The sequence below is a fragment of the Pinus tabuliformis genome, chromosome 3_1 (genome assembly GCF_031772625.1).
Source record: "Pinus tabuliformis cultivar Carrire ecotype Pingquan chromosome 3_1, CPIR1, whole genome shotgun sequence".
Taxonomy (NCBI): Eukaryota; Viridiplantae; Streptophyta; class Pinopsida; order Pinales; family Pinaceae; genus Pinus; species Pinus tabuliformis.
In genome coordinates, this window is record NC_142301.1 from 50348113 (window position 1) to 50492291 (window position 144179).

The 144179-nt window shown below is 37.4% G+C and overlaps 1 pseudogene across 1 annotated transcript; it reads left to right on the forward strand.

The window, feature by feature from the left end:
* The first annotated feature begins 22161 nt into the window (after nt 1–22161).
* Nucleotides 22162–85866, forward strand: LOC149185712 (uncharacterized; annotated as a pseudogene). Its single transcript, XR_016256069.1, has 8 exons — nt 22162–22229; nt 22345–22467; nt 77404–77518; nt 77730–77786; nt 77874–78419; nt 84826–85050; nt 85231–85665; nt 85759–85866. The product of XR_016256069.1 is annotated as an uncharacterized LOC149185712 (transcript).
* The last annotated feature ends 58313 nt before the right edge of the window (nt 85867–144179 follow it).

The window sequence follows — 144179 nt, forward strand, 5'->3', positions numbered from 1 at the left end:
TCATTTCCAAACCTTGACTTGAAGAGATGAGGTCTGAGACTTGCTTAGGACGATAGTACAAGTGATGATAGACTCATACTGACTGCAAATAATCATGGTGACGATATTTTTGTGTAACACAATTACCTCTTGGTAATATTCCACTAGTGTTGGTTTCACAACGCGCTTGATGAACTGCGCAATGTTGGTCGGTAGATGCAGACATGTAGTAGTCAATAGTGGAGTCATGAGGTTTGGTATCTGGGGAGAAATTTTTCAAGATATGGTTAAACCTTTGGTTGAAATCTTTGACTTTTCTTTTTTCTCTATCTTGAGATTGCGCAACTCTTTTAGAAAAATGGCGGGGGTTTTGTCTTCAACAAACTTCTCAAGGAAAATTTTCTTGAACGCGTCCCAATTCTGAATGGATTTCACAGGAAGGTTGTGGTACCATGCAGCTCTGTTATCCAAGGCATATGGAAATAGTCTACATGCAACATCATCATAATGTACCTCGAGTGTTTGCGGATGTAGGTAGAACGTGTCTAAGTCATATTTTGCTTTCAATGTCTTGTTAGGGTCATACTTTGTTAACAACTTTTTTGCATGTCTTGGCATTTTGTGCAAGAAACCCGAGAGTTCCAATGAGCCCTGGGTCATCCAATATAGATTTTGGTAAGCCATGTTTTCCTCTTTTGCGTCCTCCTCTTCTTTTGTACCTAATGGTTCTACCTCTGAATCTATTGGTTCGTCTTCGCCTTGACCTCCTCCGCTGCCTTCCCCTCCGCCTCTTGTGTTGGAACCTAAGACCAAGTGTAAGAGGTTGTCTTCTTCTCCCTCTCAGAATATGGGAGGTTCCTCTTCATTTTCACCAACATCTGCAATGTCTTCAAGAGTGGCGAAGATTTCTTCTTCCACAGATGAGACTGCCACTCTTGTGGGAGTAGTCTTTTGATTCTTCTACAAATATGGAAGAGAGTGCACTCCTGGAATCAGTCCAACAACTTTAGAAAATTGTTGGGTGATGGGACAGACAGCGTGGATGTGGTGATATGAGATTTCTTGTTCGGGTATGGGAGGTGAGGAATAACCAAGTTAAGAGTTGCGCATAGGGGAGATGGTGTGTGTGTTACTGCCTTAACCATATGATAGATGAGTGGGGTTGGTAGGACATTCAACCATGAATTGCTAGAGACCCTCCTTCTAGCACCATAAATGTTGATTGTGTTGGACCCACCAACATTTAGGGGATCTCCCGGTACGATGTCCAAACCAGACCCCACACCATTTGGTGTAGGATTCCCATCTGGTATGATGGCCTAGTTGCAATTATCTTAGATATTTTCCTTAGCTCTTGTTGTTCACCACATGAGAGTGTTATGCTTATATCTTCAAAAAGCAAGGTGAGTATGCTTGGTGAGTGCTTAATGTAACTCGTGTCTAAGTTCTCTTACTGTAAAGGGAGAGAATAAAGTGTGCCTCTAGATGAGAGGTAATAGTACCACCCAAGGAGAGACACATGCGAACCAACAACAGTTTATCCAACATCCAACGGAGCAATCCACAATGGATGAAGTAGTCGTTAAAACCAAAGTGCAAGTGAAAACATGTATACCATCCAACAGAGTAGTCCACATGGAGGTGATAGTCGTTATAACTAGTAAACAAGGTTGGTCTGTCTAATGTCCTGCAGAGGGTCAGTTGGGCATTTCTGCACAATTTTTTAGAACAGTGTAGAGCAAGGTAGCAGAGGACCTTCTAGACATAATTGTGCAATTTTGGAGAACAGTGCGGGAAACGTAGCAGAGGGATTAGCTGGGCGTGTCTACGCAGTTTCTAAAGGAAGTGTAGAGCAAGGAAGTAGAGGACCATTTTGGCATGTTTACACAGTTTTTGAGATCAGTGTAGACCCAGGTCTTGGTGCAGTAAAAGTTTCTGGCAGACAAGAAGGAGGCTTGATGACTATGCTTGAGAAATGTGTAGTTCAGTTTGGTCATGGAGGCAGTTTTCTATGTAGTTCTGGGAGGTACATAGGTTGCTCACCTCTAAGATTGTGTAGTGCATATGACCTGGAGGAAAACCTCAAGAAATACATAGCTCCAAGTAGTAGATCAGGGTCATCGAGGGCTAAGACTACACAGTGCAGCTCAGTTAGGGTCTCGTGGAAGAGGGTTTTCGGGTCAGACAGATTTTGAGGAAAATGGCAAAGTGTTGAAAGAAAGTGAACTTGTGAAGACTTGACATTGTGACACATACTTATCATACTTTGACGATGGGACAACATAGACCACTAGGTCAACAAGAAAAATCATGCCCCCAGTGAGACTATCTTAGAGCTAAGAGCAACAAGCGTGATACTTGTCATAGACCTTTGGACGACCATGATGACAATTGTGTGACAATGGTTACGACTTTGTGTGTGAGTACGATGGATGTTTACCTAGCGAATAAAAACAAAACACACAAAGACAACCTTCAAACTCACCAAAACAAGATCGCAAGCATGACAAAGCAATCAACATGACAAAAGATGACCATTGGTCAAACAAGCAAAAGGGTGAAAAGGCTTCACAAGAGCTCATGGGTTGAGCTCGAGTGTTTGCAACCATCATATAAAAAACCAAGGAAGGCTCCGAAATTTGGATACAAGCCAAAATTTTGGAGGGTGTTGCAACCACTACAACATATCCCTACATCTACTGCTTCATTTCCTCTATGTTTTGTAGTGTACCCTGTGTTTATAACATGTAGTAATGGAATTCATGTCGGGAATTGCTCCTTTCATTGTTAATGTGAAGAAGAGATTGACTTCAATCTCTTATTTTTGTCTTCGCTTCCTTTGAATACATATACATTATTCGGAGTTCTGATTCCTTTTTCTATTGATTTCCTAGAGTCTTCTTTTCTAATTTTACATCGTATAGAGTTGAATGTCACATCATGTCATCTATCTACCATTTGAGTTACACTCAAGGTGTTGTGATTTAAGCCTTTAACAAATAAAACATTGTCAACATTAGCCTTTTTACTATCAAGGCTAGATTTATCCTTTCCTATCACTTTGGTTGATATATCATGTCAAAGAATAACATTTCCGCCATTAACTTTATCTTTATCTTGATTTGTGCATTTGTCTACATTGTTCTTATCTCTTTTTGTGTGCATCGAGTTTCCATTCTCAATATTCCTTGGGTTTCCTTGACTTTGATCACAGAGAGAAAATCCATATTCTTCTACCTTCTTATGCCTCTCTTTTGTCAAGGCCTTAGTTCCTTTTATTGTTTTCTCTTTTTGTGAGGGAGATTTGATCTTCTCATATTTACATGTAGTTACTCTTTGCCCATAGTTGTTATATATGTAACATTCTACAAGATCTAAAAAGGGGGCAGGTGTTATAATTTCTGAAAACATTCTACCATAACCTTGATTGATGGTTACATATCCATTCCTTAATATCTTATATGCTCTCTTCATTCTACTACTCAACATATCCTAATTTCTTTTATAATATCTACAATATATTTCCTTGTGTCAAAATATTGGAAGAAAATATTTTCTTTGTTATTGTTATCATCTTCCATTCTTTGTTGTTGTTGGTTTACTACTTGATCTATGTGATTATTTGAATGGACATTCTAAACTTTCCTTTTATTCTATTGATTTCCTTTAATTATATTGTTTCTAGGTCGTTTTACTTCTTCAACATTCTTGATTGATTCTTTTTCTACATTCTTAGAGCTTGGTTATCCTTCATAGCCCATACTAGTTTTTATGAGAGGAGATATTTGAATGTTGAGAATATCATCTACAATTTTGGTAATTTTCTGACATTAATTTAGCTAATCATTAGCTTTTTCTAGATCATATCCCACATAAATAATATCATCTTCTAGTTTATCACAGTGAACTTCTCATTCTTTCAACTAGTTTTTCACCACTTCATTCATTACTTTGACTTCTTCTTGCTAAGTTTTCGGGATAACAATATTTTTCTTTAAATCTTCAAACTATTGATCCTTCTTCTTGTAATCCTATATAAATTCCTTCTATATTTTATTTATTATAGTAATATTTTCAATCCCATATAGAGAAAACATAAGTTTCCTTCTAAAATATATTGACTTGCAATTTAATTTCTTAAATCGCGAGTTTATTAAATTATCGACCAGGAGTTTGTAAACTGGTAAGGTGCTAGCAAAATATATGTAGAAATAGCATTGAATGGTTCTAAATAAAAATAAACAACAACATTATGTTATAAACACACTTTACAAGAAATTAATTGAGCATGGATTCAATCTTTGCATGCCCCGTAAACAAAAGAATAAATAATAATTTAAAATATCATTCCATTCATTTGCATCTTAAAGGTGTCGAGTAGGTTCAATAATTCCTGTAACTAAATAAATAAAATCACTTTGCACTGAAAATAATAAACCAAAACCAAACACTTAGAGAGCTATCAATCTGTGTCCTATGGTATCTTACAATTCCCGGTGGCTCCTTGGGTTGTTAACTCTCCATGCGGGGCCCTAAAAACTGCTGCATGTAGACACTCAAGAATATGAAAATCACATAAATTAATTACTGGATCAAAATAAATAAAACAATAATTAAAATTTACAGGAACAAAAGAAGTAAATACTTAAATATAATATAATTGTGTCTGAAATAAATCAAAAAGCATATACAAAATGTTAAACACACATGGACAGCAAAGACAATGTGAAAGATAAATCATGCAATACAATCTTTTATTAACATGAGATATACATTTATAGTACAATACGTGACTCTTGGGTTTCAGATCCCAAGGTCTCTTGGACTGCTTTGGTCTATTCGGCTTCCACACTAACCCATTTAGGATTAGGTGTCCAACATTCCCCCCCTTAATCTGAAGGGTTATGTATGAGTCCAAGAAAAGAGCTGTAATACAAAATGTGCAAAAAATGCATGGCAACACTAGGCTGAATGTGCTCTATGAAATGTTGGTATAAAGGGCAGTGGTTTAAGGATGACCACCAACACTGGAATGCTTAGTGCAGTTCCTAGAACTCTTCCAAAATTGGCAAGAAACTGAAGTTTTCTGCTAGAGGAAGTGATCCTATTGTTTTAAAGAGGGAAACCTTCAACCATAAAAGGGAGGTCTCACCCCACATAAAAGGTAAAACTTCAACCTGAAAAGGGAAGTCTCAACCTGTGATGGTTTAAGGATGACCAACAACTCTAGAATGCTTAATGCAATTCCTCGAACTCTTCCAAAACTGGCAAGAAGCTGGTGTCTTCTGCTAGAGGAAGTGTTCTCATTTGTGTTCCTGGAATGCTTCCGAAACTGGCAAGAAGCTGAAGTCTTCTGCTAGAGGAAGTATCCCAGACTGCCAACTGAGGGCATGCTCATGGGCATATTTGTCTCTGGCTACAACTCTGAAACTGGTGTGGCAGGTTGTGGCTCAGGTTCGCTTGATGTGACTTTGAAACTTGTAGATGACCATCATTTCCCCCCCTGTCAGATACAAGGTGAGAAGATGGAGAAAACTCAACTGCAAGACTGTTCAATACTCTGGAACAAGTTCTAACATGTGTTTGGAATATCTTCTTGGCTGTTGACGCCCATTGCCAAGAAGCGATCCATCCAAGATGAATCTTTGTTCTTGCAGGACGTTTATTTTTGAAGCATCTGTGTGAAGAATGACTGGTTTTATGACAGTGCTTACATGGATGAAGATCAAAACAATGATCTTTCAAATGGCCAACTCAGTCACAGTGTTGGCATTTCACGATCTGTTGTTGTTGTTGCTGCTGTGGAAGAGAGGCAGAGTCTGGAACAGCTGGAGGTGAACTGTCATGAGGAGCAGGTGAACTGTCATGAATGAATCCAACACTCTGAAACTGAATGGGCTTGGCATAGTCTGGAATATGAAACGACAATTCCTTGTCATATCCAAGACCAGTTCTGTGCTTGTTGTGGACAAGCTGTTCCCAAGGTCTGATGATGGGCTTGGGAAGTGCAAACTGAGTTTCTGCATCTGCATGTACAATTGCTGCTTTATTGGGTACTGGATCTGAATGAACTTGAACAATATTGACTTGTTGTTTATGGGAGTCTGCTTCATTGTTCTGAACAGAAACAGGTTCAGAATGACTCCTTCGTTTTAATTCTTCTTGCTGTAGCTGTGTTTCAAGCTGCAAAAAATCAATTTTCTCTTGTGCATATTGTAGACATGTCTGAATTTCTGAGAGAGAGCCTTTGCTGACTTGGAATGTTTCATGATTAGAGGAATATATCAGAGTTTTTAAGAACTCTAATATTTCAGTAATTCGAGGCATATTGTCAAAATTACACCCCTTTAAAAGACTGATTACAACTATGACCCAATGAGTAAAAGTAACACCCACTCACAGTACAAAGACACAGAAAAATCCTTTGTAAATGTGCAGCAAATGAATCAAGGAACAAAAACTATAATGAGTTTTAAATACAGTTCCACAACTGGGGCAGCAGCAACTGCAACATTGGCAACTGAGAAGAGAAGCCAGCTTCCTCAAGTTGGATCTTCAGAGAGTCTTCTTGCCCAATTAAGAGATATACAAAAGAGGCTCCTTGAGTTTATTAGAAAAGAGGGTATCACTTCTAGAGAAAGCACTGAATGCTGAATACCATAAGGAGTCAATAATTGCAGAGCAGAAGGAATTTGAGTCTATCAATGATCCTGAGCAAGAGGCTAGAGATGTACATCAACCACTGGCAGAAATTGGTAGCACTGCTTTTTCTGCTCTATCAACTCTAGGTTGATATTTATGCGTTTCTACTGAAAGTTGACCCAAAGTTTTCATTCCAGATCCAGAAGAGGTGTCAACACATGCTTTTGATAATGATTCAAATCACCTAGAATTAGCTGGAGAGAGTCTGGATCACAGCTTTTCGAGCTATGGATGACAAAAAGGAAAATGTTCGGAATGCTGGTGACAGTCTCTGCCGTGCAGTGACTTCACTTAGTTTAAGGTGTTGACAGAGGATTCTGAAGCGTTTGAAGAGGGAAGCATTGGAGGAAGACCTTCTGGCATGTCATTTCTGGATTATCAAAACACTGTTTGCTCTCCAGCAGAACTCTGATGATCGATTGCAAATGAACCGATACATTCTTCAACATCCAGAAAAACCGTTACATTGCTTCTCCACTGCGCTTTTGACCAATGCATATGAGGGTCATTCGGTCCATTCAACACTAGTATTAAGGTTGTCTTCAATTCAAAACAACTCGCAACATAATGAAATAGTGCCAGTGCACCATTCAAGGCTTCCAAAATTGATGTGGGTCTCTACAACTTCAACGGCTTCAAGCTTTAAACCGCTACGCTTTGATGTGATTCAGGCCAAGTTTCGATGCATAAACAATTGTTGATTACCTCAATGACTATTTGCAGGTCCGCTACACAAGTTCTTGTTCGAGAAGCTACAAACTGCACATGCTTGCCGCCTCCTTTATGTAATAATCTAGTGTGATTGTAGACCCATTGTTGTCAGTGCAAATTCTTCTTAGAGTGAGGGGTTTTCTATTGTCCCTTCAAATTGCAGGTTTTCTTTCACAGCATTTTGACTTCCAACAATTCCACACTGCCTTCAAAAATTTTAAACATACCTCAAAACTAGTCGGTCCCTCCATATACAGCGTATGCAATAATGCAGAGCGGCATGTGAACTATGGTGCCTCTCTCACCCCATCAATCTCAGGTATGCAAACGCAGATATTTCAAAAATGGTAACAAGCACCGAATCAGGCGCTCTCATGCAACTCTTGATAGGGTGATTAAAGGAAGACTCTGCCCACCATTTCTTGCCTAACTTGCTGGGTGTGCCGTTGTCGTGTACAAAGTCGATGCAAACCACTAAGTCCGATTCCTTGTGGCCTCTAGAATCCCAAACGCATTGACTTGCCTGGCATATTCACACAATGAGGGCAAGTTTATTGCAGCTGGAGAAATAATGCGAATCTTTACACACCAGAAAGTGTAGAGGAGAAGATATCCACGGCACCGTTGTTTATGGCTCAAGGACTTGGCCTCGATGTCATAGATCCTCAAACCGATATGGGAGACAACATTTATTAAATGAACTGAATATACAGTGAGCAGATTTGAGATATAGAACCTGGAAGTGGATACAATCCTTAACAATGTGTACATACATAAATAACGTCCCAACACTTGTTAAAGAGTAACGTTACCCAAGGAAACATGCACAAGCTTCATTCAGGCAACAACCTATGTAATATCAGCCATCCCTCATCATTATTATCATTGAGATAATGCGTTGCTCCTGAAATAAACCTCCAGCAAGGAATGTATTCAGTTATGACAAGAATGTGCCCAGAAATCTATACGCTCAGTTACCCAGGTCACGATTTTACTGAAGGCAGCTTTTTATGGGAGAAAAACGTGTCCAACATTCAAATATAATTCACAGCCTGATGGAAACATGTTCCCTTCTTTCCCAAAACTTGTCCTCTGGTGACTGTGATATTCCAGCAAGTGATGAACCCTCTAGTTATCAACAAAGAGGTGACTCAACTCCCTTCTCTTCTCAAATTTAACTCAACTCAACTGCTAAACCTATCCAGCAAGAAAATTTGGAGCTCGAACTATTCAACACACTCGCTGCTCAAACACATTCACGGCTTCAACTATTCAACGTATTCACTTCTGATGCGGAGTCCAGCGTTCAATGGTATTTCAAGCAGCGGCAGTGAACGGTTTTATATAAATACAGAACAACTGAATGTTGTGAAACGAAAGAACCAGAAATTGAAAATCAAAGTTAAGAAATGGGTGAGAGCGAAATGAGGCACCAACCGATACCAGCGTTCATACGAGCACATTCAACGCGAAATGGCTCCTTCCACCATTCACGCAGCCTCGGTTTGAAGAATCTCAAACGTTCACCATGTCAGGCATTAACCATGTCAGGCGTTATGGCAGAGTATGGCACGGTAAACGAATAGGGGCAGCGTACCAAAACAACGTTCAATGCATGGCACAGCGCTTCCAGAATCTTACTACAGTCCAGATGGTCAAATTGCAGGTTGTCCAGCTGATCTCAAGGGCATTCTACTCAGCGATTCAGAGGATTCTCCAGGCCAGCGCTAAAAATACCATGGACAGCGTTTCTTTTATGAAACGTTTATGAACAGTCAGGATAGCCAGAGAGCGCAGGTAATGCAAGGGTCAGGACTGTAAAAGACAGAGGGCGCAGGTAATGCAGAAGAGAGTCTTAAAAATAGCCAGAGTCAGGTTCAGCGTATACAGTGCCAGAGGTCAGGTAATGGGCAGAACTGACATATATATAGAGACCACAAAACAAGTGGCTCAAATTGGAGCAGGACCAGCAATCGCCCGCTCTGATACCATGTTAAACACACATGGACAGCAAAGACAATGTGAAAGATAAATCATGCAATACAATTTTTTATTAACATGAGATATACATTTATAGTACAATACGTGACTCTTGGGTTTCAGATCCCAAGGTCTCTTGGAATGCTTTGGTCTATTCGGCTTCCACACTAACCCATTTAGGATTAGGTGTCCAACACAAAACTATCTAACTATGCAAGTGCATCCAAGGATAGAGGGCCCTTCCTAGCTAGGATCACATGAATATAGAATTAAATCACAATAAGATTAGAAACATGAAATTTTCATTAATTAGATAGAAATTAGAGGGTATAGGTTTAGACAACCTTTTAGAATGTTGGTACTACATCCAAAGCAATGTGATCCTTTCCTCCCACACCCTATTGAGTGTCTCTCCCTCTAAATTATATATCAATACTTATTGGACATAGTTGGGATCATTTATGCTAAAATCATGGATCTTGCTTCCAAACACTATGATCATAATAGATTTCAACATTACAATAGCATTATCCTATGCAAAAACTAAAACATTTAAATCATTGCTTTAGAATTATGCTAAAGAATCATGAAATCATGACTAACGACTTCATACTATGAAAAGGTAAATTATAGGTTCTAGTTGGGCCCAACATCCATGTGGATATGAGAGGATCTACATATGGTGAATACATAGAAAACTTGTGTCTTCATTTGTGTTGACTTGGCACGAAAATATCTCAAACGATAGTTGCATGTTTGACAGACACCTACAAGTGTGCAACTACTAGAATTATTAACACCGGAAAAGCGTACACACATTTGTACAATCCAAAATATGCCCAAAATTGTCTAATATAACATACATGTGAATATTTTCTAGCTAACGACATCACGAAATTCAAAAATTTAAATTCTCCAAAGGTTTGAAGTATAAAATTGAATCACGGGGCTATCTAAAGGCCTAAATTGATGACCGCGTGACTTTTCCTTTTATAGCCACGTAGTCAAAGAAATGTTTGACTCAGCAATTCAAAACCACTTCACACACACAGAAGATGAGATTACCTAACATGTTCCAATCAAGGAAAGCTGAATTTGAGTCACCCTTAAGATATGTAGCTCCCAAGGGATCCTCTTGTCCTACTCATGAGTCATTTCCATTCAAAGATTCAAGAGAGGGAAGATAGATTAAAAATTCTATATAAACAAGCCATTGGAGATCATGTCACTTTGTGCCACTCCATACTTCTTGATATGCATTACCTTTCACATTATTTGTTTGATATTTGTTCAATATTCATATTGAACAAAAAACAACCTCAACTCGAAAATCATTCGAAACACGTATAGCTTTGAGTATACTCTTTTCCATGTTCATAATGGTCTAGCTCTTCCATTCGACCACTCCATTTTGTCATGTAGTATAACTAGTGGTGAATATCCTTTTAATTCCCCATTGTCTACCAAAATTTGTGAACTAATTTGAGTCATACTCTCCTTCATCTGATGTATGCACATTGACATATTCACTCTTCTCTTCTTCTATAACCTTAAATTATTTAAACTTTGTGAACGTATTTGATTTTTTTGTTTAGGAAATACATAAAGGCATTCCTTATAAAACCATCAATAAATGTCACAAAATGAAAAATTCACCAATGGAATGAGTGTGCATGTGTACATATAGATCTATATGGAAAAGTTCTATATGCTCCTTGGCTTTCTAAGAGGATTTTGGAAATATGTCTCTCTAATTCTTTCTAAGAATGAAACTTTCACGAGTTCTAAGTTTTCTCATTCAATATGGGTAGTTCCTTAACTATTGATTGTTTCTACAAGAGACTAAGACTCCTAAAAATTAGGTGACCATACCTATGACGTCACAACCGATTCTCATCTATGTTTGATACATTTTGTGCATTGACTATGATAGGTGGGCACAACTTAGATTCAATCAGAGCATTATATTCTTAGTCATCTGGACCTTTGCAACAAGTCTTATACTAGGTGGCTTATCTAAGATTGTGTATGTGAAGTCCTTGAATATGACATCATAACCATGGTCATTCATGTATACAATACTTAAGAGATTATGTTTAAGATTTGTTAAATAAAAGGCATCAAGAATATATTTCTCCATTGTCTAAGGCCTTAACATGATAATCATCTCCTAAAATAATTTTTGATTGAATACAGTTATTAATACTAGAAAAAACTTCTTGTTCCATGTCATTTTATTGTTGTAGCCATTATCCAGCAACTAAAGAACCTTGTTGTGATCTTCTTCAATGATTTGACATGAGATGAAAATTCATTTAGACATCCCTTATTCAATGTTGGAGACATTAGCTATACACTTGTTTAGATATTAGTGTTTCTTTCTACACTCACTTTCATAGCATCCATACATTTTGTTGTTAATTTGTGTAGCTTGGGAGGTACTCCCACAACCCTAGGATACTAGGTTTTGGAGAAGTTGGCCCACAAAAGTGAATTATGGGCAGTGTACCCAAGAAGTGTGTTTTGTACCCAAAGTTGTGGGCATGAAACCAAGTGTATATATTAATTGTTTATTCATTGATTGCATGAGGGCACCCTTAATGGAGAAAGGGGGACCTAAGGAAACCATGGAGTGTCATGATCAAATGAAAGAATTAATTTCCTTATGTTAGTTGGGGTTATTATCAAACATACACAAGTCATCTTGGAGATATGGCATGACCCTTGAGGGCTAGTCATTTTTCTCATGAAGACTATAAGAAGGGAAGAGATGAGACCTCATTTGATTATCCACATGCGCATTTTATTCTCAAGAAAAGACAAAGCTAAAGGAAGCCACATACCTTAGGAGTTGAGCTGGATAAGGAGAAAGAATACGTATATTTTTTTTTGTCTTTTGTCCAATATACTGGTACAAGTTAAAGGAGGAAGGTTGGTTATGATTTGGCGAAGGTTTTGTGGTAAATTTCTATAAATATGACCCATGGAGTATCTTTGGAATATGGTCGGAATTTATCTGTGTTCAGATTTGTGCTAGTGTTGAGTTTCCCTACCTTTGTTCATGAAGGCTGAAACTCTATATGCATAAGGCCAAGAGGATATTCTGCTTGTTGATTAAAGGTTGAGTTGAATTAGATGAGAGTGAAGAAGATAAGGGTCATGTCAGTTGAATTTTAGACTTTGGTGGTGAAGGAATGGGTGTCGAGTTTCAAAATTAATGCAGAGAATAAGGGATAGTATGAACTATGTTAAGGACTTAAGTGTATCTCCATAGAACCGACTTATTAGGAGGCTGAGTAGTAGTGTCTTCAAGGAGAAGAAGTGATAGAATGGAGTGTGTGGTGAAGTATGTCCTAAAGGGTTTAGGAAAACAATTTTGTGATGCCCTAGTTTTGTCTTCCTTAAGTGGTGTTAAGGAGCTATGAGTGGGTTGTTTGGTAAGCCCTAAGAGGTGACAAAGTAGCACACTTGTGACTGTGTAAAGGAAGCTTAAAAAATCCCTAAGTCCGGGCATATTTGGAGTAGCACAGAGACAAGAATTGGGTAGCGTTGAAGACCCCATGAGTTGACTATATTGGTGGAGTAGAAGAGAAACTAGAGGGAATTTTATGTGAGCCTATGATTAGTCACTCTTGGACCAGTAGGAGAGTTTAAAAAGGCAGCATTAGCAGTTGAATATGAAATAATTCTGAAGTTGCAGAAGTCTTGTGAGCAACATAAGAGGAGGCAAAGGACCTACCAAATGTGTTCAAGCTATGTGGACTGAAAGGGACATGGAACCACTGCATCAACAAGTAAGTCAAGTGTACTTTCTTCAGGGACAGATTGATAGTCATAGGTTTTTTACTCCAAGCCCTAGTTTTCCTTGTATCAGGGTTGTATTTAAGGGGCATGATCCCTCGTACAAGAGCCCTACGGTTTTTGTATTAAATATTGTAATATAACAAGTTTTGGGTTAAAATTGTCTTGTGCATTGAGTTGATTCACTACTACATGTTTTATGTTGTGCAAAGTGCTTGTGTTGTAGAATTTGACTATGTTTGTAATTTTAATCTTAGACATAAACTTGATTCATAAGTCTGATGGAAAAATCAACATGGAATCAGAGCTACATTGTGGGGACAGTGAATCAGAGTGTGCACAACGTACAACTTAAGATGGAATTGGTTCCATTATTATTGAAGCACTAATAAAAATGGTGAAGTTGTTGGTTGGTGTGTGATATGAGGATAGGTCTGATGGCTTGTCCAAGTATATTCCTTGGAATAAAAGGATCAAATTGGTCTTGATGGTGAACAAAAACTAGGAATTTTCTGACAAGGAGATCAAGAAACCAACTGACCCTAAGGAGTTGGAAGCGTATTACGAGTTCGATACAAAAGAAAAGTTGATAATCCTAGATGGTGTCAAAGATCACTTGATACCTCATTTTTCTTGTAGGAACACTTCCCATGAGATGTGGAAATATATTCAGGATCTATTCTAGAGTAAGAACAAGAACTGACTTTTTGTATTGAGAGATAAGTTGAAGAGCACCAAGATGTCATATGGTGAAGGTGTGGCCTTGTATCTAATGATACTTTCTCAGGTTCGAGATGATATTGTTGCCATCAATGGAACATTTTATAGATTATGAGCTAGTGAGGACAACTTTAAAAGTGTTTACTGAGGAATGTAAGTTGTTCACCAAAGGGACCATCACTTGAGAGAAGCCTCCATATTGGAACAGGTTATGGGATGACTTCATTCGTGAAGAGCTACAGGATGAGGACCTTCATAAGAAGAAGAAGTCTTCTGATGATAATGTGGCTCTTGCATGGAGGATTAAGGGAAAGGAAAAATGGACTTGAGCAAGCTCAAGTTTTATGATTGTGGCAAATATGGTCATTATTCAAGCAAGTGTCCATGGAAGAAGAAGGGAGAAAATGAGAAGAAGAAGGGGAAGGATATAGCTGGTGTTGCTACATCCTTTAAGCTGGATGACCTCTCGAGAAGGTTTTAGGAAGAATTTTTTTCTCTAGTTTCTCATTTATCTTATGGTACCATTGACGATACTGCATGGTACATGGATAGTGGTCTGTGGAAGCATATGACATGTTTGCATGATGTTTTTGAGACTCTAATTGAATGGGACTTGATGTTGCACATGGTGGTTGGAAACAAAAGTAAGAAAGTGATCATAGGTTCAGGTGTTGTGCCATTAAGTTTGGATTTAGGTTATTTGTTGAGACTTCAAGATGTACAGTGGGGGCTTAGATATAACATGTTTTCACTCTCAGCAATCAAGATTAAGGGGTTTGAGGTGATTTTCTAGAATGGGAAAGCAAGGCTCAAGCTCATAGGTACTAACTCGGCTAGAGTTGTCATTGGTGTTAGGGAGGATGGTCTATATCAGCTGATAGGAAAGCCTATAGATCATGAGAATAAGTAGGTTCTTGAGACTAAAAGGGAGTCCATTTTTAGCAGGAGTATTGAGGTTCAGAGGGAGAATTCACAACCCAAGAAGAATGCATGGTCAGTGGGAATTAAGGGCACTTCTGATGGCAAGAAGGAAATGTAGGATGGCATGAGGCCTATCAGTAGAGGAAGAAGCGGGAAGCTTCTGGTGGCAGAGACACTACCGATGAGAGTGTGTTTCATTCTACAGGGTATGATATAGTGTTCAATGTCAAAGATTTCGCTAGACTGAAAATGATGATGAGATAATTCCAAGTGTTGGAAGTAAGTCCCTTACTAAGAGGGAATGTTGATTTGTGTAGCATGAGAGGTACTCCCACAACCCTAAGGTGTTTAGTTTGGGAGAAGTTGAAACAAAAAAGTGACTTGTGAGCAATGTACCCAAGCAATGGGTTTTCTACCCAAATTTGTGGGCATGAAACCAAGTGGAGAAATTAATTGTTTATTCACTGATTGCATGAGGTCACCCTTAATGGAGCAAGGGGGGTCTAAGGCAACCATAGAGTGTCTTTATCAAAAGAAAGAAATCAATTTCATTATGTTAGTTGGTGTTATTGTCAAAGATACACAAGTCAACTTGGAGATATGGCATCACCCTTGAGGGCTAGCTATTACTCTCATGAAGACTATAAGAAGGGAAGAGATGAGACCTCATTTGATTATCCACAAGTGCATTTTATTCTCAATAAAAGACAGAGCTAAAGGAAGTCGCATACCTCAAGATCCCACATAGATAAGGAGCAAAAAGATATGTCTTATTTTGTTTTTTCTTTCATCTCATGTTTTGGTGCAACTTGAAGGAGGAAGGGTCGTTGTGATTTTGTGAAGGTTCTATGGTAAATTTTTGTTCATAATATTTGTGGAGTATCTCTAGAATAAGATCCGAATTTTTTTGTGTTCAAATCTGTGTTAGGGCCGAGTATCCCTACCTAAGTTCATGAAGGCCAATACTCTTTGTGCATGATGCCAAGAGGATATTCTTCTTGTTGAATAAGGATTGAGCTGAAGTAGAGGAGAGAAAAGAAAATAAGGGTCCTATAAGTTAAATTATGGGTTGTGGTAATGGAGGAATGAGGGCCGTGTTTTAGAAGTAATGCATAGAATAAGGGATAGTTCAAACTGTGTTGAGGAATGAAGTGTTTATCCACAAAACTGAGTTGTTAGGAGCTCAAGTAGTAGTGTCTACAAGGAGAATAAGTTTTGGGTTGGACTATGTGGAGAATTTAGTCCTAAATGGGTTAGGACCAGAATTCTTTGATTCCCTAGTTCAGTCTTCCTTAAGTGGTGTTAAGGAGTTGTGAGTGGGCTATTTGGTAAGCCCTAAGAGGTGATAAAGAAGCACACTTGTATCTATATGAGGGAAGCTTGATCAAGCCCTATGTCTGATAATATTTGGAGCATCAAAAAGACAAGAAGTGGGCAAAATTGAAGACCATATGAGTTGACTATCTTGGTGGAGTAGGAGAGTAGATAGAGTGCAACTTGTGTAATCCTATGATCAGTCACTCATGAAGCAGCAGGAGGTTTGATAGAGGTAGTATTGATGGCTAAAGATGCAAGCATTTTGAAGTTGCAGAAGTCTTGTGAGAAACAAAAGAGGAGGCAAAGGACTTGCAAGATGTTTTCAAGGCATGTGGATTGAAATGGTCGTGGAAATGCTACATCAGCAAGTAAGTCAAGTGTACTTTATTTAGGGATAGATTAGTAGTCATAGGATGTTGACTACAAGCCCTAGTTTTCCTTGTATCAGGGATGTATATAAGGGCCATGATCCCTGGTATGGAAGCCCTATATTTTTTGTATTAAATATTGTAATATATCAAGTTTTGTGTTAAAATTGTATTGTGTTTTGAGTTGATTCACTACCATATGTTTTCCACTGCGTAAAGTGCTTGGGTTGTGGCATTTAAGTGTATTTTTGATCATTATCTTAGACACAAACTTGATTCTTCAGTGTCGTGGAAAAATCAACATTTGTAGTAATAACATTGTACATGGGACTTGTCTGTCCATCTTTTTCCTCTCCCCCTTTGATTCTAGAAGTGACTAGGCTAATTTGAATGTCTTAACTTTTTTGGTGTAGTTATTCATTTTGCTTGATTATTAGTAATTACCTCTACTTATTTAACCTCTTCTTCTACTTCCTCTACCTTTGCCTCTAACAATGGATGCTTGAGTCTTGAAGGAATGTTCTAAGGGATTTTATTTCATGATCATTCTTGATTCATGGGAAAAAAAAGACCCTATAAGTTCTTCTATCGTGAGTTTGGATAAATATTTGGACTCCTTTGGAAATGACTACCACCTGAAAATTCTTAGGTAGGCTTCTGAGAACCTTTTCCACAACCTTTTGATCTTCAATCATCTCTCCATGAGTCCTAAGCTAATTCACAACTCTCATCACTCTGGTAATGAATTGGTTAATATTGTCTACCTTCTTTATCTTCAATGTTTCAAAATCTCTCTTGAAGATTTGAAGCTTCAATGTTTTCACTTTTTCATTACCCTGATCTGCTAAATTCAGCATATTCTAGGCTTGATTTGCACTAGATGATCCCATTATCTTGGGAAAAATTGAGTCATCTACTAAACTCTATATTCAAAACTTGGCCTTGTTTTCCATTTTCCTTATTTTTGCAAGTTAATTTTCTAGACATTAAACATGTCCTATAGAGTTACTTGATCTAGCTCTACAAATCCATTCTCCATTGGTTCACAACATTCTTGTACTCGCAAGAGGTCTTCATTCTCACATATCATAACTTATATTTCTTGAAAACAATAATTGATATTTGGATTTTCCCTATATTACTTGAAGAAGCCATTTAATTTTTTTTACATAATGCCAAAATTTATTTTTAAAAATAAGGAAAATTCACACAAAATACATACTTATGAAACTTGTGCAATGTTGCTACTTAAAACCAGAAATGAATAACCAATAATAACCTTTAATATGAATTTAATAACTTAAATGATTTATAAAAACCCTTCAAACCTGGAACCTTTTAATAATTACCAATATTTATAGTGGTATTTGTGCAAGTCAAAGTTACATGGATGGACAAAGTGTGGATAAACTTGACCCTCTAATGGAGAAGAAATTCTATAATCGATTTGTTAGGCCCCTATACTACTAGTGTAACCCCTTATTGTTATTAGTATAACCCACTTATTATATTGATGTACCCATGTAGTGCCCATATTGTTACTATTGTGCCCCATAGAAGCCCACTATTGTTATTATTGTGCCCTTACATTATTATTGTTATGTCAGCTCTGATTATTTTATGACCCCTTAGACTCCTATATAAAGAAAGGAGGTCTTTTCATTTATATCATCGATGAATTGTTCATTTATGTAATGTAAAGGAGGTTTCCCCCTCGAAGAGGCTGAATTCTAAGGCGTTGATCTATCTTTTCTTGAGCTGGTTTCATAACATTTGGTATCAGAGCTTTGGATTCTAGGGTTTCGCTGCTCCAAACAGGTCATCGTGTCATTTTCGCTATAATTTTTTTTTTCTGCGACGTTTCAGAAGTTGAAAAAAAAACCCATTTGAGAAGAAATCGCGCTAAACCTCAGGTCCAAATTTCAGAGCCATTCGCACTATATTTGCGGAGATATGATCTGAGGAAGTTGGTCTTTTTGTAGACTCCTGAATTACATTCCAAACAGGTGACCTGGGGAAAAGAATCATAACTTTCTCTTTGGGGATCGGATTGAAATTTCGTAAGAAGGTATAGAAAGAAGACGGACTGTAGTTTCTTGTATGCATTTTTCAGATCCAAAGGTTGAAACAATGACACATGGCACTTCATACAAGTTCACTCTTCTAGAAAGGTCTATAATCAGGTCATCTTGGGAGATTGTGCATAACTCTTCCTTAGAGAATCCAATTTGGATCAAACTGGTGGCATTGGAAAGAGGACACAGAGGGCTACTATAGGTCGCAATTTCAGAACTTAAAGATCCGAAAGTACAGAGTTACAATCGTTTCAAGGTCAAGCTCCTAAAATCAAGAAAAAGCAAGATGAGGAAGTTTGATGGCACGGATCTGGTAAATTGGATACTTCAAATGGAGCAATATTTTGATCTACATGGTGTACAACTGTTACAAAAGGTATGTATTGCATCTTCATATTTAGAACCAGATCAATTTTTATGGTACAAAGGGCTTTGTTCTCATAAACAACTTGTTACATGGTCAATTTTCACGGAGGAAATGATAGCACATTATGAGGATACAAAGAGCAACACCTTCTTTAGAGCAACACCACAACAATTGGAAAGAGTAAAAGGGCTTTGTGACATAGTGGAAAGAAAAATTATGGAAACCAGGAAGCGTACCCCTCACAACTATAAAGATGGAAGTGTTGTTTCTCCTAGCCTTCCACAACCTACAAGGGTTACACCACAACAATTGGAAGAAAAAAGAGAAAAAGGGCTTTGTTACAATTGTGATAGCAAATGCACTAAAGGTCATAAGTGTGCTGAGAAGAAATTATTTTACATAGAATATTAAGAGGACAAAGAAAAGGATCAAGAAATATCAAAAGAAGAAGATATACGCCAGGACCCCACCCTAGAGAAAGAAGAAATGAATCAGACCATATCTTGTAAAGCATTGGCAAGAATTACCACGACTCAAACTCTCAAGATAGAAGGACTCATCAAGAAGAAAAAGGTGCAAGAAGTGAAAGATCACATCGAGAAAGAAGAAATGAATCCAACCATATCTTGTAATTCATTGTTCGAAATTACCACTCCTCAAACTATCAAGATAGAAGGACATATCAAGAAGAAAAATGTTCAAGAAGTGAAAGATCACATCGAGCATCAAGAAATGAATCCAACCATATCTTGTAAAGGATTGGAAGAAATTACCACTCCTCAAACTCTAGAGATAGAAGGACATATCAAGAAGAAAAAGGTTCAAGCAGTGAAAGATCACATCGAGCATCAACAACAAGTTCTCCAACTTTTAAAGGATAATGCCACTTCGGTGCAAAATCAAACGAAACAACAGGTAGATCAACATCGTAGTGAAAAATGTTTTCATGTAGGTGATTGGGTATTTTTACTGCTACATCTCAGGCAAGCTATTTATGAGAAGGAAATGTTGGCAATACTACATGCACTTAAAAAATGGCGACCTTACGAATGGGAAGACTCTTCAAGGATGAGGATGTGGAAGCATTGTTTTGTGTTATTTATATTATCCAAACAGATTGGATAAACGAAGCAAGGGATGAATGGAAGAAGGACAAAGAAGTATGGCCACTTATTGAAAAGTTGCAAAAGATCCCAATTCAAACAATATTGCCAGAAATTGAAGAGGAAGGAAAAATCATATTGGAAGCTGGAGCAGTCACAGAAACAAGAACCCGACAGCTGCGAAATCGATCAATTTCAGAGTATCTCATCAAGTGGAAGAACTTACCCACTGAATATTCCACATGGGAGGAAAAGAATTTTATACAGAAGCATCAAGAACTACTCAAGCGTTGAGGACAATGCTTTTTGAAGGAAAGGGGCATGTTAGGCCCCTATACTACTAGTGTAACTGCTCATTGTTATAAGTATAACCCACTTATTAAATTCATGTACCCATGTAGTGCCCATATTGTTACTATTGTGCCCCATAGAAGCCCACTATTGTTATTATTGTGCCCTTACATTATTATTGTTATGGCGGCTTTGATTATGTTATGATCCCTTAGACTCCTATATATAGAAAGGAGGTCTTTTCATTTGTATCATCGAAGAATTCTTAATTTATGTAATGTAAAGGAGGTTGCCCCCTCGAAGAGGCTGAATTCTAAGGCATTGATCTATCTTTTCTTGAGCTGGTTTCATAACACGATTGTTCTTGGATTATCATGCCCTCTACACCTCGTAACTTTGCAATTGATCACTTTTGTTGTCAACTTTGATTCTTTTACCCTTTTTGAAACCTTATATCTTAGTTTTTGGATTTCGACAAAGAGGGGTTGCCAAAGCAATCCACGCTATTAGATTACCATGCCCTATACACATCATAACTTTGCAATTGATCACTTTTGTTGTCAACTTTGATTTTTTTGACCCTTTTTGAAACCTTATATCTTAGTTTTTGGATTTTGACAAAGAGGGGTTGCCAAAGCAATCCACACTACTTTAGCTCATCGAGCAGCTCAACAATAACTGTATTTATCACTATCACACTTATTCGGGGAATTATTTCTCTTGATTCAATCTCTTTACTCTCCTTTTCGAACCCTACTCTACTTAGACAAAGGAAATCCTCAATAAGTGGTAGCAACTTCTCTTTAGCCATTCACAAATCTGTTACTCACGGTCTTAGATTTTTTATCACACCCTCATATCTCCTTCTTTGTGACCTGCTCTCCATTTTGTAAAGAAACTTAAACTTGATTTGATAACATGTTAAACTTACCAATATAAATATGAATAAAAAATTAGAACCTTATAGAGCATTGCTCTAATTTTCACTAACTTTCTAAAAATATTAGGACTAATAACTTGATATTTAAGACTAAGAAGTATTAAAAAATGTCTTTTTTGTATTAACAACTAACTATCAAAACGAATTCAATTAACAAAATAAAATATAACAAAGTGAAAAATCAAATACATTGTGTCATCAAATTTATTTATTTATTAATTATAATTGTAATATTTGAAATTGTAAAAATTTTAATTGCAGTGAACATAAAAACCACAAACGAGAAACAAGAAACCAGAGAGCATAATCAAATCAATCTCAACCATGGAAAGCGAACGAACATAAACATAGAGTCCTTCTTATTTGAGATGCTTTTTAAAATTCTTTAAACATATAGATTTCAACTTTTTAAATTAATTTCGTGAGTCCAATCCACGTTGTACCTATAAAGGCCTTTTGACCGGCGAATCAAGCTCGGTTTCCCGTGGGCCGTTGTAATCAGATGTTGGGGACTTCCAACCTTTTGGTCAAGGCGGCGGCTGCTGCTGCTACCTGGAAGCCAATCAAACGAAAACTCAATTCAATTTGAATTCAAAGAACCCAAAACAACCATGATTAACGGCACATTTCCCACGTTCTCACCAACAACCATGTTTGAAACTACTTTCTCCATGTTTGAAACTACTTGCCGGAGTATCAAACACTAAACCCATCTCTTAAATCCCAAGTCGTCACCACCTTCCTACCCTTATCCATTCCAATTTTTCTTTTACCGATTTGAATTTCTACCACAACCAGATCTAGAAGCTTGCTTTTCCTAGAGTTGTTAGTTCTCGAGATGATGGACTTCATTTTCTACTTGGACAGCCAGTGCCAGCGAGAAATAATGAGAAGCATAGTTATAACTTTAGGCTGGACTTATATTGCGCTGTGGTCGTTGGCTCAGCACGCACCGTAAATTTCTTTCCCCCTATTCTCATGAGCTTTTTCTTTTTTGTCATGAATATCGTTTGAATTTAACCATTAAGGATATTACGTTTTATATATAAATTATGGTGTTCATTTTCAGAGATTTAGAATGCAAGGACGGATGGTTTAACCCAGAAGTGGAAACTGGATCCTCGAGGGCCGAAAGTGTAGGTCAAACCCTTTTCAATTTATACAAGCTTTGTCGATTTGCTGTGGATACTGGGTAAGTTTATCCCATACTCAGAATACCCATCTATAGTACAGATTTAAAAAGTTGCAATCTATTAGAATAGATCAATGTTAAATTCGGATTTTTTAAAGAATATACAGGGATACAAAGCAGAGGCATCCTCTTATAGTATATATTACATGCTTGCTTATTTCTTCTATTACGGACTGTGGACAACTTTGTCTCTGTCCGTGCAGTAACATTTCAAAATGTCTATTCACTTGCCCATCATTAGCGGCGTTATGTGTCCAGAGATTTTGATTAACAAAACAAAATTGAGTTGTGGAATGGCAAAACCTGTACTTTCTGGACCTGTATCCATGGAGCATTATCCAGGTTTTCTTGAGTAACCCACAATTTGTAACACCAATCTTTACTGAAACAATTTATAATTGAATATTTTCTTTATTTTCATTTATTTTCATAGAGATGCCGTTAGTATTTTTTTCATTTCATTTATGATTAATCCATTTGATTTAGTAAATAACTTTATTTAGATGCTTTAAAGAAGTTATTTATGATAATTTTGATATATTAAATATACATATAATTTTTCATATAATATTTGAAAAATGGTTTTATAATCTATTCATGATGTTTTTAAAATTTATAATTGAATATTTTCTTTATTTTCCTAGAGATGCCGTTAGTATTTTTTTCATTTCATTTATAATTAATTCATTCGATTTAGTTTATAACTTTATTTAGATGCTTTAAAGAAGTTATTTATGATCATTTTGATAAATTAAATATACATATAATTTTTCATATAATATTTGAAAAATGGTTTTATACTCTATTCATGATGTTTTAAAGAGTTTGTTGCGTTTATATATATATATATAAAGATTATATTATATTATATTATATTATATTATATTATATTATAGTTAAAAGAAAGAAATGTTTAGATGTTTCATATTAGGTTGATGAAGTCTTTAAAAAAAATTATTCTTTAATATTTTAACTCATTCTTGAGATGTTATAATATATTTAGTATTATAGTAACATTTTTCTTCGACGTCCAATGATTTAGCCAAAGCTTGAAATCTTTATGTCAAACTCACTTTAGATACATGTGGTTTTGTGTTATGACACAAACATCTAAATAGCTTGAAATAAAAGAAGTATATCTACATTCTAAGAATTATATTGAACTCTTTGAGTAGGAAGCCTTTTTTATAATAAAAAGAATTTACGAGATAAAATGATTCTAGAACTAGATCTTATTAGTACATATATTGTGATTTTTTCTTCCTTATCAATATCTAGTAAAATAGTTTGAACTTGGATCTTGTCACACATTATCTTCTTTAAGCAAGAAACATGGAAGCGCGATGTACATGTAAAGATGAGTGCAACTCCAATTTGCAAGTCACAATTTCACTCTTCTGCGACACATTATTGGTACCATAATACTTGAATGCTAACTTAGTATTTTTTTTATTGATTAACATATATCTATTTATATGGTTGTCATTTCAAAAATGTCCAATGCCCTACTTCATATTCTTTTTCACTTTGATATTGATATGCTTGTTGTTTCATCCTATTTTGTGTTGTAATCAAGTTTTCTTTTAATAGTTTGAGAACCTCATGTTGGTTCTCTAACTAGTAATACATTACTTGAGCATTCATTTCCCAATGGAAGATTCTATCCATAAAATGCCATAAATGTTGATATTTTTATGAAGTATGTAAGGATGTGTTGTAACACCATTTTTCCAAGGACAACAACTTGACTCATTATGTATTTTTATTATATGCAAAGTAATGAAGATAGCATTCTAGAAATTTCTTAACAAACTCAAATTCTCCATCAAATTGAGGATGGTAATAGGAGTTGCAAACCAATTGAGTACTAAAAAAAGAAAATAATTTGTCCAAAAAGTACCAATGAAAAATATATCTGTATTGCTTACAATACTCATGGGGAATAAATGTAGTTGTTGAACTATTTCCGTGAATGTTGTAGCTATCATACTTGCTTTAAAAGGACGAGAAAGAGAGTAAAAATGTTTTTTTTGTGAGTCAATCTAGTACTACCACTACCATCATGACATTCTTTCCTTTGAAATTTAGTAGATGTCTAATAAAATTGATGCAAGAGCATCTGGTTAACAGGGCGGAGATAGAAAGAAGGTTGGCATGATTTCTGAGAAGGACAGAGAACACAGCTCGCAGAACGGACAGCATGTCTGTTTCGTCTTTATTTTTAATTATTTTTATTATTTGTTGTTTTTGGTTTCTGTTTAAAAATGCCTAGAATACTGTAATGGGTTCTAATTAGGAATAGTAATATTAGTTAGAATCATTAGTTGATGAACAGTTATATTCTATTGTAAAAACAAACAAAGGGAAACAAGCTAGCCATGGATAAATGTCAAATATGAAATAACTGATGTAACTGATAATTGAACAACTGACAGCAGTTATCTAACTGCTTGAGAACAATGATACAAAAACGAGGGAAAGCAAGCCCATAGGGGTTCGGGAGTGAAAAGTGAAAAGAAAGAATAGAAATAAAGATATACATCTTATTTTCAGTGCACAAACAACTCTTACGTGTGTCCTCAAAAAGAAATAGAGATTGTACAATTCCATGCTGTGCTTACATTTTATTTTTCTTTCATGTACAAAACCTATTACATGTTCTTGACAGACTTCGAACCAGCAGAAGGACAAATGACCAAACGAGATGTGACACCAACCAGCACCGGTCACGAGTTACAACGCCCAGACAAATACATTTACAAGGTATGCAAACGAAACTGAAAGGCGATACAAGTTTTCTTTCCACATATAATTAACAGTTCATCTCAGCATAAATACAAATATTAACAGTCCATCTCAGCATACAAATTAGTGTTCAACGCAGCCTCAAACCCTACCCAGTTCACAAGCCTAGGGTTTGATAGGGTCATGAACAAAAGTCGCGGCGAGAACTACTCACTATAGTAGCCAACAACCAAACTAACGAACCAAACAAGAATCCATTACAGACAAGAAAGAAAACAATTCTACCCGGAAGATATCCAGAATGGCCGGAAGCCCAATGCATTCGACCCAGCGAACGGCTCCACCTGCATAGGGACGAAAGGAGGAAGGGTTAGTTACCAACCCTTGAAGAAAAGCGAGAAACAGAGAAATTGAAAGGGAAAATGCTGAGAGAATGAACAAGAAATCATACCTGAAGGTGAGCCGCAACTGCAAAGCAAAACCCTCAAATGGACGAACCCTGCTCACAGAGGAGCCGAGCTATTAGAGTCTAAATAAGCAGCGGAAAAGAAGTCTGGCAGGGAACGAGAGCTTACCAGTTGAATTAGCAGAGAGCCGAACAGGGCAAGCCGCGAAACCCATCGAACTTGGAGGCTGACGAACCGAGAATGTAACCAGAATGCCATTAACTTATAATGTTCAAATAACCATGGACTCTTTAGGGAAACGAACATACAATACCGTGACAAACATCGACACCAGTGGAAAACGCCAAATGACAGAGGAACAAACAGATAAACAATACAATAGCCGAACTTACCAAAGCGACACCAGACCGTCGAGGCATACAAGCCGGACCTGGAGCAACAGAACCACAACCAAACATTTGCTACACAGTTAACCGAGCAGGCAGGAACCGCATTGTGTTTTCACCACAGACAATACAACAAATGCAAAGGAAAAAATCACAGAGACAGCAGAGCTAAACTACCAAGTAACAATAATAACCCAAAGGGCGCGAACAGGGTAAAACCGAAGCCGAGAACTTTCCAGGATCCCGAGGAGGGACAGTTGTCCACCAATAAGACCACCACAGTACATGCCGTAACCCAAGTTGATTATAAATCAAACTAAAATTTATTACCAAATCACTTGTATACTGTCCGATTCATAGGAGCGTTACACATCCACTTGGGAGTGGCGAGACCACGTGGGTTGGCCCCATCAAGTGGTATCAGAGCAGCATTTTGAGGAAGTAGAGGAAGATGGAAGTACAAAGACGAGGACGTGGAAGAGGTGCACGTAGAGGAGCAGATGAAGGATTGAGAGAACAACTGAGAATCCTTACAGCTCGCTTGGAAGCAGTAGAGGCGGGTAGGCGACGAGACCCGGAACTTGGGGATGACAGTGAAGACGAGGCAGCAACTGTTACAGATGGGTCAGAGGAAGAAGCCCCAGAGTTGAGGCTGTTGCGATCAGTTCTGTTAGCCAGCAGCAAGCCCAAACCGGAGATCCCTAACTATGATGGTAGTCTGTCCGCGGATGTCTTGCTGGATTGGGTGAGTGAATTAGACAAATATTTTGAAAATGAGGAGATCAGTGAGGACAAAAGAGTTAGATTTGCTGTGACCAAGTTAAAAGGACACGCTGCCCTATGGTGGGATAGTTTCCAAGCGGACAGAAGGCGAATGAACAAACTGCCGATAAGAAAATGGCCAAGGATGGTGGCAAAACTGAAGGGTAGATTTTTTCCTAAAGACTACAAGGTTGAACTTTATCGGTGGGTACAGAATCTAAGGCAGAAAGGTATGACTGTACAAGAATACACAGAAGAGTTTTATCGTGTAAATTTACGTGCTGGTTATACAGAGGATACTCCTGAAAAAACAGCAAGGTACGTGAATGGCTTAAGAATGGAAATATTGGATGAGATCAGCATTCTCTCTCCCCGAAGTATTGAAGAAGCCTTTCAAAGTGCTGTAATGGCGGAGGAAAAAATCAACAGGAGACAGAACAACAGGAGAGGGAGAGGAAATGGCAAAGGACGAGGACAGTCCTATGGCAGACGGAGAACTGCCGCAAACAACGAGGAAGGCAACAGTTCCAGAGCTTCAGGGACAACAGAGAAAGGAGAAAGCACCAGAGGAGGTCGGCCATATCAGCGGGGACGAGGAAATGGCCACGGAAGAGGGACTAATGTCCAGTGCTACAGGTGCCATAAGTGGGGGCACAGATCCTTCGAATGCCCAGAAGCTGAGCATGCGGGCCAGAAGGGAACACTTGTTGCATAGCCTAAGGAAGCTGAAGCACAACCCCGGGAGGTAGAAAATATGGCAGAAACAGGGGAAGCTTTAATTTTAAATAAAGTACTGTTGAAACCAGCCAAGGAGGTGGCTGAACAGACCCAGTGAAAGGCACTGTTCCGAACAGTTTGCAAATCACTTGGGAAGTGCTGTAAATTAATAATAGACAGCGGAAGTACAGACAATTTGGTTGCCACTGAAATGGTGGAAAAGCTGGGACTGAAGCGACTTAAACACCCCACACCTTACAGGGTGTCGTGGCTACATAAAGGCCACCAGTTATTAGTTGATGAACAGTGTGAAGTTGAATTTCGCATTGACAAATATCATGACACGGTGGTCTGTGATATCATGCCAATGGACGTGTGCCATATACTACTGGGGAGACCGTGGCAGTATGATCGTAATGTGACACACGATGGGAAGACAAATTGTTATAAATTTGTGAAAGATGGGATCAAACATACACTTGTACCCATCAGGGAAGAGGATGCAGTGGAACCGAGTGGAACAAAGGCACTATTAATTGGAGGAAAATAGTTTGTGAAGCAGATTGAGGAAAATGAGGTCAATTATGCAATTGTGAGGAGGACGAGACCGACGTTGCTGAACACAGGAAAATCAGAACTACCTATAGAAATTCAGGAGCTGTTGAAAGAATTCCAAGACATTGTGGTTGATGATTTACCTGACAAATTGCCTCCCAAGAGGAGTATCAACCATCACATTGACTTTATACCGGGAGCAAGCTTGCCAAACAAGGCAGCGTACAGGATGAGTCCGAAAGACAATGAAGAAATTCGCAAACAAGTGCAGGAGTTGCTGGATAAGGGACTGATCAGAGAAATTTTGAGCCCCTGTGCAGTACCAACAGTACTTGCACCTAAGAAGGGTGGAGAATGGCGAATGTGTACAGATTCGTGGGCTACTAACAAAATCATGATTCGATACAGATTTCCCTTACCCAGGATGGACGACATGATGGACTGTCTTAGTGGGGCAGCTTATTTTACAAAAATAGATCTGAAGAGTGGTTATCATCAGATCAGGATTAGGGAAGGAGATGAGTGGAAGACAGCATTTAAAACCAATGAGGGACTGTACGAATGGCTGGTCATGCCATTTGGATTAAGCAACGCTCCTAGTACTTTCATGAGATTGATGAACGAGATGTTAAAGGAATTTATTGGCAAGTTCATGATAGTTTATCTTGATGATATCTTGATTTTCAGTAGAACGAAGGGAGAACATCTTCAACATGTTCGAAGGGTGTTAGAGAAGTTACAGCAGAACAAACTTCTGATAAACTTGAAGAAATGCACTTTCCTGCAGAAGGAGCTGGTCTATTTGGGATTTGTGGTTGCAGAAAATGAACTGAAAATGGACCCAGAAAAGATTGCAACAATTATAAATTGGCCATCACCAAAAAGCTTATTTGAGGTACGTAGTTTTCATGGACTGGCAAGTTTTTATCGGAAATTTATTAAAAATTTCAGTGAAATCTGCGCACCAATGTTAGAGACCATCAAAAAGGCAAGTCAACCTTTTTGTTGGACCAAGGCGGCAGAAGACAGTTTTCAGCTTTTGAAGCGGAAGATCACAGAGAGGCCAATCTTGAGACTGCCCGATTTTAATAAACTTTTCCAGGTTCGATGTGACACAAGTGGAACAGCTATTGGCGCTGTGCTCAGTCAAGAAGACAGACCAGTGACATTTTTTAGTGAAAAACTAAATGAGAGTCGGCAGAAATATTCCTCATACGACAAGGAATTTTATGCAGTGGTCCAAGCTTTAAAACATTGGAGACACTACCTACTGGGCAATGAATTCGTTTTTTTTCTGATAATTCGGCATTACAATATGTAATGCAGCAGCACAAGTTAAACCATAAGCACGCCAAGTGGGTAGAATATTTGCAGAGTTTTACTTTTGTGTTAAAACACATAAGTGGGCAAGCCAACAAAGTGGCAGATGCTTTGAGCAGGAGAGCCTTGCTCCTACAGGAAAGCAGCATACAGGTGATGGGATTCGAACATTTGAAAGATTTGTATCAGACAGACACAGATTTCAAGGAAGCTTTTGAAGCCTGCCAAAATCTCGTATTGAGAAACACAAGCCCATGGTTAGACTATAATTTACAGGAAGGATTATTGTTCCGAGGTGGGCAGTTATGTATCCCGGACTGTTCAATGAGGGAGAATATAGTACGAGAGAAGCATAGTGGTGGATTAGCGGGACATTTCGGAATCAACAAAACTTTGGAGCAACTCGGACATTTTTATTATTGGCCTAAAATGAGCAGGGATGTACAAAGATTGGTAAACAGGTGTAAAGTCTGCCAACTGTCAAAGGGACACAGTCAGAATACTGGACTTTACACACCACTACCCGTTCCAAGCAGGCCATGGGATTCGGTCAGCATTGACTTTGTTCTCGGATTGCCTAGAACATAGTGGGGGTATGATTCGGTAATGGTGGTGGTAGATAGATTTTCAAAAATGGCTCATTTTATTCCTTGCCAGAAAACTAGTGACGCCACGTACGTGGCACACCTGTTTTTCACGGAAGTTGGTAGATTACATGGCCTACCCAAAACTATCATTTCAGACAGGGACGTAAAGTTCACAGGACACTTTTGGCACACCATGTGGAAAAAGTTGGGCATGCAATTGAATTTCAGCTCTGCGTATCATCCGCAGACTGATGGACAAATGGAGGTGGTGAACAGGAGCTTGGGGAATTTATTACGGAGTTTGACTGGAGAAAATTCATGATTATGGGATCGAGCTCTTGCCCAGGCAGAATTCGCTTATAACGATTCACCCAATCGTAGTACCAGACTTAGCCCATTTCAGATTTTGTATGGCATGCATCCTCGAGGAATACATGAACTGCGAGATTTGGGAAAGCTGGAATGGAGAAGTGCGGATGGGGAAGATTTTGCAGAAGCAATGAGCGAGCTTCATGAAAAAGTCAAACTAAGGTTGCAGGACAGCGTACAGGAATACAAGCAGCAAGCAGACTCAAAACGACGAGAGGTGCATTTTAATGTTGGATATGAGGTCCTTGCGCATCTGCACCGGGAACGGTTTCCTAAAGGCACATATAATAAGTTAAAATATAAGAAAATTGGTCCATGCAAGATCCTATGGAAATTTTCAACCAACGCTTACGAGATTCAGCTGCCACCGGACATAGGCATATCACCTATTTTTAATGTGGCAGATCTGTTCCCATATAATGCCCAAGCAGAGGACACCCAATTAGAAAGCAGTTCTTGGAAGAAACGGTACAGCCAGAACGGGACACCCAATTAGAAAGTAGTTCTTGGAAGAAACAGTTACCTTCGGCCCGGACCCATGAGATTGAAGGGATCCTCAACACCCAGGTAGCCAAGAAGACGCGCAGGAAGGAATATCTATGTTACCTCGTCAAGTGGAGAGACCGTCCGATGGAGGACAGCTCGTGGCTCGACACGGCACAGATTCAGAAGGCTGGCTATTCGGTGGAGGAACTCATGGAACGGAGCCATGAAATTTCTTTTACCCCGGAAGCCTGATGCAGGAGCATCTGGTTAACAGGGCGGAGATAGAAAGAAGGTTGGCATGGTTTCTGAGAAGGACAGAGAACACAGCTCGCAGAACGGATAGCATGTCTGTTTCGTCTTTATTTTTAATTATTTTAATTATTTGTTGTTGTTGGTTTCTGTTTAAAAATGCCTAGAATACTGTAATGGTTTCTAATTAGGAACAGTAATATTAGTTAGAATCATTAGTTGATGAACAGTTATATACTATTGTAAAAACAAACAAAGGGAAACAAGCTAGCCATGGATAAATGTCAAATATGAAATAACTGATGTAACTGATAATTGAACAACTGACAGCAGTTATCTAACTGCTTGAGAACAATGATACAAAAACGAGGGAAAGCAAGCCCATAGGGGTTCGGGAGTGAAAAGTGAAAAGAAAGAACAGAAATAAAGATATACATCTTGTTTTTCAGTGCACAAACAACTCTTACGTGCGTCCTCAAAAAGAAATAGAGACTGTACAATTCCATGCTGTGCCTACATTTTATTTTTCTTTCATGTACAAAACCTATTACATGTTCTTGACAGACTTCGAACCAGCAAAAGGACAAACGACCAAACGAGAGGTGACACCAACCAGCACTGGTCACGAGTTACAGCGCCCAGACAAATACATTTACAAGGTATGCAAACGAAACTGAAAGGCGATACAAGTTTTCTTTCCACATATAATTAACAGTTCATCTCAGCATAAATACAAATATTAACAGTCCATCTCAGCATATAAATTAGTGTTCAACGCAGCTTCAAACCCTACCCAGTTCACAAGCCTAGTGTTTGACAGGGTCATGAACAAAAGCCGCGGCGAGAACTACTCACTATAGTAGCTGTAAAGACCATAACTGAAATAAGGTGATAAGCAGAACAGAAATACAGTAACTGTAAGGAGTTTCGAACACCTACCTGAACTGCTGCCTGCTCCGATGTAGTTGATGACGCCGCGGTTATTCTGATCCAATTACCGGGAAACCAATTCCTCCCAGCCAATCCAGTAAGCTTCTCACCGAAGCTCACTGCCCCCGTGCCCAGAACCTCAGATCAATGTAAAGCTCCCTCTGGTTTGAACTCCTGATTTCCTGGTTCTCCTACCCTCCACTCTCCGTTTTTCCCCTCCTCTTCTCAGCCCTATCTCGGTGATTTTATAGTCAGGGCTAAGCGGTGGCCGCCCTGTACACCAACGACTCCACCGCTTACTCTCGCGGTGACAGCTTCCTCCAGCTGTGAGTCATCCTCCCGTACAGACGTTTCTGCTTTGCTTAAGGTTTAGTTCTTTTTATGCGATGGTTTATATATATAAGATTGAAGGTATTATAACGTTTGATCATCATATATATATTAACACTATTATGTTATATGACATACTTTATATTACTTGATTATATTGATATGTACCTTATATATATATACTTTGTTTTATTTATATATATATATTTTTTTCTAATATATAAAGTTTATTTATGTTTGTTTTAATATAACTTTAAAACTTTAGATTAATTAATTAATTATTCATACAATACTAAATCTTTATTCTATTTTATAATTATCATTTTTATTGCTTTATTATTATATTTTAGTATTATTATTTTTTATACAGGGGCACATAATATGTGCAATTAAAGATGGGTCGTTACGGTAGCCAACAACCAAACTAATGAACCAAACAAGAATCCATTACAGACAAGAAAGGAAACAATTCTACCCAGAAGATATCCAGAATAGCCAGAAGCCCAATGCATTCGACCCAGTGAACGACTCCACCTACATAGGGACGAAGGGAGGAAGGGTTAGTTACCAACCCTTGAAGAAAAGCGAGAAACAGAGAAATTGAAAGGGAAAATGCCGAGAGAATGAACAAGAAATCATACCTGAAGGTGAGCCGCAACTGCAAAGCAAAACCCTCAAACGGACGAACCCTGCTCACAGAGGAGCCGAGCTATTAGAGTCTAAATAAGCAGCGGAAAAGAAGTCTGGCAGGAAACGAGAGCTTACCAGTTGAATTAGCAGAGAGCCGAATAGGCCAAGCCGTGAAACCCATCGAACTTGGAGGCTGACGAACCGAGAATGTAACCAGAATGCCATTAACTTATAATGCTCAAATAACCATGGACTCTTGAGGGAAACGAACAGACAATACCGTGACAAACATCGACGCCAGTGGAAAATGCCAAACGACAGAGGAACAAATAGATAAACAATAAAGTAGCCGAACTTACCAAAGCAACCGTCGAGGCATACAAGCCGGACCTAGAGCAACAGAACCGCAACCAAACGTTTGCCACACAGTTAACCGAGCAGGCAGGAACCGCATTGTGTTTTCACCACAGACAATACAACAAATGCAAAGGAAAAAATCGCAGAGACAGTAGAGCTAAACTACCAAGTAACAATAATAACCCAAAGGGCGCGAACAGGGTAAAACCAAAGCCGAAAACTTTCCAGGATCCCGAGGAGGGAAAATTGTCCACCGATAAGACCACCACAGTACATGCCGTAACCCAAGTTGATTATAAATCAAACTAAAATTTATTACCAAATCACTTGTATACTGTCTGATTCATAGGAGCGTTACACATCTGCTTGGGAGTGGCGGAACCACGTGGGCTGGCCCCATCAAAAATCCATTGAGACCTCTTCCCAATATTGAATTAGTATGGATAATGGTTGTAAGAGACTTGAGGTCTTGATTATTTCTCCTTTATTCTATTAATAGACCTCACATTCAACCACAGATTTTGAACATCAATTTTAAAAGCTTGCCATAAAAAAAATATTCTTGCTCCCATGTTGGGTTTTCAAGAACCCTAAAATTCCCTATTATATGAGAAGTGTGAAATTCCAAAAGGACATTCAATTTCAGTTGAACATATGTGTGCGTGTGTGTGTGTGTGTGATTCTTATACCATAGTAAATCATTTTTCGGACATATTCATCTAATGCATTTGGTTTTTTTCTTGTTTGTTGAATGATGTTGCATACCTTATAATCTTACTTCCATTCTACTATCACTTTTTCCACCAAATTAGATTGTGGAATCAAAATAGCACATAGCAAGATCTTTGTGTATTCCTCCTCCTTGAAGGTGCACTAATCACCATATTTTGTTATCCTTTATTATAGATAATTTCAAAATTATAAACTAACATTCTTCTAATCATTTTTTGTTGTTCTTATGAAGATAAACATTGTTCCAAGAAGCACTCCAAACTGCATGATATAACTTTGAGTGTGATGGGAATACCATTTAACTATACATATAAGAATACAACTAACCTAATAATTATCATTTTGTAAAGGGACTAGAGCATGCTTTCATAAAACAAATTATCTTATTTTTTAGGAGATGTGTTTCATCTCTTTTCTCTTATGTATATCTCTCTCTTTCAAGTGAAGGGATCATAAAAATATTTATGATACTTAACTTATAAAGATAAAACAATTTGACAGGAAAAAAATTGGATTAATCCAATTTTAATCTCTCTTGAAGGAACAAGTGATTGATGAGATATTCTTGGAAAAACATCACCACTTATATCTGATCAACTTGTATTCTAGGATGATTAAGTAAGGTACTCATTTTATGATAATTTCTAACATATTTATATTTTCATGCCTTTATTTGGCACTTGGAATTCATTGGGGAGGATGAACTCAGTGGGAAACAATAATCCAAGTCTACAAATACAAACTTTGGTGGGACATATACATATGATTTCTCATAAATCATGTAGAATAATTAATCAAATTTGAAAGAAGGCACAATTTAAATCATTGGAAATTATCTATAGGGATCTCCATGGGATTTTGACTTAGTAGGACTACCTTTGTGTCACCCTAACATCTATTGATCATCCCATATTTTTTATAAGAAATTTTTCTTCTTAGAGGAGAGAAAAATATTTATTGCAGATTCAATATGAAGATCAGATTATATCTATGAAAGAAGGGCATTCTTCCAAAATAAATTATTGATCTGGTCTAATTCATATAATTTGACACCAATTTTTAGCCATCTATCACCAATTAGGTTGGGGGATTGGATCAAGTTTGATCCTGGTAGCTAGACATTTTCTATTCCTCATTCCCATAATCTAGAAAGGATATTTTATCATAGCCATTCTAACCATAAACTAGAAAATAATGGAAGAAATAGGTTGAAATATAGCTCTTAGATGTTTAAAGTTGGTTCTACACATATAACCAATACTTGGAAAAACGAATGTAATACCTAAATCATGATGAGTGATGTCAATCATCCTATAAAATTTGAGTTTGTGGATGAAATCCTCCAGGAAGAGTTAGGATAACAATTGGAGTAAGTATATTTTTATGTATCTATCTCTTGAAATAATAAGACATGTCATTTTTTTATCATTTGGATCAATAATAACTTTTTTTTCTTTTATTGGGCTCAAACAGTGTCATGTATATATCAATTATTTTTCTTGTAATGGAAGATAGAGTGGAACAATAGGAACTAATAATGTCTATGATTACTTATCATTGGTCATTTAACTATTCTAGTAAAATGATCTATCTCCAAGAAATTTTTGGAATCAATTTGGATCAATTCTTTGTTGATTATTTGATCTAAATATGATCAATTACTTCATACTTATTTCAACAATCAAAGTTCTAAATACCAACAATTAAAAAGTGTTACAAATTGGGTGTGATCCCAAACACAATAGTACTTTTAATTTTATAGTATTTTTAAAACCCATGACTATAGATTCTTTCCAAGCCAAGGATTATCATTATGAGATAAATGTCACCTATGGTTGGTCATAATATATGCATGCAAAATTGTCAAAGGATCAAGATAAAATCTTAGTAATTCAGGAAAGGAACGATGGAAACAATAGTTTCTTTGAAATAGCCAATCAAAACTAAGGAATTTGATTCCACAATAGATGAAAAAAAGATCCATTGCAGTGGGAAGACCTGGGCATTTAGATAGAATCTATGGAATAATGGAACTTGTGACTACACAATATCATATAAGAATCTTAATCGTCCATTAAATAGGATGGCCTAAGCGAATATTGGTTGAAGTACCCACTTATTACAATGAATAAAAATCCCTTCCCAACCTACACAAACCTAGTATCTCAAAGAAATAAACAATGAGCACAAGATATGCCTTTAGAAACCCTTGTAGGAGAAAACCTAGATAAAAGGTGAGGCCAATCTATTCTCTTTTTCTTGGAATGGAAATAATGCAAGTAGAAAAGAGAAGGAACTCTATATGGAATTACTTGAGGCATGTAGCCTACGATAGACACCAAACCCAATTGTTTGGTTTCCTCTACTATGGAACAAGATACAATCAATATGAATGGAACATATTTTCGTCCTAGTGGTTCGGTTATAACACAACCCAATAACTAGTTAGGGTTCAATTTGAATCCTTCAAATCTTAAATAAAGTTACAAATTTGATCATTATAGAGTCTTGTTCACAGTATTCATGTGGCTAGCCCCTTTTACATGAGTAACCAGGGCTGACATGGTCTCCTCTTGAACCATGGTGGTCAAATAAGAATTTCAATTTCTAGGCGGAATAACTTTTGCATGCAAATTATGTTTGATGTCTTTCTTGCACGGTTGGAAAAATATTTGAGTGTAAAGCAACACAAAGAGGTCCCATGAGTGAGATGTTATGAATATAAATATATAAAATAATATAATTAAATAAGTCATAATTAAATAATAATTAGTATTATGAAATGACATGTCTAAAAAAGATATGATTATTCATAAATGGGAAACCCACTTAGGAATAGGGGCTTCATTGTATTACATCATATCATTGTTCCACACATTTATTCAATATAATACATTTTATAATAAATGGATTACTTTGTATTTAGTTCTTTTGGTTATTCTATTCATGGTCGAGGGTTGGTGGTCATAATTGGTATTAAAGTCTCATTTTTGTCTGAATTTTGGCGACATTCTTATTAAAGCCATTATGTTCTCTCTATTGGTCATAAACTTATAAATTTCCCTAATTTAAGCCTTTTTATCACAAATTGATCGCTAACATTTATTCAATATAATACATTTTATAATAAATGGATTACTTTGTATTCAATTCTTTTGGTTATTTTATTCATGGTCTAGCGTTGGTTATCAGAATTGGTATTAGAGTCTCATTTTTGTCCGAATTTTGGCCACATTCTTATTAAACTTATAGGTTCCCTTAATTTAGGCATTTGACCACAAATTGATGGCTAACGCTATATCTTATCCTTAATATTAGAAAGGAAAGAGTAAGATCTATTTTTTATTAAATGGTAGAAGACTAAGAAGAGTAAGTGAAATTTAGAATTTAGAAAATACATTGGATCTTTTTCTTGGTAATATTTAACACTTTTAAGTGTATTTGGATTATATAAAAATGTTTATCCTCTTTTAAATTTTAACATTATAATTATGTGAATAGGTATGTTTATTTTGGAATAGAAGTTTTAGAATTTTGATTCAATTATCTATAATTATTAAGTGAATGGTAGTGATTTAATCTTTACAAAATATTCTTAATAATAATTGTAAATTAAAATTCAGAATTTATCTTAAAAGTAGTTATGTCTTTTTTGTCATTTTAATTAAATTGATTTAAAAAAATGTCATATGAAATAAATCATGGGTTTTTGAAATTTGTAATATTGATAAATTCTTGAATTGGCTCACTGTATTGTAAGGAAACTTATTTACAAATTAAAAATCTGTATAATAAAGTAAGATAAATCTCTATAATCCAATAAAATGAATCTCCATTATTAATTAATAATAATTTAAAATAAAATTATAATTTAATTAATTTTAAAATATAAAATATATTATAAATTAATTCATATACAGGTTTATTATTATGATGATGACGTAATTAAACAATGAAATTTCCATTTTTTTTTATAATCCAGGATTATCGAGAGTTATCCTGAACAAGGCTCAGATCAAATCCAACTAGCTGCCACTATAAATCTAGGCTAGGTGCAACAGCCTGCAAGCCACACACAATAGCAATTAACTTATGCCTTAACAAGAGCCAAGACCTCCGCTCGGGGTAGCCTATTCTTCTAGCCAAGATACAACAGGCCATATAATCAATGAGATTTGAACCTCCATCTAGCCAAGATACAACAGGCCATATACTCAATGAGATTTGAACCTCCATCTCCTGGGTTTCACCCAGCAAAACTTACTGTTAAACCCCATATTAAAGTATGAAATTTCCAAAAATCTTTAAAAGGGGCTATTCGAGATTACAAAGTCAATTTCTTTAATCATCCTAAGGCTTGAGATGTTGCCAAGAGGGGATGATCACTTGATAAGATAAGATCACAGTGCGTAAGAAAGCATTACATCATTGGAGCATGTGCCTTCCCAAGTTGTTTCAGCTAATTATTAAAAGCCCTCAAGAGACCAGAATACCACGTAGCTAATTATTACAAGCCCTCAAAGAGACCAGAATACCAGGTAATTATGAACCTGCAACATAAAAAATCATGGCAGAACAGCGATCATACACAAGTGGATAGCAGAGCAACCAAAAACGATTTGAAAGGAATTTCATAAATTCTGTGGTGTTGATGACACTGGGATTTATCAAATGTACGTGAACGGATTTTACTTTCAAAAGTGATCGCCGCTCAAACACGATAATATACGTCTATAATTTTATTTCCTGAATTATCGAGAATGCTGGAAGAATTTTAACGCAGTGGAATGCTTGGTCCAATGCAGAGTCGCAGGTTTAACGTTGAATCAGTAGCCATATATCCGGTTAACGGCAAGGGCTCCTCTGTTTCAGCTCGAAGTTCTGCAGGGTAACATGCGTAATTTTCTGTCAGCTAACGTTCAAATTGGTATTGCTGACCCAATAGTTAACGTATACAAACACCTCTAATGTACACGAATTTATTGTTTCTGTTACTTTGATTGGTATCATGAATGTAGGTAGCTGGTATGGTATTTTCGTTGTTTAACCAGATTGTTTTTTGCCTTGAAAGTCATGTAAATTTCGGTCATATTTTGAGAAGAAATTTTGTAAATCTAAATTATAGTTGTTGAATGTTAAACAGAATGGAAGACAAACAAATTATTGAGAAACTGTGAGAAGCTCATAGGTGAGGGATTCACTTGGAGACAACCTTTGCAAAACCCTCTACCCAAGTTCACATTGATCTCAATAATAAATAGTTTACAAGTAATTAGGAACATGAAACTAATCATCCTGGAAAATAGGATCTAAATCTTAATGAAAGAAACTCACGTAACTAAATAACAAAGGAACTTTCTCCATTAATCCTAACACTCCCCCTTAATGGAGAAAGGATTCTGCAACACACCTAGCATGTCCCTACATGACTCAAACTTCATTCTTTCTAGAGGCTTTGTAAATATATCAGCTACATTATCACAAGTACTACAATATTCAACACATATTTCTTTTGTCTGCACCTTTTCCCTAACAAATGGAATTGTGTGTCAATGTGCTTTGTGTTTTTGTGGAACACTAGATTGTAAGCAAGTTTGATGGAACTCTGATTATGACATCTAATAACCGTGACCTTTCTTTGTTGTTCTCTTGCATCGTGGAGAAGTCTTCTTAACCAAACTGCTTCGCACGTTGCTACACACATAGCTTGATATTCTACTTCTGCTGAGGATAAGGCTACAATATTCTGCTTCTTACCGCACCATGAAATGACCCCGGATCCAATGTTGAAAGCATATTCTGTAATGGATCTCCGATCATCTAAATTTCCCGCTGAGTCAAAGTTTTTGAAACCTGCTAGTCTAACATCAAATGAATCATAATATTAAATGCCAAAATCTAAGGTTCCTTGCAGATACCTTTTATAATTAAGTAAATATTATTAAAACCCTAGTTAAATATAGTCGTTGAGTTAAATTAATAAGTTGATATATATATATATATATATATATATATATATAAACAATCAATAAATTAATAAAATTTATTTAAATAATATTAATCATTGCCCTTGTTTTCCTCTAGCTGTTAGATTGACCTGTCTCTATATTTAACCTTCTTCCTAGATCTATTTCTTCATCGTGTCCTGAAGATGAACCATACTTGTTGGTTCGAAACGTGTCAACCAAAATATTCAATGTGACTTCTTCCAAAAAATATTTTATATATTATGATATGGATCACAAAAGCTTGAATTCGAATATCATTACCTTATGACTCCTTTTGTTGCAACCCAATGGTTCTCATGAGGCTTTGACATAAACTGGCTTAATACACTGAATGCATTGCCAGATCGGTCCTAGTTGTAGTCAAATAAATAAGACTACCAACCAATTGTCCGTACAATGTTGCATCTGCCTCTTTGGAACCATCATCAACCTGTAACTTGTTGTTCTATTGTAATGGTACTGATGCAGCCTTACATTGATCCATTCTAAACCTTTTCAACAAATTTTTGAAATACTTGCCTTTGGATAGAAAAGTATGGCCAAAATTCCTCCAGAATTCTAGACCCAAACAGTAATGTAACTCTCCAAGGTCTTTCATTTCGAACACTTGTGACAATTGCTAATTGATTTCTTCAATGATTTTGTATGCATTTCCTGTCATAATGAGATCATCTATATACAAAGAAATCGGCACAATCTGCTCCTTATCATCATACATAGTGTACATATTAGGGTCATTTTTACTTGTGATATAACCATGCTTAAGAAAAATGAATCAATTTTGTCATACCATGACCTGGGGGCCTGCTTTTGTTCATACAGAGGTTTCTTTAATCTACAGACTAAATGTTCCTCCCCCTTTTTGACAAATCCTTTTGGTTGCATTAGGTATACTTCTTCTTTTAAATCTCCATTTAAGAATGTAGATTTGACATTTGGATGGTGTATTTTCCAATGATATTTAGTAACTAATGCAATTATCATTCTGATTGTGTTTAACTTAGCTACCGGGGTGAAGATTTCTTCATAATCAATACCTTCTTTCTGAGAATACCCCTTTGCAACCAGCCTAGATTTATGCTTATCTATAGTTCCACCTGCCTTAAACTTTAATTTATACAACCATTTGCATCCTATGGGTTATTTTCCAACAGGAAGTTCACCTAAATCCAAGGTATTACTTTTAATGATTGAATCATATTCCTCCTCCATCGCTGCCCTCCATTCACTACATCTACTTGCCTCATTATAATTAAAGGGTTCAACAATAGTTAACATACCAGTTATGAATGCATGATCCCTATATTTGGCTGGAAACTGAATTTTCCTGCTTGATCTTCTGAGTGGTGGTATGGCCTCAAATCTATTTTGATCTCCCCTCTGTGGACTGGTTTCAAATCTGATTTGATCAACCACTTCTTCTTTCTCATGTTCTTGTGGCTGTTGTTGATGATGTTGTTGTTGCTGTTGTTGTTGATGTTGCTCACCAACCCCTGTTTCATCACCTTCTAATAGTAAAGGCACAATCCATTCTTCATCACTCCGAACAGGGTTCCCATCATCTACCCGTTCATTGAATACCACGTCTCTACTTGCAAACACCTTGTGAGTAGAAGGATTAAACAACTTATAAGCCTTAAACTCATTGTAGTATCCAATAAAAATACACTTAATTGCTTTTGAATCTAACTTCTTCCTATCTTATTTCAGGACATGCGCAAAAGCCTTACATCTAAAGACTCTAAGACGACTTACTACAGGATTGAAGCCAAATAATGCTTCGAAAGGAGTTTTATAATTCACACACTTAGTAGAACTCCTATTCTTAAGGTACACTGTAGTGTTTACAACTTCTGCCCAAAAACCATTGGTCGGATTCTTACCTTTCAACATACTTGTTTGGTCAATTTAGTGTGTTCTAAATTGCTATTTAAAATGTCAATCTGGGGTTCATAAACTGACGAAGTGAAGTGTACTATATGTACTAGATAACCATTTCCTTAGTCTTTTGTCGTTTTTGAGCTTTTTAGTTTGTTTTTAGATTTATCTTTCCCTAATGTGTGATGGTGAAAATGAAAGTTAAGTATGGATGGTGATGGTGATTTCTACAGTGATTTTCCCAAACTTAAAAGTGCTCAAAAAGAAAGCTTTGAAACAACTGTAATGAAATCAATTCTTAAGAGGAAGTAAATGTATCAAACAATGAACTAATGACAATGGCCCAGTATCCTTGCTGCTGAATGAAAAAGAAAGTAAAAACTGAACTTAAAGCAACTCAAACTAAAAGCAAAGCAACTAATTCACACTACTTCAACTCTTCAGATCTTTTACCCTTCAACTCAATCTACCTTGTGGGAAGCAATCATGAACAAATCAAGTAGTATGATATCTAAATGGCAAAAAATTAAATTGCTGAAAGGAAACTAATCACACTACTCCAACTCTTTTGATCCTTTACCTTTCAGCTCAATCTACCTTGTGGGAAGCAATCATGAATAAGTTTAAGCAATATGATAACTAAATTGCAAGAAATTAAATTGCAGAAAGGAAACTAATCACACTACTTCAACTCTTCTGATCCTTTACCCTTCAGCTCAATCTACCTTATGGGAAGCAATCATGAATGAGTTTAAGAAATATGATAACTAAATCACACTACAATAAGTAATATTCTGATTTCTTACTAATAGAGTCACTTGACTATAGAAAGAAACCATAAACTGATGAGTAGTATGATGTCCAAGTAACAGAGAAATAAATAAGCAAATCACAACTTGAAAAAGAACATTGCTAGAATTAAACTTCAGAAAATGAAAGTTAGCAGGAAGGACAAGATGATCTCATATGTCAATAGTTATCAAAAAGATGAAAATTTGCCCGGGCTGCCTAAGAAAACCTACAGAAAAGCATTAATCAGCTGACAGCTATAAAAAATGGAAGTGAGCATGTAAACAGTAGTGAATTTAAAAACATCTAAACAGCATGTTATATACAAGCTAATGATTATGAAGACAGAAACATAATGAAATCAAATGACAACTATACAGGGCTTTAGTGCGCAGGGGCCCTCTGCCACCTCAGCCAGTCAACGAACAGTCACAAGAATGAGCTCAGCAAAGTAGTCTTCTCATGTATTAAAGCAGCAGCAACATATATAAAACAAAGTACAGTGGGGTGCTAATAGAAACAGTTCCAAAAATTACATCACAAAAGCTTTTTCACAGCGTTCATCAACGCGTTATTTATAATGAAAAAGTGCTGAAACTAACTAACTGAATCCTATGCTATTAACTATGTTGCCAAGGACACGTAGATCTCCTCAGCCGAGATCTAGCGTAACTATCATCATGTCTATTGAATCTTCGGAGTGGTAGCTGTTGGATTCAGGTTACGGGGATGATCTCCAAGTGTGCCGGTGTCTTCGTGGGCTGAGGATTGTGCCACGTAAACGTTCACGTGCTCAAAACAGAGACGTTCTACCGCTAAATTCCTTGGTTGGCTTTGCCTTTGACTCTTGTTGACTGTGACCTTCTATGGATGATTTGGTTGATTTGAAGGGACACGTTCCATGTACCCGTCACCTGTAGCTTGCCCATGTGGCTCATTTCTTCATAGGACACCTGTAGCATAGCTTTTAACAAAATAGCTACGGAATCCTGTGCTGGATGCAAAAACCTGTGCTGGTTGCGGAAATTGACAAGTTTCCGCGGCTGCCTGAATAAAAATCTAAACCAAACAACAGTCATAAGCATAGTCAGAAAACGATGTAAAAAGCTCTTTTTAGACTATAATGCAATGATTTAACAGCTTGGTGGATGAAGTAAGTGGAAAAATAAGGCTGAGAGGGTGTATAGGAAGGTGCAGGTTTGAGGCTCAACATACCCCCACTGTGAAGGTGTTGCATGTCCTCATGCAACCAAAATTTAGTTATTTCCCTCTAATCCATATGTTCTGAGGCTTCTGCAAGGACATCTAGCCCTCTTTTCTTCTTCTTTGATGCTAACATCATCCTTGGTTTCCTGACTAGACATTTGAACTTGAGATTAATCAATGCTCTGCTTAACTTTTTGCACTTTTTCTTCAGCCTCCTGTTTTTATTATGCCACGGTCCTAAATGGAGCATAGTGTTATCATGGACAATCTTGTCTACCTTACTCTGCTCTTTGAGTGCTTCATTTTCCTGTTTGATATGCCTATTTAGGACTTCTAATTCAAATACTTCCTGTTTCAAAGACTGAACTTGTGCATCAAGTGGAAAAGTGGTACTCAGTCCTGCCGCTGATTGTTCTAAGGATTCCAGGTAGTTATATACCTTTTGCTGATTAGGATCTACCTCAGGTGTCTTTTTCGGACTAGTCTCAAAATTTGGTGGAGGAGGAAGACAGCTCTCTCTTTCCGACCGAAAAGGGCTTTCCTCACGTGGAGGACTTGATTCAATGCTTGGCTGAGTTGGAGATTTCTCAAGTGTCTCTTCACCTAAATCAATAAAGTGAGACTGTTTTTCTTGGGTTTTATTCCCTCTTCCTTTTAGCCTAGTGCTCCTCCTTAAGTATGGACTAATACTCTTCTCTTGTGCACTCTGTTTTCCTTTTTTCTTTTTCTTGGCTATAGCAGCAGCCTGAAGGTGTACTAATCTTTCTGACAGAGGTTGATAATCCTCTTCTACGGATTGCTCAGGGGATGGATAGACTTCTTGAATGGTTCTTTTGCCTTTTTCTTTCTTCTGTTTCTTATTTTTATCTCTATCTTCTTCTTCTTTTTGGACAGTTTCTTGAATTTTTATTGTAGGGGAGTCTTGGACTGTAATGTTCTTTTCTTTCCTCCTACTTTTCCTTGGAATCTTTGGTGGACTACTTCCAGAGGCCTCAGACGGCTCTTGGAAGTAGTTCATTGCCAAGAATTGCTCCCAAGTATCCTTAGTTTTCTTTAACTGGTCCTCAATAAGAATTTTTATGAATCCATGATGGTAAAGATGAGGTTCAATGTTGCCTACGTGTTTTTGAACTGTAAAAATCATCTTTTTCAAACTTAATAGCAGAAAATGAGGCAAATTAAGAGTGTGACCCTCTATGAAATTCATCATCAGTCTAGCATGATACATATACATAGAACCAAAACGACCTTCACACGTGATAAATTTCTGGATGACTAACAATAGACTAGAACATTCCTGTTTTAGTGCATGAACAGGGATGCCTCTTGTAAATACGATGGTATCCATACCTTGGTTTTGTAGCATGATTCTCCATATTTGATCATCCACACTTCTATTTTTAAACCACCTTTCACCTTCTTGAGGTAGGCCTGTGGCAGCTGCTACTATGGCCTCAGTCACTGTAAACTTTAAGTCTCCAATCTCCACTGTTTGTCCATCAAAAGACCGCGCAAAAGCTTTGGTCACCTCCTTGTTATGCCCTTTAAACTTTTGGATAAATCGTAACCATCTGGCTTTCTTCAGCAATTCCTTAGTTTGAGGATAACCCTCCAAGTATTTCAGTCCTTCTGGCTCGGCTCTCAGTAATTTTCCCATCTGCTATTTTAAATTCCAACTGAGAGTTCTTCTGCGTGTGAGGGTTCAGAAAAAAAACGGCTCTGTTATAGGGTTTAGGATAGACTGTAGTGACTGCAGTCGGAAATGGAGAACAAGGAATGGAAGTACTCAAATTACCGGAGGAACAGAGGGTGAGCAGCAGTGAACAAGTTTAAAATGTGGATGCATGCGAGGAGTATGGTATTAGCGGAGTGGTAAACTAGTGGAATAACGGCGGGATTCTTTTGAATCGGGTGACTGTGTATGAAATTTTTACACGTCTCAACAAACGGCTGCGGAAATTACAGCTAAGAAGAGCCGTAACACAATAGGTCATGTCTCAAGAGTACGGGTAATAAATAGAATTGCAGTCAGTCTTGAGTTTAAACTCGGAATAATCATGAGACTGTTGGAGGAATGAATGCAAGGTGTGTGGAGTGATATCGTGGAATAGGAGTGGTACTGGAGCTATCGTATCAAATCATTGCACATAGTAGAACTTGTTATGGTTTAATAACTATGCATAATTATGACTTGTTTTGTTATTTGATAAAGATTTTTGATCATACCTTTGGAAACTTTGTCATTTCTAGCTCAAGGCTTCTAACCAATTGCTCTTCTTTGATGTCTTGGAGATGCCCCATGTCTTTAGCTCAATTACACCTGCATTTCATGATTATGGCACTAACAGTTGACTGTGAATTTTGAAAACAGAGTGATGCTGGCTGCAGAAATTGTTTCTGGCTGCGGAAACTGCTTCTGGCTGCGGAAACGGTTTCCAGCTGCGGAAACTCAGACAGCACCCCCTTAACTGCACAAAGATAGTTAGAGAAGAACTAACTGAATGAAAATAGTCCTGGAAGGGACTTTTATTGATGGAGTGAAATGGAATGAGTGGAATGAAATGAAAATGAAGTGGAATGAAGTGAAATGGAAATGAGAATGAGATGGAGGTGAAGTGAAATGGTAAATGAGATGGAGTGAAGATGGCAAGAGAAAGAGAGGAGATTTTTTTTTTGGAAAATATAGAGTGTCAGGTGTCCCTGATTTTCACTCTATATTTTCTGTATAAGACTGCCAATCTATGATTGGTTTTCAGGCCTATACGAATTTTTTTTTTAGCTGAAAGAAACAAAGGCTAGGCTGATCGGGAAGAAGGATTCTTCTCCACCAGCCTTATTGCAGAATTCTCTTAGAACATTTTGACAAATTCCTCTTTTGAGGGTGGCTTATGATAAATTTTCAATCGGTGGCCATTCACAATGAGAGGAGTTTGAAACTCATCAATGGTCTTCATTCTTACCGCTCCATTGTTAAAGACTTTGTCAATCTCATATGGCCTAAGCCAATGAGTCTGAAATTTTCCTTTCAAGTCTTTAAACTTGGAATCAAACAGTAATGCCCAATCTCCCTCTTGAAACTTTCTCTCTTTGATATATCTGTCATGCCACTTAGCTCTTTGATGTTGAACTAGATCAGTCCTTAAAATTGCATCTTGTCTGATCTCATCTAGCTCATTCAGCTGCTCCATTCTGTGCTTTTGGGCTTCTGATAGATTCATCCCCAACTGAACTGCCATCTTGAAAGTCTTGATTTGAAACTCAATGGGGAGCAGGACTTCTTTCCCATAAACAAGTTCATAGGGAGAATGTCCTGTTGTGTTCCTCCATGTAGTTCTGTAGGCCCATAAGGCTTCAGGGAGCCTTTCTACCCAATCTCTTCTGTGTAGGTGAACAGTTTTGGTGATGATATTCTCAAGAACTTTGTTTGTAGATTCCACTTGGCCATTTGCTTGCGGATGGTAAGGAGTAGATTTTCTGTGCTTGATTTTGTATTCTTCCATCAGCTTCTCCATCAAGTTAGATGTAAATTGACTTCCCTGATCTGTCACAATTTCTCTTGGGACACCAAAACAAGTAAAAATATCCTCAAAATAAATTGAACTGAATTTTCAGTGGCAGAAGGCAATGCTTTAGCTTCTACCCATTTAGTGACATACCAATATATACTTCTTTTGTTCAGATGGTGGATTAATGGGTCCAATGAAATCTAAAGCCCATTTTTCAAAGGGTTCGATGAGTACCTATGGTTGTAATGGCATTTCATTCGAAAGAGTCGGTCTCCCAACTCTTTGGCAGCTGTCACACCTTCTGACATATTGTTTTGCATCTTTGAAAAGGGAAGGCCAATAATATCCTAAAGAAAGGATTTTATAGGCCGTCCTTTTGTCAGCAAAGTGTCCACCGCATGGTTCATCATGACTTGCCTTGAGGATGTCAGGCATTTCGTCTTCCCGAACACATCTTCTAATCACACAATCTAGCCCTGTTTTAAATAATTCATTAGAAATCCATGAATAACTTGAGCTCTCCTAAATAATTTTTCTTTTTTCACCAGGAAATAGATGTGGAGGTAGCTTCCCTGTAACCAAGTAGTTAGCAATATCTGCATACCAAGGAGTCTTAGTAGTTACTGCAAACAAATATTCATGTGGAAACTTATCCTCTACAAGAGAATCTTCGTTAGTATTTTGGATTCTAGACAAGAAATCAGCTACTGTATTTTGTTTCCCTGGCCTATCCAACACAGTAATATTGAATTCTTGTAAAATTAAAAGCCATCTTGTAACTCTGCCATTAGTAATAGGTTTGTTCATGAGATATCTAATTGCAGAATGATCAGTATGGACAAAAGTTTCATAGCCTGTTATATAATGTCTAAACTTATTGATTGCATGAACAACAGCTAAGAACTCTTTCTCAGTCACAGTATAGTTTGACTCAGTGGGAGTCAAATTTTTACTGGTGTAGTAAATGGCATAGGGAACTAAATCCTTTTGTCCCAACACAGCTCCTAGAGCTGTATCTGAAGCATCTGTAGAAATATGGAAAGGAAGTTTCCAATTTGGACCTCTCAAAATGGGTGCTTCAGATATTCTTGTTTTCAAAGTTTCAAATGCAGATTGACAATTAGGACTCCATTTGAATTCACAGTCTTTTGTAAGTAATTTGAAGAGTGGAGATGCTATTTTGGTGAAGTTTTCAATAAATATTCTATAGTATCCAGTAAATCCAAGAAAACTTCTAACATCTTTTTGACAATTTGGAATAGGAAACTTGGAGATGACCTCAACCTTTGATCTATCAATTTTAATCCCATCTCCTGAAATATGATGTCCCAAAACAATCCCTTCAGTAAACATCATAAAGCATTTTTCATGACTTAATGATAGGTCCGTTTCTTTACATCTTATAAGGACTTTTTCCAAATTCTCTAATGCCTCTTCAAACGAATTACCATAAACTGTAAAATCATCCATATAAACCTCTACACAATCATGGATTAGATCGGAAAAGATTCCTAGTACTGCCCTTTGAAATGTTGCGGGTGCATTACATAATCCAAAAGGAAGTACTCGGTAAGCAAAAGTTCCCCATGGACAGGTAAATGTGGTCTTGTCCTGATCTTCAGGTGCTACCTGAATCTGATTGTAACCACTAAAACCATCCAAAAATGAAAAATACTTTTTGCTTGCTAAAGTATCTAATACCTGATCGATAAAGGGTAAAGGAAAGTGATCCTTCAAAGTTGCTTTGTTCAATTCCCTGTAATCAATGCATACTCTCCATTTACCATTCTTTTTAGGTACTATAACCAAAGGAGAAACCCATCGGCTATCTGAAATTGGATAAATGAAGTTTACATTAAGTAACTTTTGGAGCTCTTCTTTCACTATCTCCCTAAGGTTTGGATTCATCCTTCTCTGAGGTTCTCTAATTGGTCTACTGTTTTCCTCAATGTAGATGTGGTGAATGCAAGTATTAGGGTCAATACCTTTCATATCGGTATACTCCCATGCAAATGCAGTAGAATGTTTTTGCAAGATTTTGGTTAGTTCTTCCTGTTGTGATCTTTCCAAATTTTTGTTGATATTCAATGTTTTTCCTAGAAAGATCTCAATGGCGGAACTACCAAATTCTTCCATAGAGAAAAGAGACATTTGTCTAGATGATAGATACTCAATGTCGTAATCTAACTGAAATTGTGTGTGGTCATATTCTGAAGATGTTTCAAAATTTTCTAATGTGTTTAGAATTTGACTATCTTCACTAACTTCAAAAATGGTAAATACAGATTGTATGGTATCTTCATCATCAACCCACTCATTATCTCCTATTTCTGTAATTGCTTTTGCTGGAGGATACAGATTGAATTTCTTTGTCGAATTACCATCAGAAATATACATATCCTCAGACCTACAACTGATGAAAGCATCAGCTGTGGCTAGCCAGGGTCTTCCTAAGATGAGAGGATGTCCTCCTAAATTACTCTTGGGAGTTAAAATCATGAAATCCACTGGATATTCCCAAGAGTCTAAGGAGACTGAAATGTCTTCTAATACACCATCTGGTTTAATAATTGATCGATCTACAAGTTGCAGTAAAGTAGGTGTAAAGAGAAGATTAGGAAGTTTCAGCTGTTCCATATTCTGTCTACTCATAATGTTGATAGCAGCCCCTAAATCAATCAAAGTATTTGGAATTTCAACCCCATTGATATGTGTTTTGACAATTGGACTACCGGGATCTACATACTTCTGCATAGTAATTTTTCCCATCATGATGTCTGCAATTTTCCCTACCAGGTGGATTCTTCTTCTGTCTCTAGATTTCCTTCCTGGTCTTTTAAGACTCAACTCCTTTATTGTTTTTGCTAGAATAGGAATCTCTTTAATGGCTTGTAACAAGGGAATCTTGATACAGACATTCTTCAATTCATCTAGAAAATCATAGTCAGGCAACAAGATTTGTTTTTCCAACCCTTTGTTAATTTGTAATCTTTCAGGAAAAGGAGGTGTGGATGAAGATGCAGGTTGCTAAACTATAGGAGTTGTGGGGGTTAGCTCTTTTTCTTTTTCTTTTTGAGTGTTTGGGTTTTGAAGAGATGCTTCAGAACCCTTATTGGCTTCAAGAGACTCTTCCTCAGAAATGATTTGATTTTGGGCATCTATAGAAGGTCTATCTAGAACTCTACCAGATCTGAGTTGTACATCATTAAGAGGAACAATCATGTAGGCAAAAAATTGTTGACCTTCTATCATGCAAGCATTTTGAGGGTTTTTATTATTGGGGTTTGGCAATGGCTGAGAAGGAAGTTGATTTGACTTCTGTTGGAATGGAAGCAAGAGTTGAGAATTTGGGTTTTGTTGAGAAGGTTGTTGTTGTTGAAATGGCAATGATAGTTGTGGGTTTTGATTTGGAAGTTGTGGAGCTTGTTGGTTTTGAAAAGATGGAGGATATTGATAAAATTGAGCAAATCTCCCATAAGGATTTTGCATACCTTGTACCCATGATTGAAAAGGATTCTGAGGTTGGGACCAAGGTTGTTGCCAAGGATTCCAATTTGGTGGGGGTTGAAAGTTCATAGAGTTGTTAAACCCTTGATTTTGTTGCCCCTGCCAAGGTCTCCTTGCAACAAAATAGAGAGACTCAATTGTATTTGGATCTTCTTGAAAGACAGCTTTGAGCCCAGGAATTGAAGGACAATCCTTGGTCTCATGATTCTCTGAACAGATCACACATGTTTCTACAACTTTTGCATCCAAGGGACATTCCCGGAGAGCATGTTTTTTTCTACATTTTGGGCAAAAGATGGCTAAAGCTTCAGCTTCTACTTTTTGCTTATTGTGGATCTTAAGAGTGTCTAGTTGCTCACTAAGACTCCCTAAGATATCAGTTTTGAATTCAACAAGCATGTTGCCAATCTCAGCCCTACTTACTGATCCAGTTGCAGATTTGTTTTCTCTGACGAGAGAAGGATCTCTAGGCCCTTTTCTAGTTTTAGATTTTCCTCTTGAGAGATGGACACACAGTTATGCTATATCATGAAGTGGAAGTTGAGATATGTCTCCTTTTCCCATCATGTTCAAAATATCTATCCATTCATCTCTAATGGCTTTTAATAGAAGGGCTTTCAAGGTCTCCTCATCTAAGTTACTCATTTTTGCTCTTTTCAGGTTGTATTGAAATCTTTCAAGTAAATCCTCCAAGTTTTCATCTTCTTTTTGTACCATTTTGAATACCTCATCCTTGTGATTGGTGGGCATACAATAGTCCAGGTATCTATCCAAAAATGTTTGTTTCATATCATTCCAAGTCCTAATGGATTGAATGAGTAATCCCATGAACCATTTCAAAGCTGCTCCTTTCAATGTTGAAGGAAACAGTTTGAGTTTTTGAGAGTCTTCCAGATAATCAAGGTTCGACACACGACCTCAAACTCAAATATAAATGTTTCAGGATCTTCATTTCTTAACCCATGAAAGTTTGGGAGGACAGATGGTGAAATATTTTTCATTGTTGCTCGAGAATCCTCATCGACTATAGGAAATCCGAATGAGTTATCTCCATCCCTATTTCCCCCATTGTTACCTCTACCTCCTCCATTATTTCCTCCTCCTCCTCCTCTACCTCTACCTCTACCAAATCCGTTTACTCCCTCTTCTGTCATGGTAGTTTTCTCAGAGATTTCAGAGTCCTCTGGTTCTTCTACTAATGGCGAACGAGGAGGAATTTCTCCCTCTTCTTCCTCAGGTGATTCTACTTCTTCAATTACAATGTGTCTCCTTGTAGAAGAAAAGAAAGGATCTATTCCTAATTCAGATTCGATGGATGGTGTTATCACTAAACAAATTTCAAATAAAAGGGGTAAGTTAAGGAAGAATTGGTCTTGGTCACTTTCGCATTCCTTTCATGCATAAGAAGCACTTGGCAAGCTCAGGGTCAGCATACATCAGAGTTCTCCATTTCAACTCAAGCAAGGCAGTTAGCACTCAAGAAGAAGAATGTAGCTTTGAGGAAGTCAAAAAGGAAATGGATGTCTACCAACTTTGAGATTCCCCAATTCAAGGAAAAGGCAAGGAAACATGCAATTGAAAAGGCAAATTGAATATCCGAAGACACAACTAAGCCAGCAGAAAGGATTTCCTTAGCTAAGGAAAATCACACAGCAAACAAGGTTTTTCAAAGACACATTCTGGGCTGTAGGAAAGGTGTTTCAAAAAACCAAGAGAGGTTTTGGTTAAGCATGGATTGGTTCACAAAAGCCTCCTTCAGTTTTTCCAAATACATTTCATAAGAGAAGTTATGAGCTCTGTCCCAAGACCTATTTTTCAGCCAGAACAGAGCAAGGGACAGTCTCCTAGTTTCTAGGAACACCAAAAGGATGAGTCATCAAGGGCCAGCTGGAAGGTTATGGGCTTCATCAAATTCGACTTCATGGATTTTTGTTTGTCAAAAGGAGTGTTTAATGCTTAGATAAGGTTGTTGTAATCATGATAAGGAGATACACTCCTAGTTGTATTAGGTCTTTAGGACTGCTAGTTAGGTGTCATTTGCATTTAATAGTTAATTTTGAGTGTCATTAGGTGTCAGATTAGGAGGAATTCGAATTCCCCTCATGTTGGAGGAAGGAATCTACATGAACTCTATATATAGGAGAAGATCTAATGTACAAAGGGTTGGAAAATGTGAGAGAAAAAGACTACTTTTGTAAATGATATGCATGGATTGATATATACAGAAGCAGTTGGACTTTTCTGAAGCTGAGATTCTTAGTGTACTTCAGTGAGCTTCATCTTTTATCTTTGAAATGCTTTACTTCCATAGTCTTAATGCTTACTTCTCAGGATTCATGAAGGATTTTTTATGTTCAGAATATGTGATGTTGTCCTTTCCTTAATTCTTATAGTGGTATGGATGTATAATCACTCAGAATTCACTGAATGTGCTCTGACTTCCTGTATACATTCATAAACTGTGTGGTCCCATATGAGTTTATGTTCTGAATGTTTAAATGCTGAATGCCCTGACTTCCATGTAGGTATTAAACTATGATCTATCACTTTAAATTCTTTCCTTTTAAATACCTTGATGTATCATTACTCAGAATTCATGCCCACATGCTCTGACTCCTATGAACTTCAAGTTATTGAGACTTTCTTGAATGTATCACTCTTTCATTGAAGTATATACAAGCCTCAGTTTTATAAGAAGAGCCATTTGTTATCCTTATCTCTGTCACTGACTCCATAGCCCAATGGTAGCAAGTCTCCATCTTCTAATCTACAAACATATAAAATCACAAACCATAGAGTTAGCCATCTATCCATATCTTTAATCAATATCATTAACCCTTTGAGAGAGCCCTCGCAGGCTAAGGAGGCTAAGCCTTAGCTAAAAGATTGGTTTGAAATAGTTACCTAGAGTCAACCTGACCAGCAGCCTATCAGGATCTGATTTTGAGATAATAGATGGCGTGGGAGAGTCAACTATTGCCTCTTGAATTCCAGGAATCCTAGGGCTAGGAGTGTAGGTTGGAGATGATGGAGGTGTATATTGTCTATTCCTTGAAGTAGAAGGAGTTGTAAAAATCGAACTCTTGGCTCTAGCTAAAAACCTTCCCCTAGAGTCTCTTGCTCTATGCATGTCATTTTTATTTTTTTTCTTCAAGTCGGGCTAATAATTCTCTTTCTGATCTTCCAGGTCACTCTAGGTGCAAGAAGAGAGCATACTCAAGAAACTATTAAACCAATAACTTTCTCTTTTCTGATCCTCCAGATCACACTAAGTGCAAGAGGAGAGCATACTTTGAGAGGTTATCAATTTTCCTTCATTGAAATTTTCTTGTGTTTTTTTTTTTTTAAGAAATTGGCTACCTAATTTCACTTCCCTGGAAACGGCGCCAAAAAGTTTGGTCAATTTAGTGTGTTCTAAATTTCTATTTAAAATGTCAATCCGAGGTTCGTAAACTGACGAAGTGAAGTGTACTATATGTACTAGATAACCATTTCCTTAGTCTTTCGTCATTTTTGAGTTTTTTAGTTTGTTTTTGGATTTATCCTTTCCTAATGTGTGATGGTGAAAATGAAAGTTAAATTATGGATGGTGATGGTGATTTCTACAGTGATTTTCCCAAACTTAAAAGTGCTCAAAAAGAAAGCTTTGAAACAACTGTAATGAAATCAATTCCTAAGAGGAAGTAAATGTATCAAACAGTGAACTAATGACAATGGCCCAATATCCTTGCTACTGAATGAAAAAGAAAGTAAAAACTGAACTTAAAGCAACTCAAACTAAAAGCAAAGCAACTAATTCACACTACTTCAACTCTTCAGATCCTTTACCCTTCAGCTCAATCTACCTTGTGGGAAGCAATCATGAACAAGTCAAGCAATATGATATCTAAATGGCAAGAAATTAAATTGCAAAAAGGAAACTAATCACACTACTTCAACTCTTCTGATCCTTTACCCTTCAGCTCAATCTACCTTGTGGGAAGCAATCATGAATAAGTTTAAGCAATATGATAACTAAATTGCAAGAAATTAAATTGCAGAAAGGAAACTAATCACACTACTTCAACTCTTCTGATCCTTTACCCTTCAGCTCAATCTACCTTATGGGAAGCAATCATGAATGAGTTTAAGCAATATGATAACTAAATCACACTACAATAAGTAATATTCTGATTTCTTACTAATAGAGTCACTTGACTATAGAAATAAACCATAAATTGATGAGTAGTATGATGTCCAAGTAACAGAGAAATAAATAAGAAAATCACAACTTGAAAAAGAACATTGCTGGAATTAAACTTCAGAAAATGAAAGTTAGCAGGAAGGACAAGATGATCTCATATGTCAATAGTTATCAAAAAGATGAAAATTTGCCCAGGCTGCCTAAGAAAACCTGCAGAAAAGCATTGATCAGCTGACAGCTATAAAAAACGGAAGTGAGCATGTAAACAGTAGTGAATTTAAAAACATCTAAACAACATGTTATATACAAGCTAATGATTATGAAGACAGAAACATAATGAAATCAAATGACAACTATACAGGGCTTTAGTGCGCAGGGGCCCTCTGCCACCTCAGCCAGTCAATGAACAGTCACAAGAACGAGCTCAGCAAAGTAGTCTTCTCATGTATTAAAGCAGCAGCAACATATATAAAACAAAGTACAGTGGGGTGCTAATAGAAACAGTTCCAAAAATTATATCGCAAAAGCTTTTTTTAGATAGAATTCATCAACGCGTTATTTATAATGAAAAAGTGCTGAAACTAACTAACTGAATCCTATGCTATTAATTGTGTTGCCAAGGACACGTAGATCTCCTCAGCCGAGATCTAGCGTAACTGTCATCATGTCTATTAAATCTTTGGAGTGGTAGCTGTTGGATTCAGGTTATGGGGATGATATCCAGGTGTGCCGGTGTCTTCGTGGGATGAGGACTGTGCCACGTAAATGTTCACGTGCTCAAAACAAAGACATGCCATGTCTAAATTCCTTGGTTGGCTTTGCCTTTGACCCTTGTTGACCGTGACCTTCTATGGATGATTTGTCTGATTTGAAGGGACACGTTCCATGTACCCATCACCTGTAGCTTGCCCATGTGGCTCATTTCTTCATAGGACACCTGTAGCATAGCTTTTAACAAAATAGCTGCGGAATCCTGTGCTGGCTGCGGAAACCTATGCTGGCTGCGGAAACTGACAAGTTTACGCAGCTGCCTGAACAAAAATCTAAACCAAACAATAGTCATAAGCATAGTCAGAAAACCATGTAAAAAGCTCTTTTTAGACTATAATGCAATGATTTAACAGCTTGGTGGATGAAGTAAGTGGAAAAGGAAGGCTGAGAGGGTGTATAGGAAGGTGCAGGTTTGAGGCTCAACAATACTGCAGTGACACTCCACCAGGGTTTTGTTTTTCCTTTCCACAACCCCATTCTATTGAGGAGTGTAAAGTGTTATGAACTGCTACTGTATTTCATGTTCTTTGCAGTATTTGATGAAGTCACCCTTCTTGAATTCTCCACCTTGGTCTGAGCGAAGAATTTTGATGAACTTTCCTGTTTGCTTTTCAATCATACTTCTGAATTGCTTGAAGTATTCAAAAGCATAAAGTTTCTACCTGAGGAAATACACCCAGGTGAACCTTGTACATTCATCATCAAAAATAAGAAAATAGTGGGCCACTCCTATCGACCTTGTCTGCATTGGCCCACATAGATTAGTGTGTACAAGTTCAAGTATATCCCTCTGCTTCCTATCAACAATAGCAGGAAATTCATCTCTATGTAATTTACCAAGGGCGCATGCTTCAAAGTCAACATCCATACTCTTTAAAACAGGAATACCATTCACCATACCCTTTTTTTAAAGAAGCAGTAGGTCACTGAATTTATATGCTCAAATATGTGAAGCCATAGACATGGCTGATGATGCCAATGCTTGATGTGACACACTCGTGTCATCCAGTTTATACAATCCTCATACATGTACACCTGTTGCAATGGACTTCATTCGATCTAGCAAGTCTTTAATTACACAATAAGATTTAAAGAACTCTACCTTAAGATCCTGATCTATTATTCTAGATACAGAAATCAGGTTTTGTTTTGTTTTGTTTTGTTTTTGTCTTTTTGTTTTTTTGTTTTTTTTGTTTTGTTTTTTTTTTTTTCTATCCCGAGTACTGTTGAAGTCTTAGATTTTTGCTACTCTAAAATGGGGGATAACCACTTGGTCCAAACCTTAAAGACAACTCCTTCTCCGTTTGAAGTGGTGGCTCCAACTGGGGATGACGGGACCAGTTTCCCAATGTGGGTTTTAAAATGAGAGTGTGTGGTTTTCAAGCGACTGCAGTAAGGATAGTGATAACTAAATGGCTTATTTTATCATGCAAATCTCTAGCTAACTTAATCTAATATAAACTTAGGTATTCTGTGTGATATGCGATCTAAAAAGATATATGTTTGACATGTGATAATAAATATCAATCACACATTAAACAGAGGTGATAACATGTAAAGATAATTTCTTTGACTAAATAGTTAGTCAAAGAAATGTATAAAATTATATCGCATGTATCTGATGATTATATATGGAAATAAAAAATTTCAATTAGGCATCATACAGTAGTGCAATTAATGCATAATAGAAAGAACATATCTCATATACAATTCATGAAAATGAAGTGTTATCACTAATTAAACAGAAACAAAACTAATCATACAAGATAGAAGTACCATATGTGTGAAGTTCTGCTCATTTGACTAATGACATAGATTAGCTCCTTTCTTCAGATCAAATTATCTTCCAAGTATACAATAGTGCATCAACAAAGGAAAGTAGTCTGATATTTAAAAGAAATGACCATGTTCCATAATTTCATCAAGGCATTCACAAACTTACAAAAGTGCATTCTTTGCAAATGTTTTTGATAAAATTATGGACCCTTCTCTAAATGCATGAGAAGGGTATAAATATTATTCTAACTAATGTTCAAAAATAGATTATACAAAAATTTGAGGAGGTTTCAAACAACCTTCCTCCTAACTAGTCAACTAACTCTAAAAATAAAAGTGACTTGATGAGCAGAGGTTATAATGATGACTTTCTGTCTATCAGCTTCTCTTTTAAATCACATATATCGGCCATCGATTTGACTTGAGGAGGTGCCCCAAACTGTGTTCTGACCTGTCCTGCAAAAATAACATCTATGAGAGGTGGCATCATCCACTGAGTTGAATGGAGTGAGCAGTTGAGGGTCATGATTTGGCTGTGTGGCTTAACAAGGTATTGCTAATATGCCTCCCAATCAATCTTTGCTAACGTTGTGATCACTTCCCTTTGGATTTCGACTCTTTCCTTCCAGCTTTTATGCAAGTCATTTAAATTGGGTAGTATTTTCGGGTTACCTTATTTCACCAGGCTGGTGGCATGCAAAGTGTGGTTTACCACTTTTACTATGTTCTTTGACACCCTTGATGCTCTTGCCACTGCTAATTTAGCTTTCTTGGTCCATGCATCCCAATCTGTGAATAGAATGTCCTTATGTGTGTCCTCTAACTTGGGCAGATTAGCCCTCCTTCCTTCTACTGTTTCTTGCCATTCAATGAATTCTGATATCCTTGTATTTAGATCATTAAATTCAATTCTTTGGTCATTTGCCTTGTCCATTAACTCATCACTTGTGATCAGATAAGGAGCGATATGTGACATTCTTTGGCAAAATGTTTCTTGCTGTTTTGATAGGAGGGAATTTAGCTCTAGTGCCTCTTTGATGAATTCATCGACAATATGGACATCTTCATATTTTTCCATGGTTTCTTGCTATTCTTGAACTTGCATGTTCTTCGCAGAAATGTCTGCTTCATGGCTTATCTTTAACACTTCCATATTCTGTTGTAATTGAGCGATTTGTTCCACAGCTTGCTAGTTCACATTTTCTTTTTCAATTTACAACTATTACTTGAGCTACGCTATCTTATCTTCCTTCTCCCTTAACAAAATAGATATCTTAGTAGCTTTATCGATGGTGTTAGTTGCATATGCCCCTGTAAACTACGACAGTTTGGTCAATTTTTCAGTTGGATTGGAAGGAATATCTTCCAGACTATGTCCATCGGCTCATTCCCAAGTGGGATCTCAGGTGTCTCTACCCTCCTTCTTTTCCTTTGTCTCCTTACTACAGCCTTGTGAAGTGGGCTGTAGAACACATCTAAAGGAGGAATTTCAGTCACCTTTAGGATGATTTCTGATGTGGACAAAGCAGGAATGATTTCTGTCTGTTGCGAAGTTATCCCTTGCTCATCTATTGCCTCAGACTCTATAACTTTATAGGTATGTAGAGGAGTGTGATATTTCATGGTTTCCAATGCATCTTTTGTCTTAGGAGTGTCTTGCAGTTTTTTATTGAATTGGTCCCATTCCTGCTCCAAACTACTGATTTTGATCTCAGAACTGGTATCTTTAGTCGGGTCACTTATAACCTAGTTGACCTCCTACTGGATTCCACTGTATTCTCGGTGTCTTTGGATTTCCCTATATCCAGTGCTTTCCTTGTGTCCACTTGAGACTCTATGTGAGAATTTGTTCCCTCATTGTTGACGATCACACTGGGTGTAGGTTTATCCTCGGTTTTTAACAAATGTAGCGAAATTATTTCAATCTTTTTGTTTATGAATTCCTGAAAGCTTTCAAAATATTTAGGATTTATATTTGTCCTTGCCCTCTCGAACGCTTCCTCGAATGATTCAGTTGACTGTAAAAGCTCTTCAAACTTATTAGCCTCATGATTAAAGGGCTTAATATTCACCGCAGTAGTAATATTATGTGCTATTTTGCCTGAATCAAATTGCCTTTTCGGCAAAGTATGGAGCCTGAGGCTCTCTAGGCTTAGTGATTCCTTGGTTACATGATTAAAATTCGCTAATGAAAAGAAACCACACCGAACGGGAAAAGATGGCCACAATTAATTTTTTTATCTTTTAGGGTCTTGTTCAAGCCTTTTCCCATAATCTGTTGGGCTATTTCTCTTGCTAATATTTTATCAGAGACATACAAAGGGAGGACATGTGGGTCCGCTGTACTGCCAAAAACCTTGATGTATGTAAACCATTCTTCAACAAAATACTTGCCTACTACGAGAAGTTCTGTAGCGCCTTCTTTGGAAAACTTGGGGGCTTTGTTATTAAAAATCAATTGATGCAAAGGCAAAATAACAACATGGCATATTTTATAGAAATGGGGTATATAATGGAATTCCCAAATCTATTTATGGCTTAGGTGGATAGGGGAAGGGTCCTGCAAGGTCCATTTCCAACCCATGATTGGAAATTTAGTGCAGAAATAGATGGCATCCATGATGTATGCACGAGGAAGATTCTCTGTGGAGGAGGATCTCTTCTGACGATACTCAGAGATGGCAGTGGCTAGGTTATCAGATAGGATAGTGGCCCAATTCATTATGTGGGAATTGACACAGGCATCAATTAAAGGAATCCATTCTATGGAAAACTTAGCATTATTAGGTAATCTGTATAGCCTACATAACATAGCAGCTACATATTTGTAGGGGTTTTCTAAGGAGGCTATAGGATACATACCCATTTTATCAAATTTGAACTTGTTCTCCAGTACCCTCCAGCCCTGGATCATCTTGAAAGGTTCTTCGTTTTTCTTTGCAAAGTTGGTCAGGTATGACTTGTCATACATGTCCTGAGGGTCAGGTATATGGTACATTTTCTTTAGGTCTTCAGCTTTCAATGACCCCATGAGCTCCATCCTCGAGTTCCTGAATTGCGTGTCTTCAATACTAAGATTTTCCACCACCCACCTAATCATATCAATATATGGGAGTATTTTCTCTCTTGCTCCTATTCTGTGAAGGAAGGAACATGCAGCATCTTTGAATTGGAGTCCCAAAGTTTTTATTGAGTCATCTGTTGCCTTTAAAATGGTAATTTTGGGGTGCTCATCCTCAAGCCTGTTGTATATGACTTCCCATGCTATCGCTCTCCCATCGGCGTTGCAAATTGTATAAGAGAATATAGGCGACATTTCTGATATCTTAGACTCTGTAATGCTCTGCTTTTTTTGCTTTTGCATCACCTTTTGCAATGACATGTCTTTTGAATCTTGCCTAGAATGGAAGAGATATATCAGCGCGGACAATATAGGGCAATTAAGGTTGAAATCTCTCTGAAATGACTTTGAATCATGGGAGGATTTTGAATGAGATATTCAACGTTAACTCGCCATAACTTGAAACATCATTACCTCTTCTCGGGCTACTAAAAATTAATTACCCTGTTGAACCATCATTATTATATTAAAACATAGTAACTTCCCACGCTTCATGCTTTATTCGAGTGTAACAACTTTTAAATGTTCTAATATAGCGTTGCTTGGAGATAATGTGAAATGCGATTGTGAAAATCGCAATATTGCATTTTGCAAATTGTTAAAGGATGACACAATGACTTGCATTATTTATTTGCAACTCCGCGAAGTGCTATCACATGTTCTCAAGGCATTCTAATTGAAATATCACAGTGGGGAGGTTTCATCACATATCGCAATTCAGGATTTACTTAAAGTTGTTTATAATTATCACATGGAAAAAATGCGAAATGTGATTGGTGATAAAGATCCTAAGCTTGCGTTGTTTTCTAAAAGTTTTCAAGGCAATTTCTTAGAGTTAGAATTAATTTTTCAAAGACTAAAAAATTTAAAAAGGGTCCCCATTTATATGTCAAATATCAACCATTATTCATATAAATAGGGGGGGTTGTTACATAGTACAACAGGTACATACACAAAATAATGAATATGCCTAATGTTTCCATCAGGTAGTATGACAAGGACATCACCATATCCCTTGATTTCATATCCTCTATCATCCCTAAGGTATACCTTCGTACCAGTGCTGGATTCTCTGAAATTTTTAAATCATTGCCTCTTACCTGTGATATGAGAGGAGGCTCCTGATTCCACGAACCAGATTTCTGCTTCATCCTGCTCAATCAATAGCGCAAAATCAGATACAAACAATCTGATATTCGAATTCTAATTTGCATCATCTAGATGACCTGCATGCCTCTTATGTCTCTGTGGACCTTCATCAAACTTCTTCTTCCAGCAATGTTTAGCTATCTTACCAACTCTACCACACTAGAAACATTTTGGTCCTAAATCACTTCTGTTTAAAGACATACCTTGAGACAGAGGTGGCTTTCTTTGTGGGGTTCCTCCGCTTTTGTGTGTTGCATTTTTCTTTCCTCTGAAGGGCATCTTCTTTGCCATTAGGGAAATATCTGAGCTCTGGGGTTTCAAGGTCATATGCCTTTCCTCCTCGTGCATTAGGATCCCTGTCATTTCTTCAAGCTTGGGGTATTTTTCTCTTTTGTTAAACCCATTGATGAACATCTCATAGTCGTTGGTCATACCATTCATGGTAACCATGACCAAATCAATATCTGACATTATTTCGCCAATGTCGCCTAGCTTATTCTTAAACTCCTTGATACGAGAGATGAACATTGCTACTGATTCATTCTCATCCATTTTAATGGAAAGAATCTTTATCTTTAGAAACAACAGGCGATTTGTGTTCTTTATCTCATACAAGTCTTTGAGAGTTGTCCAAATGTCTGTTGCAGATTTACATTCTCGAATATGCCGAATAATGCAATATTTCATAGACAATTTGAGCAGCCCTTTGTCTTATTCTCCCTCTTTTCCTAGTCCTGGATTGTTGTTGTTGTTCCACCTATAGCTAGGGTCGACTTCAAGTCATCACCGGTTGCAATCACCCATGCGTTTTGCCCCTCCAACAAGGTCTGCAACTTAAATTTCCAATTGGAGTAATTGGAACCGTCGAGCTTATTGCTCTCACTTAGATAAGCCTCTTCCATCTGGTTGTTCATCTTGACAGGTCTCCCTCAAGAAATAAAAAATTGACCTACAACAATTAAAAAATGGATCTCCAGATCCAAGGAGCAATCTAAACAAAAAATGTATGTGCGCCTCTAAACCAATTTCTTCTTCCAATAATTAAAACACAAGGATCTATCAGTAGATCCAAAACGGTAATAAAAAAAAAAAAAACAAATGGTCATTTTGTTTTAACACAAATCCTTGAAATGAATGCTTTAAAAAACAATTTTTTTAAGCATACATAGATTTGTATTCAAAATTGGGTGAGCTTCCCCTTTGGTGCTAAGAGGGCGAAACAGATATTAGAGATTGTGAATAGTGATGTGTTTGGGCCCGTGAAGGTTCCATCATTGGGTAAGTTTGTGTACTATGTATCATTTATAGATGACTTCTAAAGGAATACATGGATATAGTTCCTTAAGAGGAAATCTGAAGTCTTTCATAGGTTTAACGAATTTAAGGCTCTGGTGGAAAACCAGACAAAGAAGAAGATAAAGGTGCTGAGGACAGATAACAGTGGAGAGTTTTGCAGTAAGGAATTTGAAAAATTATGTAAGAAGTGTGGTATAGCACGGCAGAAGACTACTCCATATACACCTCAGCAAAATGGAGTTGCAGAAAGAATGAACAAGACACTGATGGAAAGGGCAAGAAGCATGCTCAGTGGTGTTAGGTTAGGATAGGAATTCTGGGTAGAGGCGGTGGAGACAACATGTTACTTGGTCAATAGATCACCTTCATCAGCGTTGGAGGATAAACCTCCACAAGAGGTATGGATTGGTAAGAAACCCTCTCTTTCACGTCTGAGGGTATTTGGATGTGATGCATATGTACATATTACAAAGGAGAAAAGAACCAAGATGGATAGTAAATCTGAAAAGTGCATATTTATTAGGTATAAGGATGGTTTAAAGGGTTATAAGCTTTGGAACCCAGTAATAAAGAAGGTTGCATACAGTCGAGATGTGGTGTTTAGAGAGGTGAAAGATGTTATTAAACATGAATTACAACCAACGGAACATTAGAAGATAGAGTTTGAGCTAAAGGATGAAGAATCAGACTCTACAACAGAGAAGGAATTAGAAGATGAAGAACCATAAACTTCGGGTGTGAGAAGATCAGTTTGAGAAAGAAGGTAGCCAAAAAGGTATAGTCCATCTGCTTTTCGTTCAAATTTTGCTTTATCTATTACTGATGATGATCCCAGAACTGTGAAGGAAACAGTAGATTCAAAGGATGGAAAACTCTGGAAAGAGGCCATGGTTGATGAAATGGCATCTTTGCACAAAAATGAGGCTTGGGATCTGGTGGAGTTGTCGGCTGAAAGGAAACCCATTGGCAACAAATGGGTGTTCAAGAAGAAGACAAATGCAGAAGGAAAGGTGGAGAAATACAAAGCTTGGTTGGTAACAAAAGGCTATTCCCAGGTGCTGGGAATTGATTTTGGTGAAAATTTTTCTCCTGTTGCCAAGGTAGCTTCTATTAGATTACTTTTATCTGTTGCTACTACTTTTGATTTTGAGGTCTAGAACAGATGGATGTGAAGACAACATTTCTTCATGGGGATCTAGAAGAGGAGATCTACATGAAGCAACCTGAAGGCTTTGAGGTGAAGGGTAAGAAAGAACTGGTATGCAAGTTAAAGAAGACTATGTATGGGTTAAAACAATCACCAAGGATGTGGTATCATAAAGTTGATACGTTTATACGGGGACTTGACTTCACCAGAAGCAAAGAAGATCACCGTGTGTATTTTAAATTAATTGGTGACCATGTTATTTATCTGATCTTGTATGTGGATGATATGTTGCTAGTTGGAAATGACAAAGAAATTATCTAGGATTTGAAGACCCAATTTTTCTCCAAATTCGACATGAAAGATCTTGGTGTTGTAAACTATATTTTGGGCATGGAAATTAAAAGAGATCAGGGAAAGAAGAAGCTCTGGTTAAACCAGAGGAAGTATGTCGTGACAATATTGTAGAGGTTTAATATACAGGATAGTAAATCGGTGAAGGTTCCTACTCCTGTAGGTGTAAAGTTATCTGCTAAATAGTGCCCCAAGACACAAGAAGAGGAAGAGGATATGTCCCGTGTTCCATATACAAGTGTAGTTAGTAGCCTGATGTATGTGATGGTCTGTACTAGACCAGACATTGCACATGCAGTGGGAGTATTGAGCAGGTTTATGTCAAAACCAGGGAAGGAGCATTGGACAACAATGAAGCGGGTTTTCAGGTATTTGTGTGGCACTAGTGATTATGGTTTGTGCTACCAAGGAAGACCAGGATTGGACAGAGTTTTGGATATCTGTGGCTTTGTTGATGCGGACTTGGATGGAGATCTGGATCAAAGAAGATCTACAAGTGGGTATGTGTTTAACCTATTTGGAGGAGTAGTCAGTTGGATGAGTAAGAAACAATTTGTAGTGGCACTATCAACTACAGAGGCAGAATACATGAAAGCCACTCATGCAAGCAACGAAGTAGTTTGGTTGCAGAGATTGTGTTCAAGTATGGGGTTAGTACAAGGAGCTATAAGGATAGACTGTGATAGCCAAAGTGCAATTTTCTTGGCAAAGAACCCTGTTTACCATTCAAAGACAAAGCACATTGATGTTCAGTATCACTTTGTAAGGGATATGGTAGAAGACAAAAAGGTGTTGCTAGTAAAGGTGGACACTTTGAAGAATATTGCAGATGCATTGACAAAATCTGTAAGCTCTAAGAAGTTCTCTTGGTGCAGAGAAACAATTGGCATTGCAGGGCTAGATAAATGACTAAGCTCTCTTGTGGCCCCGTCTGCAAAGAAAACAACAAGTGGGAGAATGTTGGGTTGTGTTATTCTTTCCATGACTAGCCCACATAGTGAACCAAGGGGTTGGGTGGGGGGGGGGGGGGGGGGGGGCGCTACCCCCCTTCGTTGCGGCGATTATGTAGTTGGGGGGGGTCACAAGAGGTTTGAGGGGAGCGGGTAGCCCCCCTCTACGAGGTCTAGGAAAACGTCCTGGGAAAAAATAATTGGACCATATATTAGGTTGGGTGGACCTACCTATGGTTTTGTGCATGATTTTTGCACATGGTTTTGGATGCGATGGTTTTCGGTCCATGGTTTTGGACATGATGGTTTTCGGTCCATGGTATTGGATGCTTCGGCATGTATAAATATGTATTTTAATATTAGAAGGAACATAATGAAAAATCAAGCTGGTAGTCCCGGTTTTGGGATCGAGGGGAAAATCTCTATGTATATGTGTTTTATGTGTTATGCACTCGCATGGTTTATTTTCTGTGTTTTAGAATTCGTATGCAGGTAATTTCTATACGGGGTTGAAACCTATAGGCTATTCCAAAATTGAAAGGCCACCAAACTCATTTCAGTGTGACTTTATCATTACCCAGTAAATCAATTATGGGTACCTGCAATCGAAGGTCAATGATGTTAATGTAATGGAGCAGTGTCTATTTCAACTTCATACTTGGAATATAGCAATGTCTTTAAACTCCCACCCTTGACCTCCACTTGGAGCAACACACAGAAATAGGTATCCAATAACATGGATAACCAATCCCTTCACTACAAACACCCTCACCAACAATGCCCTTCGAGAAATCAACACGGTGACCTCAGGTATCGAGGCCACACTGTGACACCGAGAGAGCTGCCACCATGACCCAAGCTCAGAGGTTCACCACCTAATCTGAGCTACCACCAGGATCAACGCTTCAGCTTTGAGTAGTACTCCAGCTTTACACTGCACTTCAGCGTAGTTCGGCTTTGAGAAGTACGCATCAATGCACTTTGGCCTCCACCAATGCACCACCGATAATGCTCCCAATGATTTCCACCACATGCAATCAGACCGATCTCCTCCTACAATTGGCTCTGCTTGTCGGTTCCTCCAACCACGAAAAACTTCCATGATTTAAAAAAACCGCTCAAATCAAATCAGAGCTCCCACAGAGAACACGCTTTCAAAAAATTCTCCCACGGAGAGCACGCAACGCTTTGCAACAATTTGGAAACCTCCATGCAACTCCTCCAACAACAACCTCCACGAAGCTCCTCCAGGTAGTGATTGTTCCATCAATTGGACCTTTTCTTTTTCCTATCCCTCGCCTTTTGTTTCCACAGGTAGCCACAATGACCTCACTGGCACCAGCGTGTTTTTCCATCTTAGATCAACGATTTTTGGGCATGATGATCAAAATTGTTGTAAGGGAATGGCCAATCAGTGCGTCTTTCTCTCCTGATTGCGTGATGATCATCGCCATTCTTCCTTCAAGGAAAGCGATGATGGATGTGAATAATCGTAAAAATAGGTGCTCAAACATGCGACCAGATCACTTGATCTCCATGCACCAACAACCAGATCACTCGATCTGTGGCCACCAACATTCAATCTGCACTTGCTCACTCGCTTCGATCATCCACCAAGTGCGATCTTCCACCAAATCCCCACTCAGGGGTTCGCAGACCCTCTCAAACCTACAGCTTTGATACCATGTTAAACAAAATGGAAGACAAACAAATTATTGAGAAACTGTGAGGAGCTCACAGGTGAGGGATTCACCTAGAGACAACCTCCTGTAGAACGCTCTACCCAAATTCACATTGATCTCAATAATAAATAGTTTACAAGTAATTAGGAACATGAAACTAATCATCCTAGAAAATAGGATCTAAATCCTAATGAAATAAACTCACGTAACTAAACTAAATAACAAAGGAACTTTCTCCATTAATCCCAACATTAAATTTCAAAATTTTAGGTGTCCCAGTCATTTTTGATGGTTCTGAATCCATTTCCACCATCAAAAACATGATTCAAACACTGCTTAATCAAGACTTTTTTATTTTTTTTCTTGGATTCTAGCCACTTTTTGTCGTCAGGAAATTCCTCCACATCCATAGACTCTGTTGTTATTCAATTAAGTTGTAACATAACTATTTTATGTTAAGCCTTAATCTAATTTTTTTAGGTTTGTTTTTTTTAGGTTTTTGGCATATTTAATTTTATTTATCTATTTTTGTTAAATTCATAAAAAAATTGAGTTATAATCTTTGCATAATTCAAATGTTTCCTAGATTATTCAATAGCTAAATTCATTTATGCATTAAAAATGGATTTTAAATAAAAAATAAATAAAATTTGAAAAAAAATTAAATTTTATCACATTTTGACTAAAAAATCCAACACAGTGAAACAACGCCAATTAATTGTTGATATTGTCACTCCATCATAGTGGAACAACACCAATAAGTTAATTGTTGATATTTCCATGGGTGTACGTTAAAGGGCCAACAATTTTCATCTTTGCATATAACATCCAAATATTTTTTCCAACCAACACTAATAACTTAGGTAGGCTCATACATACTTCGATTGATGGAGACTTTACCCACTTAAACAACGTTACTCCATTCCAACATCATCTTCATGACCTTTAAATTTTTTTAGCAAACTCTTTTGTTGGTGTACATGCACTTTAGTTAGATTTAATTAGCTTTAGTTAACTTCAATGCTTTCATGTGGTGTACATGCACATTAACATAACATAAAACATAGATAATTTTAGTTAGATTTATTTAGCCTTAGTGCTTGCATACAGTTAATTTTAACTTAGTTTCTTTATGTATTGATTTTCTCATTAATATTGAGATATTGAATTCATTCTCTTTTCCAAATATTCTTTTTTAATTCTTGCAAGTTTATGCAATTATTCTTCAACTAGATCCTTATATGTGCTCTAATAATTTTACATGGTATCAAAGTTGTAGGCGATTGGAGAAAGTGCATGAAATATCTTTTGCAAGTTTGAATATCAAAGAATTGGAAATCACTAGGAGGTTTGATTTGCGGATCAGAATATTAGAGAATTCCCGCAATTGTTACTACAACCGCAAGATGAAAGAATGGAATTCCCATTTTCAGCTATTTTCACTCTATATAACTACTTCCAATTGACGCTAGAGATTTTGCTTCACCTCAGAAACAAAGGGTTGTATCAAATAGTTATGGATATGATAGTTGAACCCAATTCTGGCACTGAAAAAAATACAAATACTTCATCAGGATGGACGAGGCTTTTGGTCTTCTATTGTTCACCATATCTCTAACAATGTGTTTCCATGTGGGACACATGTAGCACTCTAAAGGAAGTTTGGACAACCTTGGAGAATAAGCGGGATGAGATGCAAGCTCATATTCTCATAAATGAGCTAAAGTCCTTAAATCCAAACAACTTTGAGAACATTAAGGATTTTTTTACGAAATTCAAATCATTTCTTCTTCAATTACAGGATTGTAGAATCGATAAATCCAAACAAGAAATTCAATTGATCCTTTCTATTTTGTCTAAATTACATTCTAAATATGCTTTTTTCTTTTGTTTTTACATTTCATATAGTTAGACTTGTAATTGGAGATAAATGGAAAATGCCCAAACTCAATGCATTTGTTGAGTCTCTCATGCATGAGCAAGATAAACTCATCAAGACGAGTTCATTCAAGTCTTTGAATGCACATGCTTTTGCAATGCATGAAAAAGGAAAGTTTGAATTGAAACCAAATCAGTAATCCAATGGAAAGAGATCTAAATCCAAGAAAGGGGGGAAAATCAAAATCTCCATGTTATACGAGATTTAGGATTGTGGAAAAAAGTATCTCCCCTAGGTCGGTGGCTAACCTAGAACAATTGAGAGACAATGAACCTAATGCTTTTCCTTAAAGTAAATAGGTGATGGAGTGAGGCCTACCTAGAATCCTTCACACACTTCACTCCTTTAGCTTGGAAGCTCCAATTCCAGCTCTAAATGTCAAAATTAGAACCTGCAGATTCAGGTAACACAAGCCAAGAAACTATGAGATCTATGTACGATCATCTAAATACTTCATTCAATAGATCAAGATGGTATTGAAATATATGAAATAACAACATCACATATAGGAAAACAATTAGTTCTTTGCATTAACCTAAATGGAAGGAGATTACAACCATAACTAGCAGTTGATCTTGTAGAGGAGCTCCTCCAAGTTATTGACTTGTCCTTTCCTTGTCACAATATGCACCTCCTATCACCTTGAATGCATGAGATAATAACCACTCACCACAACAGCACAAGGGCATAATCACTCTCCAAAATCCAACCCCCAACCACATAGAAGGTTGGGAATATATAGAGAAGTAGGGTAAATTGGGAGTTCTTATCCAATTACCAATCTAGGGTTTCAGATCCACCTTTGATTGAGGGATAGGATAAAAGGATAAGTGGTGAAAACTCCAAAGTAGGGTAGGATAGGATATGAATGTTTTATCAAAGGTAAGTAGTTAAAACAACTTATGGAAACTCCTAGAAGGGGAAGCTTCCAAAATCATTCTCATGGATTTCTAGAACCAATGCAGGTGCAAAGGGGAGCAACCTGTTAGTGACCAATGCAGGCCATAGTGGAACAACCTATAGGTGATTGCACCCTAGTAGGCATACATGGAGCATTGGTCCTAAAAATGGCTCAGATGATGCAATTTAAGCTTGAAATTTTGGGGGATGAAGTGAACATGCTTAGGGCTTTATGCAAGAACCATGGCCAAACCAATAAAACAAGTCCATATACCATTCTAGTTAACTAAGTACATTAACATATATTTTTCACTATGTAACGTAGCTCTAAATTTAGTGAAAGTACTGGCAACCCAGGGACCCACAAATACCTCCAATCATGGGAATAGTTACACAACCATCTCAAATGAAGTTAGCCATAAATAGCACATTCATTTATCAACCATGTTGATACTTTCATAATCTTCATGAGAGACAATACTAGTTAATATAGATCCAAACATGAGCAAGTGAATATACTTATTTGAGTATGTTAAAGGTTGGAAATTGAGGGAGCTACTTCAACTCTCCACCCATTCGTAAGCTAGTTGCATTGTAGTCTTTCTTGCATCCAACCACCTTCGAGCCAGATCCATGGTCTAAGGGAGTGATTTCTCATAGATTTCTGTTTAACTTCAGCTAGGGTATTGCTCAGTTCTCCAGGAGTGCATAATTTCTTTATAAATTCTTTATCAGCTGCATTTTCAAGGAAAGCAATGCATGACCAATAACACACTTTCTGGGTGGTTTATCAACTTACTGGAAAGTATTGGGTGGTTTATCATCTTCCTCAATAAGCACCCAGTGGTTTATGAAATCCTTTCAACAAGCATCCCAATGATTTCCACCCTTCTTAGTGGTTTATCAACCTTATAGCAAGAACCCAAGTGATTTATCATCCTCCTTAGAAATCACTTGGTTATTTATCAACTTCCTTGGTAAGTTCCCATTGATTTATCGTATTTTTCGGTAAACACTCTTCACCCAATCCCTCCTCTAAGCCTCCCACTAATATTTCCTACATTGGTGCTACAATCCAATTGCTCTGATGTATTAATTCTAAGGACCCAACCCCAAACAACTATGAGCTAAAGTTCTTAGTCATAATTCACAAGTCCTTTCCTATGCTCCTTACCTTTATCCAATGTCCCCTTCCTCTTCTTCTCCAGGCTTCTTCTACCTTCCTTTCATGTCGTGGAATGAACCAGAAGAATGGCGATGAACTATTTGCCCCATCATTTCATTTATAAATTCTTGGTGGTGGGGCATTCCATCATGCCAACCCACCCAGTTACAATTCTCCCCCACACCATGGATCTACCAGTCCCACTCCTCAAGACATCCAATCAAAATTTATTATATTTTTCAATTACATAATTTTTCAACTTGTCATGATCCTCCATGCTAGCATTACATATTCATAATTTATATTTACAAAAATAGGGGTTAACATAAGGGGTGTTACAAACCCAAACCCATTAGAGGAACACCATCCTCGGTGTTCCTTGCATTAGAAGCAAAAGAAAAAAAGTAAGATTTATATTACAACTCTTACATCTTCTTACTCATCAAATAAAAATGTGTATAGCACCCTCATTTGCTCTACCATTTCGCAGATGGATTTGTATGGTCCAAAGTTCTTCCATTGCACCTTGACCTACTCTATTACTTGATTCTGAAGCACATTCTACCTCCAGTCTAAGATGCACACTGGTTCTAGTTAGAACTCTCCCTCGGGTTCCACTTGTATCACAGATTAGTCACAAATGTGATAAGAATCATGTATGTATTTCTTAAGAAAATAAACATGAAAAACATTATGTGCATTCATTGTGGGTGTTAAGTCCAATGTTTAGTCCATTGGCCCTACTCTTTCCAAGATCTAAAAGGGTCCACAAAATATGAGTGCCAACTTGTCAGAAAAACCCACTTTTAGTGAGCTCTTCCTCACTCTGATGTGGAGATACACATGCTCTCCCAGTTGGAATTCCTTATGCATCCTTTGCTGGTTTGCGTAACTATTTTTACTATCTTGGGATGCCTTTAATTTCTACTCGATCTTTACCACTTCCTTATTTCCTTCATAATATTAGGTGGAAGAACTATTATGTTCACTAGGTTGTCCCAACTAATCGGAGTGTTTCATTTTCGACCATACAATGCCGCAAAAGGACTCATTCTAAGCAACTCTTGATATCCATTGTTGTAAGAAAACTCAACCAATGGAAAGAAATCTTCCCACTTATTTAGTTGATGCATGACATACATTCTCATCATGTCCTCCAAAACTTTGTTCACTATTTTTGTATAGCCATCCGTCTAAGGATGATAGGTAGTATGGAAAAGTCGTCAAGTTCCCAAAACCAACAAACTGACTTACAAACGTTTGAAGTGAAATTATCATCTCGATTAGATATAATCTTCTTAGGCACACCATGCATTATGAATATTTCCTTAATGAATATATGGGATATGTCAATGGCCTTGTGAATGGACTTGATAGAGATGAAGTGAGCTTCATTACTTAGATTTTACATCACCACCATGATGGCAACATGTTGTTTTGCTATATTTACCACTATTGTAATGAAGTCCATGGATATGACTTCCCACTTCCACTTAGAGATTGGGATTGGTTGCAACAATCTTGCTGGATTTTGACATTCCACCTTTACCTATTAGCTCTCTAGAAACTCAACAATATCTTCAACAACATCCTTCTTCAATCCTAGCCAATAATATGTTCTATTTATAGTTGTTATCATATTTTGATAACCGTGATAACATAAGTATGGTTGTTTGTGGAATTCATGCATGCTAAGCTTCCTTAAATTTGCTACATTAGGCACATATTTTCTAGTTTTGAACAGTAGCATGTTATCATCAGCAAGTTTGTAATTCTTTGTCATGAATCCCTCTAGCTCTTTTACAAACATGTATTTACATGCTAGTAGTGCTCATCATGAGGTAGCACCTCTTTAATCCTTTCCTTGATTTGAACTGTGCAAGTACTAAAGGTTTCGAAGCTAACCTCTTGTAGACTCATACTAAGTGCATCTTCCACTTTATTTTCTTTCCCTTTGATGTGTTTTATCTCAAAATCAAACATGTTAATTGAGGCCAACCATCTTGGTTTTCTAGAATTTAGCTTACGTTGGTCAAATAGATACCTCAATCCCCCACAACCTACCATCAATACAAACCTTATACCCAATAGATAATGCCTTCACATCTCTACAAGTTCTAAATCATGGGTAACATAGTTCTTCTCGTGTTCATTTAATTTCCTTGAGTCATAGAAAACCACACATTCGTATTGCATTAGGACTCTGACAAGTCCTTCTTTGTAAGAATTTGTGCATACCACAAGATCTTTATCCAAGTATGTTATCCTTAAAATAGGTGCACATGTGAGAAATTTTTTTAATTTCTCAAAACTCATTGCACATTCAGGTTTCCACTAAAATTTTAACACTTTTCTCTACAAAGCAGTGATTGCATGTTCAATCTTTGAGAAGTCTTGAATGAAACTTTGGTAATATCTAACTAGCCCCATGAAATATTTGACCTTTTTTATATTTCAGGGAGTGGTCCACTCCATTATAGCTTTGATATTTTCAAGGCTAGAGCCACTTGTTTTGATATAACATTCCCCACATAATGAACTAAGGTTTGGAAAAATTCACACTTGATGAGTTTTGCATAAATCTTATCCTCCCTTAATAATTGTAATATTGCTCTAATATGGTCTTCATGCTCTTCTTTGTTTTTTGAATATATAAGGATACCATCTATAAAGACCCATACAATTTTTTCCAAATAATGTTTGAGGACATTTTTCATCAAGCACATGAACAACCGGGGAATTTGTAAGCCCAAATGGAACCACTACAAACTCATAGTGGCCATATATAGTCCTGAAGGCAGTTTTGTGAATGTCATCATCTCTAATCCTAAGCTCCAACATAACACTTGAGAAATCCTTAATATAGTTCTAGATCTTACTGGTATGCCTCATCTCACTCAAATGATCTCTTACCACCCATCCATGATTCCCTGATCCAAATTGCACATAAAAGGCCTCTTTTAGCTTTATCCAAGTCTCAATAATTTTCGTGATGCAACTAACTACTAAGTCCTCAACTTGGGTTCTCCACAAAATTTTTACTTTTTCTATGAGATACATGATCATTATTGACTTTTGTCTATTCAGAACAACCCTTCATTTGTTCCAACATTTTTTCCATATCCCAGGAGAAGTTTCCAAGCACCTTAGCATCTATAGTCCTGTCATACATAACCAATTCTTTCGACTTCACCTTCATCGATGAATTCCTTGAAATCTTCACTATGGTCTACTTCAATATTACTATGGTGTCAACTTGGTCCCTTGTGTCTGTCACGAATGACTTCACATGATCCTCCAAGTCCTTCATCCAATCCTCTTGATCATAGGCTTATCTCACTATATAATCAATGGAATAGAAACTTGCTTCAAGGGCTCCCTTAATTTCTTGAATGTCTAATCCTATTTCTTCAAGCTCCTTCCCATGGAATTCCATACCAACTAGCATTTTTTCCAAGGTTCTCTCAAGATCTTGGACTTTCTTAGATAGTGTCGCGTCTTCTTTGTCCGATGGGTTAAACCTAGTGTCCACCATCATGAACTATTTTTTTCAGATGTGACCATGTCAGGCTCACTTCAACTTCAACTAACTGGAACTTGTACCAAGAACCAATAGCCAAAACCCATTGCCCACCTAGAAATCAACTACAAAATCCCCTCACCCAATAACCTACAACAAAAATGCAACTGTCTCTGCAATATTCCTTAGGATCTTGCTTCTTCCAGTACCATCTATACTTTCAGTTCCTTTACTTGTATGTAGAGTATTATCCACTAAAACTAGATCTGAATGCTTGAAGAGAAATGTTTCCAACTCTTCTACCTTCACTTGTATGTAGTGTGAATATCAGCTTTGACACTAGATCCATATGGTATAGAGAAACACTATATCTTCTTATGTGTGGTAGCTTTGATACCACTTGTCATGATCCTAGGGACTCCTACAGTTACGAGGTGCCTTTTGGGCACACCAAAATCCTTTGAGCATGCGATACTGACATGTTTCACCTCTACCTCATGGAGAACAAAGTTAATCCACCTGGACTATGCCTCATAGTAAGTTTGCTTATATAATTTATATACCATTAGTTACTTAGCAGAATATCATAAGTCTCTGATATAGTGGTAGTAATCTAACTTTCTTATCTACTTCAATTAATCTTTCATTCGTAACATAACATGATGCTCATCATATGCAAGACATGAATTCTCCATGAACATCATCATACACATTCACAAATTCATAGAAACAACCCTTTGACCTTTTGCTTTATTAATAAGATACAAATTACAACAATCTACCAAGAAAAAGGCTCAAATTGCAAGAGTACATAGAAAATTTAACTAATACAGAGAAGTTTGAACCTTTTTCCTCCCTTTTGACCCCACCCAAAACTGTTTAGCACCCTAACAGGTCATCTCAACACCCTACGGATCGTCCAGGCACCCCACAGGGTGTCTCAACACCCCAGCAAGTCATTGTCACCCGTCTCATCCCATCCTCGACTAGTGGCAAGAGTTGGCTCAGGTCTACATGACCACAGACCCAAAGCCTTGCTCTTTTTGCTCCCTTATACCCTTCGTTCATTCCTTGGACCTACCCTTTGCACTTACTACAATGTGACTTTGGCTTGACCTAGAAAGTTTTGTGTTCTGCCTTGTTTGACTTTATCCTCTCCTTTCTGCGGCTTTCATAACTACATGGGTCATCTCCTACCCATTTGGTTGCCATCCTTCCAATCTCAGGTCAACTCACCTTCGTAGGTTGGGTGCCTTGGATTGGGCTGACTCTATCGTCATACCCAAGTTCTCTTACATTTACCCACTCATTCCCTTCAGTTGTCTTGCCGTGCTGCTCCACTTGTTCTAGCCAACCTTCTTCCATGTCTAGTTGACATTCCACTCACCCCATGTTTCCTTTCATTTTACCCAATGTGCCCTAGGCCAACCTATCCTCCACTTAGTTTCTCGTCTCAAGAGCACCTTGGCCTGTGTGTTGGAAACCTTTAAGCACTACTGGGGGTGGGGAATCAGTATTGTGACTTATTATCAATTTTTGTCTTTTATTACTTCAGCTACTGAATCATGCATATAAGCAACAACATATTATATCATCACATGAATATAACAATGTAAGAAACTAAATCAAACAACAATGAGAGTAATAAAACCATCAAACACAACCATATAACCCATCACACAAGAGACACAAGATATCTCGTGGAAAAACCTTCACCGGGAAAAAAATCTCCCTTTTTGTTGTTGCGCTGCTCTGAATCTTCTATTAAGCAAATATGGTCTTTTACATAGAGTTGCGAGTACATATATATTCGTATCATTGTTGACAAGAAAATATCATAATAGTTTACCACAAAATTTGTGTGTATACCTCTATTATGCTATTAGTTGTATATTCATGTGTCCATTAAAAGAAGCCTTACTTATAGCAATGGATTAATTATATGTCTAAGAAGGTGATGAATATGGTTAAAGTAAATAATTTTTTTATTTTTTATTTTGCTATTATTATGTGTTAATGGTTGTTACACAAAATATTTTAAGTTTTATTATTTATTATTTTTTAGTTTTGTTAATTTTTTATCTTTTTATTATAATTTTAAAAATATTATTTTATTATAATTTTATTAAAAATATGGATTTGGAGTATTTCCTAAAATTGTTTTGTTTGGTAATTCCAAGTGGCATAGTTTTCCTTAAATATTAATAGTAACGAGTCAACTTGCATTGATAAATAGTAACCAATAATAATTATACTCACTACTATTTTAACAACTAAATTATTAAAAAAGAAAAATTATCAAAAATTTATTAAAATTAAAATATTCAAAATATTTAAGTTCATTTAAAAATAATCAAAATTTAGCATCTGACCAACAATAAAAAAAATAGTAAAAATCATTTTATTTTATTTTCAAGGAGAACCACAATTATCTCCACTCAACTAATTATACACGACTATAATTTTTTTCGCTGAATTATAGAGAATGGTGGAAGAATTTTAATGCAGTGGAATGCACTGTCTAATGCAGAGTTCCAGGTTTAGCGTTGAATCGGCCGCCATGTACCTGGTTAACAGCAAATGAGCTCCTCCGATTCAGCTCAGACGAAATCCAGGAAGAGTTCTACAGGGTAACACAATTAGTCGTCTGTTTCAGCTAAGGTTTAATTGTTATTGCTCGTAATATATAAACGCTTCTGATGTATACGAATTACAGTATCTGTCACTCTAACTGGTATCTTGAATTCAGGTCGCTGGTATTCAGGTGAGTGTTTATATGCACGTGACTAGATGTACTTGATTGATTCTGGTTCATCCATCGGTACTCCATTTCCCTGACATTTGATTATTTCATAGAGTGCAGTCTTCATTCCCTGCGGGAACGGTGTAGTGGAGCTCGGAACAACAAATTTGGTGAGACATCATATTATACCTACCTAGCCATGGGATCAGTAAGTACCATTCGTCTACATTCTGTTAATTCCATGGTTTCACGTTCAGGTTGAAGCAGATGAGCAGAATAAATTGAGAATTAGAAGCCTTCTGGAGAGTATAACTGCGTCAAGTAATATTTCTGTCCCCATAACCGGGGCGAGTATATCAACTTCGTTTTGTTCCTCGCTGTTATCATGTTCCATTGACAGTCCTGGGATTTCATCCAGGGTTTCATATGTACAATATCCCATTCACAGCCCTGAGAGTTCATCCATGGTCTCATATCTACAATATCCCTACAAATCTCCATACGATCAAATCAATATACCGCAAGATATTCTCCAATATTCTACGCCATCAGTGGAATTGGCTAGTGGATTGTATCCATACCTGCAAACGTTGCAATTGCCTTCTTCCTCCGGCCTTTTGATCAGAGGCCATGATCATGAGATGACAATAGTTCACCCAGGTTCCTCGACTTAGCAAATTAGCGACCCAGGTCTACTGCATTCCCCGCAAGCCAGTGGCTTCGATATCGCTTCGTCCGCGAGGAGCATGATGCTCAGCGCATTTGACAGGCAGAGACCACCAAGTAAAGTGCTAAACCCCTCCATGGTTTGTTAAAATTGTAATTTCAACGCAACTGTTCACCAAGCCAGAAACCGTTCACCGGAATTTTCTCGGAGCGATTTGCCGATGGCGGAATATTCTGGCAAGGAGCTCCGATAAAATATGGAGCTGACACGTGGTTCACCACTGACGTAACCCAACGTAAGAATCTCGGAAGCTAAAGCTCAGCAGAAAATGGGTTTCCTATATCTTTCTCCACTTTCGGATTTACTCCATTGCTCTCCACCGTTGATCCACCAAAGCTGCATACGAGGTGCATTAAAAGCATTGCGTGGTGTAAAAATATGTTTGACCGCCGTGAAAGTAATTATTTCATAGTTATTGTGATATGTGATAGGTTGGTGTAAGTTTAAATTTTAATGTTTTTTATATATCGGGGATATGGGCGCATATGCTCATTAAGTAAGTTTTGTATTGGGTATTGGTACTTGGTAATTTTTTTATTTTTTTGAGCTGACCATTTTTTGTAATGAAGTGAAGAACACAGGTGCGTGTGATTTTTTTAACATGAACGAGCCAAAAAAAAAATATATGCTCGTGGGTTGTAATGGTGGTGTTCGCCATTTTGTAAAACTGAGGAGTAGCGAAAAACCATGTGTGGTTTTGCACAGCAGTGCATAAAGAAAATGGTGGAGCGTATTTGTATGCATATGTAAATTTTATTACAGCAGTAAAGTTTTTTTTTTCACTGCAGTGAATGTAAAAGGGGATTTACAGCAGTAAACCCAGCTCAGTGAATTCTCAGGTGAAAACACAGTGAATTTTTTTTGTTGAATGTTTTTCTTGTGGTGAATCCCTCTCAGTAACAGAGGATGAATATGTATGAGGCAATATATTTTTGAATAGAAATGCTTTGTGTCAGTTTAATGGTGTCATCTGAGTCATTTTGTTTCTAAGAGGTTCTCTGTCAAAAGATCCTGGACAGAGTAAACAGAGCATTGGCTCTGTGGTAAACATATTTTGTTGGTTTTGGTATTTTTTCCCATCAAAAATACCCAACAGTGGTATCAGAGCAGGACCAGGCTCTTTAAAGAAGTTAAAGAAGCTGAAGGGAGAAGGTTGTTGCTGCAGCAAAACTTCTCAGGCAGACAGAAGACTCAGACATCAAAGGATTCAGGTATTTCAAAAGTTTTTTTTGTGTTGCTGAAGAAACAGTCAGTTGTTTTTAAACATACAGTCAAGGACTCAGAGGCATAGATCAGAATGCAAGGAATGGCAAGCACAAGCATGGGTATGTTTAACACCCAGCTCCCACAGTTTAATGGGAATAACTATGACTACTGGTCAATAACTATGAGAGCCCTGTTTGCCTCTCAAGATTTATGGGAAATAGTTGAAGATGGTTTTGAAGAACCAGCAGATGAAACTGAGTTTAATAGACTAACTCCAGCAGAGAGAGATCTGCTGAAGAGCAATAGGAAGAAAGATTCAAAAGCTTGTGTGTTGTTGTATCTAGCAGTAGACCAGAGTATGTTTCCAAGGTTAGCAGCAGCTAAGACAGCCAATGAAGCATGGCAAACCCTCAAGACAGCCTATCAAGGCATGGAGAGAGTGAAGACAGCAAAACTACAATTGCTGAGGAAGGATTTTGAGAATCTGTGCATGAAGGAGTCGGATAACATTGACTCATTCTTCACTCATGTGATTGGTGTAATCACACAAATGAGAACTCATGGAGAAACCATTGAAGATAGAAGGGTTGTGGAGAAAATATTGAGGGTCTTACCCTCAAGGTTTGATGCCATAGTCACCACCATTGAAGAGACAAAGGATCTCTCAAACTATTCAGTTGATGAGCTACATGCATCACTGATAACACATGAGCAGAGGTTGAGTAGGAATGAAAACTCATCTCTTGAGCAAGCCTTCAAGACCCAGATGTCCTTTGGAAGAGGAAGAGGTCAAGGCAGAGGAAACAAAAGAGGAAGAGGCAGAAGCCAGAACAGAGGTGGAAGGAACAGCCCAACAAATGCACAAGGAAGAGGCAGCAATCCAAATCAGAACCAAGGCCAAGGCAGCAGACAACAAAGAGAACAGTATCATGCTCAAGGACAAAGGTATGATAAATCTAATGTTCAATGCTATTATTGCAAAAAGTATGGACATTATGCAAGTGATTGTAGAAAGAAACAACATGATATGAACAGTAGACAAAATGCAAATGTTACAAGAGAAAACAGCAGTCAAAATAATGTGTTGTTAGCCTGTAACATGGCTGAAACAAACAGTGAGGACATTTGGTTTTTAGACTCAGGTTGCAGCAACCATATGACAGGAAACATAGCCTTCTTTTCTGCCCTAGATAAAAATGTGAAATCAGAAGTCACACTAGGAACTGATAGTAAAATCTCTGTTATGGGAAAAGGAGAGGTAAAAATATTTACAAAGCAAGGAGAAAAGAAAACCATAGCAGATGTATACTATGTCCCTGGAATGAGATGTAACCTCTTGAGTATTGGACAGCTTGTCCATAAGGGGTACAAAGTTTTCTTTAAAAATGATGTGTGCACCATCATGGATATAGCATCCAGCAAACGATGCATTGCTGAAGTAAAAATGACAAGGAACAGGATGTTCCCTCTCAGGATCAGGGCAGATTTGAAAAACAAAAATGAAATTGCAGCAGTTACCCAAGAGGCCTTCCAAAGCGTGCCAAAGGATGAAAATTGGTTGTGGCACTTGAGATTTGGACATCTCAACTTTGGAGGTCTTAATTTGTTGAGTAGGAAAGGAATGGTGAAAGGATTACCATTGATAGAGAAACCGGACAGCCTATGTGAAGGCTGCATATTGGGAAAACAACATAGAGAAAGCTTTCCATCAGGGAAAAGCATAAGGGAAAAAACACCCTTAGAGATTATCCACTCAGATTTGTGTGGACCAATGCAAGCTCCATCATTAGCAGGCAGCCAATATTTCCTAACATTCATTGATGACTGTACAAGAAAGACTTGGATATATTTCCTCAAGAACAAAAGTGAAGTCTTTGAGAAATTCCAAAATTTCAAAGCACTTGTGGAGAACCAAAGCGGGCTGCACATAAAAGTATTGAGAACTGATAGAGGAGGTGAGTATATCTCAAATGAATTCCTAAAGTTTTGTAGAGAAAATGGAATACATAAACAGTTCACAACTCGGTACACCCCACAACAAAATGGAGTTGCTGAAAGGAAGAACAGAACCATCATCGAGATGGCAAGGAGCATGTTGAAGGCAAAGCATTTGCCAAATGAGTATTGGGCTGAAGCTGTACATTGTGCAGTTTATATATTGAACAGGTGTCCTACAAAAGCAGTCTTGAACAAAGTGCCAGAAGAGGCATGGAGTGGGAGAAAGCAAGGAGTCACCCACATGAGAGTTTTTGGATGTGTGGCTTATGCACACATTCCAGATCAGCTAAGGAGGAAGTTGGACAGCAAAGGGGAGAAATGCATCTTCATTGGATACAGTGATGAATCCAAAGCCTACAGGTTGTATATCCCATCTACCAAGAAATTTTTTGTCAGCAGAGATGTTCAATTCATTGAAGAGGAAGCTTGGGATGGAAGCATAGAGAAAACAGTGAATGTCAAGAACTGTTTGTCTCATGATGAAGATGAAGAGGAGGTGGCTGAAATGCATCCCCAAACAGCAGAGCCAACACAAGGACAACAAGGAACACCATTGAGGATAAACGAGAGTGCTTCTCCAAGCACACCACAAGGAGGAAATTCAAGTGCATCTTCAAGCACTTGCACACCAAGTGAACGAGGTAAGAAGTTTAGAAATCTAAGTGACATTTATGATGAAGGAATGAATTCCTTGTTTGCCTTGTATTGCCAAGTTGATGATCCTATTCATTTCGAGGATGCAATCAAAGATAGGAAATGGATAGAAGCTATGGATGAGGAAATCAATGCCATAGAGAGAAACAAAACATGGCATTTGGTTGAATTACCAAAAGGCAAAGAAATCATTGGTGTGAAATGGGTCTACAAGACCAAGAGCAATGCTGAAGGCAAGATTGAAAGGCATAAAGCAAGGCTGGTTGTCAAAGGTTACAAGCAACAGTATGGGAGAGATTATGAGGAGACTTTCGCACCAGTTGCAAGAATGGAAACAGTGAGAGCAGTGCTGTCCATAGCAGAACAAAACAAATGGAAAGTCTACCAAATGGACGTGAAGTCAGCATTCCTAAATGGATTGTTAAAGGAAGAGGTTTATGTGGAGCAGCCTCTCGGATATGAGAAGAAAGGTGAAGAGCACAAAGTGTGCAGATTGAAGAAAGCTCTTTATGGGCTGAAGCAAGCGCCAAGAGCATGGTACAGCAGGATAGATTCATATCTATTGGAGAATGAATTTGAAAAATGTGAAGGAGAACCCACAGTCTACATCAAGGAAAAGGATGGTAAAATTTTAATTGTTGTCTTGTATGTAGATGATGTTATTTACACTGGAAATGATATTTATCTTATTGAGAATTTTAAATCAGTCATGAAGGATGAATTTGAAATGAAAGACATGGGTTTGTTGAGATACTTCTTAGGCATAGAAGTAGATCAAAATGAAAAAGGAATTTTTATATCTCAAGCAAGATATGTAAATCAAGTTTTGGGCAGATTTAACATGCAAGAATGCAAGGCAGCCATCACTCCCACAGTAATGGGATTAAAGCTCAGCAGAGAGGACAGCAGCAAGGATTTTGATCCTAGCTTGTATAAAAGCATTGTGGGCAGCCTTATGTACTTAACAGCAACTAGGCCTGATATTATGTATGTTGTTAGTTTGATTTCCAGGTTTATGGAGAGGCCAAAGGAGGTACATTGGCAGGCAACAAAGAGAATTTTGAGGTATGTCAAAGGCACTAAAATGTTTGGAATTTTATATCATGCCTCAGAACATTCAGATTTGGTTGGGTACACAGATAGCGATTGGGCTGGAAGTGTAGATGATCGGAAGAGCACTTCCGGTTATGTTTTTAATATGGGTTCAGGAGCCATCTCATGGGCTTCTAAGAAGTAGTCCATTGTAGCATTGTCTACAGCAGAGGCTGAATATGTGGCAGCTACAGCAGCAGCATGTCAAGCAGTGTGGATGAGAAGAATGTTGAGAACCTTAGGCCAAGAGCAGGCAAAAGCGACAGTGATCTTTTGTGACAATAGCTCAGCTATTGCATTGTCAAAGAATTCAATGTTTCATAAGAGAATGAAACACATTGATACAAGGTTTCACTACATCAGAGAATTGGTGAACAATGGAGAAATTGTCCTAGAACATTGCAGGACTCAAGAACAGGTAGCAGACATCTTGACAAAGCCATTGGATCAGAAAAGCTTTGAATTTTTGAGAAAGTGTCTGGGTATGACCGAATGCCCAGCTGTTGAAATTAAAGGGGAGTGTTAAAATTGTAATTTCAACGCAACTGTTCACCAAGCCAGAAACCGTTCACCGGAATTTTCTCGGAGCGATTTGCCGACGGCGGAATATTCTGGCAAGGAGCTCCGATAAAATATGGAGCTGACACGTGGTTCACCACTGACGTAACCCAACGTAAGAATCTCGGAAGCTAAAGCTCAGCAGAAAATGGGTTTCCGATATCTTTCTCCACCATCGGATTTACTCCATCGCTCTCCACCGTTGATCCACCAAAGCTGCATACGAGGTGCATTAAAAGCATTGCATGGTGTAAAAATATGTTTGACCGCCGTGAAAGTAATTATTTCATAGTTATTGTGATATGTGATAGGTTGGTGTAAGTTTAAATTTTAATGTTTTTTTATATATCGGGGGTATGGGCGCATATGCTCATTAAGTAAGTTTTGTATGGGGTATTGGTACTTGGTAATTTTTTTATTTTTTTGAGTTGACCATTTTTGTAATGAAGTGAAGAACACAGGTGCGTGTGATTTTTTTAAGATGAACGAGCCAAAAAAAAATATATGCTCGTGGGTTGTAATGGTGGTGTTCGCCATTTTGTAAAACTGAGGAGTAGCGAAAAACCATGTGTGGTTTTGCACAGCAGTGCATAAAGAAAATGGTGGAGCGTATTTGTATGCATATGTAAATTTTATTACAGCAGTAAAGTTTTTTTTTTTCACTGCAGTGAATGTAAAAGGGGATTTATAGCAGTAAACCCAGCTCAGTGAATTCTCAGGTGAAAACACAGTAAATTTTTTTTGTTGAATGTTTTTCTTGTGGTGAATCCCTCTCAGTAACAGAGGATGAATATGTATGAGGCAATATATTTTTGAATAGAAATGCTTTGTGTAAATTTAATGGTGTCATCTGAGTCATTTTGTTTCTAAGAGGTTCTCTGTCAAAAGATCCTAGACAGAGTAAATAGAGCATTGGCTCTGTGGTAAACATATTTTGTTGGTTTTGGTATTTTTTCCCATCAAAAATACCCAACATGGTTGAGGGTCAGTACATGTTGAAGAGAAGCCCAGCAATGTTGAGTAATATCCATGCAGAAAGAGCGGGATCACAAACCTCCATCTGTGGGAGCTACAGGCCACCAGCGGCAACGATTTCAAGTGCAGTACAGTTTCATAATATGATTGTTGAGCGTAGGAGGAGGGAGAAATTGAAGGAGAGCTTCGAGGCATTGCGTTCATTCATTCCTTCAGCCCCAAAGGTACGTTCCAAGAAAATACAGTTATTGTTGTAATGCAATGAAATTTTATGAACATCCATTGACTTGGGGATTTAATCTCTATAGCTGTAAATAAAAATATATACAATAGCCATCAGTTCTCTTAAATTTTAGTTAGACTTAGGTCCAAAAAATGAGTTGTTGTCGTTGATATATTTGCAGAAAGACAAGGCTTCCTTGTTGTTCTATGCGAGGGAGTATTTAACGAGTCTTAGGTCTCGTGCGGAAGAACTTGGAGAGAGGAACAAGCAGTTGGAATCAGAATTGAAGAAGCTCCTACCGCCTCAATCTCAAGAGGTTGCGGGCACCAGCGCAGTTACCATGCAACAGCAGGGCTCCACAAGTACTGAGGTCATCAGCGACAATGTGGTGAGAGTTGAAGTATCAAAGATAGGAGGCAGTGCTACTACTTGTCATGAAATGGAAATAGTGGTGTTGGTGGAGAGGCCTACAAATACCATTAATTTGACGATTGCACTGCTGAAGCGTCTAAGAGAAATGGGAATCCCTCTTATTTCTACTGCCACCTCCACAGCAGTACATCATCCATCGCTCCCGCAATTTCGGATGAGTGGAACCATCAGATTGCAAGATGAAGTAAGTAGAAGAGAAATACATTCTATTTCTGGACATTGCCATCGTCTTTCTATTTGTATGATCAATATTTGTGATTTGATTGGAAATTTGTAGGAGGTGGAGTGGCTCAAGGAAGGCTTGAGGCGCGCGGTGACTGAAGGTAGTGGGCTTCCGCCGACGTCGTTATCGTAAGATGGGTGCGGTCATGGTTGGAATTCCGAAGGTAGCGAGCTTCCGGCGCCGCCGTTATCGTAAGATGATGGGTGCGATCATGGTTGGAATTCCGAAACCAAACAATTCTTCCTCAAATTTTCTGGGGTTGGATCATTTTATTACTGGTTTTGACAAGAAGTTCATGTAAATTTCAATGGTTTTGGTAATATTTTTACTAATTTTAAAATACCTAAATTTTTCTGAATCCTTGCTAATAATTTATTTTCGCCAGGTTACAATTTTGTCCACAGAAATTTTTAGCCATAGTATAATAAGGTCACAATTTGGTTTAGAAAATAATAGAAATTTCAGTGAAATTTGAAAAATTAGCAATTTTTTTTTAAAGAAGTCTAAATTAAGAAATCCAAATTATAGTCATCAAACTTCAAAATTTTAAATCCTCCAAAATTTTTAATAATATTAAATTCTTTTTCACTCTTTAAATTAACTATCACAAAAAATTTGTAACCTAGATACACAACGTACTTCCCTTTTTTCTGTTGAAATGATAATTTCCACTGCAGCAAAAATTAAACAGCGACAACAAATTTTTTTTTTCTTGCAATGCGATCTTATCGCAGATCGCAAATCGCGCTCTTCCCTCCGCCGCTGCGATATCGCGATGCGATCGCTATCACAAATCGCGTATCGCTCCCATATGTTAAACCCTCTGCCCTATGTTCTTATGCCGATTGCGATTCCGCGATGCGATTTGACCGCCATCGCAGATCGCACCATTTGTCAAATAAATCTCAGCCGTCCGTTTCTTTAATCCAACGGCTTGTGTTTAAAGTTGCCCGATTTTTTGGACGCGCGAAGAAGCAGGTTGCGATTCAACTACCTGCGCAATGAATTCTCAGCTACCGCAATTAAAGAGCAGCATGGCTAAGGACGAGTAGGACAGCCTCGAGCAGTTCGCAGCATGGGACTCCATCTTGTTCAGATTGAATCAGATGACCGGAAATCAAAATTGTAAATGTTGTTGGTAGATGTAGATAAAAACTTTTAATTTTATTTTTGTTTATTCATGGAGTTGTATTTTTTTTGTTTTTACCGCACAAGTAAAACAGCGTGTTATGTTTTTTTTAGTTAGTCATCCATTGTAAGAAAAGAGTAGTATGCAGCAACGCATATAAAAAAAAAACACCACAGTGTAAATGTAATTGTAATTGTCTGTAAGTAATGCACAACAGTGCAGAGAAGGTTTTGTTTTGAAATGCACAGCAGTGTTGGTTTTATTTTCTGAAGAGACAAAGTAAAGTTAAAAACTGTATCTGAAATAGTTATGTTAGTAAATCCCTCTGTGAAAGAGGAAGAATATTTTTTTTGAAACAACATTTTGTTTTATTAATGAATACAATCTCTTTTGGTGTGTGAAAAAAAACTCTGTCCTCTGCAATTAAATTTTAATTGTTTCGTTGTGTTAAAGATCGTGTGTTTGGAACAGAGCGTCGTTCTCTGTTCTGTGATTTTGTTTTTGGAATTTTAGCAGAAAAATTCCCAACAACGGGTATCAGAGCTTGTCCAGGCTCTTTGAAGACGTCAAAGAAGCTGAAGGAAGGATTTCTTGCTGGAGAAGCTCAACAAATTGAAGACTTAGTCAAGAAAGGATCCAGGTATTTCTCAAAGATTTTTTTTGCGTTGCTGCTAAAAAAACAGTGAGTTATTTTAAATACACATTCAGGTAATTGAAGCATAGTTTAGAGTGCAAAAATGGCTAGCACCAGTACGAGCACTAGCATGGCTATTTTTAATACTCAGTGCCCACAATTTAATGGGAAAAACTATGACTATTGGGCAATAACCATGAGAGTACTGTTTGCCTCACAAGACTTATGGGAAATAGTTGAAAATGGTTTTAAAGAACCAGCAGATGAAAATGAGTTTAATAATCTAACTCAAGCAGAGAAAGATTTGTTGAAGAGCTACAAGAAGAAGGATTCAAAAGCCCTCATATTTTTGTATCAAGCAGTGCATGAGAGCGTGTTTCCAAGGATAGCAGCAGCCAAGACATCCAAAGAAGCATGGCAAACTCTCAAGACAGCCTATCATGGCATGGAGAAAGTGAAGACAGCAAAAATACAGTTGCTGAGGAGAGATTTTGAGAATCTGTGCATGAAGAGGTCAGACAATATTGACTCATTATTCACACATATAATTGGTCTAGTCACACAGATAAGGACTCATAGAGAAGTTCTTGAAGAAAGGAGGATTGTGGAGAAAATATTGAGGGTCCTACCCTCAAAGTTCGATGTGATTGTCACCACCATAGAAGAGACAAAGGGTCTCAAATTTTTCAGTTGATGAACTTCATGCATCACTGATAGCACATGAGCAGAGGTTGAGTAGAAATGAAAACTCATCTCTAGAGAAAGCCTTCAAGACCTAGATGTCTTTTGGAAGAGGAAGAGGTCAAGGTAGAGGAAACAAGAGAGGAAGAGGCAGAAGCCAAAACAAAAGTGGAAGAAACAGTCCAGAAAATGCTCAAGGAAGATGTAACAATCTAAATCAGAACTAAGGCCAAGGTAGCAGCCAACAAAGTGGACAACATCATGCTCAAGGACAAAGGTATGAAAAATCCAATGTCCAATGTTATTATTGTAAAAGATATGGGCACTATGCCAGTGAATGTAAGAAGAAACGACATGATATGAAAAATAGATCTAGTGCAAATATCACTAGAGGAAATATCAACCAAGATAATGTGTTGTTAGCTTGTAATATGGCTGAAACAAACAGTGAAGACATATGGTTTTTAGACTCCGGTTGCAGCAACTATATGATAGGAAACATAGCTTTGTTTTCTGCTTTAGATCAAAGTGTGAAGTCACAAGTCACACTTGGGACTGATAGCAAAATTTCTGTTATGGGAAAAGGATAAGTAAAAATATTTACAAAGAAAGGTGAAAAGAAAACCATAGTAGATGTCTATTATGTTCCTGGAATGAAGTGTAACCTCTTAAGTATTGGACAACTTGTTCAAAAGGGTTACAATGTTTTCTTTGAGAACAATGTATGCACCATCATGGATATAGCACCCAGAAAACAATGTATTGTTGAAGTGAAGATGACGAGGAACAAGATGTTACCTCTCAGAATAAGGGCAGATTTGAAAAACAAAGAAGTAATTGCAGCAGTTACCCAAGAGGCTTTCCAAAGCGTACCAAAGGATGAAAATTGGTTGTGGCACTTGAGATTTGGACATCTCAACTTTGGAGGTCTTAGCTTGCTGAGTAGAAAAGGAATGGTAAGAAGATTACCGTTAATAGAGAAACCGGACAGCCTTTGTGAAGGTGGTATATTGGGAAAACAACATAGAGAAAGTTTTCCATCAGGGAAAAGCATAAAGGCAAAGGCACCCTTAGAAATTGTCCACTCAGATTTATGTGGACCAATGCAAGCTCCATCGCTTGCAGGCAGCCAATATTTTCTAACATTCATTGATGATTTTACTAGAAAAACTTGGGTTTATTTCCTGAAGAATAAAGGTGAAGTGTTTGAAAAATTTCGAAATTTCAAAGCACTTGTAGAAAACCAAAGTGGGCTGCATATCAAAGTTTTAAGAACTGATAGAGGAGGTGAGTATATCTTCAAGGAATTCCTATGGTTTTGTAGAGAAAATGGAATCCATAAGCAATTTACAGCCAGGTACACCCCGCAACAAAATGGTGTTATTGAAAGGAAGAATAGGACCATCATGGATATGGCAAGGAGTATGCTAAAGGCAAAGCATTTGCCAAATGATTATTGGGCTGAAGCTGTACACTGTGCAGTATATACTTTGAATAGATGCCCAACAAAAGCAGTCATGAACTGAGTGCTGGAAGAAGCATGGAGTGGGAGAAAGCAAGGAGTCACCCACATGAAAGTTTTTGGGTGTGTGGCTTATGCACACATTCCAGATCAGCTAAGGAGGAGTTGGATAGCAAAGGGGAGAAATGCATTTTCTTTGGATACAGTGAGGAATCCAAAGCTTACAGGTTGTATATCCCATCTACCAAGAAGTTTTTTGTGAGCAGAGATGTTCAATTCATTGAGGAGGAAGCTTACGATGGAAGCATAGAGAAAACAGTGAATGTTAAAAAATGTTTGTCTCATGATGAAGATGATGAAGAGTTGGCTGAAACACATCCCCAAACAGCAGCGCCAACACAAGGACAGCAAGAGACACCCTTGAAGAGAAATGAAAGTGCTTCTCCAAGCATACCACAAGGAGGAACTTCAAGTGCATCTTCAAGCACTTGTACACCAAATGAAAGAGGTAAGAAGTTCAGAAATTAAAGTGATATTTATGATGAAGGAATGAATTCCTTGTTTGCTTTGTATTGTCATGTTGATGATGTTATTTTTACAGGTAATGTTGACTACCTCATTGAAAATTTCAAAACAGTCATGAAAGAAGAATTTGAGATGACTGACATGGGTTTACTGAAATACTTCTTAAGAATAGAAGTAAATCAAAATGAAAATGGAATTTTTATTTCGCAGGAAAAATATGTAAATGAAGTGTTGGGCAAATTTAACATGCGGGACAGCAAGGCAGCAATCACTCCCACAGTAATGGGACTAAAACTTAGCAAAGAGGACAGCAGCAAGGATTTTGATCCTAGCGTGTACAAGAGCATAGTTGGCAGCCTTATGTATTTAACTGCAACTAGGCCGGATATAATGTTCACTGTTAGTTTAATTTCCAGATTCATGGGGAGGACAAAAGAAGCACATTGGCAAGCAGCAAAAAGAATTCTGAGGTATGTCAAAGGTACAAAGAGATTTGGCATTTTGTATACCTTTTCATAAATTCAGATTTAGTTGGCTACACCGATAGCGATTGGGTTGGAGGTGTAGATGATCAGAAAAGCACATCCGGTTATTTCTTTCACATGGGTTCAGGAGCAATTTCATGGGCTTCTAAGAAACAACCCATTGTGGCATTGTCTACAGCAGAGGCAGAATACATGGCAGCTACAGTAGCAGCGTGTCAAGCGGTTTGGATGTGAAGGATGCTGAGGAGCCTATGCCAAGAGAAAACAAAAGCAACGGTTACTTTTTGTGACAATAGCTCAGCTATTGCCCTGTCCAAGAATTCTGTGTTTCACAAACAAACGAAACACATTGATACAAGGTTCCATTACATCAGAGAATTGGTGAACAACGGAGAAATTGTTTTACAACATTGCAGCACTCAGGAACAGGTTTCTAACATTCTGACCAAGCCTCTGGGACATAAAAGCTTTGAATTTTTGAGAAAATGTTTGGGTATGACCGATAACCCAACAGTTGAAATTAAAGGGGAGTGTTGAAATGATAATTTCAACTGCAGCAAAAATTAAACAGTGACAGCAATTTTTCTTCTTGCGATGTGATCTTATCACAGATCGCAAATCGCGCTCGAGCCCCGTTGCCGCTATTACGCTCTTTCCTTCCGCTGCTGCGATATCGCGATGCGATCGCTATCGCAAATTGCGTATCGCTCCCATATGTTAAACCCTCCACCCTATGTTCTTATGCCGATTGCGATTCCGCGATGCGATTTGACCGCCATCGGAGATCACACCATTTTTCAAATAAATCTCAACCGTCCGTTTCTTTAATCCAATGGCTTGTGTTTAAAGTTGCCCGTTTTTTTTGGACACGCGAAGGTGCAGGTTGCGATTCAGCTACCTGCACAATGAATTCTCAGCTACTGCAATTAAAGAGCGGCATGGCTAAGGACGAGTAGGACAGCCTCGAGTAGTTCGCAGCATGGGACTCCATCTTGTTCAGATTGAATCAGATGACCGGAAATCAAAATTGTAAATGCGGTTGGTAGATGTAGGTAAAAAATTTTAATTTTATTTTTGTTTATTCATGGGAGTTGTATTTTTTTTGTTTCTACCACACAAGTAAAACAGCGTGTTATGTTTTTTTTAATTAGTCGTCCATTGTGAGAAAAGGGTAGTATGCAGCAGCGCATATCAAAAAAAACACACCGCAGTGTAAATGTAATTGTAATTGTCTATAAGTAATGCACAGCAGTGCAGAGAAGGTTTTGTTTTGAAATGCACAACAGTGTTGGTTTTATTTTCTGAAGAGACAGAGTAAAGTTAAAAATTGTATCTGAAACAGTTGTGTTAGTAAATCCCTCTGTGAAAGAGGAAGAATATTTTTTTTGAAACAACAGTTTGTTTTATTAATGAATACAATCTCTTTTGGTGTGTAAAAACTCTGTCCTCTGCAATTAAACTTTAATTCTTCCACTATGTTAAAGATCATGTGTTTGGAACAGAGCGTCGTTCTCTGTTCTGTGATTTTGTTTTTGGAATTTTAGCAGAAAAATTCCCAACATTTTCTATCAAATTACAACTTACAACCGAACCCCTGTGTGCAAACAATGGTCTCCACATACCATTTGAGCTTTATTTCGTCTCATCTGTAATTTCATTCAATTCGTTGATTCAAAGTTCGCCTGAATGACTGGGCTGATTCAAAGAATCCGTTCAAGTGAATTTAAAATCTTGACAGTGGTAACACAGATTTCTAAAATTTTTATTTATATCAAATCATTCTTAAAATCTTCACAGTTGTCTAAAATTTTAATTATATCAAAATCATTCTTACGTTATCTTTAATCAAAATTATATAATAGTTAAACTGCTCTGTTTGAAAAATAGTCATACTAGTTACACTATTTTGTTTTGTTTGGACTAGCCTCTTAAAGCTGGAAGGGTCTTCACATATGAATTAAATATTGTATATTAAATATAGAAATAGATGTCATGCCCTTCACCCAAACCCGAGCGCTAGGTTAAATATTCTTTCGTGGCTACCAATCATGTACACGAATTACAACTCTACTTATATTTAGTGTAAATGTTTTTTTCTTTAACATGGACGAATTTTGTTTTCCCTGTACAAGGTCAAGTTTTGAAATTTTGTTGCTACGTGACGTTATGTTGTTTTATTATCTCAAAGATGAAGTTCACTTAGTCTTTGAGTTTTTTTTTTAGAATTTTTAAATTTTTTTAACAATTAATTAATTAAAATAAATTATTTTAGTAAATTTTAAAATTTATTATTTTAATAAAAAAAATTATCAAGTTTGGATTAAAATTAACAAAAATTGAAAAATGTCATTTAATTTATAAAATGAACGGTCATTTTTCTATTAATTATTAAAATGTGTAATTCTTTTTAATTAAATTATAATTTATAAGAGTTTATATTTAATAAGTGTCATTGATGCATGTCTAAGATTAATAAATTTTTTGTTAGCCATTTTAAGTTTATTTAATCATACAATTTTGAATAATTAAATTAATCAATTCAAATCATGTGTCCTATCAAAGTGATATGAGAGTTAAAGAACTAAGAAGCCAATGAACCAAAACAAAACATATTAGAGGCTAGATCTTATAAAGTCACTGAGTCACTGGTAGTTAAGGATTTGAAAACTCGTCTGCCATCTCTAGAGGAGTTGTAGCTTGTTTGCAAACTCACCATCTCGAGAAACTAAGACCCGTGATAGCCCCAACGAGCCTAGTGTTTTAAAACTTGGAATAATGCTTACAATAGTATATATGTAGGATTGGTTTGTTATTTGTTGGAGTTTTGTTCAGAGATTTTCTCAACAATATTCTCCTTGTTTCGAATATGTTGGATCTCACGAGCACTATTTATGTCACTTGTAATTTGGCTTTGAATGTAATAATGAATAGTTTTGTGTGCACTATGTTTTTTCCTCAAAATTCTTACTTGGTATCAAAGCCCATATGGACTTAACTCCCTCAAGGGAGGGCCTTGGGAGATATGAAAGCTATGATAGACAATTCCCTATAAATATGTAGGTGTGTGAGATCAACGTTATTTATTTATTTATTTTTCCTGTAACTTTTATTTCCCTTTGGCTTTAGTTACACAAATTTGTGAGTTGTGCGAACCTCTTCCGATGTTAAAGCAATAGCAGCATTGCACCCCAATGCGACATTGTTCTATCCATCTTCTATTTGGCTTGTGACCGCGATAATGGACTTGTTGACTATTCAAAGTCTTCTCATTTGCATTCCCAACCGAGATCAATATGGTGAAATTGTTGATGTTTAGTGATTTTATACATGATGTTGATGGGCATTTATTCTTTCCATGGTTATTTTATATGTGATGTTGATCATATTTTTCTTTGAACATTGTTGAGTGTTATGTGTGGTCCAACCTGTTGAATAGCTAACATGTGGGCATTGTAGTGCATTGGCAAAAGGAGTAGATATATTTGTTGTTGTTGTGTTGGAGGGGAAATTGGAAATGTTGCTTCTTGTGGCAGTTTGCATGCAAACCGTGGGCACTGGTGAGATGACATGCTAAGTGATACGGAACCAAGAGCAAGAGTGTGGATCTGCCAACAGCTGCAATTTTTTTTTGGAATAGTTGCCCACCTGTTGATGCCCCGAAAATCGTTGCAACAACATTGGGGGATAACCACCCGGTCCGAACCTTAGTACAGCTCCTTTTCTGTTTGGAATGGTGGCTCCGACTGGGGATAATGGGACCAGTTTCCCAATAATGGATAAACGGGATGAATGGATGATTGTTTAACTAATCTAATGATAGGCGAATAACTTAATCTATTGACAGAATAAAATAACTACTACTAATCCTGGGAATGGTTATATTTCTCTAAGTGTAGCGCTTGATGATCTATGTTTTCAAACAGGCATATAGATGACTCCATCTGACAGGCATAGACATTAATTCATTCAATGATTACTTTACTTAAGTAGTTAAGCAAAGTGATTAAAACAATAATACTACACTCATCATTTATATCCTCGACACATATATGATTAAAAGAAAAGCATACCATAAACATCCAATAGTGGAAAGAATACAGCACTGCTGTGAAAACGCATACATATATCTGATAATAGCAAAGGAAATCGGATAACAATTTATATGAAAAGAATGGAATCAGACATAGATAATAGTACCATATGAGCTGATAAAATACTCCCAATATCAATCGCTATCTGTGATTCTTCCTTCAACGCAGAGATGCTTTCAAACAAAGACAATAGTGCACATTTGCAGAAAAGCTACCATGTTGAATTTAGAATAACTGGTCCAGTTTTATAAAAGAATATGGCTGAAGCACAATAGTGTGACTTCAGTCTCTAAGTCAAGTACAAAACTTTACGACCCTTTCCAAAACAATGAAAGGGTCTATAAATACCTAATTATGATAACTATCTATGAAACTGAAATCCTACTAAACTGGTATCAATCAATTTTGATCATATTTTCCCTCAGTGATCTGGCAGTCGGCGGCATGAATCATCAAGTAGGCTGCTTGCCTTTAAATCTGAGCTGACTTGTAGCAAGCATTGGCTCCACTTCGGGTGGTTTGTTGAGGCAAGAGCTGAGCTGGGCGGTGTATGTGGCATCCTGAATATCGGGGATAATATACCCGATTGCATCCGTAAGGCACTTGAGGGCGGCTCTCTGCGAGTGTGGTTTTACCAAGAAAAACTAATACGTGTCCCAGGTTAAACTGTTAATCCCAGTGATTAACCTTCCTTTCTCCTCTAAATCTGGATAACATGATTGCTCCAATGTATTCGTTGTTGTCAATTTTCCTGGTGTGCATTGGGAGATCATGTTTGATAAGTAGAGAGTGTTATTAACTAATTCAACCAGATTGCTTGAAGTTAATTTGCATCTCGAAACCGCCCTCTCAGCTTTCATTAACTGGGACTGCCATTCTGAAAGAGTATATCTTTATATGACTCCAGTATTCTTGGTAAATTAGCCGCTTGCCCTTGATCTGAATCTTGCCAATCGAGAAATGCAGCTATCGTTTCTTCGGCCTGATCCAATTCAGTCCTAGCCTTGTCTACTTTATTACTTATAGATGCCATTAACTCACATAGGGGCTCTGCCTGGGTGATTTGTTGACATAGAAGCTTAATTTGAGCTATCAATGCAGTATTTATCTGTAGTGCTTCTGCTCTGAATTCAACCACTTGTGGAATGCCCTTTGTCTTTTCAATTTGTGCTTATAATTGAGCAATTTGCTCGTCTTTGGATTTCAGCATTCTTTCATTCGCCACCTTCAGTTGTGCTAAAGCTTCTGACAATTCCTTTTGCTTCTGGATTGCGCTTTGATCGACCCGTTGTTTCTCTGCTTGCAGTTGTTGAGTTAGTTGATTATTTAATTGTTGTTGTGTCAACAACTGCTGCTCTGCCTGCTCTGCTTTCTGATTTGCTTCACTTAGTTGTGCCTGTAATGAAAAGATTTCTTGATCCTTTATTTTTAGTAAAAGGCTTACCTCCGATGCCTTATCTATTGTCACTGCCGAATAAGCTCCTGCATATTGTGACAGTTTTGTCAGATCATCGGAGGGGTCAAATTCCTCCTTCCAAACCACATTGCCCGTGATGGTTTGCTCTGGAAAAAGGGAAGGTTGATCAGTCCTTCTTCTTTTCCTTTGTCGTTTAACCACCGCTTTATGCCTTGGGCTGTAGAAGACATCCAGGGGAGGAATATCTTCTACTTGTAAAATAATTTGGTTGGAGGGGTCCTTTGGTATTACCTCTACCTCTTTAGGAATGGGTGGGCCACTGGTTCCACTCAGAACCTGTGGTGAAGTGATTTCCTGCGTGTCCGTTACCTTAGAAGTGCCTGAGTCCTTTGAACATTCCAGACCACTGATGATGGAATCAAATTGCTTCCATTCCTGGAGCAATTTAGGGTCAATATGAGTATCTATATTGACATCAATGGTGGTTTGTTTTTCCTTTTTAGCTTGGGTCTCCTTCCGCACTTTTTCCTGTTCTCTCTTCTGCCTTTCCTCCTGCTCTCTCTTCTGCTTTTCCTCTTTTTATCTTCTCTGTTTTTCCTCCTGTTCTTTCTTCTGCTTTTCCTCCTGTTCTTTCTTGAGATTTTCCTCCTGTGGCTTCTCTTGTTCTTTCGTTATAACCAGAGGTTCCTTTGATTGTTGCCGATCAGGCTCGCTTGATGATGTCGCTGGGGTTGTCGCTAGTAAATCTAGAGGCAGAGTTTGCAACCTCTGTTCTCTAAGTTTATTAAATTCAGTCAACCTTTCATCATTATATTTCACTTTGGCGAATGCTTTAACCTGATTTATTGTCTCAGCTGAAGAGAAAAGGTCGTCAAACATATCTTCCTTATGATCAAACTTTGACAATTTGGCCTGTTCTAGTGCATTATAGGCAACTTTGTTTGGATCAAATGGCCTATTTGGGAGAGTCGCCAGAGTTAATGATTTGATCTTCGTGGCTTCCTTTTCTGCATGTTTGAGATCACGCAGAGTATAGACACCACACCTTAAGGGAAAAGAGGGCCAACCCTGCTTCTTATTTTTCTTGAGAGTCTGTGTAACACTCTCAACAATAATCTGGTAAGAGATTTCTCTTGCCAACAGTTTATCCGGTATGTATAAAGGGAGAACATGAGGTTCGGCTTGGCTACCGAAAAATCTTATATAAGTGAATTTCTCCTCTCCAAACCATCTCCCTACCGCTGTTAAATCAATCCCAGCTTGGTAGGAAATCTTGGGAATGGGTTTATCAAAAATAGAATAATAAATAGGCACCATAAAGCCATTACAGACTTGGTACAGATGGTGCTTGTAAGAGGATTTCCATAGTTTCTGATGGTATATGTGGATAGCCGTGGGGTCTTGTGGTGTCCACCTCCAGCCGAGCACGGGAAATTCAGAATTGAAACACAATGTATCTAAAATATATGCACTGTAATAGAATGGGGGGATTATCCTTTCAGAGATGCGAGTCTTATTCCTAAACTCAAGAACGACTTTGGCTAGTTTGTCCGAGAGAATAGTGGCCCAATCCATTATTATACTATTGCATGCAGCTTCCATTAAAGGGACCATTTCTATAGTGAAATTAGAAGAGTCATGCAATCCCCACAATCTACACATCATTATTCCTGCGTAGCAATAAGGAGAAGCTAGGGAATCAACTGAGTACTTACCGGAAGACTCATGTTTGTGCTTTGCCGGATTTTGTCTCCAATCCCGGATGGGTTCGGATTCAACTTCGTTCTCGTTTGAGAATTTTTCCAGGAACTCCTTATTGTATATCTTCTCTGGCTCAGGCAAATGATACATTTGCCTCAAATCATCAACTTTAAATGACCCGAAAATTCTCCCGTCTCTGGTGTTGAAGGTTCTATCCAGAATTGGGATTTCTTCAATTTCCCACCACACTACATCTGTGTATGGGAGAATTTGTTCCCTAGCTGCTATCCGATGAAGGAAGGAGTCAGCTAAGTCCTTAAGAGTACCCTCAGATTTCCGAGTAGAGTCTGCAGTAGCTTCTACTGTTGTCACTTTAGGTTCTTCGATTTCGATCAAGTTGTAGGTACTCTGCCAAGTAGTTCTGCCGAGACCAGAACATGTGGTATCTGAAATCAATCCTTTCTTTTTGTCAGTGACAGCTTGTCCTGCAGCTGGCGCCGCGGAAGCGCCTGTAGTCTTCTTGGATTTCTTCCCCATTTTGCTTAAGCTTTCTCCTTTGGATGAATTCTGCACAGAGGCGAAACTAAACGTAACACAGAGAGATGATAATGAAAATCCAATATGGGAAAGATATATTGATCAAAGCGTGCTGAGAAATTAACTCTAAAAATGGCCGCGGATACAATCCATGGGAAGATCTTACAATTACATTAAATGGCCGTTTAAAACCTGCCAATCCTTAAATTCCCATTATATCATTATTCGGCCGAATGACCCGTTTAAGCGTGCTATGGATGTTTTGGCGGTTGGGTGCAGGTGCATCATTGCTTAACAGATTAAGCTTTAAATATGATTTGATCATAATATCCCTCCATTTAACGCCTTTTTTTGAAAACTGTGCTTTATCGCAATCGGCCATTGGGGAGAGCTTTAACCTCTTGTATTGACACCATTTAAAACCCCCGATCGCCAATAGCCAATATCGCATCGCGTCAAGCTGCATCACCTGGGCACCTTAACAATGTGCATAAGATATTGCCGATTGTCGATTGCGATATCGCATCGCATCGGGGTGAAAGGCTTGGGGCGCTTTAAGACTACGTATAGAGTATCGCCGATCGCCGATGCGTTATCGCATCGGCGGAAACCAATATGTCACTTATTTGTGTTCTCTATGTCATTGCGATATGTGATCTTGCGATCACTTTATCGCAATGATAAAAGATTGTTTTATTTGATCAAAATGGGTTTTTCAAAAGTTTTTATATAATGTTTTCATTTGGTTATCGGACCTTTTTGAACGATACAATATTGATACCAATTAACTTCTAAAGGGACCCATTTCATATGATAATTTTGTAAATAAAAATGATATGAAATGGGGGGTTGTTGTAGAGCACAACAATTGGCGATTCGCTGGAAGAACCAGTTATCTCTGAAAAGCATAGAAATACTTAAACTTTTTCAAAATAGAGTTCTAATCAAAGGGGAAAATTCTAATATAACTAGGTATATATGCATTCCAAGTAAAATGAATCTATTTTTGCTAATTTCCTCTCTTTTTTAAGAAAATAGATACATTCTAAGTTTTAAATAGACCTCTATTGGTTTATAATGATAAAACAGAAAACCTTTCCAAATCAGCTTTTATAGTGAACTCTTTTGTCATAGGTAGAGCCTCTGCTGCCAGCAAACGTTTATAGTTTCGACAGGGATACCTTTTAACCATGCTATTGTCCATTGTTCCATCCAATTAAGAGTGTGATTAACAGAATGAATTCAAAACATGTTTTCATATTTTGTATTTCATTTCCTTTTTCTGTTATTGATAAGATAAAAAGCCATTGTCTTGGTTTGGTGGCCAGCTATTGACAATGCCATTCACTGGTAGTAATCTAACCGAACAAGCTGGCTCGTGATGAGACGCCTTGTCTTATAATTTTAAGCCATTACCCTGTTATGGTATGCAGTATTGGTAATGTCGGTTAAACTATTTCCCTATGATCATGGTAAGCAGGCTTGTAATAAGACCTCTTATCTTTAATATCAGATATTTTTAGAATTACACTTTGAGTAACCATAAACTTTGGTGAATGGGATGAACAGTTTTCTCCTTAAGAGTAAATGGATGACAGGTTGAGAGTTGAAGATGCTGAAGTTGGATCAGATTCTATCTTGATATTGATAACCTTTAATGACCAATTTGAAAACCGAAAATGATTTATAATACTTGTAAACTTTGAGAGGAGTTCACAAAACTTGAAGTGTGGTTTCAGAATACAATGATATCTAGTTTCCTAGAAATTATCTCTTTTGGTTGTGAGCTCTGTTATTTAAAAGCTAATATCCATACTACTTATGTGGGACAACTTTTCAAACGCAGCAAAAGGTCAATGGAAGATACCTTACAACTTTATTTCCTAATGATCCTACAAACTACAAAATCCTATTAAAATAAAAGGAGAAGGTCTAATGGCCTATCTTTTCACAGATCTGAAATGGTCCAAGCCACATCTTCTGGAACTTGGTGTGTTTTCCCTTGTCCTCATGGGCTTTGTCCCATTTCAGAACTAAATCACCGACTTGGAATTGTTTTGAACCGGATGAAACTGAATCAAAAGCTGCTTTGATGATTTGTTGATGTTTGGCATGAGTAACCCTGGCTTTTTCTCTTTCTTCTTCTAGTTTTAGAATTTGATCATGTCTAAGCTGAATAGAAGAAGAAGGAGTCTCCTCAATGAACTGTACTAGGGCTAAAGAAGGAAGAACAAGATTTGTGGGTAGTACTGCTTCTTTTCCATACACAAGATTGAACGGAGAAGATCCTATAGAAGCTTTCTGTGTTATCCTATCAGCCCATAATGCAAAAATTAAGGATTTGTGCTAGTTTTTATGATTCTGTTCGATAGTTTGCTTAATGATCTTGATCAGATTCTTATTAATAGACTCTGCTAAACCATTACCCCGGGGATAGTAATTAGCAGAATATTTTAATTTAAATCCTCTTTTAATAGCGAAATCAAACATAGCATTGCCTGAGAAATAAGATGCATTATCAAAAACAAGAGCATTTGGGACACCAAACCTGGTAATGATGAATTGGTCTATGAATTCAATGATTGCTTCAGAATTTGCTGTCTTCAAAGGAATTGCCTCAACCCACTTTGTAAAATAATCGGTAGCAGTAAGGATATACTTATGCTGTTTGGAAGAAGGTGGAGTAATCTCCCCAATGATGTCCAATCCCCATTGCTCAAATGGTTGTTCAATGTTGACCGGTTGCAGAGGGAAAGCTGGTTTACGTTGTCTTCCACTAGAAGTTTGACAATTGCGACATTTCCTTAGATACTCGTGGGCATCTCTAAACAGAGTTGGCCAATAGTATCCAGCATGAATAATTTTGTGGGCTGTTGTGTCAGCTCCAAAATGTCCTCCTGCTGGTCCATCATGTAACTCCTGCAAAACCTTTTGTGCTTCAGGTTTCTCAAGGCATCTTAATAAGATTGAATCATAATTCTGCCTAAAAAGCACATCATCAATAATTGTGAAATTTTTCGCTTTTAACCTGATGGCCCTTTTGTTTTTGTAAGACAGGTTAGGAGGTGCATATCCATTTTTCAAATAAAAGATTAAATCTGTATATTGTGACTCAGAATCAGTAATACTTATCTGATTGATTTCTTCAGTTTGATCTGTATCACCTGATTCTGGGATGTTGGATGCTCCTGCCAATAACCTGCAAAAACCTTGGCCCCTAACAATCTTTGCTGGCCTAATTTCTAAGTCATATTCTTGAAGCGCTGTGACCCAGTTTGCCCTTTTTTCACCCAGTTCTTTTTGGATTAATAGTTGCCTAACTGCAGGGAAAGGAACTATGACTTTTGTGTGGGTTTTCAAAAGGAAGGGTCTATAATGTTTGACCTCTTTAAATACAGCAAAGGCTTGTTTTTCTACCTCGGAGTAATTCAATTCAGCACCCTGAAGATTTGAGCTAAAAAATGAAATGGGTGCTTCCAGATTGTGATCATTTAGTTGCGTAAGTACTGCAGCATAAGACAAGTTGGATGCGATGGTATACAATGTAAAATGATTAGAAAAATTTGGAGTATTTAAGGCTGGGGCATTGATTATTGATTGCTTCATTAGATCAAAAGCTTCTTTTTCTGATGATCCCCACTTAAAGACTGAATTTTTCTTAATCATTGTTTGAAGTGGCAAAATAATTTGAGAAAAATCTGGAACAAATCTTTTAACAAAATTGATCTGGCCTAAAAATGACTGCATCGATTTTTTATTATGTGGGAAAGGGATTTCAGATATTTCTTTGATCCGATCAGGATCAATATAAATGCCATCTTTGGACACAATAAAACCCAAGAGCTTCCCTTGATCAAGAGCAAAGAAAGACTTTTTAGGGTTAAGAGAAATACCATATCTTTTGCAACGTTGAAAAATTTGATTTAGATCATGCAAATGATTATATCTCTCCTTAGAGAATACAGTAATATCGTCTAGATAGACGACTACTGTTCTATTAATCAACCCTTTAAAAGCTATATCCATAGCTCTTTGGAATGTTGCTCCTGCATTTATAAGTCTGAAAGGCATTTTCTGATATGCATATGTTCCCCATTTTGTTCTGAATGTGGTTTTAAGCTGGTCATCAGGATGAACCAGGACTTGGTTATATCCTGAGAAACCATCTAGAAAGGACATCAATTCAGAGCCTGCTACTGATTGAAGTATTTGCTCCATAGTAGGTAATGGGAAATTGTCTTTCAAGCTTGCTTTGTTCAAATTTCTGAAATCAATACAAATCCGAATGTCGCCATTTTTCTTTCTGACTGACACCATATTAGAGACCCAGTTTGAGTGTCGGACTGGAAAAATAATCTTGGCTTTCAAGAGTTTGTTAAGTTCAGTCTTTATTTGACTCTCTAAACTTGGATGTATTTTTCTTAACTTCTGCTAAATCAGTTTCTGATCGGGAAGCATTGGAATGGTATGCTAGATAATGGATGTATCATATGTCTTCAAATCATCGTATTTCCAAGCAAAGACCTGTTTATTTTTCCTTAATAGTCTAATGAATGCTTCCTTCTCTTCCAAGGAAAGTCCTAGTCCTAAGTTAATGTTTTGAGGAGTTTGCTCAGTGCCAAGATTTATCAATTCAAACCTAAGGGTAGAACTTTGGAGCTTTGTATTAGTTACAGGTTTAAACCTGTCTTTGATATCATAAAGATCCTCGAGCTTTACCACTGGCTTAGGGATTGAATTTTCCTGAGGCGTTTCTTTCATTTGTAGGTCGTGGTCATTTTCCTCAATAATTTGATCATCATAGGACTCTTCAGAAGTTAGAAATTGTAAAATATCCTCATCATGGTTGAATACTCTCCAATTAGTGACATTGTCAGGAATTGAGGGCCTAAAAAGCAATTCTACGGAAAATCTATCTGGGCTGTAGTCTTCAGAAGGTAGGAGCTTGGAAGCTACATTGGCTAGGAGATCGGCTGCCGAGTTTTGAGCCCTAGGGATGGAGGAAATGTTGAATGCAGAAAAGTGCGAGGTAAGTTCTTGTACTAGCGATTGATAATGCTTGAGGTGATTTGAAAGACAATGGATTGCATTCCTCACCTGTTTAACAATAATTTCAGAATCGCCGAATACTTTTAGATATTGCACTTTAAGGCCGATTGCTTTATATAGTCCCTGGACTAAGGCTTCATATTCCACTGTATTGTTAGTGCATTCAAATTCTAGCCCACAGGACAACATTGTCTTTTCCCCTTGTGGACTAACCAAAATACATCCTGGTCCTGAGCCCTCACTAGATTTGGACCCATCGAAATATAATGACCAAAATAAAGAAGTATTAACAATTGTATTTACAGTTTTCTCAGTATCATTAAAACATCTTGATCGATCTGTTTGTGAAAAATTTTCGAACTGAGATGTAGAATGGTTTACTGAGAACGGAGAGGGTTGGGCAACGAAGTTGCCAAAGAATGACTCTGATGAATAATTCCCCAAAATGTTGTTGTTGAATGCTACCGGTTGGTTTTCTTGTTCGAATTCTGTAACTGTATGGGTCATGTGTTTTTCCCGATCGATCCTTATTTGATTTGGCTTACCCTTGTAGGGAAGCCACATATGTGACCAATCAGTGGAAATATACCCATGCAATTTTTCAGACCAATCCCTACTCAAAATTAAACCGTAAAATTCAGGTATATCGGCTATTAGAATATCAATCCTCTGTACTATTCTGGGATCAGCAGATAACCTAATAGTTACGAAATTAATTTCTCCTAAAACCTGTACTTTGGTCCTGTCCAACTGTACAATATGAATAGCAGACTTCTGGGGTTCAATGTTCAGTTTAGAACAAACTGAAGCTGGCATTATGTTAGAGGATGCCCCAGAGTCAATCAAACAGTTGTGCAGGTTTCTGTTATAGATCTCATAGGTCAGAAGGAAGGGTGGAGTATGAGAATTTGATCTATCTCCAATCAGAACTGAATCGGTGGCTTCAACCATACCGGGAGGAGGTTGGCCTGAATCATTAGCAGCTTTAGCACTGGGAAGAGGTGCAGAGGGAACAGCATTCAATTCCTTGAGAAGCAATTTCTGCTGATGCTTTAATTTACTAAGTTCAAACATAGTAATGTTTGCTTTAGTTTTCTTCATGTCATCAACAATGTTGTACTCCATTGAATCAGATACCACTAATGTTTTAGATGTTGAAGGAGTATTAGAAGTTGAAGGCTAGTTTTGGGGAACTGCTGCAGGTGATTTCTTTGCAGGTATTTTTTCTTTGGTTGTAGTAGCACCTGCACTCCTTTTCTTTGACGTTGCCTGAACAGGTTCAGAAGTACTTTTACTCCTAGTAGTGACCGGGAACGCTTCTTCTTCATTATCAGAATCGGAGTTCGGGAGTATAAAATCCCACATTCCATGACATTCTACTACTTCTTCTTCATCATCAATTGGTGAGATTGTTTCCTCTTCCTCTTCTTCTTGCTCTGAATCTGCATTAGATATGACATTCGATGGCTTTGATTCATTTTTTTTATAAGTCCTAAAGGGTCTTTTAGTTGAGGTTTCGGCTACCCGTTTCTTTATTTCAACCATTTCATTTGATAAAGTTTTTAGGACTTTTTGCAAACCCTCCATGTCGTATGGGTCTTTTGGGGTTTTCTTTCTTGAGTCTTCTTTGAAAGAGACTTTTTTGGCTTTTCTGTCTTCCAGAGCAGCTTTCTTTTCTAGAGCATTAATGCACTTTTCCACAGCAAGTGCTTCTCTCATGTTTTCAGCTAAGGTAGGTTTCCCAGCCCTGTCTACAAAAATGGCTATATTGGCAGGTAGGGCGGTGATATACCATTCGCTTCGAATTTGTTCACTTGGTTTGGAGGCTGTAGGGATTTTATTCAGGAGTTTATTGAAGCGGGCACTAAATTCCTTAATTGGTTCCCTATGCTCTATTCTCAGATTGGAGAGATCATTTATTAGGGTAGCCAAAGACCTATCATCTCCATATTTGGTAAGAAACTGCTCTTGGCAAGTGTTCCAACTGGTAATTGAACTAGAAGGTAAAGAAAAATACCAGGATCCTGCTGATCCTTGCAAGGTGTAGGGGAAAAGTCTAACAACAACATCTTGTTCTGTTACTCCTTTCAAGTTGACTGCCAACATGAAATTATTAATGTGTTCCTCAGCCTGGGTCCCATCGTCTGGATTAAACTTGGGTAGCCATTTTTCAGGAGCATCTAGTAATGGATGCAATGGTGCAGGCATGTTGACTGCACCAAGCCTGGTCCATGGATCTGCCATTATAATAGCAGTAGTGGTTGATACTACTGTTGGAATTCCAGATGTCTAGGTAGGAAATAATGTTGAGGAGTGAACAGGTTGGGATGTTACAGTATCTAATCCCTGATGAACAACAATATGTAATGGGGGAGTGGATGGTTGACTTTGCAGAGGGGAAGATGCAATGGAGGATGTGGATGAAAGCTCTTCACTGTCAGATCCTTCAGTATATTTCTTTGCCTTTTTCCTTTTGGGTAAAGGGAACTCAGTGGGTTCAATACCGAGCTTTTCGCTCTGAAGTCTGGTGAGAGGGTGAGGTAAATTGAACTTCGAATTCACACTGCTTTGTGATACCTCAGATTTCTGTGGTGAAATCGAGAAGATCTAAAGTTTGTGGATAAGAGACTGGACTTCAGGTGATTCAAGACTTAATTGTTCTGGAGTATGATGAGTTTGAGCAGTGGTAGTTGATTCCTCTTCTTCTCGTTTGGATACTGGAGAACCAGTATACAATTGGGAAGAACGAGGAGATATGGAGGGAGAATTACTCTTAGAATGGCCTGCAGATTTGGGTTTGTTTGCCATTCACAGTTGAGGCCCTCCTTCTAGCGCCAAAAATGTTGATGCCCCGAAAATCGTTGTAACAACATTGGGGGATAACCACCCGGTCCGGACCTTAGTACAGCTCCTTTTCCGTTTGGAATGGTGGCTCCGACCGGGGATAATGGGACCAGTTTCCCAATAATGGATAAACGGGATGAATGGATGATTGTTTAACTAATCTAATGATAGGCGAATAACTTAATCTATTGACAGAATAAAATAAATACTACTAATCCCGGGAATGGGTATATTTCTCTAAGTGTAGCGCTTGATGATCTACGTTTTCAAACGGGCATATAGATGACTCCATCTGACAGGCATAGACATTAATTCATTCAATGATTACTTTACTTAAGTAGTTAAGCAAAGCGATTAAAACAATAATACTACACTCATCATTTATATCATCGACACATATATGATTAAAAGAAAAGCATACCATAAACATCCAATAGTGGAAAGAATACAGAACTGCTGTTAAAACGCATACATATATCTGATAATAGCAAAGGAAATCGGATAACAATTTATATGAAAAGAATGGAATCAGACATAGATAATAGTACCATATGAGCTGATAAAATACTCTCAATATCAATCGCTATCTATGATTCTTCCTTCAACGCAGAGATGCTTTCAAACAAAGACAATAGTGCACATTTGCAGAAAAGCTACCATGTTGAATTTAGAATAACTGGTCCAGTTTTATAAAAGAATATGGCTGAAGCACAATGGTGTGACTTCAGTCTTTAAGTCAAGTAAAAAACTTTACGACCCTTTCCAAAACAATGAAAGGGTCTATAAATACCTAATTATGATAACTATCTATGAAACTGAAATCCTACTAAACTGGTATCAATCAATTTTGATCATATTTTCCCTCAGTGATCTGGCAGTCGGCGGCATGAATCATCAAGTAGGCTGCTTGCCTTTAAATCTGAGCTGACTTGTAGCAAGCATTGGCTCCACTTCGGATGGTTTGTTGAGGCAAGAGCTGAGCTGGGCGGTGTATGTGGCATCCTGAATATCGGGGATAATATACCCGATTGCATCCGTAAGGCACTTGAGGGCGGCTCTCTGCGAGTGTGGTTTTACCAAGAAAAACTAATACGTGTCCCAGGTTAAACTGTTAATCCCAGCGATTAACCTTCCTTTCTCCTCTAAATCTGGATAACATGATTGCTCCAATGTATTCGTTGTTGTCAATTTTCTTGGTGTGCATTGGGAGATCATGTTTGATAAGTAGAGAGTGTTATTAACTAATTCAACCAGATTGCTTGAAGTTAATTTGCATCTCGAAACCGCCCTCTCAGCTTTCATTAACTGGGACTACCATTCTGTAAAGAGTATATCTTTATATGACTCCAGTATTCTTGGTAAATTAGCCGCTTGCCCTTGATCTGAATCTTGCCAATCGAGAAATGCAGCTATCGTTTCTTCGGCCTGATCCAATTCAGTCCTAGCCTTGTCTACTTTATTACTTATAGATGCCATTAACTCACATAGGGGCTCTGCCTGGGTGATTTGTTGACATAGAAGCTTAATTTGAGCTATCAATGCAGTATTTATCTGTAGTGCTTCTGCTCTGAATTCGGCCACTTGTGGAATGCCCTTTGTCTTTTCAATTTGTGTTGATAATTGAGCAATTTTATCGTCTTTGGATTTCAGCATTCTTTCATTCGCCACCTTCAGTTGTGCTAAAGCTTCTGAAAATTCCTTTTGCTTCTGGATTGCGCTTTGATCGACCCGTTGTTTCTCTGCCTGCAGTTGTTGAGTTAGTTGATTATTTAATTGTTGTTGTGTCAACAACTGCTACTCTGCCTGCTCCGCTTTCTGATTTGCTTCACTTAGCTGTGCCTGTAATGAAAAGATTTCTTGATCCTTTGTTTTTAGTAAAAGGCTTACCTCTGATGCCTTATCTATTATCGCTGCTGAATAAGCTCCTGCATACTGTGACAGTTTTGTCAGATCATCAGAGGGGTCAAATTCCTCCTTCCAAACCACATTGCCCGTGACGGTTTGTTCTGGAAAAAGGGAAGGTTGATCAGTCCTTCTTCTTTTCCTTTGTCGTTTAACCACCGCTTTATGCCTTGGGCTGTAGAAGACATCCACGGGAGGAATATCTTCTACTTGTAAAATAATTTGGTCGGAGGGGTCCTTTGGTATTACCTCTACCTCTTTAGAAATGGGTGGGCCGCTGGTTCCACTCAGAACCTGTGGTGAAGTGATTTCCTGCGTGTTCGTTACCTTAGAAGTGCCTGAGTCCTTTGAACATTCCAGACCACTGATGATGGAATCAAATTGCTTCCATTCCTGGAGCAATTTAGGGTCAATATGAGTATCTATATTGACATCAATGGTGGTTTGTTTTTCCTTTTCAGCTTGGGTCTCCTTCCGCACTTTTTCCTGTTCTCTCTTCTGCCTTTCCTCCTGCTCTCTCTTCTGCTTTTCCTCTTTTTCTCTTCTCTGTTTTTCCTCCTGTTCTTTCTTCTGCTTTTCCTCCTGTTCTTTCTTGAGATTTTCCTCCTGTGGCTTCTCTTGTTCTTTCGTTATAACCGAAGGTTCCTTTGATTGTTGCCGATCAGGCTCGCTTGATGATGTCGCTGGGTTTGTCGCTAGTAAATCTAGAGGCAGAGTTTGCAACCTCTGTTCTCTAAGTTTATTAAATTCAGTCAACCCTTTATCATTATATTTCACTTTGGCGAATGCTTTAACCTGATTTATTGTCTCAGCTGAAGAGAACAGGTCGTCAAACATATCTTCCTTATGATCAAACTTTGACAATTTGGCCTGTTCTAGTGCATTATAGGCAACTTTGTTTGGATCAAATGGCCTATTTGGGAGAGTCGCCAGAGTTAATGATTTGATCTTCGTGGCTTCCTTTTCTGCATGTTTGAGATCATGCAGAGTATAGACACCACACCTTAAGGGAAAAGAGGGCCAGCCCTGCTTCTTATTTTTCTTGAGAGTCTGTGTAACACTCTCAGCAATAATCTGGTAAGAGATTTCTCTTGCCAACAGTTTATCCGGTATGTATAAAGGGAGAACATGAGGTTCGGCTTGGCTACCAAAAACTCTTATATAAGTGAATTTCTCCTCTCCAAACCATCTCCCTACCGCTGTTAAATCAATCCCAGCTTGGTAGGAAATCTTAGGAATGGGTTTATCAAAAATAGAATAATAAATAGGCACCATAAAGCCATTACAGACTTGGTACAGATGGTGCTTGTAAGAGGATTTCCATAGTTTCTGATGGTATATGTGGATAGCCGTGGGGTCTTGTGGTGTCCACCTCTAGCCGAGCACGGGAAATTCAGAATTGAAACACAATGTATCTAAAATATATGCACTGTAATAGAATGGGGGGATTATCCTTTCAGAGATGCGAGTCTTATTCCTAAACTCAAGAACGGCTTTGTCTAGTTTGTCCGAGAGAATAGTGGCCCAATCCATTATTATACTATTGCATGCAGCTTCCATTAAAGGGACCATTTCTATAGTGAAATTAGAAGAGTCATGCAATCCCCACAATCTACACATCATTATTCCTGCGTAGCAATAAGGAGAAGCTAGGGAATCAACTGAGTACTTACCGGAAGACTCATGTTTGTGCTTTGCCGGATTTTGTCTCCAATCCCGGATGGGTTTGGATTCAACTTCGTTCTCGTTTGAGAATTTTTCCAGGAACGCCTTATTGTATATCTTCTCTGGCTCAGGCAAATGATACATTTGCCTCAAATCATCAGCTTTAAATGACCCGAAAATTCTCCCGTCTCTGGTGCTGAAGGTTCTATCCAGAATTGGGATTTCTTCAATTGCCCACCGCACTACATCTGTGTATGGGAGAATTTGTTCCCTAGCTGCTATCCGATGAAGGAAGGAGTCAGCTAAGTCCTTAAGAGTACCCTCAGATTTCCAAGTAGAGTCTGCAGTAGCTTCTACTGTTGTCACTTTAGGTTCTTCGATTTCGATCAAGTTGTAGGTACTCTGCCAAGTAGTTCTACCGAGACCAGAACATGTGGTATCCGAAATCAATCCTTTCTTTTTGTCAGCGACAGCTTGTCCTGCAACTGGCGCCGCGGAAGCGCCTGTAGTCTTCTTGGATTTCTTCCCCATTTTGCTTAAGCTTTCTCCTTTGGATGAATTCTGCACAGAGGTGAAACTAAACATAACACAGAGAGATGATAATGAAAATCCAATATGGGAAAGATATATTGATCAAAGCGTGCTGAGAAATTAACTCTAAAAATGGCCGCGGATACAATCCATGGGAAGATCTTACAATTACATTAAATGGCCGTTTAAAACCTGCCAATCCTTAAATGCCCATTATATCATTATTCGGCCGTGGATACAATCCTTAAAACCCCCGATCGCCGATAGCCGATATCGCATCACGTCGGGCTGCATCACCTGGGCGCCTTAACAATGTGCATAAGATATTGTCGATTGCCGATTGCGATATCGCATCGCATCGGGGTGAAAGGCTTGGGGCACTTTAAGACTGCGTATAGAGTATCGCCGATCACCGATGCGATATCGCATCGGCGGAAACCAATATGTCACTTATTTGTGTTCTCTATGTCATTGCGATATGCGATCTTGCGATCGCTTTATCGCAATGATAAAAGATTGTTTTATTTGATCAAAATGGGTTTTTCAAAAGGTTTTTATATAATGTTTTCATTTGGTTATCGGACCTTTTTGAACGATACAATATTGATACCAATTAACTTCTAAAGGGACCCATTTCATATGATAATTTTGTAAATAAAAATGATATGAAATGGGGGGTTGTTGTAGAGCACAACACCACCTTGGACACATTAGCTCTTCGCATGAACATGTCTTGGGATCGAATCTTGGCCTCTCAACATAGAGGTTCATACTATGTTGTTGTGTGGGTCACGGGTGAAGGGAATTCCATGAAAATCCATGGCAAAGGCCCATTGTGGACTACTACGATTAGCATTGGAACTTGACATACTTTCCATGGCCAATGAAATAATGACATCACAGTACGCAAGGATTTACTGGGGAAAAACTTTGTCCTAAGCAAGAAAAATATATTTGCATTCAAAGTTTGTTGCAGTAAATGCTTAAAAGGTTTAGACTACACATGGAGTGTAATAATTATTAGAATTGTTTCTCCTTTTGAGTTTCCCATAGGACAGGAGTATTAGTGTGAGGATAGGAGTGTTAGTGTGCTTATATTATTTTCATTATAAAATTTTGATTTTGCTAAGGGTGGTTGTGAAATTAAAATTATAGTTTTTGGTTTGTAAAAGGTGTAGAACCAATTATTGAACAATATTGCAAAATTCAAATTAGTGGTTCTTGGCGCTCAGAAACCCTTTAACACATAACTAATTTAATAGTTTTTATATAGTCATGATTTGTTGTTCTTGGCACTCAAAAGCCCCTAAACAGCAACTACATGTTATGATATGAGATCCTTGTGTGATAGATAAGTCAAATTGTTAGATCAGTTTTTGAACACATTCTATATCCACACGTCCATCCTCACAACTGACAAATATTCAAAAGCAAAATGCCCAATAGATGGTGGAAGGTACATAGAGTTGTTCATTACTTGACAATTCTTATCATGAAAGCCCCGACGAGCTGAGATGTCAATATTGTTGATCTTGCAAAGTTCATCAACGATGGTTAGAGGTGGTTACATTTTAAATGGAGGTCAATTGGCAACTCAAAGATGGTGGTAAAGAAAGAGCAGCATTTGTGAGATTCCAAAATGGATGTGAGTGTTAGTGAAGACCAGCTAGAGAGATGTGACTATATGTAATTGTGATTCTTGTAATAATCTTTGTAATGATGTAATGCAAGCATTAAAAAGGGGACTTGGAATAATGCTTACAATAGTATATAGACAGGATTGGATTGTTAGTTGTTGGAGTTTTGTTGAGAAATTTTCTCAACAATTTTCTCCTTGTTTGGAATGTGATGAATCTCATGAGAACTATTTATCTGACTTGTAATTTGGTTTTGAATATAATATATAAATATTTTTGTGTGCACTGTGTTTTTTCCTCAAAATTCTTACTTTGAAAGGTTTCCTTAAGCGTTTGAAAGTGTTTTAAAACATAGTCGACATATTAAGTTTACTATGAGTTGTTTGTGTGTTTCCCATGACACATATAGGATTTTTTGTGTACATCCAAAGGGTATTTTCATTTTTACTTTTATAAGCAATCAATTAAAAATTATATATTACTTTAAAGAAAATTTTTGTTTTAGAGATTTTTTTTTGAATTGGTTTTATTAATTATGTATTAAAAGATGAAAGAAGTAAAAGTATAAGAAATAGGGTTAATATATATATATATATATATATATATATATATATATATATATATATATATAGATATATATATATATATATATATATATATATATATATATATATATATATATATATATATATATATATATATATATATATATATATATATAGATATATATATATGAAACTAAAATGATATACAGGATAGAAGGGAAAATTGAAAAAAAAAAAAAAACATTTCATAGTTGATTTTAAGATGTGATTGGGGTTTTTAGATGGATTTCTTAAGTTGTTCTTCTACAACCTTCTATTTTCTAGTTAAAATTATGAGTTTCTGGCCATTAAAATGAGAATGAGATTACAAATAGATGAGTTATGGGATATTGTTTTGCATTGGTTGAGGCACGCTCAAGTCAAGTAGAATATGAGGCTATGATACAAAATGAAAAGAATCAACTCTTTTTGAACATGTAGGATGCATTATTTTTCATTCAACAAGGCTTGGATGACAACATTATTACCAAGATTACGTCAACAAGCACTTCCAAAGAATTTTGGAATATTCTCGAAATGACATACAGTAAAAGGAGCAACAGGAATCACGAAAATGTGGTAGTTGATTAAGAGCCCATTGTAACACGAGAAGAAAAATATTTTGTACAAGTAACATGAGGCATTGTATAAAAAACCCGAGAATCATAAATAGATAAACAAGACATGAAAACTCCAATGGTCCTAAACATTGCAAAGTTGTCTTGTGAATAAATTGTAAAAGGAAAATGTGACTTTGTGGGAAGCATTATCATCATGATGCAAAAAGTAAAGTTCATTATGCAGATACATTGAAATTGAAGTTGAAGATGATAAAATTGAAACAACCTTCACAACAACAACAAAAGGTAAGAAGAACCTAGTAGAGAAAATTGAATTTAATTATGAGGCTAAATTAGTGTTTCTTGAAGAGTGGCTTGCAAAGCCCAAGTATGATAAAAATGAAAGCAAATATGGAAAAGTTACCATAAATATTACAGAGAAATGAATAGAAAATATAAACACAGTCATCAGAGTTATTGAAACTTTTGTGACAATAGAAGAGGAGATGAAAGAAAACAAAGATATTGTTTTTATCTTACAAAAGTTAATAGAAAATTTCAATGAATAGTACTTGAGGTACAAACAAATGCACAAAAGGAATCAAATAAATAAGAAAAAAACATATTGAAGAAGAAGTCTAGCATAAACATATTGAAGAAGTCGTCTAGAGTAAAGATGCAGAACAAGAAAAAGCATGTAGAATACAATTTTTTGAGCAAAAGGAAGAAAAAACTTATACAACATAGTATTGAGGACAACCTGCACTAGCATGCAAAAGTAAAACAAATTTGTGAAGTGTTGTAAGCTCATCTGAGAGTCTGACCAAGGAGTAGTGGTCGTAATTAAGGGGGGGTGTTAAAAATTTTGGGAGTTTACTTTGAACCTAAATTTATGAAGTGTCAATCATGCATGTGTGAGCTAAGATTAGTATATCTATTGTTAGAAGTTTTGAGTCTATTTAATAATATAGCTTCAAACAATTAAATGAATCAATAAGAGTCACAAAGCAAGCCAACGCACCCTTTGTGTATATGGATACCCCTAGGAATAAGCCAAGGTACCTGTACGCACAGGTCAAGGCACCCCTGAGACAAGTGGTTGAGTGGAGGAGAGGTTGACCTAGGGTACATTGGGTCGAATGAAAGGTGAAATGGGTTGAGTGGAATGAAAACTAAGCATAGAAGCATGTTGGATAGAATGAGTGGAGAAACATAGCGAGGCAATCAGATGAAATGAGTGGGCAAACATGATAGTGCTTGGGCAAGCCAATAGAGTCATATTTTCCCAAGACACCCAACGTACGAAGTTGAGCAAACCTAGGATTGGAAAGGGGCAACTGCATGGGTAAGAGACAACCCATATAAGTATGGAAGTTGCATGATGGAGAGGAAAAAGTCGAAAAATGTGAAAAACAACCATTCTAGCTCAAGTCGAAGTCACATTGTATTTAGTGCGAAGGGGAGGTGTGAAGAATGAATGAAGGGTACGAGGGAGCCAAAGCAGCGAGGATCAATCCTTGCAATCATCCAAACCTAAGCTGAGTTTCGCAACTAGCCAAGGATGAGCCAAGATGAGTGACAATGACCTCCTAAGGTGCCGAGATGACCCGTGGGCTATTAGGATGACTTGTAGGGTGTCGAGATGATCCGTTAGGGTGCCAAAGATACTCAAGTGGGGTCCAAAGGGTTGAACAAGGTTTGAACCTCTATGTATTGGTTATTTTGGCTATCTACTCTTACAACCCAAGCCTTTGTCTTAGTGAATTATTGTAACTTGTATATTATTAATAAAGTAGAAGGGTGAAGGGCCATTTCAATGAATCTGTGCATGTGTATGATGATGTTAGTGGAGAATTAATGTCCTACATATGATCCTCATATTTTTTTATGAATTGAAGATTAATTGAAGTAGATAAGACAATAAGATTATTTTCATTATATCAAAGATTTATGATATTTTTCTAAGTAACTAATGGTATAGGGATTATATAAGTGAGCTTATTGTGAGCTGTAGTCCAAGTTGAATAACTTTATGCTCCACTAGCCAGAGGTGAAACACATTGATGCTGCATGCTCGAGGGATTGCGGTGCACCCTTAAAGCTCCTTGTAACCATAACATTCCTTGGGGTCCTGACAGATATCCTCTAGTGACTAAGTGGGAGGATTTCAAAACCCTCATAAGGTCACAATATTACCCTATCATGTATGTAGATGACTAGTTGAACCATAGGAATTAATTTAGGTAGAGTGTATAGGAGTACAACACAAATTTTAGAAAGATGGACATAATTTTTTGTGTATCCCCCAAAAGTCCAAATCTATTCCTCAAGTATCTAAGGGGTCTAGGCAACCATCTACAAATGCAAGTTATGTTTCTGAAAACTAGATCAGTGGAGAAGGCTTGCGTATTGGAATAATACCTTGAGAAAATAGGCCAGAAGAAAGGGAAATGCAATGGGTCGAAGTAGAAGGAGAACCAAGATGCTTGTAAGGAGGGGGAGAAGAAGTGGAAAGGGGGAAAGATAAAAAAACAACAATCATTATAACATTGACCACCATACATAGGATAAGTGTTTCACGTTGCATCGAGAGCTTAACCCAAAGAACAAAAAATAAAGATACAAAGAAGAAGAACCTCATGGCCACTAATTCGAGAAAACAAGCTGAAAGAAACTCGAATGTGGATGAGAAGGTCACCTATACATTAGCACAAAATGAGGTGAATATGAGTATCCTTCAACAATAGGAAGAGAATGAAAAAAAAAAACTCTTATGTATAATATACAGGTCAAGAACACCAATATTAATGTTATGTTCAACTCAGGATCACATGCAAATTTCATTACAATGGAGTTGGTCAACAAATTGAGATTGGAAGTTCATGATCATCCAATCCCATATCCATTGGGATGGTGTTGGGGTCCAGCTATGAACAATCTATTCACCCTTTTTCCTACATTAATTTATCAATCGGGTGCGTATCCTTTCAAGGCAATGCACAAGGTATATGTAGGGGCAAGGTTACCATCTGTTACCGACCAAGGGTTTGTGATTAATATTCAAAACATTGCTGTAAAACTGAACTAGCTACAGTACTCGGGAAAGGAAATTACAGGAATTAACAAGCTGTAATAGCAACTATGAAATAATAAACAACACACACAGGAATACACAACACCTAATCAGAAGAGCGGGCCCAGCTCTCTGATCAGGGCTGCGTTAATCACAGTGAAGAATGGAGCAACAAAAGAGATGATATTTTATTAATCTAGAAAGAGCTATTACAATCTCGATGGGGCATCCCCCAATTACAGGAATAACCTATCTTTTATACACAACAAGGGAGAACAACATCTTTCCCCAAAACTTGGTAATCGTATAGCCAAAAATATACATTAGTTCGGAATGGCACCAACATTAGATAAAGAAAATCAGCGAATGGTCCAAGAATGGTTCAGGGATCTGCAACTCCAACTACACAGCTTCCTCATGGCTGGTCGTTGCTGTGAATTGTGGATCTGCTGCGGGAAGCTGCAAGATTGGTACCTGTTCTCCTGAAGCTGCGGTCAAACATACGTTTTAGTGTTGTGAATAGGCAAAACCCCAAGACTTTACTTCATTAATAAAATATTCCAATAGACAAGAAAGGGGTAATTACCTTGCGGATTTAGCATAGTAAACATAGGTGAATAAGTGCAAAAAGGACAAAGAGAGGGATGGAAATGCAACAGAAAGATAGCCCGATTTGGTGCCCAACATCTCCCCCCAACTAGCCTTTTGGATGTCGTCATGCAGTTTGCTGCCTCCGCAGGTCTGGGTTTTGCAGACCATTGGCTTCCTAGAGCTAAGTAAGATCATACTCTTCGGCCATCTTTGTCCCTAAAACTTTAAAACCATCTGAGAGGAGCACTTCCTTCCACCAATCACCCGAAACATTATATGCTGGGGTGTAATTTTCCATTGGCAACCAAATAGTGGGGAACTGGAACCGAATCCCCATCCACTGGACCTCGCATGTTTGGACACACACCACATACCTGGGCACTCTGGTGAGTGCTCGTGCAAAAATGCAGTGCTCCAAAAGGTTCTGTGTTCCGGACAGCTGTAGGTGTCATCATCCATCTTTTCTAACAGCAATCAAGGGCTTCATATTGAAATGTGACTAATTGTCTGACACAAAGATCAAGGCACCATTTTTGTGTCCTTAGCATCCTTTCCTTATTTCCCTCAATTCCCAAAAAGGTGTTGTGTTTAGTGAACATGGTTATTGACCTTTCATGTTCTCCTCTTACTATAAATGGCTTTGTAACCTGATTGGACTCAAATGTATTAAAAGCCTTCTGCCAGCTGATCTGATTAAAAGTGTAAGAGGTGAGAGCCCTTAAATGAATGTCCCCCACATATGGGACCAGGTTAAATTCTCTATCCATGTGTAGTAGATACCCATGCATGTAAAACTCACACATCAAATGCTGAGTTGGCACGTCATGGTTCCTCATTATGCAGAGGAATTGTACACCATCCTCTATTTCATAACTAATCTTGTTCCTGATGCTCTCCATGTAGAATAAAAGAAAACGTTCATGCAAGAATAAAGAATAACAAGAAGCAGGAGGACGACATGCCATCCCCTCTTGCGCCAAGTTAAACATCTGCTCCTTATTAGTTTTTAGCTATGCCATTTGCTTTTCCAGCTCCTCCATCTTGAGCTGCTACTTCGCATGCCTCAATCTCATGACATCTATGTGCTCCACATATTCAAAAATGGTTGTGGAGGCTCTTTCCTGAGTTCTTCTGACCTTGCTTTGATACCGAGCTGTAGTGGATTTCCAAGTCTGCACTTCGGCCATTATGGCATATTCTTGGTCTTCTAATAGTCGATCGACTGGCTCTGTTTGAGTGGCAGCAGAAGTTGTGTCTATCTGGTCCACCTAAGTCTCTGCTTATGCTACTGTTACTTTGGACTTTTTGGCTTGCCGCTTATATTTCTTCATCCACTTTCGCAATTTTTGTACCTATTTCCTTAGTTTCCTAACCTCCATATTAAGTTGCATTGTTTCTTTAAATTGCAATTGGTATTTTTGTTTGACAGGGAGTCTTCGTTGTTCACACAACTCCACCTACTCTTGCTTAACCAAAACTTCCTTAGTCTTGGCAGCTAGAGATAAATCCCCCGGGACAACTTCTGCTATGCCGACTGTCGGGTTTTCCTCCACTACCCGTTCTTCCTCGATTATTTCTTGCTTCACAGTCTTCTCGCCTGGCCTTGCCATTGGCTCATTCATTGGGACCGCTTCGCTTGGTCCCTCCTCTTCACCAATAGTTGCTTCCCTTTGTTGTGTGCTCACCATGACTGGTGGTGCCCTTGTGAGATGCTCTCTTGTTAATGTGTCTGCTGGAACCCCTCCTGGTTCCCCTACCTTAAGGACCTCTGCCTCTTCTCTCCTTTCAGGCTCCGAAGTGTTTGTTACCTGGGCAGCATCTGTCCCACCCAGTTGTGGTCTTTGTGATAAATTCAAAGCAAGAGGAATGGCGAGATCTTCTTCTGTGCACCAAGGGGAATGAGATACCCTTGCTCCTCTTGGGATAGAAGAGAAAAAGGAGAACTGGTAGGGATCTTTAGTGTTCGGTCTCGAGGTTGATGCTGGTTCTTTTGGGGTAGCACCAACCTCATGCCCTAATTCCCCCAGAGCTTCCTCCATAGGTTCCATAGTTTTCTCAGCTCCGAGCTCTTCTTGCCCTAGTTCCTCCTCTTCCATTGGTCCTATGGTCAGGGTGGTCACGACCTCTTCTTCATTCGGGTTGTCCTCCTCCATCGGCTCCACGGTGGCAGGAGGTCCTTGTGCAATGTCAACTCCTACGTCTTCCATTGGTTCCGTAGTTGCGGATTACTCCTGGGGAGTAGCCTCTTCTTCAATATCTTCAGCTTCCATCTCTATCTCCTCTGGCTCCTCTTGGTCAACATAGTCATCTCCTCTTGCATATTCTTCCTCCATTGCTTCTGGTTTATCTTCCCTAGCGGCCACAGCGGCTACTATCTCTTCCTCCGTGGAATCCCGAAACAGTTCCCACAGGATTGGGATTCGTCTAATTGCATTCATCACCAACAGTTGGGCCAGCTCGTGGTGGGTAATGACCGCCATCACCTGTCGCAACATTTGAGTTGAATGTGCCATCAGCTGAAGACTTCTTAGTAAGAAATAAGGCACATTTAATGAAAATTCCTCTGCTTGGGGGAATCGGAGGTGAGATAGTATTCGGAGATGATATTTGAACATAGTGGAGTATCTCCCCTCACAAGTTATATATTTTATGACAAACTCTGCTACCCCTCCCCATGGATGCGGTAATGAGTTTTGATCGTATCCTCGACCCTTCTAAGCAATGCTTTCTCCTGCCTACAAAAAGGCTTCGGGAAACTCTAGGAGGGAAGTCCTCCTTGAAAACCATCGTTGTCCATTTTGAGGGAGCCCGCTAACTTCTGCAATGGCTTCCTCCATAACAGGGACTTCTATCTCGTGGACCCGAGAGCTTTCTTCTCCTAGGTTGAGTGTGAATTCTGCTGCAATTTCCTCATTCGACCCCCTCAACCTATCAAAGTATACATTCAAACCTGCATTCTCAAAGACCTACCATACCCCCTGATTGTTTTGTACTCTTCTTGTATCTTCTGGTTCATGCTACATAGACCATCCACCCATCACTTTAGAGGCGGGATCAGCACAACGAATATAGTTAGATGGTAGGGGAGAATGACAGGGACCCAAACCATTGGAAACAATAATAATGTCATGGTTGCCTTGGGGAAAAAGGATGGAACAGTACTTGGTACGTTTGAGAAATCTCAGAGAATGATGGCAAGTTATGGCGGTATGGTTGGATATTTTCAGTGGTTTAATGTAGCATGTTGGGGAGGTGATTGGTTATGACTCTTTGCATATGAATACGCATTCGAATTTGTTGAGGTCATGATTACAAAGTACCGTAATCATTAGATTTAGTTTGGTGTGGATCATGTGGCATGAATGCATTTTTGTGGTACGCCGTCATTTATTATGACAGTTCCCCCTCCAACTTAATTACGGTCGTCCGCGACATGTATTGGTGTCTTTTTGGAATATTTTAATTAAATCCATAAAAGTCAGTAGAGACGTACCTGGGGACCTACCTTGTGGTGGAGTAATAGCAACACGAAGTAACAGTAGCAGGGACTAACATCAACGGGGAGTAACAACAACGGAAAAGTAACAACAACGACGGAGTAACAGCACCGGTGCGGTAATAGCAGTTATGGAGTAACAACACCGATAGAGTAACGGTAATTATGGAGCAACAACACCACTGGCGTAACAACAGTTGTGAAGTAACAACACAGGTGGAGTAATGGTCATTGCGGAGTAACAACACCGGCGGAGTAACATTTCTCCTGGCCATATTCCTTTGTTATTCCTATAAAATACGAACAAGTAAGTAATAACAGTATATCTATATATATATCTATATATATATATATATATATATATATATATATATATATATATATATATATATATATATATTAGAGTAGAGTGAGAGTGTCCTTTAGACCAACAATCACTAAACCAAATGAATCAGAAAGATGTTTGACAAAGGCATCTCTAGAGGCTAGATGGTGGTATAGCTTTAGACGGTGTCCGTTTAATAAAAACAAAGTATGATTCTTGTCTATTGTAATTAGTCTAACCGTTCTATTGTCGAACACTGCATCCACTTCATACGGTCCCATCCAACGAGTGTGAAGCTTGCCCTTGAAACCTTTAAATCGGGAGTCATAAAATAATGCCCAATCCCGCACATGAAACACCTTTCTCTTGATAAATTTATCATGCCATTCATTCTTTGCTGTTGAACAACAGTAGTTTTCTGGACAGCTACTGATCGAATCTTGTCCAACTCATTCAACTATTCTAGTCGGTGTTTCTATGCTTTTGATAGGTCTAGACCTACTTCTAAGGCTGTTCTGAGTGTAATGATCTCAAATTCTACTGGAAACAAGGGGGATTTCCCATAAACTAACTCAAATGGAGAAAACCCAGTTGTGTTCTGCCATGTTGTTCTATACACCCATAAAGCTTCTAGAAGTTTTTGTGCCCAGTCCCGACAATGACTTGCTACTGTTTTTGTCAAGATATTTTCCAATATCTTGTTTGTACTTTCTACCTGTCCATTCACCTGGGGGTGATAAGGGGTTGTCACTCTATGTTTAACCCATATTTCTGAATTAGCTTCCCTATCATATGAGATGTGAACTACGCTCCTCTATCTGACACAATTTTCCTTGGGGTACCATATCAAGCAAAGATTCATTCAAAAAGAAAGCCCGCCACTACTTGCTTTGTTGCTCTCGTGACCGCTCTGGCTTCCACCCATTTAGTCACATAATCAGTGCAGACCAAGATGTAAGCTTTCTGATGAGAAGGTGGATTGAAAGGCCCAACAAAATTGATGGCCCATTTCTTGAAAGGTTCAAGGACTATCTAGGGCTGTCAAGGCATTTCATCTGCTTTCTGAGGTTGTCCCATCCATTGGCAACTATCACATCTACAAACATAATCTCGAGCATCAAAAAGATGGAAGGCTAGTAGTATCCCATTTGTAGCACTTTGTGGTCTGTTCTCTTATCTGCAAAATGTCCTCTATAGGGTCCATCATGGGCAGCCTTTAATATCTCATAGATGTCATCCTTTGCCACACAATGCTGAATCTGTTGATCAACCCCTGTATGAAAGAGATACCCTACCATCCATGAATATCGGGTACTATGATGAATAATCTTCCTTTGATCCTTATATGACAAATGATGAGGCACCTTTCCTGTAGTAAGATAATTAGCAATATTTGCATACCACGGAGTGTTAGCAGAAACTGCAAAAAGATGTTCATCTGGAAAATTATCTTCAATTGGTGTATTCTTACCATCATTTTCTATCGTAGACAGGAAATCTGCAACCACATTGTCCTTCCTTGGTTTATCTACTATAGTAATGTTAAATTATTGTAGTAGAAAAATCCATCTTGTAATGCGACAAGGGGTAACAAGTTTATTCATTAAATACCTGATAACCACATGATCAGTATGTACAAACGTAGGATACCCAGTAATGTAATGTCAGAATTTGTTGATGGTGTAGATGAAAACAAGGAACTCTTTTTGAGTCACTGTGTAATTTAATTCAACAGGAGCCAAATTCTTACTAACATAGTAAACTGCATATGGTACCATGTCCTCTTGCTATCCTAATACTGCACCAACCACTATCTGGGAAGCATCCGTGTGAATATGGAAAGGTAATGCCCAATCTAGCCCTCTAAGGATCGGAGCACTACAGACCAATTCTTTAATTTTCATAAAGGCTGCACCACAGTCACCTGTCCACACGAAATTTGAATCTTTTGTCAGCAATTGAAAAAGTGGATGAGCTACTTTAGCAAAATTTTCTATAAAGCGCCTATAATAACCATCACAACCAATAAAGTTGCATACCTGCGTGGGTGTTTTGGGTATCGAAAAGTGCAGAATTACCTTTATTTTAGCTGGGTCCATTCGAATTCCTTCAGCCGAGAGAAAATGTCCCAGAACAATTCCTTCCTCCATCATCATATGGAATTTTACCGTACTTAAGGAGACACGCGCTTGTATGCACCTTTCAAGAACTTTCTCTAAATTTTTAAGCCCTTTTACAAATGAATCCCCATATGGAGTAAAGTCATCCATGTAAATTTCAACACTATCGTCCACCAAATAAGAGAAGATCCCCAAAACTTCCCTCTGGAATGTTGCAGGTGCGTTACACAAGCCGAAAGGAATGACCCGGTATGCAAATGTTCCCTAGGGGCATGTGAAAGTGGTTTTGTCCTGATCTTTTGGAGCTATCTAGATCTGGTTATACCCACTAAATCCATCTAAGAAGGAGAAGAACTTTTTTCTAGCTAGTGTGTCCAAAACTTGGTCAATAAATGGTAAAGGAAAATGATCTTTCTGCGTTGCCTTATTTGTTTCTCTATAATCCATACATATCTGACATTTAGCATTTTTCTTAGGGACCATTGCTAATGGAGAAACCCATTGGCTATCTGAAATGGGGTAAATAAAAACTACGTCCAGTAACTTTTGAAGTTCTTCTTTCACAACATTTCTCAATGCAGGGTTCATTCTTCTCTGAGGTTGTCTCAGAGGACGGCAATCTTCCTTAATATATATATGATGGGTACATAAATTAGCAAGAATCCCCTTCATGTCTGAGTAATCCCAGGTGAAGGCTTCTTTATACTTTCGAGGACATCTACAAGTTTCTTCTTTTGGGATTCTGATAGGTCAGGGTTAATGTTCAGGGTCTTTCCTGGTTCCAATTCCATAGGGATACTTCCATGGGGTGCATCTACGGGTAGCTCCTCTGATCCTTCTATTGTTTCAATAATTTCCTGTGTTTCAAAGCTTAGGATAGATTCTAGGATTTGTTGATTTGACTCTGAAATGGAGCAAGGATCATCCATAAAGGAGGTGATTACATCATACTCCAATTCCATTTTTAACTGGAGGGTCTACCCAATAGTCAGGACTGATCTTAATTCCTCATTTTCCATTTCAGGCTCCTTCCTAGATAAAATTTTCTTGCTACTTGATGGTTTTGTGGATGGGTTTGGTTTTGCAGGTGGGTATAACACTAAATTTTTAGTGTTGTGTCCATTTGAAATAACCATGTGTCCTGAATGAATCCCAAAGTAAGCATCTGCAGTAGCCAGCCATGGCCTCCCTAAAATCAGGGGATGGCCGCCAACCGAAGATTCATATGTAAGACAAGGAAATCTATGGGATAGTGCCATGAATCCACCAAAATTGTTACATCTTCTTGTTAGAAAATTATATATTACAAAGCAATGGAACACATAACATATTTTTAAATAATGAATCCATAGAGGTGAGGATAGTTTTAGATAGAGGAGGAATGACTTTTTGTAGAGTTTTATGAACCAAACGTTTCGGACTACCAAGTGAGTCCATCATCAGGGGAGAATGCATCAATAGATATTCTTAAAATCATAATGATGTATCCAAGAGCTATAATTAGGGTGTATATATAAGTTATTAAACAAAATAAATAAGAAAATAGGTCGGCTCTTATCTTTTTATTTAATTAATTAATTAAATTATTTATTATTTATTATTTTTATTATTATTATTATTATTATTATTATTATTATTGTTTATGTGATTCCTTGCTCATGCGGTAAAGAATACATAGGTGAAACGGGTAGGTCTCCTAATATTAGAATTAAAGAACACACTGCTGACCTAAGAAGAGAAAGGACCTCTAAATCAGCCTTAGCTGAACATGTTCACTCTTCCTCTCATTACATCTGCATAGAAGACGTGAAATTGGTTAGAAAAGAAGACCACTATCTCAAAAGGAAAATCAAGGAAGCCATTGAAATAGAAAAAAGGAAGAATAACCTAAACCGGGACGATGGATTAAAACTACGCAACACCTGGAAACCATTAATTGAAACCTTAAAAGCCAATAATTAACTATATTCCCTTAAAAAACTTTAAAAAGGTAAAAATAAACAAATAATAAAATCATCAATTATGTAATATCCTCCTTAAACAATACATTTAATTAACAATCATAAACATAATTTAGTAATAGCTTTCTTCACATATAATCATCTGATATCATTAAAAAAAAAACTAATAGAATGCATATAGGTGTAATTACTCAAATATTCAAAAAATAAAAAATAAATAAATAAATAAATAATAAAATAATAATAATAATAAATAAACTCTAGAAATTATAGATAAATAACTCACTAAAAACAAGAAATAAAAAAATAAATAATATATAAAAATAACAATAAAAATAAAAATAAATAAATAAACAATTAAATTAAGCAAATAAAACAAATTAATCAAATAAATAAATAATTAAACAAAGAAATAAGTACATTAAATTAAATTAATAAACTTATTAAAAAAATAAAAAATATATATATAATAAAAAATAATAAATTTGTTAGCTAATCTATTCGTTTAATTAACTATCAAAAATTAGTTAATTAGTAAAACATAGTAATTAATCAATAAAAATAAAAATAAATAAAATAAAAATTAAAAATTAATTTTTTATAAATTTATCAAACCTAATAATTAATTCAAGAAATAGAAAAATAAGTAATTAATCTATCCCTGTAAACTTATTAATTAATGAATTAATTAATCAAATTAATAAATTAATAATGTAAATAAATGAATAAACATATTAATAAAGAATACATAATTAAATTAATTAATTTGATTAATCAAACAAATTAATTTATTATTTAACCAAATTAATGAATCAATTGAACCAATTATTTAAAATAGAATTAATAAACATAATAATTAATTTCTATAGATAATAAAATTATTCGATTAAGTTATCCCCTTGAATAAATTAATTAATTAATTAATTAAAAATAATAATAATAATAATAAATAATTTAATTAATTAATTAAATAAAAAGATAAGAGCCGACCTATTTTCTTATTTCTTTTGTTTAATAACTTATATATATACCCTAATTATAGCTCTTGGATACATCATTATGATTTTAAGAATATCTATTGATGCATTCTCCCCTGATGATGGACTCACTTGGTAGTCCGAAATGTTGGGTTCATAAAACTCTACAACAGGTCATTCCTCCTCTATCTAAAACATAAAATATTGCAAATATAAACACAGAAACCGCATAAAACAAGAGAGACACAGATATATGTGGTTCACCCAGTTTGGGCTACGTCCATGAAGAAACAACCAGTCCTTCTTTGATTATATTATCCAACAAACTGAAGAGATACAACCTACCGTAGATTTGTTGTAACTCCCTCTTCACTCTCAATCTCCTCTCTCTTCCTCACTCATAATACAGATATACATAGACAAAATACAATTCTCTCATATATAGCAAGGGGTTGCCTTCTAGGGAAAAAAACCCTAAATTAAACATAACTTCTACTGTCAGATCTTTGCCTAATGAATGGCCCAGATTGACTACGAAATTACAACATTTTACAAGGCAATTTTACATCTATTCTTAGCTTCGGGGGCGCTGCCCTTGATCTCCCTGCCAGGGGGGGGGGCTCCCAAAGGTTGCAGTCGACCCCCCCTGTAGCGAATATTTTACAAGCGGCGTTGCTACCCCATTACGAACTGGGGTCCAATGTGGCGATACCTTTGAATGGAGAAGATAATCAGGCTCCACACCCAACACCTCTAACTTCCCTACTAGCTTTATTGTAGATCGATATGCCAATTCTAGCACTGTAGGTGTATGTTTCAAATTACGAAGACCTAATGTATGCATAGTTTCAATGGTGATAACGTTAATGGCAACACCCAGATCTACTAGCACATTCAGAATTTCTACCCCATTAATTTGTACCGTCAGAATTGGGTTCCCTGGATCTCCATACTTTATAGGCATTGACTTTCCCATCATAAAATCTGATAATTTCCCCATGACATGAATAGTAAGGAGGTATTTGGATTTCTTTGTAGGCTTCTTTGAACAATATTCCCTAAGATTCTTTGCATATATCGGTACATCCTTCATAGCTTGTAACAGGGGAATTCTTACAAATAAGTTCTGTAATTCACCTAATATGTCGAATTCATCTTGAGGGCTTGATTTACTCAAAGTCAGTCTCTCTGGATAAGGTGGTTCAAATTGATGTTGTTTTGTAGGAGATGCCTGGTTTCTACCAATTTGTTTTGGTTCTTTATTAATTAATTCTGTTTCCTTACCTTCACTATCAAGTTTTCCAATGATAATTGGAGGAGGTTGAACATCAACTGTCTTCCCTGATCGTAAATTCATTTCATACAACTCTATAGTGGAAATGTTATACGAAGGTAGGTTAAGAGTGTCGGTTTGATGAACTCCCTTATTGTTAAGATTCGGGTTAGGTTGGATTGGAAGTTGTGGAGGCACATTAGAGGCCAGTTGGAGTTACTGTTGTAGCATCGGCTGAGGAAACTACCTAGGAGAGGATCCTTACCAAGTTGGAGTCCATGGGGAGCTTGAACCAGCTTGAGGGTTCCACTGCTGCCAAGGTGGAAACTGGTATTGTGGCCACATGGGAGGATAGGGCATGGACTGAGGATTCATATTGAAATTACTGAAATATTGAGATGGGTCTGAGTACATACCTTGATTTCCCATTGGTGGTCGAGGCTGCCATGGCTTTCTAGACCCCATGAGGTACAATTGCTTCGTGTCTTCCCCTGTCCCTTGAAACACTACTTTCAAGCCTGGCAAGGAGGGGCATGAGCTTGTTGCATGATTTAATTCACAGATTGCACATTCCTCTATGGAGTTCAATGGACATTCCCTCTCTGGGTGCTTCTTTCTACACTTCGGGCAGAATATAGCCATGGTCCTGTCTAATTCTAGCTACTTCTGTTTTACTTGTAGCGTATCTATCTGTGCCGACAGAGTACTAAAGATATCCATTCTTAAGTTGTCTAGCATGTTTTCGATTTCTGCCTTCATAACACCCTCAGTAGACACCTTTGCTGAGCGAATCCCTTATCTGTTTCTTGCAAGCCCCTTGAGCACTGAATGCATAGTTCACAGATAACCTCGAAGCTTTCCTTAGAGATGTCTCCCTTTCCTATGATGTTCAACAGTTCCAAAGAGTCCTCACGAAAAGCTTGAAGGAGGATAATTTTTAAAATCTCCTTATCCAGGTCAGAGTGACCTGACCTCTATAATGTGTACTTAAATCATTCCACACAATCTTCCAAGCTCTCGTCTTCTTTTTGTGTGAACTTAAAAATTTCCTCTTTGATGTTCCAGAATTTGCAGTAATCCTAATATTTTTCCAGAAAAGTTGTCAACATATAATCCCATGTGGAAATAGAGCTTCCTCCAAGGCCCATGAACCATCACAGAGCTATCCCTTTAATGTGGCAGGGAAAAATTTTAACTTATGGGCGTCTGTCATGTAGTCATACCCTCGGCACACTATGTCAAATTCGGATAAAGATGTGTCGGAGTCTTCTGAAAGAAGCCCATGAAAGCTTGGTAAGGCTGCTAATGGGATAGGCTTTGTGGGTGCACCAGCTCCCAGATCCCCGATAGAAAACTCAATGGTGGAGGTTGTAGGAGCCATAAATATCCTCCAATAACCGTTGGGTATTTCAATAGGCTCTGTGGAAGATGGTCGAGGGTTCCTCACCACTTGGTTTTGAGTTACTTTGACAGCACTTCCCCGGTCCCTTGGTGATGTAAGTGCCCCTTCGTTTCCTTCTCTTGCATCCTGATGACTTGATCCCTCGCCTACGACCTCCTTTCCTTTGCTGGAGTGGCCTAACCCTATCGATGTTCTTCTTGCAACCTATTCCCCTTCTATTACCATTGTAAGGTTCCCCTGGTCAAGCATACTAATAGATTTCTCCTCAACTGCTGGAGGGGCCTACTGTGTCGAATCGCCAAAGAATGTTGTAGACAACACTGGTTGATCTATTGATTGTCCCTTAGATTTTACTCTCCATGCACCTGGTCTCACAGTTGTGTGAGAGGATTCTTTTGACTCAACTTTTGCTATAGTTTGTTAGATGTAAGTATTTCTTCCCAAGTCTGGTCCTCCCTTCTTTGGGGCTCTTCCTCTAGCCCTCTTATTTGGTTTTGTGTTCATACAAATTTTGATATGACAGAAGGTCTTGGTATCAACCTACAATTCTCTAGTCTTGAAGTAAGGTGTCAAAAGACTATTCCTTCCCCAAGACAAAATATCTTACATAGAGAGAGACAACAACAAAAAAAAGAAGTAATCTAGGGTTCAATGCCCGGAGCAGGGCGTCAAAGGACTCCTCCCTTCCAAGGACAAGAACCAAGAACAAACACACACCTCCGAGAAGACCTAATACTTCGAGATCTGAAGCAGGGCATCAAAAGACTCCTCCCTCCCTAGGGTAAAAGCTAGGGTTTCTTGAAATTAAAACACAGAGGGGTTTGAAAGAAATAAATCTAACTCAGGGCCTAGAGCAGGGCGTTAAGAGACTCCTCCCTCCCCAGGACAAGAGGTCGGCCCAATCAAAACAGGAAATAAAATAAAACAAGAAAAAATAACACCTACACTCAGGACCTGGAGTAGAGTGAGAAAACTCGTTCTCTCCCCAGGACGAGAGATTGACCCTCTGGTTGGTCTGGATCATGTCTTGCACCTTGTTAGCCTCCCCGGCAACGGCGCCAAAATGTTGGGGTCCAGGTATGAACAATCTATTCACCCTTTTTCCTACATTAATTTATCAATCTGTGTGCATATCGTTTCAAGGCAACGTACAAGGTATATGTAGGGGCAAGGTTACCATCCATTACCGACCAAGGGTTCGTGATTAATATTCAAAACATTGTTGTAAAATTGAACTAGCTACAGTACTCAGGAAAGGAAATTATAGGAATTAACAAGTTGTAACAACAACCATGAAAGAATAAACAACACACACAAGAAAACGCAACACTTGATCAGAAGAGCGGGCCTATCTCTCTGATCAGTGCTGCATTAATCACAACAAAGAATGGAGCAACAAAAGAGATGATATTTTATTAATCTGGAAAGAGCTATTACAATCTTGATGGGGCATCCCCCAATTACAGGAATAACCTATCTTTTATACACAACAAGGGAGAACAACATCTTTCCCCAAAACTTGGTAACCATATACCCAGAAATATACATTAGTTTGGAACGGCACCAACATCAGATAAACAAGATCAACGAATGGTCCAAGAATGGTTCAGGGATCTGCAACTCTAGCTACATAGCTTCCTCCTAGCTGGTTGTTGTTGTGAATAGTGGACCTATTGTGGGAAGCTGCAAGATTGGTACCTATTCTCCTGAAACTGCGGTCAAACATACGTTTTAGTGCTGTGAATAGGCAAAACCCCGCGACTTTACTTCATTAATAAAATATTCCAATAGACGGGAAAGGGGTAATTACCTTGTGGATTTATCATAGTAAACATAGGTGAATAAGTGCAAAAAGGACAAAGAGAGGGATGGAAATGCAATAGAAAGATAGCCCGATTTGGTGCCCAAAAGATGGTTAAATAAGGATGTAGAATTAAAGGTAACTAAAGAATGTAAAATCAAATTTGCTACCAATGTTAACTTTATTGATGAAATAGAACTATATGTAGTTCCTCTTAATGTACGTGAAGTGGTGTTTGGAAGTCTCTATATGTACATGCGGTATGAAATATTTATGCGAAGAGCCAACCAATACCGCCTCATCAAGGATGGAAAATATTTTACCATCAACGCACATAAGGGCAAGTCCAAAATTTCATTGGTAAGTTCCAACCAAGCCAAGAAACTAATTAGTTCTAACAAGAAGTATGTTCCCTAGAGGGAATGTACTAAGAGATAGAAATAGAAACTTGAAGAGTTTCTATAGGCATACAGGGGTGTGTTTGAGGAGACTTAAGGGCTACCAACCAAGAGGGAAGTGGAGCATGATATATATCTATTGCAAGACTCTCCATTACCAAACATTGGGCTATATAGGCATTCCATTATAGAAGTAATTAAGGTGAATAAATAGTTCCTAGAAGCTATCGAAGCATGGTGTCATTCGACCATATACCTTTCCATGTGGGTCACCCATCATCATTGTGCCAAAGAAGGATGGGACTTGGAAAATGCATACCGACTACATGGTGTTAAAAAAAATCGTGCTTAAGAACACATACCCCCTTCCCTAGATAGATGATCTTTTGGATCGGTTGCAACAAGAGAAACACTTCACCATGTTAGACTTAAAGTCTAGAGATCCCCAAGTTGGAATCAAAGAAGAACATACTTGGAAGACCACATTCAAAACTAGGAAAGGTTTTTATGAGTGGTTAATTATATCATTTGGCCTATCTAATACACAAGCTACATTATGGTGTTAATGAATGATATAATGCACAATTTTATAGATTCATTTATTATTATATATTTGGATTATATACTCATATATATTGCTACTTGAGAGCAACACATCTCACATTTCATGCAGGTATTAGAGACATTAAAGAAGCAACAACTCCTATAAAATCTCAAGAAGTGTGAGTTTACACAATAGTATTTGGTGGAGGAGAACTAATGATGCTTGCTAATGTTTCTAAGGTCAGGAGTTTTGTTGGGGAAATAAATTACTTGAGGAAATTTATACTCTCATTTTGAACAATAGTAGTACCATTCCACATTGTAACAAAAAGTGGCAAGAATTTAGAGTGGGGAAATGATCTATATAGGGCCTTTGATAAGTTAAAGAAGAATATCAATCAAGAGCTAGTTTTTTCATTACCAAACTTATAGTGACCCCTTTTTGTTGAGACAAATACATGTGAGTACATTGTGGAAGCAGTTTTGTTGTAGGGAAGAAGGCTTGTATGCTACCATTTTGAAGTATTTCATGGGTCATTTATTAACTAGCCTACCTATGAAGAGGAGCTATATATCATGGTACAAGAAGTGAAGAAGTGGAAACACAATCTAATGGGAAAGGAAACAGTTATCCACATATATCACTAGCCAATAAAGTATCTCTAGGCCCAAAGTATGCTATAACAAACTAGGCATTACAAGTGGATATGGGTTTTTATAGAAATTCCATTTAGTAATCAAGTACAACAAAGGCAACATAAACAAGTTGGTTGACTTGATTTCAAGGCTACCCACATAAAATATCAAAACTTTGGGAACTTTAATTCACATGGAGCCATTCACCGATGATCCAGGTGGCTCCAGGAATGCTCTAAATTCAGAAGTGGCTCAGAATAGCTCAAAAAACAAAGTCATTGGATTGAATTGAAACCAGAACCAAATAATAGCGTTCATCATCCAAATCCCAACGATGTGAAAGACACTCAAATATGAGTTCGTATGCTCAAGATATATACGGTCAAAGTTCTAGTCAAACTAGGACAAGTGGCAGTCACTAATGAGGCAACAATTTGGTGAAGGGATGGCACATGAAAAACAGAAGTCAGAATGGGTGAATTTGTAACCTCTTTAATTTTTCCAGTGACCTTTAAAAAACGGTGGAAAAATTTTAAACATTTGGTTAACAAAAACAAAAAAATATATATTAAAGGGGTGGTGGGCCACCATCACCGCATCATATTAAACATAATATTGGGGGGGTGTTGGGGCCCGTGGCTCTACCCCAAGACCCCGCCCACAATTAACAGTTAACACCAAAAGCAGGACCTACAGGGTTTGAACCTGCACTGACCAGGTGGTCAGTCTGCCCGACACAGGGGTCCCATCATCATAGCCACCCAAAATTTAATCTCGTTGAACCATTAAAGACTTTGTCCAACGGATATAATAGACCGCCACCTTCAAATTACATTAATCGCCGAAAATTTTAATGCGACCAAAAATTGTAACCACAATGTATTTTAGGTAGCTATGGGGTTGGAGCCCAGGTGGCGCCATACCTAATTTGTGCATCCACCAATGACCTAAGTTGCCCGACTTTGTAACTCATGCCCACCAACAAAATATTTAAACACAATATATTTAGTTGCTAAACCAATGAAGGATCAAAGGTCGAGCATGATGGCTGAGGGCAGAACTTTGGCACAAATGCCGAGGTAGAACCATGCCTGGCATGAATTTTGAGACAAATTCTTAGGGAATCTTTGTAGGAATATTCTCTTATGCAATGAGGAATCTAAAAGATTCCCTAGAGGGAAATTTTTCACAGTGATAGAATCATATCAACTTTATACTCAAACGCACAATAATTTCACAGGGAACATGATGGTGTGGTCCATTTCCCCAAATGAGTGGCATAAATTCAAGCAGCCAACAATAAAGAATCTTCAAAGAATCTTGAGGAACCTAAAATATTCCCTTGGAGGATGATTTTTGACAAAGGCATAATGATGTTGACTTTATAGTCATTTTTCACAAAATTTCACAAAGAGCGTAGTGATGTTCTCAGAATTTTCATCTGAGCAGTGGATTTTTTGGCCATCTCTAGGAGGGAATTAATGGTGGAATCTTCGACATTCCTGCAGGTCCATATTTCAACAGTGTCAGAAAGGGGCCAAGTTTATAGTAGTTTGACATGATTTTGTGCCATGAATTCAATGGTGCAGTCCATTTTGTGAGCAAAGCTTTGCATTTTCAGGCCATCCCTAAAAGTCGAGGTATATGATGCAGTGGTTACATGTATTTCTTTTGATTCACCGAGTTGATGATTTTGTTGTTGAGATCCTTGATTCCATCATGTTTAAGGATACTTGTCTTCCACATGATTTGAGAATTTATTAGCTTGTCATGCATATGGAGGGCCCATATGAGTGAGAGTTTCTATAGGAGAATGTCTCATGGAGATACATATCATTAAGGTTGAGGGAATTTTTCCTTGTAATGACAAAAAATATACCATGTACATCATTATCATTTTGTAGCATTTAATGAAGCGACCTCCCCACTCTTGACACTGGGCTCGAAGACATAATCCAAACTGGGTGAACTTTGTTATCAATGTGTGTGTGTTCTTTGATTTGATGGTTATTATTATGTTTCATCTTCTTTAAAACATGCACATGTGGCTTTTCATACTCATTCATATGTAATTCTGCTAACATCATAGAAGTAAAATATCTTGGTTAATTTCAGTGGCTAAAGATATTCAGATAAATTTTGGTATCAGAATGGTCTTCTTGCTGATGTGAATTGCGAGGGTAAGATTTAACGTGCAACAAGAATGAAGATGGAGAACAACAGATATCTCTACGAGGACCTCCTCAGGATGGCACACACGTTAGACATAATGTATCTAGATTATGAGGAGAAGATGGCAAGAGAGAAACGGGACAAAGAAAGAGTAGAGGAAAATGCTCCATCTACCCCCTCAAGTGAACAAACATCTTCTTCATCATCTTCTCATCATTCAAACGAGGAGATCAATTAGAGTTGTCAAGAAGAGAATTTTGAATTGAGGAGACTTCTATGTGAAGAAAAAAAGGAGAAGCAGATATTGTAGTTTCATTTACAAGCCACGAAAGAGGCCTTGGAAAAATTGAAGTGCAACAAACACTTAGCGAAGCCATCATCAACTTCTTCCGAATCGACAACTGAGGTAAACAGTGTTGGAATTTCTTCAAATTCATCCTCACATGATGTTGTTTCTATTGGAAACATGGAGGTACCCATTTCAAGAATTGGCTTAAGACTCCTTACCAAGATGTGGTATAAAGGAGGATAACTTGGTGTTAATGGCCAAGGAATGACTCAGCCATTGTAGGTTGTAAAAGGACCTCAATTTTCAGGTTTGGGATACGCTGAAGGAGAGTGCTCAGAGGTAGAAGAAACTCCCAAGACATTGTTCAAGCCATCGGGGAAAGAGGATGATGTTAACACATCAAAATCCTCCCATGATAGTGCACATTGTAGAGAAAGAGCTGAGGAAATCTCTCATCATTGGGGTTGCACCAAAGACAGTCAAGAGAGGTATAAAAAGTCTCATTATTTTAAAGTTCATTTTGATTACAAGCATATTGTTGATGATGAGCAGAAATCATGGCATAGAAAACTATGTAGTTTTTTTGGTTTGCATAACCATGTGGTTGTTGAGTGCTGGAAGACAATGGAAATAAGAAAAAGGATGAGGCATGAAAGGCCTTCTCCACATTAGGGAAGGAAGCAAGTTAAGCAGGTCTCGAGGAAGAAAACTTTTTGCAATCATTGCAACAAAGATGGACATCAAAGAGCCACGTGTTGGAGGCTCCATCTAGAGTAAAGTCTTAAGGTTAAAGTGCTCGTGCAGGAACCAGTTGGAGAGGTTGCTCAGCAATCAAATCTACCACATTCCTGGTGGTTCTATTTGTTCAGTGAGAGATGGTTTTACTAGATATGGTAGCATGTCATGGCCACATTTTGTAAATCATGTGTTGCGAATAATTGTAAAAGTGATGATGTGTTTTCCATCACTTATTAAGGCAATGATGATGTTTTGGCCTTTTATTGATAACTGGGGTATTGATTTATATTCTGACATAAACTTGACCAAAGAGTGTGTGTTATAAACTCTTAGCAAGTATGGGGATGCTTGGGTCATGATTGGTCATGTAATTGAGCATGTAGTTTGAAAAGATTGTACTACATATTTGCAGGAGATGCGCGTGTCAGTTCATCACTTATGGCTTTGAAGAATAAGGGTGAAGGAGAAGGGAGTTTGACTTGTCAGGACACTTGTGGTGCAAACAATGTAACAAATAGTTGTAGATTATGTTCATTATTTTGGAGGACCAACAACTCCTCAATGGGAAGGAATGATTCAGGTGGCTCTAGAAACCCTCAAAATTTAGAAGTGGCTCAGAATAGCTCAAAAAAAAAATTCATCATATTGAAGTGAAACTAGGACCAAATTGTAGTGCTCATCGTCCTAATTCCAATGGCGTGAACAACACTCAAATCTGAGTTTGTATGCTCAACATATATCTGGTCAAATTTCTAGTCAAACTAGGCTAAGTGACAGTCACTAACGAGGCAACAATTTGGAGAAGGGACGACTGATGGAAAACGGAGGTAGGAAAGGGTGGATTTGTCGCCTCTTTAATTTTTCTAGTGACCCTTAAAAAACAGTGGAAATTTTCTAAACAAATGGTTAACAAAAAATAAAAAAACAAATATTAAAGGGGTGTGGGCCACCACCCCACACCACCGCATCATATTAAAAATAATGTCCGGGGGGGTCGGAGTCGACGACTCTAACCCGAGACCCCACCCATTTTTAACTATCAATACCAAAAGGACGACCAACAAATTTTGAACCTACGTCAGTCACTTGGCCAACCTGCCTAACATGGTGGTCCCATCACAACAACCACCCAACTTTTAATGTCGTTGAACCATTAAACACTTTGACCAATGGATATAATAAACCACCACCTCCAAATTACATTAACTGCCAAAAATTTTAATGTGACAAAACTTTATAACTGTCGTGTATTTTGGGTAACCACGGGGTTGGAACTCAGGTGGTGCCCAACCTAATTTGGGCATCCACCAACAACCCAAGTGGCCTGACTTTGTAACTCACAGCCACCAAAAAAATATTTAAACACAATATATTCAATCACCCAACCAACGAAGGAGCGGAGGTCGAACACAGGGGCCGAGGGCAGAAATTTGAAATGGAAGTCGAGCTAGAACCATGCCTGGCATGAATTTTGAAATAGATTCTTAGGGAATCTTTGTAGGAATATTCTCTGATGTAGTGAGCAATCTAAAAGATTCCCTAGAGGGTAATTTTTCATAGTGACAGAATCATGTAAACTTTATATTCAAATGAACCAGAATTAAATAGGGAGCGTGATGGTGTGATCCGTTTCTCCATCTGAGTAGAAGAAATTCAGGCAGCAAGCAACAAGGAATCTCCATATAATCTTAAGGAATATAAAATATTCCCTTGGAGGTTGATTTATGGTAGAGGCATAATGATGTTTATTTTAGTCATTTTTCACATAATTTCACAAGGAGTGTAGTGGTGTGCTTAAAATTTTCATCTAAGCAGTGGATTTTTTTACCATCTCCAAGAGGGAATCTTTGGGGAAACCTTCAAGATTCGCGATGGTCCAAATTTTGACAGTGTCAGAAAAGGGCCAAGTTTATAGTCGTTTGACATGATTTTGTGCAATGAATTCAACAGTGTAGTCTGTTTCATCAGCAGACCTTCACATTTTCAGGCCATCCTCAAAGTGGAGGTATATGATGCAGTGATTGGATGTATTTCATTTGATTTGCTAAGTTGGTTATTTTTTGTTGAGATCCTTGATTCCATCATGTTTAAGGATACTTTTCTACCACATCATGTGAGAATTTATTAGCATGTAATGTTGAAGGAGGGTCCATATGAGTGAGAGTTTCTATAAGAGAATGTCTCATGTAGAGACATGCCACTCAGGTTGAGGGAATTTTTCCTTGTAATGACAAAGAATATACCATGTACATCATCATCATTTTTCAACATTTAATGAAGTGACCTCCCCACTCTTAACAACAGGCTAGGAGACTTAACCCACATTGGGTGAACTCCATTATCAATGTGTGTGTGTTCTTTGATTTGATGGTTGTCATTATGTTTCATCTTCTTTAGAACATGCACATGTGACTTTTCATACTTGTTCATATGCAATTATGCTAACATCATAGAAGTAAAAGATCTTGGTTAATTCCACCAGCTGAAGAAATTCGGATCAACCCATGTTGCATACAAAGAGAGGACTTCAAGGAGGTGTTTCAACAGATGTAGAGCCATGTTCATGTACAAGATGGTGACAACATGTTTAAATACTATCTCCAAGATAGTTATTCTATAGGTTGGATAACTTATGTCTTCTTAGAGATGAGTGATTGCAGTTGATTAGAGAGGCTCACACCTCTAGGGTTGCAGCGCACTTTAGTATAGGGACAATAATGGCCAACTTGTAGAGATATATGTATTGACCCAAGATGTAAGAAAATGTAGCTATGTTCATAGGAAGATGCATGCTTTTTTGTACTAACAATACTAGTAACATGAAGCAAGGTATATATCATACCCTACCTAGACCCACTTGTCCTTGCGAAATCATTTCCATGGACTTAGTGTGAGGTTTACAGACAACTAGGAAGGGACATGACTACATGTTCGTGGTAGTGAACAAGTTCAACAAGATGTATTTTCTGATGCCCTATAAAATGACCATCAATCGGCAAGAAGAAGTGAACTTGTTCTTTGGATAAGTTTGGGTGCACTTTGGGATACTAAGGAGAATTATTTCAGACAGAGACACAAGATTTTTCAATGCATTTTGGACTACATTGTGGGAGAAGATGGACATGAAGTCGAAGTGGCCTACAACATTATATCTGTAGACATATGGGCACACATAAGTAGTCAATAAGACCTTTTTGCAACTTTTGAGGGGGTACAATCAAAAGAATATGAAGACTTGGGATGAAAATATAGTATATATACATCACTCTTGTAATAAAAATATCCATCCTTCTATTGGTAAGTCCCCATTTTAATTTCTTTTTGGATATCTCCACCTTTCGATATTGCATATGGGAAGCATGGAGGAGTGAGGGATGATCTCACAGGGGATGCCTTAAGGGTAGAAAAAATGTGGAGAAGGTAAAAAAAATCCATCTATAGCTATAGGAGACATTGCAAAAACCACAGGATTAAAAGGCAAGGGTAGCATAACCTTTTTGCAAATTGGGTTGAAAGGACAACTTCCATGCAAGGCTAAATGGCACACCTGAGAGATGGTCGAGGAAAAAATTCCTCGCATCATTCAATAGAATATTTGGGGACAAAAATCCTCCCAAAGTGGAGAGGTGTGATTCAAATCATATTATTAGATTTTTTTTCATCCATATTGCAACTTTCATAGTGGAAAAGGTGGAGGAATAAGATCATGATACCATTTTTTCCAGCGGGACCCAATTTGGAAAATTGGTGTATGGATCCTTTAAGAAGCATTTTAAGCCATCAAAAAGTGTTTTTATAGGGGTAAAACCTTTACTCTTAAGTGCCTCACCTATTTTTGCTATTCTATATATAGATACCTTTCCAACGATATAATAATCACCTCAATCAAAGCTAGTATGAAAAAGTTACGTCACTTAGAAGTTGACCTTCTTGTTCAAGAGGATGCCACATCAAACCCCATCATTCACAGAAAATGGGCTAGCCACATGATCATGATGAAGAAGACTCTATAATATTCAATAATGTAACTCTAGTTAAGATTTGAAAGAGTCAAACCTAACTACTAGTAAGCTATTAGGATATGTTATATTCGGAACACTAGAAGGAAAAGGAATTCCATTCATTTTTTAGTGCGTTTTGTTCCATAGATGAGAAAAATAGCTAAGAGTGGACAAGGAGAGAGAAAGCAAAGAGGATTTGTGCATTATAGTAGCGCATGAGCCACATGCCTTATTTATTTGTATTTGCATCAATTTTCTATTTAGAGAAAGAGAGTAGATAAGCCTCACCTTCCAGCAAGGTTTTGTCTCGAAAGGGTTTTCCATGGTATATCTTATGTTCCTATGGTTTTTGTTGATTGTATTTTTGTCTATTATTTATTTTCTACATTCTACATATTACATGCATGAAATTGTAACTTAATAAATCTAGAAGTCTGAGGAAAAATAATCTACATAGTATAGATTTCATAATCTTATGTATTATTTTATCATATCTATTGTGACAAATTATCCGGTTGAATACCCATGATATTTTATGGATCATTAAGGAAAAGGATTAAAGCATGAAGTGTAGGAACATAACCTCCATATAATCCCAACATTTAAGTGAAAAGAGATAAGTCAATATCTTACTTCTTTGATACCAAATAATAACAACTTGCATATAAAACAAAACATCAACATAAAACCCATAGAAAGCTTATTATTATTGATGTAAAGAAGAAATAAACTATGAAAAAAACATAAAAATTAAAGTATTTTATTCAATTTTATTAATGAGACAAATATGATTTACATAGCTATCCAAGCTCAAACTTCTAATTCACACATATGCATCTCAAGATTAGAAAGTAATATACTAACTAACACAACAATTAACTAATAAGGAAAATAAACTACTAAGAGGTTACACCCTCAACGAAGGAGACATCGAGGAGAATAGGTAACATAAAATCTACTTCTCTTTATGTCCAACCTTGTTTCGTGAACTAATAAAAAACAAGTTACACTTATGTTGTTCTATATAGAGACATAACAAGAAACAATACAAGATTAGAAAGTGATACACTAACTAACTAACACAACAATTAACTAATAAGTAAAATAAACTACTAGGAAGTTACATCCTCAACCGAGGAGGCACCCAAAGATAATAGGTAACATAAAATCTACTTCTCCTTATGTCGAGTCTTGTTTCGTGAACTAATAAGAAACAAGTTACACTTATGTTGTCCTACACAGAGACATAACAAGAAACAATAAAATAATCATAAAATAATATAATTGATAAAAATGTTAAATTAATTTTGATAGTATATATTTATTTATTTATTTTATATAAATAAATTTAAATTTATTAATTTTTTATTTTTAATTAAATTTATAAAATTATATATATATTTAAATGAGAAAATTAATAAGACAAGAAAAAATAAGTATTTAATCTTGATATATTTTGTATATTACACTAAAAATAAGTATTTAATCTTGATAAATTTTTTATATTACATTATATTCTCCTTATAAAGGGAAACGAAGGAAATGTCATTCAAAGTAGAAACTCAATGTTTGAGTAGCATGAAAATGACCGGAATAACGAACCAATGGGATAGGAAGATAAATGGGATGTCCAAGAATTTTTACAATGTGATTATCACAATTTTTTTTGTTTTTTATTTTTTTTTGTTTTTTAAGTCGATGATGATTACAAGATAAGTTTTTTATTTTTTTTTGTTTTTTAAGTCGATGATGATTACAAGATAAGAACACAGTGTTTTATAAAAATATATTTTAGATTATATTATAATTTTTTTTATTTTTATTTTTTTAAATCAAAGGTTTAAAAAAAAAAAAAAATATTATATAAATAGTATAGTTATATAAATTAAATGGTTAATAAATATTGATAAGCATCAATCTATAACAAGTATCAAAATATTTATTTTATTACACTTTTCAAATTATTAAAATTAAAAAAATCATAAAAATTAACTAAATTATAATTTTATTTAAAATAATAATAATAGTAATAACAGTTATTATTATTACTCAAGCAAATGAATGCCACAGCAACTCTAAATACAACAATCTCTCGCAGTAGCACGTAGCTACCCTCAGTGGCCTCCTGCTGCTAAGGATAGATCAACATGGAATCATCAGAGGACAAAGACCCTCCCTCAGATAACCAACGAGAAAATGAAGGAACAACAAAAGCTTTCGCCTCTCTCAGTTCTGCAATGAGTCTGGCAAAGATCTAATCATCGGTCACCAAATTTGTTAAAAGATTGGAAGACATCCCGGAAATATCACTCCCTCCATCTCTTCCTCGTAAAGCAGTACTCTCCCTAGCGGAACGCGGATTAGTTGTGTTGTTTACAGGGTTGTGGCCATCGCCCAAAACGGTACAAAAATGGGTAGAAAGGAAATGGTCTACAACAATAAATAGAAAAATCTAAATCAGGTTTTGTGGAAGAGGATACTACACCTTCCACTTTGAAACCAAGGAGGATCGAGATCTAATATTTAAGAATGGCCTGTACTTTATGGATATAAGGGTTTTGTATCTAAACAGATGGACGCCATATTTCGACCCATAAACGGATATACCCAATGCTGTTCCTGTTTGGGTTAGATTGCCGCATCTTCTCCTCCACTGTTGGGGAGACGATTCAGTTAAATCCATAGGAAATGCAGTTGGGAAATACATAGACAGGTGTGAGCCAAAGGAAAACATGCATGCATGTGCTAGAATCTGTGTAGAGGTGGATTTAGGAAAAGGGCTTCCAGAAGCCATCAAAATCAAAGTGGATGAATGAATGCATATACAACAACTAGACCATAAACAAATCCCCTTCAAATGCAAGATATGTCATGAATATGGTCATTTTGCTAATAGATGTACAAAAAAAAGGATAATGAAAACGAAAAGATTGAAGACCCAGAAAACAGATGAGAACAGGTCAAAAGAAATAAGGCAGTCCATAAACAACCAAATCCTTCTTCTACGCAGCCCTCCATATCCTCTGAGCTCCATCCTCTACCACCAAAAGCTAACAACAATTCTATTGCTAGCCTCAATCCTTTTGAGCCACTGGATCCCTCTGTCCCCCCATCCCCCGAACCTAGATGTAGATCCAGATCCCCTCATCACACTCCCTCTCAGCCCCCATCCCCTCTGGCCCCAACCACCCAAATCTCACCACCCCCTCCAACCCCCCTAGTGGACAGAATCCTAACTAGAAAGCAGTTAAAGGAAAAAAAAACAGGAAGAAAGACAAACAAAGAGCTGAGGAATGAAGCAGCAGCAAAGGAAATGGCATTAGGAACGCAACAACGTATGGAAATCTTCTTACGAAGGAACACAGGAAACAATGAAAAAAGCCAGCAAAGAGGGAAAGGAGTCATGCACCACCCAATAAGCAAATAATGATAGTGCTCTCCTGGAAGTGCCGAGGATTGGGATCATCCGTCAAAGAAAATGCCACAAGGGACATTTGGCAAAAGAAAACCCAGAAATCCTTATGATTCAGGAGACAAAAACAAATAACCAAGAAACTTAAAAAAAAAAAATTAGAAATTATCAAGGTGAAGCAATACAAGCAATAGGAGTGTGAGGAGGTATCTTCACAATATGGAAGAAAGGAATATGGGAATTAATAAACTACAAAAAAGAATGGAATTGGATACAAATGGATCTAATGCAAATTGGTACAAAAGATAAGTATAGTGTCATCAATATATATGCCCCAAACCACTACAAGGAAAAAGAGCAATGTTGGGCCACCATAAAAGAAGCACTAAAAGAAACACAAATAGGAAAAATAATTCTAGGAGGAGACTTAAATTTGGTAAGAAGTATAGAAGAAAAGTTTGGAGGCATATATCACATAGACCCATCCAGGGATGCACTAGAAGAAATAATGGAACAACACAATCTTTTATACATTCCCCCAAGCAATGGGAAATACACCTGGAGCAATAAAAGAGTGAGAAAAAGAAACATAAATGAAAGGTTTATTAGAATCCTGCTACAAGAAAACATAGTAGGAGCGTACAGTTCCATTAAAACAAAAATCATTCACACCATGAGATCCAACCATAAACTGGTGGCAATAGTCATGGGCAAAATGGAAAATCAAGTACTGCTCCCATTTAGATACAGCTCAATTTGGGATAGCATTATAGAAATCAATGAATTAATTAAGGAAGCATGGGAACCAAGAGTATCAGGATCACCACAATATATTTGGGAGACAAAATTAAAAAAATGCAAGAATCAAGTTAAAGGAATGGGCAAGAGCAAATGAAATAAAAAGACGAAAAGAAAAGAAAAAATAATTACAGTAGAGAATGGACAGCGTGCAAATTGAAAAAGAAGGTAGAGAAGAATGCAAGCAAGATTATCGAAGAGAAAAGGAAATCTTTTGGGAAATATATAGGGAAAACAAGAAAGAAGAAGAAGAGGTTATATTGAAATCCAGAAGCCTATGGCTGAAGGCAGGGGATAAAAATACATCTTTTTTCCATAACTCAATGAAGATTAGAAGAGCAAGAAATCAAATAGAAAAAATCTAAGTAGAAAATCAAGAGGTCAAAGGTGCAGAGGAATTAATAAAAGGAGCCCACAAGCACTTTAAAAATTTATTGTCAGCAAAAGAAGAAATGGCTGAATATGAAGATTTCCTTCAGCACAAAGAAAAAAAAAAAAAAAATGAAAAAAAAATAAATAAAAAAAGAGAGAGAGATCAAAACGCAGAAATGTGTAAAGAAATTACAAAAGAAGAGGTAGTGACAGCTATATGGAGCCTGCATCTGGATAAAGCCCCAGGGCCCAACGGATTTACAATAGCATTATTCAGATCTCATTGGTATACAATCAGAAAATATTTCTTAAGAATGGTGAAGAATGTTTTCAAAAAAAAAAAAAAAGGAAGCAACACAAAATCCTCCTACCTCTCCCTAGTCCCAAAGAAGTCAAATCCCTCCACCTTCAACCAGTATCACCCTATATCTCTGTGCAATTCCTCTTATAAGATAATAACAAAAATAATTGCAAATAGAATCAAGGAAGTCCTACCAATAATCATATCTGAAAATCAAGGAGGATTTGTGCCCAACAGGCAAATCATAGATAATGTAATTATTGTACTAGAAGTTGTACACTCTAGTATGCTAAGGCAAGAAAAAGGCATAATAATTAAATTAGATATGGCAAATGCATTTGACAGGGTCAGCCATCCATATC